The sequence below is a fragment of the Orcinus orca genome, chromosome 1 (genome assembly GCF_937001465.1).
Source record: "Orcinus orca chromosome 1, mOrcOrc1.1, whole genome shotgun sequence".
In the NCBI taxonomy this organism is placed as follows: Eukaryota; Metazoa; Chordata; class Mammalia; order Artiodactyla; family Delphinidae; genus Orcinus; species Orcinus orca.
In genome coordinates, this window is record NC_064559.1 from 105,866,859 (window position 1) to 106,011,037 (window position 144,179).

General features: G+C 43.1%; 2 protein-coding genes and 1 long non-coding RNA gene across 8 annotated transcripts in view; 1 reads left to right on the forward strand and 2 right to left on the reverse strand.

Annotated features, from left to right (window-relative positions):
* The window catches only part of ACP6 (acid phosphatase 6, lysophosphatidic), an 18,766-nt gene extending 18,668 nt beyond the window's left edge, over nucleotides 1–98 (forward strand). The window contains exon 10 of the mRNA XM_004285805.4: nucleotides 1–98. This exon is cut by the window's left edge and continues 102 nt beyond it. Coding sequence (XP_004285853.1) covers nucleotides 1–42 — 42 coding nt within the window. The 3' untranslated portion in view covers nucleotides 43–98.
* Nucleotides 99–10,453: 10,355 nt separating this feature from the next.
* On the reverse strand, nucleotides 10,454–19,589 carry LOC117198771 (uncharacterized). 2 transcript variants are annotated; one of them, XR_004480018.2, is made up of 4 exons: nucleotides 18,751–19,589; nucleotides 17,901–17,977; nucleotides 11,632–11,758; nucleotides 10,454–11,230 (listed from the first exon to the last, which is right to left on the reverse strand). It is a non-coding gene; the product is annotated as an uncharacterized LOC117198771 (long non-coding RNA). The 2 variants fall into 2 exon arrangements; XR_007478892.1 differs by lacking the exons at nucleotides 17,901–17,977; nucleotides 18,751–19,589 and adding an exon at nucleotides 13,737–13,937.
* Nucleotides 19,590–21,367: 1,778 nt separating this feature from the next.
* Nucleotides 21,368–106,692, reverse strand: BCL9 (BCL9 transcription coactivator). 5 transcript variants are annotated; one of them, XM_004285806.4, is made up of 10 exons: nucleotides 106,426–106,692; nucleotides 42,867–43,002; nucleotides 40,874–40,965; nucleotides 36,180–36,492; nucleotides 34,898–35,214; nucleotides 33,511–33,700; nucleotides 32,517–32,616; nucleotides 26,513–28,754; nucleotides 25,068–25,328; nucleotides 21,368–23,732 (listed from the first exon to the last, which is right to left on the reverse strand). In XM_004285806.4, the coding sequence occupies exons 4-10, from the start codon at nucleotides 36,230–36,232 to the stop codon at nucleotides 22,615–22,617; spliced, it is 4,281 nt and encodes a 1,426-aa protein (XP_004285854.1). In that variant the 5' UTR covers nucleotides 36,233–36,492; nucleotides 40,874–40,965; nucleotides 42,867–43,002; nucleotides 106,426–106,692; the 3' UTR covers nucleotides 21,368–22,614. The 5 variants fall into 5 exon arrangements, with proteins under 5 accessions (XP_004285854.1, XP_033272451.1, XP_033272447.1 ...); XM_033416560.2 differs by lacking the exon at nucleotides 106,426–106,692 and adding an exon at nucleotides 46,809–47,015 and having other exon boundaries at nucleotides 35,120–35,214; XM_033416556.2 differs by lacking the exon at nucleotides 106,426–106,692 and adding an exon at nucleotides 46,809–47,015.
* Nucleotides 106,693–144,179: the final 37,487 nt, after the last annotated feature.

Genomic DNA, 144,179 nt, shown 5'->3' on the forward strand with positions numbered 1-144,179 from the left:
TGCTCTGAAGCCCAAGTGATGGGACTTGGAAATAGAGAGTGAGTGATCTGTACAAGTAGGATGTGTTGATTTTTTTAATAAAATGCCTTTATACAATGCCTCCAGCTGTTGTGTTTGGGAAAGGCAGGAACAAGGGTTAAGGTACTTCAACATGAGGGAAGGGTATTTCCCTCCTGTAGGTATATTAGGGTCTCTTCTTGAAAGGAAAAGGCATGTAATGTTGAGACCAGAATGATATATCCTGTTTTGTGGCTTGATTTCCATGGCCAGAAGCAGCTGCCTGTGACATAGGCTGGGGACATCATGACCCTGTAGAATTGAGTGTGGGTTTGGACTCCAGTTCTTTTTTCTTATCTTCATTTCACAAACATATATTGAGCACCTACTAAGCAGTGATCATTATAAAGGTGAAAGGTTACTGCCCTCAAGTAGTTTCAGTCCAGTAGGAGAGGCAGATAAGAAATCAGTGACGACAATACAGTATGTTTCATTCTGTGATAAGGTACATCAGGGTCTACTTGGGTACAGAGAAGACACCCCCAGCCCCAGTTGGCAGGGGTTGGGGGGAGCAGTTAAACGCTTCTTGGGAAGTTCTGTCCTGATCTGAATAGAGAAAATGAGGGAGTAGGAGTTAACCAGGTAAGCAAGAAGGAAGTGGTGTTATGTAAAAGGCAGGCTTGAAGGTCAGGGCACGTTGCTGGGCAATGAGGTGCAGCCCTGCTGTGGGGACCTGGCAGGAAGGGCACTGGCTTCTGGTGGCTGGAGCTCCAGGAGCGTGGATGAGGGCTCACTTGGCGGGTCGGGACCACTCTCAGCATAAGTCCTCCACCTTGACCTGGGTCCCCAAGGTTATCTGGTGATCCCCCTCTTTCCTTATCAATTTTCTCATTCTTCCCCAGAATCTATTTCAAACTTTCTCTGATCTCAAGCCACCAACACCTTTACTTCTCAGAGAAAATAGCAAGCACAAAAACCCCTCTGCTTCCTATCTTTACGTTGTTGACTCCCAGATCTACTTCTCTAGTTCAAGTTTTTTCTCCCGAGCTTCAGACACTTATGTCCACTTGGATGTCCCACAGACACAAAATTTTCCCTCTCTCCTCCTAGATCTGCTCTTCCTACAGCCTTCCCTATTTGAATGGAAGACGCCTCCACCATCCACTCAGTTACTAAACCAGAAATCTCTCCTTGTCTCCTTCCTCTCACACTTTTCTATGTCTAATCAGTTAAGTTCTATCGGTCCTACCTGTTTATTTCTTGAATATACTCATATCTTTGTTCCTCGATCTTCAATATCCCCTCACCCTACTAATTGCTCTATTTCTTATTTCACTAAGAAAGTAAAAGCAATCGGAAGAGAACTTCCATATCCATCACGCCACCCCCAACCTGCTAACCCAGCTGCATTGGTGCCTATAAGGCCCTCCTTCCTGTTACTAAGAATGAACCATCCCTACTCCTATCCAAGGCCAACCCTCCAGCTTTGCAGTAATTCCTACAATTATTTCTTTCCCTATTGTTAATTTTCTCTTCCTACCAGTTATTCCCATTAGCTTACACATATGCTCTAAAATCTGTCTTAAAAAGTTTTCCCACATCTTTGAACTACTATGCTCTTTTCTTCTTCCCTTTGTAGCAAAACTGCTCAAAAGAGTTGTTCATACTTGCCGTCTCTGATGCTTCCCTTCCCCTTCTCTCTTGAACCAACTGTGATTTTGGCATTCACCCCTCCCACTCCATGGAAACAGCTTTGTCAGCATCATCAGTGACCTCTGGGTGCTAAATCCGTAGCCAGTTTCCAGTCTTCGTACTCAGCTTCTCATCGGCACTCTTGGAATATTTTCTTCATTTGGCTTCCTTGACAAATACCCTCTTGGTTTTCCTCATTTCTCAAATTCTCAGTTTTTGCTGAATCTACCTTTTAAAAATCTCTAAGCGTTGGAGTATCTCGAGGCTTAGTCCTTGGACCTTTTCTCCTACACTTACCCCACTAGGTGATCTCAAGCAGTTCCACAATTTAAAATATTATTTACATAATGTCTCCTAAATTCATACCTTCAACCTGGACTTTTCCCCTGAATTCTGGTTCCATTTCCAGCTGCTACTCAACATCTCTGCGTGGATATTTAAGCTATTTAATATGTATTGAACTTCCCATTGTCCATGCTAAACTCTCAGTTCTCATGCCTCTTCGACTTCTCCCACACGCTTCCCCATTGAGGTAAGTGGCATCACCATTAACCCAGCCGGTTGGGCCAAGAACTTTGGAGTTACCCTTAACTCCTCTCTTTTTCTCCTGTACTACATCTAATCCGTCAGTAAATCCTACTGCACCTCTCTTCAAACTTTATCCAGAATTGACCACTTCTCGAGACTTCCATTGCTACTATTTTCATCCCAGCATCACCTCTCACCTGGATTATTGCAAAGTCTCCTGTTTCTGCCCTTTCCCTCTCTGCTAATTTATCCTCAACACAGGTGTTGCTTTTAAAATATGAGTCAGATCATGTCACTCTTCTGCTCAAAATTCTCCCCGGGCTTCCCATCTCAAAGCGAGAGCCAGTCATAATGGTCGTCAAGGCTTTTATGTGACTTCTCTCCTACCTGTCTCTTCTTACTTTACGCCGGCTACACTAGCCGCCTTACCGTTCTCGTCTGCCAAGGACCCCCAAGTCGTGTCCTCACCTCAAGCTCTTTGCACAAGCTCTTCCCCTCTCTGCAGTGCTCTCCTAGACATGGGCATGGCTAGCGCCCTTTCTTCATTCAGATCTCAGCTCACTGTCATCTCAGGGAGGCCCTTCCCTGTTGTCCTACATAAGATATTTCAGATCCACCCCCTCACTCTACCTCCAGCCTAGTTACACTCTATCACCTTGTGTTAATGGGTGGAATTACGTCCCTTCAAAATTCACATTTTGGAGTCCTAACCCCCAGTACCTCAAATGTGACTATATTTGGAATAGAGCCTTTAAAGAGGTAGTTAAGGTAAAAAGAGGTCATATGGGCTTCCCTGGTGGCGCAGTGGTTAAGAATCTGCCTGCCAATGCAGGGGACATGGATTCGAGCCCTGGTCCAGGAAGATCCCACATGCCGTGAAGCAGCTTAGCCCATGCACCACAACAACTGAGCCTGCACTCTAGAGCCTGTGCAGCACAACTACTGAGCCCACGCATCACAACTACTGAAGCCCGTGCACCTAGAGCCCGTGCTCCGCAACAAGAGAAGCCACCGCAATGAGAAGCCCGCGTACCGCAACGAAGAGTAGCCCCCACTCGCCGCAACTAGTGAAAGCCCGCGCACAGCAGCAAAGACCCAATGCAGCCAAAAATAAATAAATAAAGTAATTAATTAACTTTTGAAAACCATATTTCTCAACTTAAAAAGAAAAAAAGAGGTCATATGGGTGGGCCCTAATCCAATATGACTGGGTAAAGAAGAGAACATTAGGACTCTGACACAGAAGGAAGACCATGTGAAGACACAGGGAGAAGATGGGCATCTGTAAGCTGAGGAGAGAGGCCTTAGCAGAAACCAACCCTGCTGACACCATGATCTTGGACTTCCAGCCTCCAGAACTGTGAGGAAATACATTTCTGTTGTTTAAGCTACCTGATCTGTAATATTCTGTTACAGTAGCCCAAGCAAATCCAGGATCCACCTTGTCCTGTCTGTTTTCCCCTGTGGTATTTCTCAGTGCTTGATATTACACATCTGTGTATTTATTTATCTCCCTGATGAGAATGTAAACTCCATGAAGGCAGACTTTACCTTGTTCACCGATGTGTCCCCAGCACTGAGAATAATGCCTGGCATGCACTAGTGCTCACACATTTGTTGAGTGAGCAAGCACCTCTGACACTGCTCTCCTGGGCCCATAATCATCCTCCCAGGTTACTCAGTGCCTTCCTAACGGGTCACTCCCTTTCTTGTGCTCCGTTACCCTTTGAGACGTGGCCCCTGCTTATATCTCCAGCCTCGTCCCTCACGCCCCCTCATGCATCGCCCCCCGGCCAGACTGAACTCTTTCAAGAAAAGTTAGTCCCGCTCCTCTGGCTCTTGTGACACAGTTTCCTACCCTGGCCCCCGACACACCCTCCCTTTGCCCATGTATCCCTCTCATCTTTTTTTTTTTTTTTTTAAATTAAGCAATTTTTTTTTAAGCAGAGAGAGAGACATTTATTTTAAGAAGTTGGCTCACACAATCCTGGGGACCAGCAAGTCTTTAGGAAGTAGGCTCAGGTAAGAGATGGTGTTGCCATCTTGAGTCTGATGGTTGGAAACTCAGGCAGGGTTTCTACATTGCTGTCTTGAGAATTCCTTCTTCTTCTTCTTCTTTTTTTGGCCGTGCCTTGTGGCATGTGGGATCTTAGTTCCCTGATCAGGGATCAAACCCGTACCCCCTGCATTGGAAGTGTGGAGTCTTAACCACAGGACCACCAGGGAAGTCCCTATCCCTCTCATCTTGATGCCTCCCGTGTTTCTGTTTGTCCCTCAGTAGGGGGCTGCCTGTCTTGTACATTATTGTGTTCCTAGAGCCAAGTACAAGACGTGGCACAAAGTGGACTTCAGCCAAGATTTACTGAATGGATTCTGACCTCTCCGTCTCCTTGTTTCCGCTTTGCACAAAGGGGCTTCTATGTACTCTTCCCCACTCACCACCAGGGGGAAGCATGGAGTAAAGAAAACACGCGGCTTCTACTGGGTTCAAATTCTGAAGCTAGTATTTGTGACCCTTGGACAGGTGTCTCTGAGCCTGTTTTTCCTCTCATGTAAAACAGAGATAATTATACCTACTAATTAGGGTTGTTGTGAGAATTGAGTAAATATAAGGGCGTTCAAACTTTCCTTTTTGCCCTTTGGCTATTTCTTCCCCACTAGATTCTTAGCTGTAACAGGTTTCCTCAACTAGTAGGAAACTGGGATTGTTCTTTCCAGCCACCCTCTCCGTAGGCAGTGCCTGCCCTTACGGAGAAGAGTGAGCCTGTGTGTGCGGGAGAACTCTGGCCCCTCGCCCACCAGTTGTGCAGCTGTGGGCAAGTCATTTAACTTCTCTGAGCTTATGCTTTCCCAACTATAAAACAGTGACGTTGCTATTTGCCTCCCTGACGATTTGTTCTGAGGATGGATGTGCAAAGCACTTCATAAACTCCTAACCAGCCCTTGCCCTTGACTCCTTTCTCTTAATGCTTTTGAAAATGAGTGTTGTTAAGGTTAAAATAATTTCCAGAGGGGATCTCATCCTTGGATGGCAAAGTAAAGGGCCTCCCAGGATAGAGGAGAGCAGTCACTCCTCTTCCCCCACATAACCGGGCTTGCTCGGGTAGTCTGATTTCATGGGGAACTCACCTGCCAAACCCTCCTGTGGGCCTCATGGCTTATCTTACTCAAGAGCTCTTGGTCTGGTACGCAGTGGGATGAAATAGCTGTTAGTAGACAGGGCCAGGCATTGCTATGTGCCGGCACTCCTTTAATAGTTGCATGTAGACAGTTTAAAAGAACAGCAAGGACATCAAAACTCTGAAAGTTCCACCTGGAGAGAGGGAGGAAGAAAGAGTTCCCATCCCACCCCACCCCCAGACCTCAGAGCACTGGGTCTTGGCATGGTGACCTGTTTGTATTTATTATAAGAAACTTGGGTCTTTGTAAGTGATACCTGGCACCCCTTTTCCTTAGCTGGACTCCTCTAGGGCACTGCCCGTGTACCTGCGAAGGAGGCTGGGAGGGGCTGAGAGCAACTACTTTGTTTACTATATGCCAGGGACGTATCATTCTTCAGCTTTGGGGCCAAGAGCTGTGGTTTGCTGTGTACCCTGGGTCTGCTAGGGCAAGTGTGAGTCCCTTTGGCTGGCTGGAGAATTGTCTGGGGAGAGGCTGTGTGCTCTGTTCAGACCCTGCTTTCTAGTGGCCAAGGGGACCAGCCATGCAGTCCTGACCCTCTCAGTCCACCCCGCCAGCCTCTAGGAACCTGGTCCCTGTCCAAGCGTGAGTGGAGAGAGGGGAGAAACACTTTCCCCAATAAAAAGCTGGTCTTCCCTGAGCTCCTTTCTCTCCACCTGGCTTGAAATGTACACTTCCCTGAAGGTGGGAGGTGGTGGAAGAGGGCTGGTGGCATGGAATCTCCATTTCTGAAGCAAAAATCCAAACTAATGTGTAAGGACTTGAGAGAGAACTGGTCTTGGAGTCACGAGCTGTGAGTTCAAGTCCTACCTCTGTATGTACTTTCTGTGTGACTTTGGACATTCTGTTAACTTTCCATTAACAAGCCTGCGTATCCTCATTTGTATGGTGGGACTCAAATATAGCGCCTCCCTCACAGAACTATCCCAGGGGTCACATATGTAAAGCACTTCATAATGTAAAAAGTGTTATAAAAACGTGAGGCATTGCTCAAATTATTGCCAGAAAAGCCTCTTTGAGGCTCCTTCTGAGTGTTCCTCAGGCAGCCGTGGCAGTGGGCGCCCCATCCTAGATGGGCTGCCATTGGTGGTTAAGACTGTGGTGACTGTTTTAGAGGCACTTAAGCCATTTGTGGGATGATAAGAGAGCACCCACCTTGGAGTAAAGAACCAGGGACTTGAATTCCAGCTTTACCACTTTCCTGGGCTCTGTGACCATGTGCCACTCACTTAACATGGCCAAGTCTCTCTTCATCTGTATATTGAGGATGATGATACTCTCTGCACGTTGGAGAGGGAAAGGGGTGGAGAGTGTAAAGCAAAACCACTATATAAAAGGATCTGGAACATGGTAGCTTCTTAAGTACAAACTTGGAATCTGCATCTTCATGTACTTGGGGCTTAAATAAACTACAATTCAGCAGCTTGTTACATGCCCTGAAGTTTTGAGTTGCTCCTTGTGGTGTAGGGATGTTTAGAGAGTGCAAGCATGTGCTTTGAAATCAAAAGTAGGGCCTAGGTAAACCAGTAAAGGAAGTGTGCTGTGGGGTAGGTCTGTTTATATTGGTTGGAAAGCAGGGCATTTTTCCCTGAGGCAGGTTTTCCATGGAGGAAAATCTGGATTCAAGAGAGATTAAAAGTCTCAAAGGTAAAGGAAAGATGTAAGAAAATGGCCTGTACTGAATCACTGCAAAGGACAGTATTCATCAGGGAATTAATTTGGAAGGAAATAGAGTGTGAAATAGCAGCAAGGCTTTCAACTCTGGCCTTAGAAACCCAGTCGGTGCTTCAGAGGCTCGCCAAGGCCCAGCCTGGGAGCTACCCCCAGAAAAGCAGCCGGGGGATGCCCAGAGACCACAAATTGCTGAGCTCGGGAGGAACTGATTGAGTGTGTAATTAAGGGGAGGGTTGTATAACACTTGGGTAAGTAGAACTTGATGGGGTCAAACCAGCAGGGCTTCTGGGAGATGAGAGAGCAGTCCCTGGAGCTGCTAGTAATGGAAGCCAGATGCATCATGTTAGACACAGCTTACCTGGGCCTGTGGGGAGACGGATGGAAGAGATCAGGAAGGAGAAAGGTTGAAAGAGTGATTGCTCCCTAGATCAAAGTGTCCCCAGATGCTTAACTATCCCAGGGGTTCAGTTCTAGATGTAAGGTGGCATTCTGGAGCAATGGGCAAAATCCCCAGAAACTGAAGATCAGAGAGGCTGTGACTTGGCCAAGATCACATAGCACGATGCAGATGTAATGGATGCTGAATCTTGACTGTGGGTCCAGAGTGTGTCTTGGTATACACCAGTGATGGTGACAGCTAGAAGGGAACTGTCAGAATGCAAAGGGGGCATCTTTGATCATGTGTGGGGATTAGGAATGGAAATCATTCACGTTATATTTGTGGAAAAAATGATCATGTGGAGGCTGAATACTGAAGCAATTAGGCACATTTATGAACGCTTGAATTCCTATAGCTATATCCCTAGCATTCCCCTAGTACAAGAGGCCCCTCATGATAGGCCCTCTGCCCACCTCTCCTACCTCTTGCTCTTCCCTCAGTTCTTGAGACGTTGGCTCCCTCTCGTCATTCAGACCTCAGCTTAAATGCGACTTTTTCGTATGAGAATATTTCCTTATGTGTTTATATGTATGTTTAATTCAGTGTTTATTTTTGCAGAGACACAATAGAAACTCAGTGGTTAGACAGACAGGCTCTGGAGCCAGACAGCCTAGGCTGATGCTCCATCCGTTAGGATCTGTGTGATCTCGAGCACGTGTCTTAACTCCTCTGTGCCTCAGAACACTTAATCTATAAAATGGGAATAATGATAGTACTGTATTTACTTCATAAGATTTTGTGAAGAATAAACATGTAAAGTGTTTAGAAAAATACCTGGCACATAGGAAATGCTCGATAAATGTTAGCTATTATTAGTCGTAGTATTAGCATTATCCTGTCTCTCCCTCTATAATCAGCAGGAACCTTGTCTGGTTTGTTCACTGCTGTGTGTTTCTCCAGCACATAGATCATGACCTGGCGCGTGCAGCCTCAACACATATTAATTGAGTGAGTTTTCTGAATTAATAAAGTAACTAAATCAGTGGTCAGTCATTCTTCAGGGAGATGTTTCATGTTGTACGGTAGGCCTCTGCCCTTTTGGACATGTTTTTCAACGGTTTGCGTAAAAATATAACTGAATAAACATAGAGCGCAGGCTAGTCACATTTACTAAGTGCATAGAACTGGGAGGAACAGGTTATTGAATGAATGAATGAGAGTGAATAAATGATAAGTATGTTAGATATGTCCAGATATGTCCATGTTGATATCTTTCTTTTGTTCCTGGGCCAAATATTATAAGATGTAACTTACTGGGGATAAATACAGAGTTCTTGATCTCACAGTCAGTTGCCCACAACAGTATAGGGGTTGTAGTGAGCAATTTGTTCAGTGTGAATCAATAATATGATGTGTTCCTCAAAATTCTAAGTGTGCTGTGTCTGCACTGGTCCCTGAAATGAAGGAGGTGATGGCCCTGTTTTGTCCTGCGCAGCCCGGAGCACACCCAGAGGGCTGTGCTCAGATCTGAGAGCCAGACTTGGTAGCAGAGACAGACAAACATGTCAACTGGAAAAGGACCATCAAGGGGGAGGAATGGAGGCGCTGAGGGAACATGGAAGATTTTTTTATGTGGATCCCAGGGACCACACTCAGACCAGTATGTAAGCTATAGGGACATGTAGACTTTAGATCACTATACGGATAGTCGATGAAATAATCAGAGCTGCCATGCATGAACTGGGCGGTCACTGGAGGATTTTGAGCTTATGCTGGCATTTTGCCAGACTATGGAAAAGGGTCGCACACCAGCCAAGGTGGTGGAATAAATGGCCTTAAAGTCTCCACCCACCCTGAGAATCTGTGCTCCTATGATTCCACAGCGTCCTTCATTCCCTGTGAACAGTCTGAGTCAGAGGCAGGCCTCGTTTTGTTTTTCATGTGGTCAAGGATGGGGTTTGGTCCTCTAATTTGATGATTCTGAACTTTAAAGAAGAGGGAAGTGCTTGAGAATCTGGTGACCTCAGTGTAACCCTGTTAAAAGTGTTGCTACCATCACCTTGGGCCGGTTGGGCTTTGAGACTCCAGGGAATAGAGGCCCTTGAAACAGTACCTTCTTGCTACTGCTCCCACCATCCCGTCTCAGAATTTACACTCTGGTGCTTCTTTCTCTAAGGCTTTTCTGTGCTGCCTTTCAGTGCCCAGGAGAGCAGCAAGAGGGCTCCCTGGGTCTCTCTTCTGAAAGAAGAAACACAATTTCCAGCTCCAGCTAGAACCTTCCTACTGCTCAGCCAGCACACATCTTGTGAACTTTTGAATTTACTCACTAGCGCAGCCATTTCAGATCTTCTCTTTTTGCATTGTGAGCCCCGGGATGAATCTCAAAAATGCTTTGATAACTCAGCTTGCACAAGGCATATGCATGTATGTTACCTGATATCAGTCTCATAAAAACTCTGTGACATCCAAACGTAAAGCTACTGGCTCCGAGGGAACAAAGCTCTGAGGGATCAAAGTCAGTGTTCCAGGGAGAGGCAGAGGCAGGACTCAGAGTCCCACCTTGGACCTTGACGTCAGCTTGGTTTTCTCCCCATATCCCCATACCTGTCCTCTGGGATGTGGCTTTCCTTTTGCTTTGCCTCCTTCACCACATGTGGTACCTTCTTCTTTTCACTTTCCAGTATCTTCCTTTCTCCAAAGCTTACATCCACCTGTGCTCTGGTTCCTTTTCTGCTTCTTGTGATCTTCCTGCCAAGGATGGTAGGAGTACTCTTGCATCCTCAATCCCTCCCACTCAATTGGTTCCTTCCTTTCTGTCTTAAAATAGTAATATTTCCATTACCTTAAACTTTATTTCTCCTTTCCTTCTAGCTATCATCTTATTTCTCTTGCCTAGTACTGCCAAACCTACCGAGTGTATTATAACTCACTATCTGTCTCCTTGTCTCTTTCACGCTCAAACCCTTTTCCCTGATACTTACCCTTGCAATCTGGCTTCCTTTTGGCCCTGTGGACCATCTCCTATTTCTTGAAAACCACTTTCCCACCCTCTCAGGACGTATACAACTCTATACATTTGTAGCTATTCCACTGACTGATTCTTTTTTATCTGGACAACCATTTCCTCATCAGTTACACGAGAGAGGTGGGCTAGATCATTTCTAAGCTTTCTTCCTATTCTATGAATTTCAGTTTCTTTGGTTGAAACTTCTCCCCGCTTCTGACTGTGCCAATCCTTCATGACTTAGTTCTTGGCCTTCCATGCGACTCTCTTTTCTCCCACTTCCATGGACAGATAATCTATACTCATCTCCATGTGGAAAAATTCACATCTCCATAACCAATCCAAACCTCTCATCCCCCTGCCTTTACTTCCAGCTGTGCACACACAGATGCCACATCATCACTCACTTCATACTCAGCACTTCCTCAACCCCCAACAAGCACTTCTCCCCAACTCCCCCAATTTTTATCCGTGACACCCGAGGCTTGGGTAAGGTGGGGTGAGGAGGGGAAGCTAACTGCTTTTAAACTATATTCTGAGAATATAATGAAAAAGTAAAATATAGGCCCAAGTATCTGGGGGAAAATATTTAATAAAAGAGAGAGACAAAATGAAATCACTTAACTCCAAATCTCTTTGCTATAAAGGGAACCAATCTTCAAGCCAAAAATGGCCAAACAAACATGGTTAGGAGGGATCAAAACCTTAAAGAGGTGAGCACATAACACCGGGTTGCTTTTAATGACTTCAGATCTTCATATCCAGTGAATAATACCCTGAGGTAGATAAAGAAGTTATAAATGTTACTTCAGAGAATTATCTATGAGAAATTAAGATATTTTCAGATTTTGAGTCTCAGAGAGCCAAAAATACAAAGGCAAATGTGGTCCTAGTTTTTCAAAACCTGTGAAATGTTAGATTCCAGAATCTGAAGACCAAGAGCTCCTTGGCCCCCGGTAGAGCCTAGAGTGGACTCTGAAACTAATAAAAGTCTGTGAGCACTTAGAGAAGAAAGCAATAATTACCATTCAGAGTCAGTAGTTAGCTAAAGTATTTCTTTTGTTTGGGTTAACAGACCAATAAGTCAAAGATTCCCAAGAAATTGATAAAATCTTTTTGGTTAGTTTATGTTTCTCAGTCTTACATGTTGGCAGTTTCCTTTTCTTTCATGTCATACCTGTGCTTGTAATCACCTGTTCAGTGTCTGGCTTCTTCAATCAATAGGCTATGAGCTTGGTGAGGGCAGGGTGGGACCATTCCTGACCACTTCACTGCTGTATCCATAATTCTTAGCTTTGTAGGTACTGATTAAAAGAATAGATAAAAGGATTAATTGCTTAATGGGTAGGTGGAAAATGTGAACTGGATGATAATAGATTTATAAGTGATTGCAAAAGTATACTTAAAATATTAATGAATTACTGAATTGATGCCAATCTAAAGATTAGCTCTAACTATAAAACTCTTGGAAGAAAACAGGAGGAAAGCTTCATGACATTGGATTTGGCAATGATTTCTTGGATATGACACCAAAAGCACATGAAAGAAAAAAAGTGGATAAGTTGGACATCATCAAAATTTTAAAAGTTTGTGCTTCAGAGGACACTATCAACAGTGAAAAGGTAGCCCATGGAATGGGAGATACAAATCATGTATCTGATAAGGAATTGATACCCAGAATATATAAAGAACTCCTACAACTCAACAGACACAAACAACCCAAGTCAAAAAAGGGCAAAGGTGACCATATGTGTGTGTGTTTATCTCTTAGCTTTCTATCCTGTTCCATTGATCTATATTTTTGTTTTTGTGTCAGTACCATACTCTCTTGATTACTGTAGCTTTGTAGTATAGTCTGAAATCAGGGAGCCTGATTCCTCCAGCTCCATTTTTCTTTCTCAAGATTGCTTTGGCTATTCGGGGTCTTTTGTGTTTCCATACAAATTGTGAAATTTTTTGTTCTAGTTCTGTGAAAAATGCCATTGGTAATTTGATAGGGATTGCATTGAATCTGTAGATTGTTTTGGGTAGTATAGTCATTTTCACAATGTTGATTCTTCCAATCCAAGAATGTGGTATATCTCTCCATCTGTTTGTATCATCTTTAATTTCTTTCATCAGTGTCTTACAGTTTTCTGTATACAGGTCTTTTGCCTCCTTAGGTAGGTTATTCCTAGGTATTTTATTCTTTTTGTTGCAATGGTAAATCGGAGTGTTTCCTTAATTTCTCTTTCAGATTTTTCATCATTAATGTATAGGAATGCAAGAGATTTCTGTGCATTAATTTTGTATCCTGCTACTTTACCAAATTCATTGATTAGCTCTAGAGTCATGTACCACAATGTCCATTGCAGCTCTGTTTACAATAGCCAGGATATGGAAGCATTCTAAGTGCCCATCGACAGATGAATGGATAAAGAAGATGTGGCACATATATACAATGGAATATTACTCAGCCATAAAAAGAAATGCAATTGAGTTATTTGTAGTGAGGTGGATGGACCTAGAGACTGTCATACAGAGTGAAATAAGTCAGAAAGAGAAAAATAAATACCATATGCTAACACATATATATGGAATCTAAAAAAAAAAAAAAGGTTCTGAAGAACCTAGCGGCAGGACAGGAATAAAGACGCAGACATAGAGAATGGACTTGAGGACACAGGGAGGGGGAAGGGTAAGCTGGGATGAAGTGAGAGAGTGGCATGGACTTATATATACTACCAAATGTAGAATAGCTAGCTAGTGGGAAGCAGCCGCTTAGCACAGGGAGATCAGCTTGGAGCTTTGTGACCACCTAGAGGGGTGGGATAGGAAGGGTGGTAGGGAGACGCAAGAGGGAGGAGATATGGGGATATATGTATATATATAGCTGATTTACTTTGTTATAAAGCAGAATCTAACACACCATTGTAAAGCAATTATACTCCAATAAAGATGTTAAAAGAAAAAAAAGGGCAAAGGACTTGAATAGACATTTCTCTAAAGAAGACATACAGATGGCCCATAAGCACGTGAAACAATGTTCAGCATTACTAGTCATCAAGACAATGTAAACCCAAACCACTTCACACCCATTAGGATGGCTATTATTAAACAAACAAACAGAAAATAACAAGTGTTGGCAAGGATGCAGAGAAATTGGAAGCCTTGTACATTCCTGGTGGGAATGCAAAATGGTATAGCCACTGTGGAAAACTGGCAATTCCTCAAAAAAATCAAGCTTAGAATTACCATATGATCCAGCAATTCTACTTCTGTAAGTTAATGAAGTTGACTTACATTAAAGATTAATTAAAGGGCTTCCCTGGTGGCGCAGTGGTTGAGAGTCCGCCTGCCGATGCAGGAAACACGGGTTCGTGCCCCGGTCCGGGAAGATCCCACATGCCGCGGAGCGGCTGGGCCCGTGAGCCATGGCCGCTAAGCCTGCGCGTCCAGAGCCTGTGCTCTGCAACGGTAGAAGCCACAACAGTGAGAGGCCCGCATACCACAAAAAAAAAGATTACTTAAAAAAAAGTTAAAGCAGGGACTCAAACAGATATTTGTATACCCACGTTTATAGCAGCATTATTCACAATAGCCAAAAGATGGAAGTAACCCAAGTGTCCATTTCCAGAGGAATGGATTAAAAAAATGGGATATATACACACAATGGATTTACTCAGTGCTAAAAAGGAGGGAAATTCTCATACATGCTATAACACGGATGAACCTTGAAGAAATTATGCTAAGTGAAATAAGCCAGTCACAAAAGGACAAATACTATATGATAATTCCATTTATTCAAGGCACCTCGAGCAGTCAGATTCATAGAGACAGAGAGTAGAATGGTGGGTGCCAGGGGCTGGAGGGAGGAGGAAACAGGGAGTTATTGTTAATGGGCACAGAGTTTCAGTTTTGCAAGATGAAGAGTCCTGGAGAGGGATGGTGGTGATGGTTGAACTACGATGATATACTTACTACCACGGAATTGTACACTTAAAAATGGTTAAAATGGGGGCTTCCCTGGTGGCAGTGGTTGAGAATCTGCCTGCTAATGCAGGGGACACGGGTTCGAGCCCTGGTCTGGGAGGATCCCACATGCCGCGGAGCAACTAGGCCCGTGAGCCACAACTACTGAGCCTGCGCATCTGGAGCCTGTGCACCGCAGCAAGAGAGGCCGCGACAGCGAGAGGCCCGCGCACCGCGATGAAGAGTGGCCCCCGCTTGCCACAACTAGAGAAAGCCCTCGCACAGAAACAAAGATGCAACACAGCAAAAATAAATAAATAAATTAATAAACTCCTACCCACAACATCTTCTTTTAAAAAAAAAATGGTTAAAATGGTAAATTTTATGTTAGTTCTTTTTTAGCACAATAAAAAGAAATAGGTGAAAAAAAAAGAGTAACTCTAATTGTGAACTTCAGGACTTTATTCTGGGCCCTTTCATCACTTGGAGAGAACCAAAACAAACAATGTTAGAACAATTTTCTAAGGACTTTAAGATTCTGGAATAATGGATTAAAATTAATATTGAAATTAAAGAGGAATAACTGTAAAATTCTGAATGCAGAATATAAATAAGCAAAATTTATATAGGATTAGGGCAATGACTTATTTTACATGAAAAAGATCTTGGCGTTTTCATTTCCTAAAATTCCAAAGTAACCCCACAGCAGAAATATATTTTTTTTAAAGATAACTTTCCCCTATTCGTAGAACCGTGTTCAGGTAAAAGGAAGTAACAGTCTCTCACTGTGCTCAGTGCTGATCAGACAAGACTGGGGCACCACTCTCTTCAGTTCTCGGTACTGTACTTTCAAGGCGTTTATAAGCTGTAATAAAGCAGGATAAAACTGTGAGAACTGTTAGGGAACTCAAAACCAGATCTCACGGTTTTTGGTTGATGAATAAGGGGATTTAGCCTGGGAAAAAGAAAATTAAGAGGGACAGAATAATTGTTTTCAACTATCTGAAAGGCTGGCCTGTGAAATAAGGACTGTCTTTATTCTGTATTTACTCTTAAGAGCAGAATTGGGATAGACAGAAAGCTAAAAGAAGGCTGATTCTTCGTGTGGCAGAATTTTCTAAATATTAGAACTGATGACATTGAGTAGAATGGCCTCCCCGGTACTGGGTGGCCACCTGTCAGGAACGCTGTAGGGCAGTAGGTGGGTCCTTTCCGACACCATGATTCTAGCTTCCTTTCATTTTCTCAGTCTTGGCATTGTTTGACTCCTCCTTCTTTCCCCCAATATCTAATGACGTTTTCAGGGCTCTTCCTTCACAGCCCTCTTGGCTTTACCCTTTACTCTTCACCGCCATTGCCAGCAGCCTGACTTCCTCATCCCTGGATGACTTGTGCGTGCTGCCAGTCAGCTCTTCGAGCTTTAGGGCTGCTTGCTTCAATCCATTCTGCATGCCCCTGCCAGACTCATTTTATAAAATATTTACCATGTAATTCCCCTGATCAAGACCAAAGAGTGGTTTCCCAGTGTCTCCCACGTCAAAATGAAATTTCTTTTCTTGCCTTTTGGGGCCATTCTTCTTTCCCTGTCTTTTCCATCTCACATTCTATTACTCAAATGATCTATTTTGGTTAAGCTGTTCGCTTCAATGTCAACTAGCCTGATTGTCTTCACCGGTTCATTCCCACTCCATTCCCTCATGTGTGCTGTCCTTCTGTGTATCCCCCCCCCCCCGCTTTATTATAGAGACCACCTCATGTACCACAACCATACAAAATCTTTCCTGGCCACCCAAACTCACGCTGATCCTTCCTTTCTTTCATTCACCGAATAAATATTTACTGATTGCTCTTAGAATGCAGGTACTATGCTAGATGCTCGTGAACAAGTGATGAGCAAGAAAAATTCGGTTCCTGACTTCATGGAGTGGGTGAGATAGAATAAACAATTGCTGTAGAGGACACAAATAGGATGTTGTGCTACAAAATGATGATGTGTATATGTGTGTGTGTGCGTGCGCGCGCTGAGGATGGGTGGATGTTTTGATGGGGTAATCAGAAAAGGCCTTTCTGAGGAGGTAACAATTAAGCTGAGACCTGAAGGATGTGAAGGTGTCAGTTCTATTTTACAGCCATTGCTAGTATATATCTCTTCAATTAGATGTAGGCTCCTTGTAGGCAGCTGTTATACTTTCCTTTTACTCTGCTGTGCCCAGCACAGTGCAGGATCTAAGATAAATGCCCAATGTTTCTTATAAGGCCCTTGCTGAAACCATGGATTCTGTTATATAATGCTAAAGACCATTTCTTTCCTGGGCCAAGTGACGCCTAGTTCATACTTTGTATGGATGTGATCCTTGTATTTCCTTATTGGTATTATTACACTTTTAAATAATAATGATTATATTTTAAAGGCCTTGCAGACACTAAGTATAATAGGAATGAAGAGGATTGTAGGAATTCTCTAGCTTCATTGACAAGGAAAAGACAAACTAATCTTTATGACAGTATATTGACATTTCAAAACTAGCATTTAATTATTTACATACTGTAGTATATTAAAAGTACATATACATTTGTATAAATAAATCTGTGTGTATAAAATTTTTTAATAGCTCAACTACTGACAGCTGTAACAGAGAACTTCACCAAAGCCTTGGAAGAACTTTTGCAGTTTGGAGAACAAAATAATCCATGATTCCCTGTAACCAAATACACTTTGAATGAAGGCAATGGTGATGACTCAGTGTCTAGCAAGGTGCTGGGCCCGGCTGGACTGCATTTGATGCTGGGAACTGAGCCGCCAGAGGCCAGAGCTCCAGAGATTTTAAAGCAGCCGAAAGCACATGCTTAGATCAGACTGATTCATGGGGAAGGGCGAGAGTTTCCAGGAAAAGAAACTCTCGGCGGAGCTGTGGGGTTTCTATGTGGGAAGCGGGGAAAATGAAAGCTCCTGAAAGCTTGGCAAAGACTGAGAAATAAATACAGGCTCCCAGGAGTCTTCAACGGAAGAAACTTAGGCTGTGACCAAAAAAAAAAAAAAAAAAAATTTTTTTTGAAAAGTTAAATCCACCCTCAACACTAATTAACTGGACACTGAATACCACTGAGATTTCTAAGTCCTTTTTGCCTTTGACCCTAGCTCCAGCCACAGGAGAAAGAAAGAGGGAGTCTAGCACAGAGCTGTGGGCAGGTTGTACAGTATGAAGAACCAAACTTCCTGGAGTCACACATCAAACCAGTCCAGTCCTGTCCCCCTCTCCCCACCATGGGGAAGACCTGCACTTTCCTAAGGCTGGGTTTTTTTTTTTTTTAACCTGTTCTTTGGAACCCTGGGGTCCCTCATAATTGCTTCAGGCTCTGAGGGGGGATTTTGCAAGGGAAGCCTGAGTTCTTGTATGTTTGGTGAAATAACTGAATTTTTCCATGCTTTAAATACGTGTGAGGGACTCATTTCTGAACCTTCTCTTTATCTTCTTTCTGTGATCATATACTCACCTTCTTCCTCTGGCAGTATTTGTTGCCAAGCACAACTAAGCACTGAGCCAGAAAGTTAACAGTTGAAGTGTGGTTACCTATAGGCAGAAAACAGATCGGGTCTGTTACAGTAACCCAGATAAGGAGCCATGTGAGGGGGAGAGAGAGAGAGAGAGAGAGAGGCTTTTTTAATTTACACAATCCTCATAGCATACCTTCTTTTTAATCTAGTTTATGATTTAACTCCCTCCAGTATAAAATATTGGGCCACAAACTGGCTTCTGGGCTCTATAAACTGTTTGCTTTAAATGTGTCATTAAAATTTTACCACCAAATTAAGATTCCTTGACTTTTCTTAAATATAAGTGTTTGTGATTTTGAAAAACATGACTGGTCTGGGTTAGAGAAAAGAAAGTGACAGTAGGCTCAACTTATTTAAGCAGCAGAAGAAATATGATGCAATTTGATGTTTTTTAAAGCAAAAGAGATGAGTCTGTGAGTTTAAAGATTTCGTAGAATAAGCAAGTTTTTGCATGTGATCTTCCTGTGGTTCTCTCACCCCTCCCCCAGCCTATCCTCCACACCCCAGGGCAGTAATCTTTCTGCAGAGCCAATCTCATCACCAGATGCCCGTGCTTAAAACTTGGAAGTTCAAACTCCTCAGCGGGCCACCCCAGGTTCTCCTGTGGCCTGTTCTCTTTCTGAGCTAATTTCTTCTCTCCACCCCCTTTGAAGAGCCCAGCTGGCTGCAACAAGCAGGCCTTTGCTGCCCCCACTTCCTGTTTAAAAGCCTACCACCACCCTCCACCAGGAAGTACTCCCTCCTTCAAGAGTAAACTCAAAACCACCTTTCGTGGAGTCTTCACCGTACCTTCTTCTCTGGCCCGTGGCACTCTGTCCGCACCTTCACTATGGCAATGCACGGAATGGTCAATTCACACACGCACTTCCCGGTCCCAGCCTTAGCACAGTTCTTGACACACACTAGGCACTCTCTAAATGGTTGCTGGTTGCTGAATAAATGAGTCTTTGGGTTAAATACAGCTTTCCTCTCCTCTCAGCACTTTAAAAGTAGTCAGAAAAGGAAAAGGAAGTGACTAAAGTGTAGACAGTTTAAACGGAACACAGTACCCACCCTGTCTAGGGTACTCCCGGCCACTGGGAAGGAGAAAGCAAGAATAAAGATAGAGACCAGGATCCCAGCTCTGCTTGGAGCTGCTGGAATTTCTCACAACAGCCAGGACCGGCTACTTCATCTGTGGGGCTCAGTACAAAATGGACATGTGGAGCCCCTGGTCAAAGATTATTAAGAATTTCAACATGTGGCAGCAGAGCATTAAACCAAGCCGGGCCTTGTGCAGCTGCACAGGTCACATGGCCAGGAAGCTGCCCTGATGACAGAAGTTGCATCACGATCACAATATCAAGAAGTACAGGAGAGCAGGGAAGCTGGGAGAAATTTTGGATCAATTTTTTGGATCATAGCTTTAAAATATGTAAAATTGTTTTAAAACTTTTCTCTTGCCCCAACACCTCATAAGGCCCCTTCAGTTATGTTTGCTTGTTTTCATTTATAAGTGCAGATCCTTTAAAAAAGTAATTTTATTTCACATTGTTTTAGGGAAAATACCACATACGCTTCATTAGTCCTTAAGAAATAATGCTATGATCCACACCTCACGACTTACCCCAGAAATGAAGTTACACATCATTACTGTATCTCCTTCATTTAATCCCAAAATTTTGGCAGGGGCAGGAGTGGGAGAGACTGCCTTGGCTTTCACGGGATTATGTTAACGTGAAACACCTTTATCACCCCTTCGCTGTTTTAAAAAATCTTGCATCATTAGTTCTCCATGCAAAAGCATCCAACCTCTCAAATGTGATTTTATTTCATAGCAAGAGTGGCAAATTAGAAATTGTTACATTTAAACCCCAAATGAACTTGGTTTATCAGATGTCATCATGATGAAATGTATAAGCTGATAATGTAAATGAATGAAGATTTATTGAAGGGGTCTTTTCAAAACCCAGCTCCTTTGAAACGGGTAAGTTGGTCTGCACTGCTGCAAGTTCTCCAGCAGGGGGCAGCGCGGAGTGCCACATCCCCAGCCTCTCCCAGCAAGGGTCCACAAGACTCCTGTCTGCCTTTGGCTCCCTCCTTGGGACAGACGCAAAGGGACCACACAGCATTAGTGACCACAGCACTATGAGATGCAGCAGGAAGTGGGGATGCCCACGAAGCCGGACCAGTGGACAAACGCCAGGTCCCAGCCTTCCTTTCAGGGCTCTCATCTCACGCTCCCCATGCCTAGCTGTTTCCCTGTTCTCTTCTATTACTTCAAAGCCAGAGAACCTAGGAACAGGGCTAAATTCATGAAACAAAATGCTCGTTGTACTCTTCTAATTTCTCCACAAGGTAAAATTTTCACCGCCCAGGACCCTCTGTAAAGATCTGATTGTGTCAGAATTCTTAAACCAGTGAGCCCAGTTTTCTCAACTGCAAATGAGATGATTACGACCTACTTCCTAGGGCCCCTCAAGAATTTGCAAGGGAACGCAAGTAGAGTGGACGTGACTGGTAGAGAAGGTGCTCAAATTAAATCTCACTTTTGTGGTCTGGGGCTCTTGTGTTACTGAGAAGATAGTGCTGCTGAAGGTGGAAGAGAAAATGACTCTCAGAACACTCTCGGGGAGAGAGAGAAACATTCACAGGTAAAACTCAGACTGTGGAACACCAGCAGAGCCCCATCTGTACAAGCCTGTCTGCAGACGACTCTGCACCTGCTGCTCCTCGCTTAGATTCTCTCACCTGAGAACAAACACGCACACAGACGCCCACTTGCTTAGCTAAAGACGCCTACAACTCAAATACACACACCAGAACAAACCTAACTGTACAGAAACACAAACAGCTGGTCCCTTAGAGGCGTACCTTGCGGGACACACGCTGACGTGCCGAAGGTGTGTGCGTGGAAGTGAACTGTGTAGACTGAGCAGGGCCTGCAGAGGGGACGCGGACAGGCAGCGGTGGGGAAGCAGAACGGACGACAGAGACCCACGATTGCGGGTACAGTAAGAATACTTCACCTTGACAAGCTCCAGGGACATTTCATGGCTTTTCAAATAACTAAAAATATACCTTTGGCCTCTTAATTACTTCACACCATTACATTGGCTCTCACAAAAATTCCCAGTAAAGACCATGAATTGCCTCTAGAGGTGGGGCATGGGGACCAGGGCTGCTCTTCTGCCTATAACTAGGATTTCCTGATTGGGACAGAAACAGCACAGGATCAGTCTACACGGGTAGTTACTCCTCAACGGCAAGCAATACGCTTCATCTGCAAAAGCACTTTTATGTACTTCCCCTAACCTTCACCCAGATCAACTCCGATACAAAGCTACTATGCTTCTGGGTCACATGGCAACTAATAAGCCCAATACTGAACAAACAGGAATCCAAATGGACAAAAAAGGCAATTCAATTTTGTAAGAAACAATATATTTTATTTTTCTGACACCACAGCTCTGGTGAGTGGTTTTGTACCAAATTTAATGGAGGTTACACAGAACGTTTGACGCATGGGATGGGGAGGAAAGGGAAGGAAACACAAAATTAAAAACAAAAACAAAATCTTGGATAGCTTTTAGCATCTGTTCCACTCCCACATTAATAAAATTCACTTGGGAATTCCTAATAAAAGGAGAACAGAAAACAAGGTGGGCAGGGAAGGGTAGGCTGGGGAAGAAAAGACGAAGGGCAAAGAAGACCATTGAGCATCCCAAAGACAGACCTTTCCCTCCCAGAGCCGGGACAACGCTCGGCATGGAAGGCGAGGCTTCGTTAGATTTATTTCCCCAAAATAACACCGTGTATTGCAGCTGCCAAAGGGAAAAAGAGAGGAGGGAAGCAGGGGGTCACCAGTGGGGGACACAACAGGAGGAAACTCACTTAACCAAGAAGATAGGGGAGGAGAGAGGAGGGAAAACAAGAGAAAAATGTGAAGGTGGGTCTTCAGATTGGGAGAGACAGACAGTGCTGAAGAGCACTTGAACTGAAAAACAAATGTCCTAAGCATCATTATTTTTAAAAAGAAAAATCTCCCCCCTCCCCCCACCCCTCGCTGAACTTAGTTCCTCTTTTTGTGCTTTTCATTAATACTCTGCTCTGAGGTCGTAGTTTGGTTTTTCTATACACTGGAGTTGAAAGAAAATAGTCCAAAGGTCTGAAGATGGATTCTCCACCTAAAGTAAACAGCCCAGCATTCCTGTTCTCTTGTCCCAAAGACTAAAGTCTCTGCTAAAATCCCTTTTACAATATAGTACAGTACACACAAAAAAAATAAAGCCCAAAGCAAAAACAAAACCAGAAAAGAATCCTGGGAGAAGCCAGTCCAAAGGACGTAAACATACAGAGAATGGTGCAACACATGGCCCATGGCAATTCTCAAAGCACGGCTACAGATCCCCAAGTAGGTGCTATCATGGGATACCCAAGTCCACAAAAATAATTCTTAAAAAATAAATCTTAAAAAAACACACCTGTTGATTAAATGAATAATTTGTTTTCAGATAAATCCATACATTCTCGAGTTCCCCCCTCCCCCAAAGCAGCCCTTGGGTCTCTGTTCTCCTATTGCATGACCAACAGTACTCCTGGAACTCCCTCAAAGCAGCTCTCAGGACCTGGAATCTCATCTTGACAAGGATCGGCACATCCAATCTTAGCAGCTTAAAACATCATGTTTCCTGGGTTGCCAGGTCCTTGGCTAAATCCACCCATGCCCACGTCAGCGGCCATGCTCCGGGGCCTCATCTGTGGGGGGATCATGATGTTCTGTTGGGGTCCCATCATGCCCTGCATGGACATCATCATGCCTGGAGAGCCCACAGGCCCAGGGTGGGTGTAGAGCCCGGCAGGCCCTCGATCCTTGCCAGGAATCATGCCCACGGCAGCAGCTGGATTGCTCATCAGGGTGGGCTGGCCGGGCATTGTAGATTGTGCTGGTGACATCATCCGATGGTGAGGTCCCATCATGCCTTGCTGGAGAAAGGCTGGTGGTCTCATTGGGTTGTGGCCTGGCATGGATGGAGCTGTACCAAGAGGGATGTCCGGAGTTCCCACCGGCCCTGGACCTCCCATGCCAGGTAATGCTAGTCCCATTCTGGGGGCTTGTTCGCCCATCATCCCCTGCATGTGCGAAAACCCAGGTCCAGGACCCTGGGGCTGTTTACGGCCTGGGACTTCCCCTCGAGGGAAATATTGCAGTGTCTGGCTAGGCTTCTCAGATGGAATAATGCGAGACAGATCAAACTCAGGTATTCCGGTAGCTCCAGGTCGGATGACCTCCTGTAGATCTGGGTCTGTAAACACTGAAGGCATGCTGTTCCCCAGGACAGCGAAGGAGTCAGGACCCCCTGGGCCTCCAGGCTTGCAAAGTGCTGCATCTGCTGAACTTTGGGGCAGGTTGCTGGGGCGGCCAAGGGGCCCTTCTCCTGGGAAACCCATCCCTCCTGGGAAGTTGCCCTGCCCCCCACTGGGGCCATTGTGAGGAAATGGAACCTGCTGTGGAGGAGACTGAACTGGAGGGAAACCCTGGGGGAAACCCATCCGTCCTTGAGGTACCATCGGAGGCTCCTGGGACCCATGCCCCATGATAGGATTGTGTGACATCAAGCCAGGCCCCATCGGGACCCCATGAGGAGGTATGGTGGGTCCCATGGCATTCGGAGAGGGCATCTGATTGGAGTGAGAAAGTGGCTGGGTCATTCCCATTGGGCTGAGGGTTGGCATTGGAACCACGGGGTTTGGACCTGAAATTCGAGGATTCTGTGTATTAATGCCCAGTCCTAGAAAAATAAAGATATCAAAGGAATCAACTTAACCAAAAGCAACTCAGGAAAACTATCATAAATCAAATTAACAAAAAAACTATTGTGCATCAAGTGTGCATGGTACTGTGCTGGGGAAACATACAATGCACAATCTCTGCCCTCCATAAGGTTATAATACATTTTGGGGCACACAAACCAACAGCTCTACAAGACAATATATTACTGAGTCTTAAACTGTAGGACATAAAGGTATATAGAAGACAGCTAGGAAGAAAGTCTCCTGTGTGAAAAGTTACAAGTGAATATGCAAATGAGTACAGTCTTCTTCATTGGAGACATTTAATATAGAAGAAAACAATTTGCCTGGATGACTTAGTATGGTCCTTTTTGGAGAAAGAGGACTAATCAGTCCTATGAGTCTAAGAATCAGCAATAACAACAAGGAAACCAAACAGGCCTTTTTCAATTGATACTTGACATCACTATTTTGTATTACCTTACAGAGAGAGCATTTCAAACTCTACGTTACGTGAAATGGTAAAGAAAAGTTAACTTTTAATGGAAAAGGAAAACACACAGGTTCTACTATGGTCTCTGGGAAATTTAAATATTTGGTCTCTCCATGGAGTTAACCACTGAGAATGGCAAGGATGGTGCTTGTGCCACCCACAGAGCATGCCCTAACCTGCCTGATGATAAAGAGCATCCCTAACAATCCGAATGGAACTGGAACCAGACACCCATGGCTCAAAAGTCATGGTCTCTTTACTGACCACCTTCACCATCCCAGATCATGTCCTATTAGTGAGATTTGGGGAGACGGGAGGTGTAGGGGTGAAGGAGAACAGAATGAGTAGGGAAGGGAGGAATTTTATTCTCTCTCTAGTCCTAAAGAAAGTGATTCTCTAGGAAATAGGGGCTTTCCATTGTCTGAAATCCTGTAGCTGCCTGTGGTTTGAGGCTGCCCTTCCAGGAAAATATCTGAGGACTAAAGACATTCTGATCAGCATGTTGAAGAGATACCGCTCTCAGTTTTGCGCCAGGAGGACCTCCCCAACCTCTACCAAAAAAAAAAAAAAGCATCTAGGTACACAGAAGCATCAAAATTTCCATAAGAAAGTGACAAGAACTATAAAGAAGCCTGCTTTCTTATCAACAAACACTGAATTAAGCTAATAAAAAATACTGTGATCATTCTCTTCCTCTAGGCAAGACACTTTAGTTTTACTGAAACTAAATCAGATAGTATACTTTTCCAACTTGGTGAACGTCCAGCCATCAAGAAAAGACTTCAAGAAGTTTTTCTTTTGTCCAGAGCTAGCTCCATATCCTATCTTCCTGATTTCTTACCTGGCATATTATTCATTGATGGCAAGTTGGGAGAACGAGCTGGAGGGGAGTCGTCATCTGAGCTGGCCACGGTCTTGATGGCATCGTGGTATAACGGGGTAGAACTGGGCATTGCAAACTTGGACATTCGAGACATCATAATAGACAGTGGGTTCTGGGAAAGGGTCGGCTCTGGAGGCATGGTGTAAGGTGTACTAGAGGGAAGACTTCCCGGGATACTCACAGAGGCAGACTGGCTGGCTGTAGGAGGTGGGGGGCCACCTAGGAGAAGAAAGCAAAATAAAAAAAGGGCAGGGAATTAGATTTCTCTTGAAAGCTACTGGGCCTATCGTTATGAACGAGCAGGGCCAGGAATGAGACAGATGAACAGGACACTGTTATTAGACCCAGGACATGAATCATCAGTCTCTAGTCAAGCACCGTGTGTGTGCAGAGGCAGACTGCAGTGTGAGATGGAGGTGACAGCTCAGCAGATGGGAAGACAAACGCACCAAGAATGCATAAGAAATATTAGTTCAAAGTTGGGAAAACCATGGGTTACAGGCAACTCTTATGGATCTCTTTCCCTTGCCAATCACAATTTAGAATTCGACTCAGGCATTAGTATGCTAGGAAGCCAGATTAGCAATCCCACCCCAGGTACTAACCGAATCGCCCTACACACGCTCTTGATTGATTTTCTGCCACCAAGGTGTCTGAACTGAAAAGGTCTGAGGGGGCAACTCCACTGTACTGCTTTTGTGAACTGCTACCTAACGGAGAGACACACTTGAGCTTGCGAGGATAAATCTATCTTATTCTGATTCTAGTCTTCCTCAAGTGGAGACAGCACAGACCTAGTATTTATACCTCAGTGCTCATCTTCCACTGACCACCTCTGGTCCCGTTCACAAAACCACCATCATCAGTGAGAGCTTCTCCTAGGAAGAAAATACTAATAAATTGTAGCTGATCTCTGAGAACAGCAGTTTACCAAGGAGAATGTTTCGGTAACAGTTTCTATGGTCAACACATAGTTACGAGAACCACTCAAGTCTCTCAGCAGCCTCTCCTCTTTGCTTGGGATGATACTCAGACTCTCTTGACATGATGAAGGGCAGCCCTTTGAAGTGGGTGGATCTAGTATTTAAAGGCACATTTACCCACTGTTGAGACATTCTATTCCACCACCGTGAGTTCACTGTGCAAATGTAAATCATTCAGTGAAATGACACACATTTCCCATTTTCCTCCCAGTCCTATCTGAGAAACATATGCTGCACGAAGAGCATAACCCCATGGAAGTTACTGATTACGCACTCTGCCACAAATACGTCCATCTTGGCAAAAGCCACCTCCTTTGGTTGCATAATCAGGTTAAGACACCAGTTTTCTTAAAGGATGTAAATCAGGCTTTTGCAATCTCTGGCTTTAAGGTGCAACTGTGAGGATGAAAGCATACTGACCTGACTCTACACTTCCCAGCATGGCTGGGGAGGCCATGGTGAGGGGTGCTTTATGGTTTGGAGGGATCCCGGGGCTCTGAAGGGGAGGTTTTGGAGAGGAGGTCCATCCCGGTGACGGGGCGGGAAGTGATGGAGACTTGAGGTGAACAGGCGAAGCAGCAGCAGACCCCAAGACAGGGGGGGACTTAATGGAAGCAGCAGCAGCTGGGCCCGCCAGCATGCCTGCCAGCTGCGATGGAGTCTGGGGGGACTTGAGGTTCCCCGAGGGCGAGCCCAGCATTGGCGACTGGACTTGGCGCATCGTGGGAGATTTCAGAGGGTTAATGCCTGGGGAATGCACCTGGCTGCCTGCCACAGAGAGATCCACGGGCTTCCGCCCCAGGCCGCGCTGAACGGAAGGAGCGGTGTTGAGGCTAGTGGGGTTACTAGAAGGGTTGAGAGGTAGTGGTGGCATATGACTGAGCCGGCTGTTAGTCCTTTGGTCGGGCCCAATTGGTTCTCTGAGATTCCGCAAGCCACCGTTGCTGCCTGGACCCTGAGACATGGGGAGGAACGGCCTGGGGCCCATGCCATACTCTTGCTGAGGGTGCTCGCCAAAGGGCAGGGGCACCATCTTCTGCTGAGCAGGCAGCATGTCTGCACCGCTGGCGCGGAGTTTCATCATCTCCTCGGGCCCCACCCCAGCCTCTCTCATCTTCTGAGGTATCATCTGAGAGTTGGATCCCATGTTGACATTTAGACTGACATCTCCCTTCATCCCACTAGGAACCATCCCAAACTCGAGTTCCCGACCGGGGCCCATCTGTGGGGGCATTCCTTTTGGAAAGTCACCCCTAGAAGGGCTCAGCGGGCCCTCTACTGGTATTCGAGGGAAGATGGGATTACTCCCCGGCTCCATGTGTCGCTGGGAGCCAGGGATCAGCCTGTTCATCTCCATGCCGGGCCTGATGCCTTCCATGCTCATCCCCGGGGGCAGACCCAGCTGTTTCTCTGCCAGCTGCTGTTGAAACATCTCTTCAGACAATCCTTGGGGGTTTGGGAAACGTTCCCCTCGGCCAGGACCACTGAACACGCCCTGGCCAGGCGGGAAGTTTCGACCGTCTGGGATTTTTGGCACATCGTCTGGCCAGCTGACTCCAGAAAGACCTGGTCTAGATGCTGGGTTGGGGACATTAGGCCCCTCCATTTCAGAGTTCATCATTCCTGCAAATCCAGGGAGGCGCATCTGGCTACCTGGCATGTTGGGGTGGGGAGCCATGGCCCTCGGGGGCAGAGAATGGGGCATGTTGATACCGTCAGCAAAGGGCTCTGCACCCCCAGGCCCCCAGGCCTCACTGGGGGTCATCTGGTACGGAGGGGGAGGCCCTCGGACCACTCCCCGCGGCCCGTGCTGATGGACCATCATGTCCTGGAGGGAGCACTGCTGCACGACCACTTGCTCCTGCTTTCTCCTCTTCTCCTCATAGAACTCCTGCTGCAGTTTCAGCCACGCTATCTGCTCAGGGGTCATGTGATCCAGGTGGTCGGGTCCAATGGGCCCAGACTGGGAGTTCATGGAAGGTGGAACCATTTCATCCGGAGAAAAGGGCACATCTCTGTGTCCCTGAGGGCCAAATGGAGCCCCCACGTCTGTCCGGGGCCCAGGTCCCTTACCTAGGCTTTGGGATTGAGCCATCATGGCCTGTATTGGCCCTTCTGGTTTTTTCTGAGGTCCATCTAACACCCCAGTATTCTGCTGGGGTCCCCCACTCTGTCCTCCCGGGAATTCTTTCTCATCAGGGAAAAGCATGCGCTGGATATCTCTGAGCGTTTGTAAGGAGCGCTCCCGGTGCTCCAGCTGCTCCTGAGACAGTCCGTCGGGGTTCTCTCCCAGCGGGGGGGGCTCTCCACTGGACACCGGTGGAGGTGGGGGGCCTTTGGGATCTGCTGAAGAGCTACTGCTCCCCTGGGAAACGGGAGTCACTGCTCGGTTGTTGGGCGTCGAGTTTGGCCCGGTACCGTCTGGCGGCAGTGGAGTGGAGCTGGCAGGGCTGCCTACAGAAGGAATCAGTTTGTTTTCTACCCCAGGACTATCCTGGTCCAGGGGACGCGGGGGGGCGGCAGGCTTGGGTGCTGGTGCCGGAATGGGTGGAGTTGGCTGCAGTCTGGTGTTCTGGGAGGAAGTCTGGTCCTGGTTGGCTGGAGTGGGGGGCTGTTGTGGGAGAGGTTTCGGATCATTCCGAAGGGCAGATATCTGTGTGTTCTGAAGATAAACGAGATTTTAAAAATCATTGGTGAACTGAACAGAAGGGCAATGAAAAGAGCAAGATATGTTATAAAGGACTTGTCCCAGCCACATAAATCTACACTGACACTTGCTGTAGAAACTGCTCATGTACAACCCCACTCTGGACATGCAGACATTTTGATTTCTTTCTCACACTTTGCTGTCAAACGGCATCCTCTTTCCCTTGCTGAATAACTTTAAAGCATGCCAAGGGAAAGCCACGCTGCCAAAGTGAATACATTTGAGTATCTATTTCGAGGAACAGGTTTGATATCACATGTCTACTATGTGTTTCTGATTCAGGGAGAGATTAGTTTCTTGGTATGTGGGAGGCTGTACCTAACACCTTTTTCTTTCCCCGAAAGTATAACTGGATATGTAGACTTCTCATTGTCAATCAAAAAGTCTAATGTTTTCAACTGAAAGAGAAAGTCGTTGTCACCTCCAGCTCTGTACTCTGCCCGTCAGAGGCGGGAGGTACGGCCGCTCCACTTCAGTGTTTCCCCTGGCACGGTGACTAGTGAGGTACTCCTATCCTTGAGTTCCCAGGGGCCTGACATCTCCGATTTCTGTTTTCAGTTTGTGATCACTGATTCCATACGAGAATTTGTACATTAACTGTAGTAAGACCATCTGTAGGCAGGAAGGGTCTGCAGAGAAATCTGAGGCTATCTAGCTTGTGCTGTCCCTTGATCTGTTCTTTCCAATAGACAGCACGCGGCCCTTTCTACAGGCTGGATGATCGCCTTATTATTATTTATTAAGTACCGATGCTATACTAAGTCCTGGGTAAAGGCACGCTCACCTACAATAGGTGACACGGACACTGTCAGTGTCTGGAAGAGGGACTTGTAATGTTCTGGGTCTACACCTCGGCACTGCTGGAGGTACTGGTACTAGAGAAGGGCGGTAATGAAGAACAGACAGGCCCAGTCTAGCGACTCCATCAAGGGATCTCTCACCAGCCTCCAGTGAGCCGCGTGATCCCTTTTTGATGTTCACTTGCTCCTACCTGTTCGCTTAATCCAGCCTGTATTTCCAAACCCCTAACACTCTTACTTACATCCCCACCTACTCTCTGGAACGTTTATCAAGGCGCAGATTTGTACAGAAATCATCATACATATCCCTGAACACGAACAGTTCACGTTCCGTGGGTATGTATGCAAATGTTCCACTTGCTGGTATTCTCCATGCATCTGTGTCTGCAGACCGAGACTGGTGGGGGTAAGACTGGCTGAACTTTGATGACTCTGGATGTTGCAGTGTCCTCTGTCTCTCTGACTCCTTAACTGGAGTGTGGAGGTCACCTTAATTTTCTCTCCAGTGCTAGTTTAAGTTTGGTTCTGTTGTTAAGGGTGGTCACTGATTTCCTACAAGGTGACCGTGACAGAAGAAACAGTTTAGTACCACCCTTTATATTTTAGATTTGGAGCAACGGTGATTGGACTATTCCCAATTCACTCCTTATAAACTCCTTTTCTGATTTCATTTTAGTACCAGAGAAGGTGGAAGTGAAAACTGTCTTAATGACTTAAGATCTGTCATTAAGTCAATAAAATGTCGGTTTGAGTTGCAATGTACCCCGTGCATTCCGAAATGATATAAATTATAAATAAACAAATATTTTTAAAGTATAAATTTAAAAATATATACATTTAAAATATTATACGTATCCATCGTCTACCCTTGAGTAGCAGAGATGCAGAGTGACATGAAATTCTTTTCCTAGGCCTAGGAAAGCCTAAGCCTGCTATGTCACAGGGGGGACTTCTATGTTCATATACAACAAGGACGAAATGTCATCCATTCTGTATTGAATTGTCACTTCAGTCGTTTATTGTCATTTAACTTTTCCCATGTTTAAGACTCATCCAAGTTTTAGATTTTATGCTTCCTGAACTCAGGGACTGTACCTTGAACCTCTAGTGTCCCCACAGCATTTGGTGCAATGCCTTGACAATGTAAAACACAAGAAATATCTTTTGGTTCAATTTGGAACACTACATGTATTAAAACAACCATTATATGCATTTTCTAATGTAATTTATAGTAGGTGCTTAAGTTCCAGAGAGGAAACAGACTAACATTTACTATAATTTTGGAAATATCAAGCAATTAAAAGCATTCAATGGTTCTCTCACTTTGAAATAAATAAGAATCATTTTGAAAGTCACTGAGACCTTAATTATGGTATCATCAGCATGTACTCCAGTACTGCAGTTTTTGTTGCTGCTTTTTCTCTGTTCTTCAAGTAACTCAAGAGTGTTTGCTATTTTTTAAAATCCTGCTCTTTACAGAGGGTCTGAATTCAGAATTTCCCAGAGATGGCTACATGACAGAAATCCTAAGATATCTAAATATCTCCTTTTTTATGTTGTACCTCTTCTCTCCTAGTAATTCATCAATATATCAGCGTGTTAGTAGAAAAGGCCAATGCAGTGTGATATGCCTAAAACCACACAATTAGGTTAAATGCTCAGAATGTAGTTTATACCATCAAGATTATCTCCCATTGAACCTTCATACACTGTTGGTGGGAATGTAAATTGGTGTAGCCAATATGGAAAACAGTGTGGAGATTCCACAAAAAATTAAAAATATAACTAACATACAATCCAGCAATTTCAGTCCTGGGTATTTATCCAAAGAAAACAAAAACACCGATTAGAAAAGACATGTACCCTTATGTTCACTGCAGCATTATTTACAATAGCCAAGATATGGACACAACCTAAGTGCCCATCAATAGATGAACAGATAAAGAACATGTAGTACATATATACAATGGAATATTACTTGGCCATAAAAAGAATGAAATCTTGCCATTTTCAAAAACATGGATGGACCTAGAAGGTTTAGGCTAAGTGAAATAAGTCAGACAGAGGAAGACACATACTGTATCATTTCACCTACATGTGGAACCTAAAAAACAAAGCAAATGAACAAACCTAACTAAACGGAAACAGAGTCATAGATACAGAGAACAAACAGGTAGCTGAAAGAGGAGAGAGGGGTTGGGGAGAGGAGAGAAATAGGTGAGGAAAATTAAAAGGTACAATCTTTCAGTTACAAAATAAATAAGTCACGGGTATGAAATGCACAGTGTGGGGAATACAGTCAATGACTATGTAATATCTTTGTATGGTGATAGACAGTAACTAGACTTATCATGGTGATCATTTTGAAATGTACAGAAATATCAAATCACTACGTGTATACCACAAACTAACATAGTGTTGTAGGTCAATGACCACAAAAAAACAAACAAACTCATAGAAAAAGAAATCCGATTTGTGGTTACCAGGGAGGGAGAATTGGAGGAGGGTAGTCAAAAGGCACAAACTTCCAGTTATAGAATAAATAAGTACTAAGAATGTAATGTACAACATGATAAATATAATGAATGCTGCCATATGTTCTATATAAAAGCTGTTAAGAAAGTACATCCTGAAAGTTCTCACCACAAGGAAAATATATATTTTTTTCTATGTCTTTAATTTTGTATCTATATGAGATGATGGTAATCATTTCGTCACGTATGTAAGTTAAAGTATACAGTATACAGCACAGTAGGCTGTACACTTTTAACTTATACGGTGCTGTCGGTCAGTTGTATCTCAATAAAACTGGGAGAAGAAAAAAAGACTATCTCCCTGTCAGTGAAATTCACCATCTCCCACCTTTACAGTCACTGCAGAACCTTTAAACCATTATTCCGTTTCCAAAATGACATACCAGAGGGGCTGTGCTTCTCTCTGTCTTGCTGTTAGAGATGTTCTGGATGTGGAAAGAGACAATAGTTTCAACCTGGCCCTTCAATACAGCTTCTGCAGCTCTGCAAAGACAGAAGAGATGCACACACTAGGACTTGTTCCTATTTCACTAACTGTAAATTTAAAGCACTTTAACCGATTAAACTGGTATAAGAGAGGAAAGAGAAGTATAAAGAACCACCAGCAATGTTGAATGAGAAGAAATCAAGAGAAAAAGGTTTTCATTATTTGTCTATCATTTATCATCAAACTTCTGAAATTAAAAGATAGCCATTAGCAAATCGCAAAAAGAGGTACTAAAAACCCCCAGGATTTTCTCCTTCAAAGCCATCCACTCTAGTAGGTGTTTTATAGAGCATCCTAGCTCAAAATCCCAACCCAAGAAGGGTAAAATGAATTCTCACACCTAATAATAATTAAAGGCTGCCAAGATTCATTCTATATCTTAATTTTTAAAACCTTAAATGAAAAAAACTAGGGTATATTCACATTTTAAATAAATAAATAAATATCCATTGACCCATCCATCCACTAGAGACGTATGTACCAAAATGTTCACAGTAGTTATCTCTGTAAATTCCTGAGATTTTTTTAGTTGTTTACATTTTCTAATTATTCCAAAATGGACATTACTTGTGTCATTTTAAAAAGAATACTAAGTTGCAGAAAAGTGTATATTGTGCAATCAATCCCTTTTGTGCTTAAATAAGTATATATATGTATATTTGTACAAGCACAAAAAATTTCTGGAAGGAAAGCCAAGGAAGTAGCATCAATGGTTGCCTCTGGGGAGTAGGGGTAGGGAGGTTTTATATTTTATTTTACCTCTTTCTGTAGCGTTAACTTTAAGTAATAATACAAGTGGGCAAAAAAAGGATCAATCTTCAAAGGGAGTAAGAACTTAGATGCCCAAACACACAAGCCACGCCAACAGCAAGACATAGCCATCAACTTACTTATTGGCCATCTCAGTAGAAAACACATACACCACTTTGGCGGGAGTCTTCTGAGCAGGTGTGGGCTCTGGGGCAGTAGTCTGGCCATGGGAGGGGGTGGAAGACCTGGGGACTGTAGCATTTGACGGGGTCATCGAGTGTGGCGTGTGCTGGGAATCCTGGGACTTTATGTGGTCAGCAGAATTACATTCTAAAAGAATGAAAAGAGTCATGTCATAGAAAGAATAAAACTCTTTTTTCTGCCAGCATTTACAGCATCATAATGCAAACACCTTGAGAATTTCAAGGAGGAAGTACCTTGCTAAGAGGAAACCTCTTCTATTCATAAAAACACTTCTCCCTAAATGACTAATTACAAAGCACTCTTCCCCCACCTCCTTACTTCTCTACTATGCATTCTTCAGATATTAGCATAAATGTCCCTCCTTCCTGGAAACCCCTTTTGGATCCTCCTGGACTGGCTGCCCCTGCTAGTTGAACCCATAGCCCCCTAACTCCCCTTATTTCAGCATTTATCAAATTTACTGTAATTGTTTAATGATCTGCTGTCTAGGTGCATTCAAACCCTTGAGGATAGCAACTGTTTCTGTTTTGCTGACCATGGCACCCCCAGCCCCCAGCATAGTGCTGGCGCTCGTAACAGGCCTCCTACAAACACCTAAAGAAGAAAGGAAAGACAGGGGAACGATCACCCAGGTTCTCATTTCAAATTTGGGTCGGGAAGTAACACTTCCACTGCTTGAATACTAGTTTCATGTTCTGGCCTATAGTTACGACTTTTTTACTTTATACTAGGAGGAAAAAGCCTAAAACCACAGCCACTGGTCCTATACTCTTTCTGGCTCACTCCATTTTGGTGCCTACTGTATCTCTACTACATGTAGCCACTCGTTCCTGCCACACTGAAACTGACTGTGACAAACCTGGACTAGTGCCAGGGCTGCCTCTTGTGCCTACAACTCTGGCCAAATGGCAGCCAGAGTGCACAAAACCCAAGTCTTGAAGGATGGATTTGATGGAGAAGAGGAGTGTCAGAAAGACCGCTCCAGGGTGGACCCTGGCATAGACAAGCTGGAGCTACCGGCTTGACACTTAAGTACCAAGAGTATGGAGGCCAGAAACATCCACAAGAACGTGGCTAGGGCCGTGGAACATCCTAAAACGCTTGCATCCTCAAGAGCAAGAAGTCAACAAGGTGGTTCCAAACTATTCTTAGTTAGCAGGAAAACGACCAGAAATAGTTCCATCCTAAACTGCGAGAACTCCTGAATCTGACGCGCCTACTCTCCCCACTTGGCTATTAGGCTCTCTGGCATCCACCAATGTCAGAGGCCTTTCCTCAGGAACACCTACTTCCCTCTGAGTCTCAAATATCTTATAGACATACCTTTCATGTCAGAGTCATCGTTTGGAGTCCCAGGATCTCTCTGATCAAAGGAGTCGGCGGAAATACTTCGCTCCCTTTTCCCCTTGCCCTTGGCACCATTTCCAGCCCCATTCTTCAGCCCCATGCTCCCACCTGGGCCAGGGAGTGCTTTAGGGGTATGGCCCCCACTCTTGGAGTCACAGGGGGATGGCTGGGATTGGCTGGCTGAGCCCCCCTGTTTACCCTGATTGGAGAATTTGGAATCCAGCTGGGGGTTTCCAGATGGGGACATCACTGTAGGGGGACGGACCATCACCTCCTGCTTTGACTTAGGGCTACTAAAAGAGACAAATAACAAAGGGAGATCAGACACCGGATGCAACTGGGCAGCACAAATTAGGGAGGACTGATTTTTATCATAGGTCAAGGAGACCTGGACCACTAAGTAACCACCCCACCTCTCACCGCAGCCACTTGCTTGCTCCCTCCTCCCCTGCTCTCATCTCAGAGCTCTCAACAGAGAGGAGGATCAAGCAGAGTGGCCTGCCAGGCCTTGGGAACCCTAGAGTCACATGGGGACCCATCTCTAGGGCTTCTGTCAATAAAGGACAACGGTTTCTATGTACATAGAGAAATGACTCTCACACTAAGACTAGCTCAGAGTAAACAAACAGACATCGTTAAGATCAAAATACCACCCGCCCCTCGGCTGATGACAAGGAACAGCTGTAACAGGAGACTAGCCTCCCTGCTGGAAAATACGAGCAGGTCCAGAGGAGCGCGAGGAAACCTGCCCGTGACTGGCAGGTTAGGGAAACCCTCCAGGACATACTCCCTGAACAAGCAGGATCACACCAGAGCAGGCACACTAACCACTGCCGCCAGGGGAGAAGGAAACGATTCTTTTAGGGCGTCAGCTTAACTTCCATGGAACAGAGGAAAAAGCCTCACGGTGGGAGTCCAGGGGCTGGTGTTTCAGTTCTAGGACCTTAGGCCTCCTCACCATTCCAGGTCTCGGTTTCCTCATTTGCCAAGTTTAGCTCACTGTACTGGCTGGTCTTTAAGGTCTTTTTCTTTATGTTTTGGTGAGGAGAGGGGTGGTAAATACGAGCGGCCAGGTAATAATGGACAAATAATAACAGGAAAACTCTAACCTAAACTCTGATTCACTATTCTATCACTATTTACTTATCTTTTTTTCTTTCCCCATTCGCTTCTAATTCAACATGTTGTTCCACCAGTGAGCATTCATGGTCCACTATGACATCCCGAAGGGGCAGCTGGGCCAGGCCCTAGCCCTCACCTCTGTGTGTTTCCTGACGGAGAGTTCCTCACTTTAGGGTTACTGGAATGCATTGATTGAAATCCTGAGCTTGCAGCCACAAACAGGGACGGGCTCACCGAGTTCCTCTCGGGCTGCAGCAGAAACAGCTGCTGAGGACAGCGGCAGTGGCCCACTGCTTGTTGGGTGAGTCCCTTAGCGCTGGCCACCTGCACGCCTTTTTCCTCTTTGTTTTTCTCCGCTGTGGAAGTGGGTCCTGTCCCCTTGCGGCTCCAGCATTCTCTGGGTGTGTGCCTCCTGCTGCCAAAGGAAAATCTCGCATCTCCAGGGCACACTGGGAGCAAAAAGAGCAAAAACAGAGACATCAAACACCCTTACAGCAGGACCAAGGTTAAAGCACCGCCAACTTGATGGTGCAGAGCTAGATGGTTCCTCAGCTTCCATCAGGGTTAAAGGAAAGGGAGATGTTCATATTCCGGCCAAAAGGCCCTGGTGCTAATGCAGCTGAAGGGTGACTAAGACTTTCTGCCAAGCATACAAGCCTCCCACCCAAGCTTCGTGTACCAGGCGTTTGTAAGCAGATGAGAAAGACATTTTTATCTTTAGCCGTATATCCTCCCTTACATTTCTCTACGTCCAAATACAAAACCCTCAAAAACCTGGGTTTTTCTTTCTTCAAAACAATGCTTTGAAACCACTGAGTACTCCAAATCCATAGCAACTATCTGGTGTTTCACCTCTGATGGCTCTGAAATGTAACCAACCCAACCCAATTTCAAACCATGAAACAAATTACTCTCTGTTTATATTCTCAGGGCCTCAGGGTGGGGAGACATTAAAGGAGGTACTTCTGAAATCAACTATTGAGCCAATACAATCAGTTCTGTCCCCTGATTTCTATCATCTTTCTACTAAATTATGCTGAGTACGTGTCCTGTGTTCTCACTGCTTAATGACAGGAGCTGTAGGCATGGGTAAGCATGGGAATGATCCATAATGCGGAAGGTAAAAGAACATCTTTGAAGGCTAAGATATTTTTTGAGCCAATTTGCAAGGCTAATTTGAAGCATAAAGGTCAAGAAAATATTCCCAAACCTAGCCAGAGAACAAATGAGAAAGCCCTTTATTTAGGGAAGCCTAAACAGGGAAAACCAAGATACACTTTCAGTCACTGGTCCTTCCAGGGCAGTTCCAATGTGGTTTTTTGGTAACCACTGTCCCCCCGCACCTCCCGCTCTACCTTCTGGTATCTTATCCATGGGGTATAGGATTGAATGAGGATATTAGATGCAGGATTAGTGGCTAAAGAATCAAAGGGAGTTAGAAGTAGCTTAGGTGTTACATACACTTTGAGAGGCTCAAGAACTGGACTAAAATTGGGAGGGTCCATTATATTCTAGGATTTGGCACTGAATATGGTCATTGTCAAGTGTTAGATGTCTATTTCTTCATTTAGAAATTTGCAACAGTCCCAGCGATTTTACCTGAGACCATGAGAGGAATTTATGGAAGTTCTGAGTGCATACAATCACGTTTTTTTCTTTTAAATGAAGAAGTCAGGAAAAAGAAATAGAATACAATGTTACGGAATGTTTCTATGCTGAACTTGGGAGAAAGCATCCTAAAAATATTTTGGTCTTGATTATATTTAAGGTTGTATGTTTATCCCCCACCACCTTTAGCTTTTTTTATTTTTCCAGTTTAGACTATAAAACTGATTGTGGCTGTCAAGTTCAACATAATATATGATCATACACCATATTGTAACCTCCCACTAAACATCGGGAATCACTGGTAAAACAGAAGTGGTAAATGAATCTTGCATGGACAAAGCCATCAGAAAACATTCACCTCAGGAAAAAAAAGAAGTTATCACCTATACAGTCCCCATCTGTAACTTCTTCTGGTACTTTCTGTCTGCATCACACATTCTAGCACTCAATCATACGTCGAATTGAATAGTCCCATGTGTATTTTTTTTTTTTTTTTTTGGCGGTACGCGGGCCTCTCACTGCTGCGGCCCCTCCCGCCGCGGAGCACAGGCTCCGGACGCGCAGGCCCAGCGGCCATGGCCCACGGGCCCAGCCGCTCCGCGGCACGCGGGACCCTCCTGGACCGGGACACGAACCCGCGTCCCCCGCATCAGCAGGTGGACTCCCAACCACTGTGCCACCAGGGAAGCCCCCATGCGTATTTTTTATCTCCCTATGTAGACTATGCTCTTTGAAGACAAGAACCTTGTTTTAAAGTTCTTCGGTTTTTCTATAATACTCAGCATGACGTACTAAGAATGTGGTTGGACTCTTGGTGATGTACCCAGTTCCTCTCAGAGCAGAAACACCTGGCACTTGTGTTGCACTCTCCTTCCAAAGAAACTCTAAACATATTACAAATATCAAATCACCTCAACCTGCCAGGCATTTCTGATGAGCTGGTAGCAAAGATTATTTCTAATAATAATAATCAATGGCATTTTACAGATGAATGGACGGAGCACACAGGTGTGAATGGGCTTCTCCCAGGTTTCGCATCAGTGCTCTCTGACCTGCTCTTTCCTCTAAGCCATCTCCTTACCATTACTTTACGGGTGGAGAGACAGCACAGAAGGCTGAAACAAGCTTGTGGGCTCACCTAGTGATGGGAATAAAATCCGGGTGCTTTAACCCCTAATCCAAGGGAGTTGTTGAAATAAGTCACCCTAGCTTTAGCCTGACACCAAAAACAACCAAGCAAGAAATCTGCCAAGTATCTTATCATACAACACCAAAGAATAAAATGAGACTCTTTCAGCTCCTACATTTTCAGGTTAGTGCTCAAATGTTTACCTTTAAGGACTAGAAAAGATCTTCCACAGAATGGTTAATTGTAGCCAGAGTGAGATATTTCCCCAGTATAACTAAATCTCCTAACTCTAAGATCTGCTTATATAATTTTTCTCTCTTTTCTTCTTAAATAATACTTAAAATTTTTACTATGTGTACATACTAACTCATTCACAACAACCACAGAAGGCAGGTCCTACTACTATCCCTATTTTAGAGATGAGGAAACTGAGGCTCTGAAACAGTAAGTAATTTGCCCAAGTAAGCTGGATCGCACCCCAGTAAGTGGTGGAGCTGGCATTCAGCCAGACACTGGCCATGCTCTTCATCACTGCAGTGCCTGGCTAAGCATGGACTTGGTGGACAAGGTGAGCCAGTACACAGAAAATGCTTAGCAGCACAACATAAACATTCAGGTTAACCATGACTACTGCCATTCTCTAGCAAGCTCACCTATCCTGCCTAATGGCATTTCTTACCTTCGCCGTCTCCAACCATCATCCTCCTCTCCTAGTGCATGGCCTTGCCCAGGACTTAACAGGGATAAGAGAAGTCACCAGGCAGGATTCCTCACCACCAAATCTGCAAATCTCTTTTTATTAGTACCTATCCCATCTTTCTTCCCTATTAATGAAACCGAAAAAAAAGCCCACTTCTCCCCAAAGGTCAGTCCTACCACAGGTGATCTAGGTCCCATCCCTTCCAGCTTACTGAGCACCCTCACTCTCTCCGGTGGCCACCTCTCTACGTCCTGCATCTCCTGGATATTTCCAATCAGCTTTCAGACACGTTGTAGTATCTTCCAGATTAAAAAAAACAAAAAAATTAAAGCAGAACAAAACCAGCTCTGGCATTCTATTCCCCTTTGGAGCCAAGATTCTCTACCAGAGTTGATGAGACACAGTCTTCAGTTCCTTACTTGCCATTCACCCTTTAACCATTTTAAACCAACTTCTACCCACAGATCACAAAAACCATGACTTTTGTTAAGGTCACCACTGACCGCTTTTCTAACCTCATCTTACTCCATCTCGTAGACTCTGCCAGTTGATCACTTCCTTCTTGAAACTCCCCTCTCTTGGTTCCCATAATACCACACCTCCCCAGTCTTCCTCATTCCTCTCAAGTCACTCTTCATCTGCTTCCTTTGCTGGCCCCTTCTCTATCCAATCTCTACAATTTTGAGTTCCTCACGACTCTACCCTGGGGCATCTTCTCTTCGTATTCTATAAGCTCTTTACATGCCAACAACTCCCAAATTTCCATCTCCGGCTCAGCTTCTGCTCTGCTGACCTGTATACACAACTGCCAAATTGACATCTCACTAGATGTCTGAAACCTAACAAAGACAAAGATGAATTCTTCTTCTGTATATAGCCTCCCTCCCAAAAGTATTTTCCCTTCAGTTTTCTATGTTTTAGTAAATGGCACCTTCATCCACCCAGCTGCTCACGACAGAAATTTGGAGTCATTCTTGACACCTCTCTCCCTCACCCCTAACCTTCCATATCAAGTTGAATATTTTTGCTGAGTGAAGAAAATCTCAGCTTCAGTGTTTCTTCTTCAGAGAGAAAGGATACTGTATAGCCACTAATCTAGACGAAATTCTCCATTACACTCTTTTCATAGCATCCTGTGTTTTTCCTTCACAACATTTCCCATGTTGTATGATTATGTGATCATTTGCGTAACATTCATCCCTCATGCTAGACTCCATGAAGACAGGGATCAAGACTGATTTGTTCATCCTTGTATTCCTAGCACTTACTATAGTGTCTGACACGTGCTATTTGCTCAAAAAATATCTGTTGAATAAAAGTTGAAGCTTTCCCCCAAGATCATCTTTCTAAGCCACGCATGCTCTCTAGTGCTATCATCCGTCAGGCTACTCACCAAAACCCCAAGGGTCACGATACAGCAGTGCTCATCCTGGAGGGGAGGAGCTTGCGGAGTCCAGGAACCCCTGTCTCAAAGGTGACCCTCACCTGGATGAGGATAAAATAAAGAAGAAGAGTTTCTAAGTGATTAAAAAAAAATCAATAGCATCATTGTTACTATCTTAAGAGAAGAATAGGTTTCCTATTTATTCTAGAGTATTAGTTTAAGAGGAAGTTATCGCCTCCCATGTAAACAGAACCACCTTCCAATTATTACAGGGTATATTATCCAATCTGTAGATATCTCAAGGGCCTTGTGACTTTCCCTCCTTCCCAACTGCACATTTTCTTTTCAGAAACTGGAAAAATATTAATAGCAAATAAAATCAATTTTTCTACTTTTCTGAACATTTAGTAGGAAAAAAACCCCTCACATTTTTGCTTCTTCCCATTCCTAATTAGTACAGAGAACTGAGAGTTGACTGTAAAGGTGAAAGATTCAAAACTCCAGATACACTTTTGAATTCACAAAGTGCACACCATTCACAGTTCCTCCCTACTCTCAACTGTAACTCTAACTCTACATGGCAAGCATGCAGCAAGGAAATTTATTTTCACATACTTTTGTGGGAACATATGACTGAACAACAGGACCAGATGATTTCCTTTGCTTGAGAGCCTACTGTGTGTGAAATGCTATACTGACTTGAGCTAGATAATTCAATAAAACACTAAGTAACTCACCAGGCAGAACAATTTCCAACATTAGTCCTTGTAAACTAGAATTATAACACCAAGCCTCCCCCTTTGCCCAGAATTTATAGTTTTGAAATGGCAAGGAAGAACCAAGTTCCAGATTGTCCTAAGGCCAAATTATTTAGGAATCTTTAAAAGGAAACTCTATAAGGTTACCACAAAGTTGTAAATAAATTCACAAATTAGTCTAACTTAGGTCAGAATCACCTCTATAATTCCGATTTCAACTCTTCCAATGATCCTTTTCCACTCTCCTGCTCTAAGAAGTCAAGTTTATTACAACTATGTCATGTTTAACAAATTTCGTTTCTATGCTATGACCACTACACCATAAAAGGCATAGTATCAAACTTAGAATGTGGAACTAAAAGGCCTCAGGATTCCATTCCTAGCTCATTCTTAACTTCTGGCATGCCAACTACTCAAAGGCTTCCTCTCAGAAAAAGCACACAATAGGAAGAACCAATCTTTCCCAAACATGTGGAGAAAAGAAAACTATACTATGGACTTATATAGAAAACTTTGGTCCAAACAAAATGCTAATATATGTTTTCATATTCAAAGAGTAAAAACTCACCTACTGTCCTTCAAGCTAACAAACTTCAAGCAAGCAAATAAATTTATATCAAGCTCAAGAGTTTCGACAGAATTTAACCATTCAAAAACGAACGTCATCTGTCATCATTTAGAGTAATGGCTACCCAAAGTAAAAAGTCAGCACAAATATCCCTTCTTTGTGAAATTTTCCTTGATTCCAAACTATCCCCAGGAATGTCCTCCATGGCCCCACAGCATTACATTCATGACACTGTTAGAACACTTTAAAAATTGTTTCCCTGTTATATATAGTCAGGGAACCCCCCCTGAGGAAAGGGTCATCATCTCAGGGCCCAAAAGAAACTCAATAAACGCTGGTTGATTTGTGTATTATAATGAGCTTGAGGCTTGTGTATTGCTACTCTTGCCTCACATTCATACAAATCAATGATGACACAATAAATACTTGTTTAACTTCTTACCATCTGCCTTTCCTAGGAAATAATTTATTGCAGAAGTCCCTGTTCATAGAAAAGTACAAGGTAATTGAACTTACAGTTATGACTTGCATTTAACTTGATGACCTCTGCCTTGGGAACTGCTACAGTAATGAACAAATATAGTTTTAACTTACAAGAGACCCTACAGAAGCAGAAACAAAATCCAAAATGCAGACTGAATCACAGAAGTTGCGTGCTCATCATCGGGCTCTTTACCTTTCAAGATGTCCAATTTGCTCTCTCTTCTAACATTGGGACACAGAGGAACTTTCCAAGGGTGATCTCTGCCTCCCAAACAGAAAGGAATTTTTAGGTCAAAGTGGAGTAACACCAGCTAGTCCCACATTCAGTCCTACAGGAATGAGAAGAATGGAAAAGTTCATAGCCCATCACACCATCGGCAAAGAAAACCACCCATTCCCCAATGCTCTGTGACCAAAACAATATTTGGAAGAAGGAATAGTAAGAAAATAATTAGGTCAAAAATGGGGAAGGAAGGCAAAACCACTAAAACTCAAAATGCAAGAAGCTGGAGCACTATAGCCTACTTCTATCCTATTGAAGACTGGGAAGTTTAGAAAAGCAAAATCCATCAGGCACAAAAGCCTCATTCTAATCAGTGTTTTTAACTTTCTCCCCAACCAAGAACAGTTACCACAGGTTGTAAAATAGACTTTTATTTCATATCTTCTCTATGCCCTTGTTCTTAGCATGGTGAAGATGCTGAAAAAAAACTACAAAGCTTAAAAGGCAAGTGGCCATTAGATAATTCAACTTTCAAAAATCAGCTGGTCTACAGCAGGACCTCTTAACCTGGGATCCACGACCTCTTAAGGGGTCTCTGGAGAGACTTGGGAGGGGTGGCACCTGTGAACCTGGCTGGCGAAAATTTTGATCTTCACACTCACTAACCTCCAAGTAAAAGTTAGCACCACCTTTAACTGTGAATGTAGGTAACAACCCACAGTAGTATTAGCAATCCCCTGACTATGTCACCAAGAGGAACCACAAAACACTTCACATCACATTACAGTTGTTGCAGATCTCTCAACATAATATTTACACTCATCACTACTTCAAATTATAGTATCATTAGGCCTGAAGCTACATTTTGTTATTTAATGTGTTGTAAACATACAAACTACTGTATTACAATTGTTTAACAGTTTGATAACTGTTTCCGTGTCATTTGTAATTCTATATATTTTAAGTCATACATTTAAAAAACATGATTCTCAGAAGGGGTCCTATGCTTCATTAAATTGCCAAAGGAAAACATGGGACGTAGAAGATTAAGAACTTCTGATCTAGAGCATATAAAGTTTCATAGACCCTAACATAGTCACCAAGGCAGACAGACAAGTAAGTCATTCCATTAGCAGTACTTCATAGTTGAAGAAAATTAAGCCACCAGGAAGCCAAGTAACATGTCCAAGGTCACACAAATTTAGAGTCAGCATCAGCCTAGGTTAACAGTCACAGCAAGTACAGTCCCACTCCCTCATGGGGACCTTTGCTTACATTTCTACAATTGTCATCACTATCCTGTTTTACCACTAAATGGGGAAGAGGTATCACCTTTCAAAACTAATATAAAACCAAAACCTGGACTACAGAACAAGGTAGATGTATAAGGTACTCCTTTTTGTTCCCTGATCAAGCATGCTGCTGTAATTGTTACAGAAGCTGAATTTGGTCTGTTCCAGAGATAGCAGTTTTTTACAAGTGAGAAAAAAGTTGGGCTACGTAAACTTTCATTCCCAGAAGTGTCCAAGGCACTGTGCAGATAAGCATTAACTTGTTAAGTGCTGCAATGCATTGTGAGTGGTTAGGGCAGTGGTATCCCCACTTCATAAATGGGAAAACTGGAGAATAATTATGAGAGATTTGTTTAAAGTCACACATAAGTCAATGGTAAAGCCAGCTTCCTGATTCCAAGTTCAAGGCTCTAGCCACTATACCAGATCACCATGATCAAATATTAAGTTGATTGTAATGCTTGTGAAACCTCTGTACTTTTTTCCCCTACAAGCCAGAGAGCATTTTCTTTTTTTTTTTTTTTTGCGGTACGCGGGCCTCTCACTGTTGTGGCCTCTCCCGTTGTGGAGCACAGGCTAGGGACACGCAGGTTCAGCGGCCGTGGCTCACAGGCCCAGCTGCTCCGCCGCATGTGGGATCTTCCCGGACCGGGGCACGAACCCGTGTCCCCTGCATCGGCAGGCGGACTCTCAACCACTGCGCCACCAGGGAAGCCCAGAGAGCATTTTCTTTTGATCCATGGGAACAGACACACTTTTGAAGGCTATGGGAAAAATATCCCATAGAATAAATTCCAAAGTACGTAAGTGCTTTTTCACTTACACTAGTCATCTAAGAATCCAGGTCAGGAATCCTTAGCTCAGGAGCCAAGTTACTACATAAAACCTGCCTTATAAGAAGAGAACAGTATGGAAATTGTTCCTTCATCTTTTAGTCAATGACCTTCTTATCGATCTACCGTTATGTTTAGGAACTATTATCATCTTACATTCAACACTGTTATTACAAAATAATATTCTAATGGTTCAATACCATTAGATCCTAGATTCTAAAACTATGAAAGGTCATCCCTATCTCAACTCTGCATTAAATTTTCTCTTATCGAAACCACTAATTAATGGAATCCTCATTCCCCAAAGCATCCTTATGCCAACTAACTGCTTTTATTAACCCATTTCTGTGTTTTACAGATTGGGTCTTTTTCAATAGTTAGTAAGGAGGTCTTTCTTAAATTTGTACTTAGGACCATAACATTGTTCACACTAAATCCTTGTTAAACCTTCCCATATCATTAGTATCCAGTCAAAAACCAAAATCAACAGAACAACCATGTTGTACAATCTCCATGAAGAGTGAAAAGTTCTTGTCCACAAGGAGTCTTATCTACCAATATTCATTTGCACCCCCTACCCCTTACTCTCAACTACTTATCCTTCCTACCTGCTAATTCTAATTCATCACTTTGTGCTCAGTGTACAAGAGTCCAGATCTCTGACCTAAGAATAAACACTTAATTCTTGAATATATCAAATGCTAACAAATACTCCATCACACACCATTGATCAAAATGTAACTCTTTACACAGCCACTCAATCATTTTCCCACTAAAGTCATTGCCAGGGATCTGTCCATGTCTGCCCTAACCACAGTCTAACTCTGCACCAATTCTACCCCACCTTAGTCTCTCGCTACCAACACATAGTTATGTCCATTTCTCTACTTTGTTTAGAAACTTTAATAGTCCCCAACTGTCTGCAATCTAGGCTCTAAGTCACTCCTCTCTATCACAGGGCAGGGCTCTGGAGGACAGATTTCATGCCTCCTCCTTCAAGGCTTGGGAGCCTTCACCTAAGGCCCCCAGCAACACTGTTATAGGCCTCTGGCCCTTCCCTCTGAACATAATAACCAACCCTGCTGTTTTTTCCTTGGGATATCTCCATTTCACCAGGCTCGCCCAACACTAACCAGTGACATCTTAATAGTCTTTGCAACTTTCAAAGGTTAATGGCTACAGCTCCACTTTGGAAACCACTGGTGTGTCCACGACCCCCACAATGACTCAGTGACCTAGACATCCCCACCTCACCTGCTGGAGCCCTTTACTACACGAACATTCTTCTTCGCTTTCACTTCTCCCCAACCCTCCAACAAGTCACTGGCCTGCAAAGTCCCCTGTACTTCACTATCCATCTCCGGGGTCTAACAGACCCCACCAGACTCAACTCGAATTCCCTCATTTAGCTCTCCATCTCGCCCCTCGAATGCCCCTTCATCCCAGGACCCTGGGACCGTCCCATCTCATCGTTTAATCTCTCCAAGCACCGCCTGGGACACATCCTCTAAAAAATAAACCGAGAGATGCCTCCGTCTCTCCCCACCACTCAGTGAGCGGTGGGCAGAGGACGCCCCCCCATCTCCCCCTACAGGTTTCTCTAGACTCAACTCTAAATCTACGACCTCGACCCCCACCGCTTCTCTCCCCTCACCCCACCCCCCCAGCCCTTCGCGGCTTTCGCTACCCCTGCCCTCAAACCCGCTCAAAACACGCGGACGCGGACCCGGCCCCCCCACCCCCGGCTTCGGTCCTTCCCCTCCCCCTCCCCCTGAGGTGCCACTTACCCCCGAGGCAGGAGTGGGGGAGGGGAGAGGAGGAACAGAGTAGGGGAGGGGGCTTCGGTCCGGGGCGGCTCTCAGCCCCGGGGGGCCGGGGCCCGGGCCAGCGGCAGCGGCGGCGCAGCGTCTCCCCCCGGCGGCGGCAGCGGCGGCGGCGGCGCCGTCCCACTCCCGCAAGCACACATAGGCTCCATTGTCCGCCGGCGCCTCCCCCTTTCCGGCACCCCCCTCCTGGTACCGCCCCTTCCCCCTCCCCTCGGCCCTCCCCCAGCCGCACCGCGCCACGAAAGGTACCGCCGGCCCCGCCTCTGACGCGAGCGAAGGAGTGCCCCCTCCCCCCGGCCCCGACGTTCCGCCCGGCGGGGGAAGGGGGAACGCCCCTCCCCGCCTCAGTAAGGGCCCCGCCGCCGGGAAGGGCCCGCCCCCCTCCAAGGGAATGTCACTTGTCCCCCTTCCGGAACGCGCGTAATGGTACCAACCGGCCGCTTCCTCCTCCCCCTCCCCTGCCTTCCCGAAGAGGCACCGCCCCCTTCGCCCCGCCCACCAAGTAGCCTCGCCTCCTCGACCCCGCCCCTCCCTCCAATATTTTACTATGGAGCCGCCCCCCGCCGGCACCACCTCCTGCTTTGCATGGACACGCCCACCAGGTCCCCGCCCCAGTTCGTCACCCGGCCAGAGGTGACGCCTATTCCCCACCTTAAAGCGGCAGAGCCCCCTTTCTCAACTAAAAGAACCTCCCAAAAGACCGGTGGGGTGGGAGGGGCGGCCAGGGAGGGTCGCTTCTTTCCCGCACCTTCCTCCCCACGCACACATTCACCCGGACCTCCCCACCGCCTCTCGCAGCATTGAGAAGCAACCCAGTGGAAAAGGCGCGGAGGGGGGAAGGGCAGCGTGGAATTTGGCCATCTTTGACAGAAATACATTGGGAGCTGCCAAAGGAAGGGGTCTTTCCCTCACACTTCCCTGCTGTCCTGGTCCCGGCCTAGTCCTCAATCTTCAAGGCGACCCCCCGCGCACCTCCCGGATGCGGTTCCACCCTGCCCCATCCCCTCTCCCGTCCCTTGTCTTCACCCCTCAATCTCTGCACTGCCTTTGCTGTTACCGGCTTTCTCCCCTCCCAAGGGTGCAGGCCCCTCTTGGGGTTGAACTCTCCTCCAGCTTCTCCAAAGCACATTCTCGCCAGGTCCTGCAGATGCGTTGGCTGGTGCAGGGTTTCCCCTTACTTATGGGGCCCGGCCCAGCCCCGCTCACGCATCGCTACCTAGTGCCCATTGAGGACCTCTACCTAGATCCTCGAATAGCTTCACAACCGCTTTTTTAATCGCAGCATCACTTCCCTGATTTTTGGAAGGCCTGTGCTTTGGAGAGCTCAAAGCCCGGGCATCCCGGCACTGTCCCCTGTGAAGTGAGAGGGTAACCCATTAGACTGCACTTTTTCTTAGAAGGAAAAATGATGGCATCATGGTGAGCGCATGTTGCTGAATAAAGCTCAGATTCCCACTACTCCTGTTTTATCTTTGTGGCCCTTGTTGCTGCCCTGCCCAACTGTTATTACAGACCTGTCTGCTCCACAGCCCTCCCCAGAACACAGTGTTACATCTCTGTGTTTGTAGAGTCTTGATCTAAGATGTTTCTGCAACTATATGCACTGGCCCGGCAGCTTTTCTGAATCAGTTAAGCGAAGACTGCTTATGTTATAATGTACTGCGTATTCTCCCCGAAGATAGATGGAGGCAACATGGCCAAGAGAAGTAGATAAATTTTCTTCTGCTTTTGCTTCTATCACCATGGTTTTAACCAGGTACTTATCTCTATGTCACTTTCCCTGTCTAGAAAATAGGAAACCTTCCTTAGGGCAATCTTTTAACGAATGGTGCTGGTTGTAAAGGATGGTACAGGAGAGCCCAAAATGATAAAGCTTTAGAAACCATTTAAAACTGTAAGCTGGTCATGTAAGTTTCTATACCATGGCTCCCCAGCTTAGATTCTATGAAAAACTGTTTTTTTCATAGCAAGATGTTTTCTCTTTGTCTTCTGTTATAACTGAGCATATAAATAAAGAAAAAAGACAAAAGCAGGTATAAACAATATAAATTTAGGATCGATTGAAGGATTCCAAATGGGAAATAATTAAAATGCTTTCTTGTCAAATTTTGGTGATAGAATATTTGATGAAACATAGTAGGCACCTCTGTAAAAGAAGGCAGGAGGAAAAAGTCAGGTATGGACATATGAAAAGACAACTAAATCCAGAAATACACAAGAAGCATTTGGGATTGCTAAGGTAGATGGAAAGAAGGGATTCACAGACTTATCTGTAAGAGAAAACCACTACTAAAATAAACCAGATCACCTCTGCTCAGAGAGCTCAAAAAACAAGCTCATTATAATAATGACACACATGCAAAAAAGTCTTAACCATTTTACTAGGCCTTACACCCTCACTTAACTTTGACACTTTATATGTGTCAAAGTTCGGAATTATTTATTGAACCAGAAGAAAAAAGCAAATGAATATTAAATGTGCAACACTAGGCTAAAAGAGCAATAATACTGAGAATTTAAGCAAGCTGAAAGTCATGTTAATTTAGCTACCTTGCGCAAGGGATAGAAATGCACTTTAAAATATTATTTATTGTAATGAAATAGTTTATCTATTTTTACTAGAATTCTTTCCTCTGAATTTTCTAACTTCCATGCATTTCCATCTCACTTGAGAAAGAATTCTATTTTGCTGTACAGGTATCTAGTACACTGTATATACATAAATACTAATGGATAATGATGAAATCATTGTTAAAAGCATCCTCTAAATAAAAGCTTCAAACTATTTCTGTCACTCTAGAAATTCTAAGGTAAATCATTTTTTAAAATCCAAATGGTAGTATTGTTAAAAATAAAAGCTTTCAACACTAAAGAGATCTGGGTTTGAGTTTTTACTTTCTGAAATTTGCTTCTCATAATGATGATACGCACTCACTGTGATACAAACATGGATTGTATGTCTGGCTTCTTAGTTCTTCAAGTAATCACAGCATCTGTTATTTAAGTGTGCCGCCAGTCTTTTCTACCTGTGAACTCCACCTTCGAAACACTTTTGTTCTCTCAGCTCTTGATAAACGTATACCTAAATTTTAGGGTTGGAAAGAAACACCTCCTACTTTACAGATGAGAATTCTAAGACATAGAAGTTTAATGACTTGCCAAAATTATGCCCATTTTTAGGGACTAGAATTTAAGTCCAACACTCTACAGCACTGTTCTAACCTCCAAGGATTATTCATTCCTAACAATATTTACTATTGTAGGAGAGAACATGAAATTCTACCTTAGGAATGATGAGATCAAGACTCAGAAGGGTTGAACCCACTCAGGCAGCTGCTGCTAGGTTTATAAGAGGCCCTAATAAATCCTGGCCTTGGTCAAAGCCCTTAGTTTGTCCACGATTTCCTGCTGCTTATACTGTTTCTTACCAATTCATCTATCTCATTGTCTAAAGCAAAAGTGGCAAATTTCAACCCCAAAGGAATACTACCAAGATAGTCATTTATGACTGAAAATGAGGGGTTAGAATGGAATGGCATCTTGACTTTCACAGTGCTGTAATAAAATAGTCAGGAAGGGATTTCTTCTTTAGGTTGCCCATGGAGGAGAAAAAAATCTCCCTATCCTAGCTTTCATCAGTCCATTTAAGCCAATGGGGAGTCCCAGAGCTTCATCCCCGCCAGGAAAATTGAGGGCTAAGTGTCTCTTTTGTAAGGAAAAAATCAAAATTCCCACCTCCTGCCTTCCTGCAGCTCCACCTGGGGCCATTGGTACTCTGATGTGAGCTTGGGTCTTGTTCTGTGTCCCCACATATCTGCTTTCCACAACCTGGGAATTAGAGGCACCCTATCTGTAAAAGCTCTGACAGATCTGTGATGTGACACTCAGATCCCTTTAGACAGTACCACCAATGTTTCTCCTTCACATTCACACTCAAACCTTCATGGTTGTGCCTCCTACCCTCATTGCCTGCCTTCTAAAAGTCAAGCTTTGTGACATTCAGCCTGCAAATTCCTGAGCCCTAATTGATTGATACATTAAATGCTGACCCCTTTCCCCAGCTTTCCAATTTAGCCATAGTCCATCATGGCTTAACAACCTATGTGTTCCATCTGCTCTAACCATTTCTCCCCAGATTTCTTGGTCTTCAGGCCAGTTCTTCACATCTGTCCTTACAGTCTCATGTCCCCTTTCCTCTTCAGTTTCCACTAATTAACTATTTCATTTCTTATTATTAACCTCTTTCCCAAGAATAATTCTGGGAGAGTATTTCTACTACTTCATTTCATTTTACTCTGCTAGACATTTCTCTAGGAATTTTGCCCCTCAGATACACTTATGTTATTTTTCCTGGGTTCTGCCTTCACTGCTGAACTCTTCCCACTTCCCACAATCTCTTCCCAGCCTCTCTGTGATTGGTACCCAACTACTGCAGCTTTGACCTCACCTCCATGGTTTGCATCCAGGTTGCTCTTATTAGCCACGTTGCCTTTTGGAATCCTTGACCACCCATCATCCCAGCAATGGAAATTCCTAAGGCTGAGATGTACCTACATTTGTTTCCACTCCTGGGCTGGCAGACATTACTAGAAAAAAACCATGAAAACAAGAAAATGGATCTCAATCAAATTTCAAGTGATGAAACTTCAATTGAACTTCATTAGTTTTTACTTGGCAATCCTTTTATGCATCCTCATTGCCTCCTATGTCATTTCCCACAGCAATTATTCCAAATTTTATCCACTACTTCTCCTACATTGCAGGACCAACCTTGTCATCTCATCTCACCTCAGAAGGGTTTTGCTCAGTTCTCTCTCTTCCATTTACTTTCTCTTTACTTTAGTATCTTCAGTAAAATCTTTCTTACACAAATACTCTTTTTTTCCCCTTTCTTTTCATTCCCAACTTATCCAAAGGGTAACCTACGTTCTCTGCTACCACAATTCCTTTTCTTCCTCTGTAATTAACCCAACCACTTACCAAAATTCTTTCTCCAGTATGGCCAAACCTAATCACCAAATCCATCCAATGAATATCCTTTCCTTACTCTCTTACAGTTTGAATTCCAAGATACGATGACATTCTGGTTTTTTCTCCCTCCCCACCCCCCAACTTCATTGAGATATAATTGACATATAACATTGTATAAGTTTAAGATGTACATATAATGATTTGATATATGTATACATCGTGAAATGATTACCACACTAAGTTTAGTTAACATCCATTATCTCACATAGTTACAATTTTTGTGTGTGTGATGAGCACTTTTAAGATCTACTCTCCTAGCAACTTTCAAATATGCAATACAGTATTGTTGGCTATAGTCACCATGCTGTACATTACATCCCCAGAACCTATTTATCTTATAACTGGAAGTTTCTACCTTTTGAATGCCTTCACACATTTCCCCCAACCCTCTACCCTCTGCCTCTGGTAACCACCAATCTGTTCTCTGTTTTTGTGAGTCTGCGTTTTTTAGATTTCACATATAAGTGACATCACACAGTGTTTGCCTTTCTCTGACTTATTTCACTTAGGATAATGCCCTCAAGTTTCATCCAAGTTATGGCAAATGGCAACATTGCCTTCTTTTCTATGGTTGAACAATATTTCATTGTGTGTGTATATATATATAGTGTATATATATAGTATATATATATAGTATATATATATGCGCCACATTTTCTTTATTCATTCATCTCTTGATGGGCACTTAGGTTGTTTCTATGTCTTGGCTGTTGTAAATAATGCTGCAGTGAACATGGGGGTGCAGATATCTCTTCAAGATCGTAATTTCACTTCCTTCGAATAGATAATTAGAGGTCTGTCTTCTTTTTTTAATTTTTAAATTTATTTATTTAATTTATTTTTGGCTGTGCTGGGTCTTCGTTGCTGCGCGCAGTCTTTCTCTAGTTGCAGCGAGCGGGGGCTACTCTTCGTTACGGTGCGCGGGCTTCTCATTGTGGTGGCTTCTCTAATTGCGGAGCCGGGGCTCTAGGTGCGTGGGCTTCAGTAGTTGTGGCATGTGGACTCAGTAGTTGTGGCCCACGGGCTCTAGAGCGCAGGATCAATAGTTGTGGCGCACAGGCTTAGCTGCTCGGAGGCATGTGGGATCCTCCCAGACCAGGGCTCGAACCCGTGTCCCCTGCATTTGCAGGCGGATTCTTAACCACTGCGCCACCAGGGAAGCCAGAGGCCTGTCTTCTTTCTTGATTTTAATACTTCCTTGACCTGAACATTCCCTGAATGTTCCTTAAACTCCTTAGTTCTTTGATCTTTTCTGTCTCCACTTCTCCCTAGGATCTCTCTCTCTCTCACTCTCCTAACTTCAGCCATCACCTCTTTGCAGGTGATCAACACAACTTCAAGTCCAGCTCAGCGCTCTCTTGAGCTTAAATCCTGCGTTTCTATCCACTCAGCTTGCCCACCTAGAAGTCAGTTTAACACATCAAAAAACAAACTCACCATCTTTCAAAATTGTCTCACTTCTGAATTCACTGCCTCTCACTTAGGCTCAAAACTTTGGAGTAACCCTGACTCAAAGTTTCCAGCTGTCTATGTATTTTTCTCAATCACCAATGTCCACAAATTCCACTTAAATCAATTTCTTGTTTTCTGTTCCCAAGTTGAGACTGACTGTTGTAATAATTTCCAAGTAGACATTCCTGCCTCCAGCTTTTCCCCCTATCAGTCAATTCTCCATGCTCTTTCCAGATAGAGCTCCCTAAAAGACCTGTGTGTGTGTGTGTGTGTGTGTGTGTATATAATCATCATATATAATGATATATGATATCATATATGATATCATTATATATGTGATATAATTATCATAATATATATATAATATGTATATTATCATTTGTGTAGTACCTATTCGTCTCTAATTACCCTAGCCCTACTGGTTCTTCTGGGCCCAGCTAGGGCCCCTCTATGCTAACATCTCAACAATGTCGTATAGCAGGAACAATATTGGCTTTAGAGTCACCTGGACCTGGGTTTGAATATTGGACTGCATTTTACTGGCCAAATAACTTCAAACTTCAATAGGAAAAAACGTTATTTTCTTTATCATTAATTTCAGTCGTAGATGTCTATATCACCAATTTTAGAACATAGCCTAGACACACAAACTTTTAACGTCATCTACCTTCAATTGTAGTTGCCAATCCTCCCCTATATCCTGAGAGCAGAATCTGACACCTCTTTGTGTTTTGCAGTCATTTAGTCATTGCTATATTTATTGAGCATCTACTAGGTGCAGGGCATCTTGAGGGGGTCAAAAAATGAATCAGATATCCAATTTTGTCCTCAAAGTATAATTAGACTTATATGGAAGATTCATTCATTGGGAAAAAAAAAAGTTTAGTAAATGCTTAATTTGTGCCAGGTATTGTGCAAAGTACTGAAGATTCAAATAAGAGGACATGTTCCCTGATGTTAGGATCTGGGATCTATCTAGTTAGGAATACTAACAAGTAAACATTTATAATCAAGTATAGTAAATGCTGTGATATGGATAAATACCAGGCATTTGGGGCACACAGAGGAGGCGTATCTAATCCAGACAGCAGAGTCAGGAAATGCAATAAGACCTGAGTGGAATCTTAAAGAATGCGTAGGAGTCAGCCAGGCAAAGGACTCAGCAATGTGCAAAGGCTCAGCTGTGTGACAATGTATATAAATAACCACAATACAAGATAGAAAGTAATATAATAAATAAGTGGCAGAGCAGAGGCAAAAAGTGGCTGTCAGAGGAGATACATTATTGGGAGTTCCATGAGGTGAGCAGAAACTGCTTTGTGGAAGTGGAGGCATTTGAAGCAACCTGAAGGGGTCGGGTTCAGACATGCCGTGGGGCCAGATGCCTCTTTGCCTTCTCAGCATTCTATGCAGTGCCCTGTACACAGTGGCACAGTGCCTTGTTTGCTGTGATGATGGTTATGATTATGATGATGATGGTGATACCTAGGTTTTTCTCATGAAGTTGCCTCTTCCCTCTTCCCAGAATGTTTACAAGGGGAGACTCATGATTCAAAAAAGCCATTTCTGGGTGGAGGGGCTCTCAATCAGACTGCCTAGCTTTGAATCCCAGCTCTGCCATTAGAGGGCTGTGCGACTCTAGAAAAATTACTTAACTTCTCTAGGGTCGAGTTTTTTCTTCCATAAAATGGAGTAATGATAGTATTTCCTCACAGGGTAGTATGTGGAACAAATGAATGACTAATGTAGATGTCTAGGAATAGTGCCTGGCATACAGTAAGTGCCCAATAAATGTTGGTTATTATTATTACATTTGTTCATCTCTGGATTATCCACAATGGGATTGGCCTTCGGAGAGATTTTTGGAGCACTAAAAAGGCCATCTCCTCAATACTTCACTTATTCTGACATCAAATCTCACTCACTGGTATCTCTTCAACTCTCCGAATACACTCCTTTAAATTCTATCATTAGAAATTCATACCTTTGGGGGACTTCCCTGATGGCACAGTGGTTAAGAATCTGCCTGCTAATGCAGGGGACACGGGTTTGATCCCTAGTCCAGGAAGATCCCACATGCTGCGGAGCAACTAAGCCTGTGCACCACAGCTACTGAGCCCATGAGCCACAACTACTGAGCCCACGTGCCAAAACTACTGAAGCTCGCATGCCTAGAGCCCATGCTCTGCAAAGAAAGAAAGAAAGAAAGAAAAAGAAAGAAAGAAATTCATACCTTTGGATTTAAGATGTCACTTCCCCAATCCCTTGGGAAGGAACATAATAGGGCGTTCGCCCTGTTTTATTTTAATAATTTATCTGGCCAGACCTCTATCTTTCTTAACTGCCACGTGTACTGAGGAAATATTATGGAGAAGAAAGAAAAGGCTAATTCTGAAGCTTGGAGAACCTTCCCCAGAAACTTAAGCTAGAAGGAGATACTCAGAGGGCTTTCTGAGGGCAGTAGGTCCTCTGGGATTGGAGAAAGAGGTGAGATAGGAGAGAGATGACAAGAAGTAATGAGGACAACAAAAACAAGGTCATTTGTGTCAGTAAAGACAGGCTTTACTAACTTAACAAACAGTGCTGATCTTGACTTTGGGACTCTTCATCCACCACTCCTTTCTCCACTCTGTGCTGTGTTTTGGAATAAATCATTCTTTTCAGGATACATCTTGATTCTTATTAATGAAGGAGACTATACAGGTGACCAAGTATCCCTGGTTTTAAAATTTCATAATGACTTTTACATGTTGGCTTTCTTCATGATCAAAAATTAATAAATACCTACTATCTGTCTTAGTGCCAAATTAAGTAGAGTGAGAATTTCATTAGAGTGAGAATTTCATTAGAGGCTGAAGAAATAGTCCCTCTCAGGGACCTTACAGTCCAATTGAGGAAGCAAAAAGATTTCAGGGCTTCCCTGGTGGCGCAGGGGTTGAGAGTCCGCCTGCCGATGCAGGGGACACGGGTTCGTGCCCCGGTCTGGGAAGATCCCACATGCTGCGGAGCGGCTGGGCCCGTGAGCCATGGCCGCTGAGCCTGCGCATCCGGAGCCTGTGCTCCGCAACGGGAGAGGCCGCAAGAGTGAGAGGCCCGCGTACCGCAAAAAAAAAAAAAAAAAAAGATTTCAATAACAATTAATTCCTAAATTGTATTACAGACATGACACAAACTCTAGACTTGAAGGAAAAAAAAAAAAAGCAGTGAGGAAAGTCTGGAGTAGCAAGCAATAATTTGAAGGGTCAGAAGTTGAACTGGGCCTTGAAGAATAGGATTTGGGCAGTTCCAGGAGGGGACAATGACCCCAGAGGAAGAGAGACAAGGAGCAAGCCACGGACTGAAAAGAGAATAGCATATGTGTGGACCAAAAATTACAACAGTAAAGGTCATTTCCAACAACCATAATGACAGCTGTCCATTATTGAGTATTTAGTATGTGCCTGTAACAAGCACTATTCTGAGCACTATGTTTATATTGTCTCACTTAATACCCATAATAACGTCATGAGGTATGATCTGTTATTCTCATTTTACAGTTCAGGGCTCAGATGGTTCAAGGAGTATGTAACTGTCCTAAATCGTGCAGCTAATTGGGGGCTGAGATTATAACCCAAGTCAACCTGAGGTGAAAGCTCTCAATCACCCCACACTACAGCCTCTCTTCAGTGCAGGTATTAGGATGCAATGGGCATACAATTGGTTAAATAAGTTGGGAATTCATGACACAAAATATAATTTAGAGAAAGCATGCAAGAAGGATACACTGTGAGTTTAAAAAAAAGCCACATAAAATAAGCTATAAGGATAGATTCTACAACATGTGGAATGTAGCCAATACTTTATAATAATTATAAATGGAGTATATATAACCTTTAAAAATTGTGAATCACTATATTGTACACCTGTAACGTATATAATATTATACAGTAACTATACTTCAATTAAAAAAAGAGTAACAAAACCCCTAGTATTATAAAAGTAACATGCTTACTTTTTCTTCATGATTTATCCTGTTGGTAACTTTCAACCAAAAGATTGTTCATTCTAAATAAAATAATATTGTAAAAAGAAAAGTACCATGCTTAAAAATTTACAGCCTCAAAAAACAAAACAAAAACAAAAAAAAATTTACAGCTTTTCTATGAATAATTTTTATAATGTCATTTACTGGTAGACATTTAACAAAGATACGTGTATTTGAAAATACTAGCAAATATTGCAATAGATGCCTATATTTATCAAAACAGAACCAAAAACATGTGTATATATGCATTTATATAGCTAAAACAACATTCTAAATCTCCACTAATAAGAAAAAGTCATAGTTTACTGAACACTGCTCGTGGAACCAGGACCTTCCTTTCAGTATCATCCTGCATGTGATTTATAATTACACCCATTTTACAGGTGAGAAAACCAAAATGAAGAGGTTAAATGGCTTGCTCAAGCCTCACAATAGTTAAACAGCTCAGTCCAGACTTGAATGCTAGGCTGGCGGCAACGCCTGTGCCCTTGCTGCTATCCTACACAGCCTCTCTCTTTGACCAAGGGAAAAACTGTGTAATAATAATACCACTGCAACATACATGGTATTTTTCAAAGCATTTTCACATTCATAGCAACAGCTGGTCCTTATGATAACCATGTGACAGGTTTGGAAGATACCTCCAGCATAGTGAATAATAATAGTAGTCATAATAATCATTAGAATAATAATATTAGCCAGCACTGATTGAGTGTTCCCCATACACCTGGCACTATGCTAAGACCTTTACATGGATTGTATGGTTGGTTCATAACAACTCTATAAGATAGGCTCCTTACTTGCACATGAGGAAACTGGGGCTCTCCTAACTGGTGTTAAGAGAGGTTACGTAACTTAATGAAGGAGGCTGGGCTCAGATAAGTTACAGAACTAATTCAAGGTCATGTGATAACGAGGGTGATTCCTGGACTAGAGCACAGATCCCCAGATTCCACATCCACACATGCCCTTTTCATGTTACTATTCTAATAATGAATCTGCAACTACAGGAAGGACAATTTGAAGAGAGAGCTTCAACCAGCAAGAAGAGCAGCTGGAAGACTAGTGTGTAGAGATGATGCAGAGCCAGGTAGCATAGTGTGAGGGGGAATGAAGAGGTGGCAAGGCCAGGGGCTATCTGAGGAAGGTTATAGCAACTCACTTCTGCAGCATGTAAATATAAGAGGAAGAAAAAATAGCTTAAGTTTGGCTTCTAGCCATAAAATTGGTGAAAAGAGGGGCATTGTGGCCAGAAATGAGAGTGGTTCAAAAATGGTACTGGTCCACAGTAAGATAACACTACACACCAACACAGGATGGATTTTAAAAAAGACAGACAATATCAAGTGTTGTGACAATGGAGAGACGCTGTAACTCTCATACATGGCTGTGGGAAGGGAAAATGGTGCAGCCGCCTTTGTAAACAGTTTAGTAGTTTCTTAAAAAGTTAAACATAATTTACCATATGACCCAGCAATTCCACTCCTATATGTCCACAAAGAATTGTATGCGAATGCTCTACAGCAGCATTATTCTCAATAGCCAAAGTACGGAAACAATCCAAATATCCATCAACTGTTGAATGGATAAATAAAATGTGGTACATCCATACGATGGAATACGTTCAACAATAAAAAATAATCAAGTACTGATACGTACTATAACATGGATGCACCTCAAAATCACTACGCTAAGTGAAAGAAGCCAGATACAAAAGACTATATATTGTATAAGTTTATTGACATGAAATGTCCAGAAAAAGCAAATCTATGAAGACAGAAAGCACATTTAGTGGGACTGGGAATAAGGATCAACTGCCAATGAGTATGAGGAATCTTTTGGGGGTGAAGTATATGTTATAAAACTGGATTTTGGTGATGGCTGCACAACACTGTAAATTTACCAAAAAATCATTGATCCATACACTTAAAATGGGTGAAATTACGGTATGCAAATTGTATCTCAATAAAGATGTTCTTTAGAAACGTGAAGCTGGTTTGTGAAGGCAGAAAGAGAGTTAAGTTTTAGAATCACAGGTGACCATTAAACACTAAAGTGGAGATGTCCCACCAGGTAAGAGGGTAGGCTAGAGGTGCAGAGGTGAAAGCCAAAGCAATAAAAATGGATAAGATCACGAAAGAAAAAAAAAAAGCACACAAGACAAAAGGAAGAAAGGAAGATGCCAATGGCACACGTTTGGTGTCACTACCATTTAGGGGCAAGGATGATGGTTTACCTGGGCTAATGTGGTATTTACCCTGGTAGCGACGCATCTATAGCTAATATTCAGATTTACTTGTATTCTCTAAGCATACACCCACTGAGAGCAAAGGTACGTGCCCCACAGCATAGCAAACAGTAGGGTAAATCTACTTGGGGGAAAATTGCCTCTAAGTGACTAAGATACACAAGGATAACTGGGAATGGACTGAATATGTTCCCTGTATTTTGATGTTAAAAAGAGAACTGCACAAAAAAAAAAAGAGAGAGAGAACTGCACAAACACTTTTACCCAAATTAGAAGTAACATCAGCATTAGGGAGTGCAGTTTTCAAGAGCAATGATATTTCACTTAGTTACTAACAACCAAGAAGGATCGATATTATGCTGGACCACCCCTGGAATCAGACTCTTTGGCCCCAATATTGACTTCTGAATTTAGGAGCCAGCAGAGACTCAGGTAACCTCTACAACTGCTTTCTCACCTCAGAATTAGTGGACCCTTCCTCCTCCTGCCCCCACCCCATCCCTACCCAAAGCTTAGAACTTTGGGGAAGAGACCCTCCCAGGCTAGGGACTAAAGATGTCTTCCCTCCCCCAAGGCCTGACAATCCTTTTTGTTTCTCCTTCTGTCACATTTCTGGTATAAATGAAGCAAAATTAGACTACAGACCTTGGCTGTGAAAATAAAGGATTAAAAAAAAAAAGATTCAAAAAGCAGGGAGCTCGGGCTTCCCTGGTGGCGCAGTGGTTGAGAGTCCACCTGCCGATGCAGGGGATGCGGGTTTGTGCCCCGGTCCGGGGAGATCCCGCGTGACGCAGAGCGTCTGGGCCCGTGAGCCATGGCCGCTGAGCCTGTGCGTCCGGAGCCTGTGCTCCGAAGCGGGAGGGACCACAACAGTGAGAGGCCCGCGTACCGCAAAAAAAAAAAAAAATCAGGGAGCTCAAGATAGGAATGGAAGCCCAAAGTTGGAACAACACTGGCTTCAGGACCACCTACCACCCACATCATATGGGGGTGGGGGTGGGGTCAGCTCAGCAGGGGTTCTCAATCCCGGGTGCAAGGTGGACACCAAGGTAGAATTTAGATGAAAGGAAAATAAACCTTTATTTTCACTAGCTTCTAACTGAAATTTATAATTTCCTTCAATTCTGAATGTAGTAGGCAAGAGATCAAGGTAGAGCAATTCATGACTTTTTACCAATAGAATCACAGATTTTTCACATCATCTTACAGCTGTGGCAGATATCCTAAATATCACTTACCCTCATCACTACGACAAAATGACAGTAGTTATTAGATCTGCCAGCAGATCTTTTTTATTAATGCTCTAATAAAGAAACACATGTAATACTATATCACAAATTTGATGCCTTTAATATTTTGATATTTCATTATAACTATTTTTGTTCACAATTTCTTTTGTTTTATGTGTTTAAAATCATTATTCTGTCCATAGGCTTCACCAGACTGCCCAAGGGGTTCCATGTCACAAAAAAGGTGAAGGACTCCCTGGCTGGAAAAACTCCCCAGTCCTCATCCAGCACCACCAAAAATGAGCCTCCCTGCTGCGCCTGCGGTCCCACCATTAGTGAACATTTCCTTTGGGTTTTTAAGATTCGCATTAAATTGCAAATGCCCCCAGATGAGAAGAACTTCTCCAAGTGTTATTAGTTAACCCCTTAAATGGGGCTGTTTAGCAGCTAGCTGAGCACAACACCCTACAATTCAATTAAGCAAACATTTATTGAGCTCCTGCAAGTGGTAAGGAACCAGGCTTGGGGATGGCAAGCGAAACTCTGCAAGGTTTCTCCCCTCAAGGGTGCCAGCAATCTAGTAGGAGGCATAAAACAAGTACAGAAAAGACAGGGGAAAGAGAAATGCTAAGGGGAAAGTGCAAAGAGCAAAGATCGTTCTGGGGGAGGGATGGTTCGGGAGGAAAGAGACTCCCTCATGCTTGCATTCCAGAAGCAGTGACTGACTGTTCACTCGGTCCACAGAATACAACCTTAGTCAAGGTCACTGCCTAGGGTTAAGTTAAACAGGTAAAACACGAAGTAAGCTACTGGCATTGAGTTCTCTATGGGGTATAAAAGGCCGGGGAAGCACAGAGGAGGGAGTAACTCAGTGCCGGTGGGGGCGGGGAGAGCCTAGAAAGACTGTTGGTTGCGATGAATGTGGCACGGAGGAAGTGACACATGAGCTGAGTCTAGTAGGATAAGTTTTAAAAAAAAGGGAGAGGAGGGAGAGAGAGAGAGAGATGGGGGAAGGGAGGAGGAGGGGGAGGGGCACCGCATTCCTGGCAGAGGTATGTGTAAAAGGGCCTGTTCTGAGAATGCATTTTCAGTAGGAGTTTAGGGATAGTGGAGGAACCCGGCAGGAGACGGGGGGTGGGGGTGGGGGACGTGGAATTGTATAGCCGGGCTGTACTGTGTGAACGGACCTTACATTTAATGCTGAGGAGTTTGCATCCTCTCCCTCTGGAACAATCAGAAAGGCTTCTTGAAGGAGGAGACATTTGAGCTGGGCCTGAAAGCCTGAGAAAAATTTCAACAGGTGGAGATGGGGCAGGGAGGGGAGTGTTTCAGGAGAAACGAACAGCACAGCCAGGCACAGGGCCGATAGCATATGGCTTGGTAAGAACGGTGCTGGAGCCGCGCGTGATCCAGAGCGCGCGGCACGCGGCGCACCTGACGGGGGTTGGGGGATGGGGGGATGAGTGTTAACAATTCAGGTTCCCGGCCGCCACGCAGACCCGCCTAGTCGGGACCTCTGCCGGCAAGCGTGTGGTTACCCATATCTTGACGCGCAGTTGTTTAGTGACTTAATAGGAGAGAAGGCTAAAAGGATGGTAGGCTTTGAATGCACGGTAAGAATCTGCATTTAAATCGGAAGGCAGTGGGGAGCTCCGGAGAATGGACCCAGAGGGAGAGTGGTATTTATCAAAGCCGTACTTACGAAGATTTAGAGACAGGAGAGATGAGGTTGGAGAGTACGGGGACCGAGGTAAGGGCTGTTACAGACGTCCAGGTAGGGAGTATAATGAAGTATGGCAGTGGCAGGGGGAAGAGGAGGGAAGGGACAAACGGAAAGACGTTCAGATGACAGACTCTACATGGCTCACTGGGCAACTGAAGTGGATGGAGGGGCTGAGTCACAGAGGACTCCAGGGATTTGAGTTGGGCAGTGAGGAAAACAGTAAGGCCTTTAAAAGCAAAGGAGGGGAGGAAGACGCCTTTACTATAAAGCAGGTGAGGAAGCAAGGTGTCGAGGTGTAAAGTGGCGGCACAGAGTCAGAGGCCAAGAATAGTGATACTTCTTTTAAGGGAGCAGCCACTGGTTAGTGGTGTACAAAATGAGGCACAGGTCGCACACCAAGACTGGGATGGGGCAGAGGAAGGCTGCAAGGGCTGCCTTTATCACCATTTTGTTGAGGGTCCCCTAACAAGGTGAAGGGCAATCTGAGCTGTAAACCCAGGCAAGCCCCTTCTCTTCTCAGGAGCTCCCGTTTCCTCCTCGTTGGAAAAGCAGATGATAATAAAACTTATCACCCACTCATCTCATGGGAGTGCTGTGAGAGCAACCAATATACATACATAAATAAGTCCAAGGCACTTGGCAAGAACGAAGGTGCTGGAAACGCTAAACAATAATAAATTCAGCCACTTCCTCGTCATGATAGTAAACAAGGTGTCTTTCTAAAAAGCAGATATGGTTGACCAGATACTAAATTTGAGGCTGTCTCTAACAACAGGTAATTAAATCTAAACCCTTGATTTTCAAGAATTCCTTCATCAGAGAGTCTCAGAGTGACCCTAATATCTCTATCAAACTGAGGCCTGGACCAGACAGCAATTAATAAACATGAAAATTACTTTATCATCCCCCTCTCCCATTCTTAGTATCAATATGTGACTAATATTAGCATCCAAACTACAGACAGTCCCCACCAGCCCCCTACACTGTACTCTTTGTCACACCCCTGAGGTCCTGCTCTTGGCAGAAGGGTGCTGTATAAAATATTCAGATCCTAGGTAGGATATGCGCAACCTACACGGGAAAGAAGGCTGTCAGACAGAAAAGAACAGTACTCCTAAAATGACAAAGATAGGACATCCATTTTAAAGGAACACATCTCTAATTATATGTTCCATGCATAGCAAATCTCTTAATAAATCCCACCACAATCTCTGCTCCCCTAAAGAGCAGACCTGATAGGTAATAACTCCCCTCCTCTGTGGTAAAATCCAATTTTCACACCTGGTAAATGAAATAACTCCACTGTGAACCAAGGTCGGGTTGGGGTGAGCCGTTAACAGAAGGTTAGGGGCTGTGCATCATGTAACAGCTCTTCTGGGAGCCCCTTCCAGAGATTTGCTCCTTTTATGCCAGTTGATACTACTCGGCCAGAAAACCTCCAACCTCCTAGGTTACAAATGCTATTTGTCACCTGGAGTGGTTATAAATGAGTACTACGGTTCTGGGGTCACATAGGTGCAAGGCCTGGCTTTGGCCTTTATCTCTTGTTTGGTAGGAAGGTTCCTTACCATTTGTGTACTTTTAGGAGATAAGCTTATACCACATTCCTGACAAATTGACCACGAGAAGGGGAGATGCTACTGAAATTTACAATGGTAAAGGAGTAAAACACTGGAAGAACAAAAAAATATAAAGCCAAAAATCCAGCCAGGATGTGTGTACTGTACAGACTTAATCAGGAACAACAAAAGTGGACATCCACAAGGAATACACACACACACACACACACACACACACACACTCACACACACACTTAAAGATAACTAGAATGTGGGCCAGAAACACATCTCAGGATACATAAGAATTTAATAAAGGGGATATCACAGATAAGTAGAAAAAGGAAGGCTTGCTCAAGAAATAATGTTGAAATAATTGTCCTACTGTTTGGGGAAAAAAATTCAGCTCCTTATCTCACATCATATAATACAAAATTCCAGAGGGATTAAAGAGATAAATATAAAAATGAATTAGTTTTTTAAAAAAAAACTAGAAGAAACATAGATGAATCTTTATCTGAACTTGGGGACAGGGAAAGATATTCTTAGAATAAAATCAAGGGAAAAAAATAAATAATTCAGTAGATTTGACTACATAAAAATGTAAAATTCTGTATTTAAAAAAATCACAAAACTAAAAGTCAAACAACCTAATGAAAACAAAATATTTCCAACAAGTAAGATTTCAACAGATATGACTGAAAAGAAGTTAATATTCTTAGTATATAAAGAACTCACACAAAACAATATGAAAAATGTAAATACCTGAGTTGAAATTTAACACTTCACATACACAGAAAATTAACAGAAAAAAAATCACTTGAACTTACGAAAAATTCATTCTAGCTAGTACTCAAAAAAGTAATATAGGGCTTCCCTGGTGGCGCAGTGGTTGAGAATCTGCCTGCTAATGCAGGGGACATGGGTTCGAGCCCTGGTCTGGAAGGATCCCGCATGCCGCGGAGCAACTAGGCCCGTGAGCCACAACTACTGAGCCTGCGCGTCTGGAGTCTGTGCTCCGCAACAAGAGAGGCCGCGATAGTGAGAGGCCCGCGCACCGCGATGAAAAGTAGCCCCCGCTTGCCACAACTAGAGAAAGCCCTCGAACAGAAACGAAGACCCAACACAGCAAAAATTAATTAATTAATTAATAAACTCCTACCCCCAACATCTTCTTAAAAAAAAAAAGTAATATAATAAATAAATCATATTTTCTATGCAGGCCTGGCACAGGATAAACGTGGTAAATATTTGTTGACTTGTTCAAATTAACAAAAAATAAGAAAATCCCAATGTTCAGTGTGTGGTCAAATGAGTGCTCTCACATGCAACCTGTAGGATTACATATGAAAGCAGGGGTCAGCAAACTGTTTCTGTAAAGAGCAGACAGTAAATATTTAGGGGTTTGCAAGCCGTACAATCTCTGTTGCAACTATTGGGCTCTGCCATCGTAGGATGAAAACAGCCAGAGACAGTATGTAAATGAATGAACATGACTGTGTTCCAAAAATATGCTATTTATGGAAACTGAAATGAGAATTCCAAATAATTTTAATGTCATGAAATATTATGCTTCTTTGGATTTTCCCCCAATCATTTAAACATGTAAAAACCATTCTTATCTCATGGACTGTACAAAAACAGACCATGGGCCAGGTTTGGCTTATGTGTCATAGTTTGCCCTGTCCTAGAGCAACACTTCTGGAAATCAGTTTGGCACTATATATCAAGAGCCTTTAAAGAGGCCATACACAGGCTTGCCAGTATTAAAATAATCTGGTACAAATAATTTTTAAAATGAAAAGTGGAAAGTTTGTACTATTTTCCCTAATTGCCCTGTAATTCCCTTTCTAGGAATTATTTATAAGGAAAAAGGAAATGAGGAAACTCAGACAGAAATTTATGCAAAGAAGTATCTAAACATCCAGCAGACTGGGAATAGTTAAATAAACCTTGGTACGTTCACAATGAAATATGCAGCCATAAATCTTTTGCAAAAAGTATTTTATGACATTTGAAAAATGCTCGTGATAAAGTTATGTGAAAGAGGCTGGATATAAAATGTGTACATTGTCCTATCCTAATTTTGCAAAACATATGTACATACAATTTATATAGATAGAAATATACACATGTATGTACATAGAGAAAAGACTGAAGGAAATGCAATAAAATGTGAATGGTGCCCTGGATGCTGGGTTCATGAGTGATTAAATTTTTCTTTATTCTTTTGTTCTAGTAATTCTCTACAATAAATAGTTATTACCCTTGTACTTAGGAAGACACTAATATTGTATTTAAAATAAAATAAACTGGGAAAAAAATCCAGAATCTGAAGTTTACACAGAATAGTCAGAGAAGAAAAAAAAAAAGAGAAAAGCCTTTCCAATGCAACCTAGATGTAAAATCTTGACAAAATCTGCAATGAAAAACAGACCCAGGCAACTGAAATTCGCCTGGGTCTAAAACTCAAGCAAAATCACCACAGGAGGGAAAAAAAAGTTCTGATCGAAAGCAGCTGAGACCTGGAATCTATGACTGACCCTACACTGAACATATCCCCCAAAAGAAGCACAGATTAAAGGACCTGTCCTTGTGCACAGTGTGGATGGGGGCACTCAGATGCTTCTTTTTCCTCCCCTTCCAACAACCGCCCTGCCTCCCGCCACCCCCCCCCATTGCCAACAATAAACCAAAAAACAACCCCTGTCTCAAGCTTTAGAAAGACAGAATTCTATAAGGAAAGCTTGCTTCTTTCGTTTTGTTTTTAAAGAGGTATGGCTTTTGCTCTTCCAAGTGTTAACTAGCCATTTACACTTGGATGCATCTTTTGCTGGAAAGAGAGTGGGGAGTTAGGGCAGGAAATGGAGGGTTCCCAAGCAAACTTCATCTCTTTCAGTTTGGTCCAGAACCTGACCTACACACAAGTAGTGTATGGCTATCTTTTGGGGAGGTTACTGTTTGCTACTTGATATTCTACCCCTTTATGTTGGTTGCTTCATTTAGTTCTAACAAGAAGCCAGTAAGGAGGACTTTACCCAACATTATCTACGCAATTGTCATACCAGTCAAGACCTACCAGATTAGGCCTAGAGGAATCAAATAATTTGTCCAGGGTCATCTAGGTAATAAGGGGCAGAACCTGGTTTCAAATCTTCTAAGTTTGTGGCATTGGTGGCTGAAATGTTTCTAAAGCCAGATTTTAAGGAAAGGCAGGGTAAAGCTCAAGTGTTACCATCAAACACACCTGAGTTCAAGGTTCAAGATCATAGTATGAGTTGATTTTTCTCAGCCTCAGTTTTCTCACCTATAAAAATGGGAATAATAAAACCTACTTCTCAAAACTTTTGGAAGTTCAGAAACAATATAAGGAAAATACCGAGCACATTGTAAGTGCTCAATGAATGGTTGCTATTAGGAGAACACAACTACTATCAATCTCCTTTGCTAAGTCAAAGCTTAATCAGAAGGTTTCTTCTAGGAAAACAAAGGAGAGTTAAAGTAAAGTAGGGAAATTGCTAAGGTAACCTGGGAAAAGGCTTTTCCTTCCCCTCATTTCCCAGAGAGCTTTAATTCTTTTCTATTTATGATAAGGGAAGCGTGTTTGGGAGAAGTTTGGAAATGGGAGAACGTTATGGCAGGTTCATGCCTTAAAAAGCAAGTCTAAACTCTTTAAGACCACAAACTACGGTGCATGGTGCTTTTCTAGAAGGGTAGAAGCAATAAACATATTCCTGTAGGAAGACTCAGTCTCACAGAGCCCATGAGATGAGCCAAAGGAGAATCTTCTACCCACAAAGAGGAAGGTGGTAACGTCCTTCACTTCCTTTGTGGTTTTAACCTAAACCACAACTCCTCCCTGTTAGTTATGTCTTTTCTTTACATACATTCAGATGTGTGTTAGCTTTCTGCCACCTAATATGTCATTCCCTTCCCTGCCATATGGAAAAACAGCATATGCTTCTCTCCCTCCAAAGAAAGCTTCTTCAGCACACAGAAATGGTTTTGAGCTGCTCTCACAACCCATCTATTCTATCCAGAGCCGGTCTGTTCCCAGACACCTCTGGAAGACTCCAGAGTTCTTCCAAAGCCCGGGCCTGTGGCTTGGAGGCAGAGAGGGTGAATACATGTACTGTACATCACTTAGGCAAAAGAGGAAAAGCCTTGCTCTGAAATGAATGAGGACATCAGGGCTTTCAGTTGGGGACAAATCGAGGAAATAGAACGTCTTGTTTGGTTTTTGCTTTTTTTTTTTTTAAGGAGGAAAGAATGAATGAAAGGGGAAATAAGCACAATGTTCAAACCAAGTAAAGGAAAATCAAAAAATACCCCAGAAGTGGTAGGTTCAGGAAGGTGGGCGGACGGCTGTCTCCTAACTGCTGCTGTAGCTCCTGAGTTAATATTTGCCAGACTGAGCATTCCTGTGAGTGCCGGTGGGATAATGGGCCCCGCTCAGCATCACGTGAGTTCTCCATCTCAGCCGAGGGACGGGATTTCAACCATATCACACACAGCTCTCATTACTTGTAAGGAAATGATCTTACTGAGGAAAGCAGCACAAACCATAAACACATTTACTTAAAAAGGCAAAGCTGTTAGGTGTACCCCTTAACTTCATGACTAATACCGTGTGCTGGTCTTAGCTGCCGATGTCCTGAGTCCAGAATAGCAATTCCCAGAGCGGATCTGAGAGCCCTTTCAGGTCATGGGCTGTGATATGAGAGGGGCACACTCGGGTTTAACTTTCTTGCCAGAAGGCGTAGAACAAGTCATTTTCTAGGGAAGAATTTATTAAGCACCATCAATGTCAGGCAGTATATCTATTCCATAGTGTAGGAAAAGGAAATTCTTTGCCTTTGAGAAGTCTGTAATTTTGTTAGGGAACCAGTATGCCAAATATCAGAGTTCTAAGCCTAGAATCATTTGATCCATTCTCAACTTTTCCCTCCCTCCATCTTTTAGATTAAACAACAATAACATTGAAACCTAGGGAGGCTGATTGACTGTCCTTGGTCACTCAACCAGTAAATTAGCAGAGATAGAACCAATGTTTCCTAACTCCAAGTCTGGGTACCATTCCCTTATGGTTCACTTTTGATACTTCAAAAGGAACAGCTAGAACAAATAACTACACAAGTTAATATGATACAAACCATGTGTACAGAAGTACTGTGGAAGACAAATTAAAGAAATGCAAAGTCTGAGTTGAGTTAGTCCAGAAAGGTTTCTTTGGAGGAAGTTCTGAAGGATGTGTTTGGTGGGAATTGTCAGAAATTCAGTTTAATTCAACAACAATTTTCTGAGTGCCTAATGTGTACCAAGCACTTGGCATATAGAGGAAGAAGCCCAAAAAGATGAATATCACACAGTGTGTGCCCGAAAAGACAGCAGTACTAACTAAATTTATTAATGGCAAAAGGGGAATGACTGAGGTAAGTTACATAGACAGTTATAAGACAGCAGGAGGAAAAAGCAGATTCTTGGAAATATTGTGATGACAAAGAAAAGCTGGCCAGGAACCATGAGGAAATATACAGTGAGAGGGAGAATTCAGATTGTATTAAGGTTTTACAGAGAGGCAAATTTTTCTAAATTTAAGCTGGGTAAAACGGAAACAATTAATTAGCTTAGATTTCAAAAATTTTGGAGTTCGTCCTTATAGACATAATGTCTTGGTTCATCACATGATCGTAGCCAGATTCATTCAGAGATTGATATCATGGAGACATTTTTTTAAAAACCCACAATGAGACAATAGGTAGAAAACTTTGGAAGCACCGCTCCAAAGCTCATACTAGTAAAATGCTAAAGACAAGAGGACTTAGAGATCATTTGGTCCAATGTCTCATTACAGATGGAAAGATTAAGGTCCAGAGAAACAAAGCAAAAACTTACCTTTTCTCTAAGGAAAGTGAGAAAGGGTTGGGCCCAAAACTAGAGCCACTTTGTTCTAACTCTAGTGCTAATATTTTCTAAGCCAAAAATTGGGACACAAAATACAAGAGCATTTATAGGCCTAATGGAACAGACTATTTAAGATAAAAACAAAAGGTTACTGTGGTCCTTGATGATGCTTCCAGAACATTCCACTGCATTGGTCCTCTTGTTTGCCAGAGGCACGTTTCAGAAGGGAATCACACTCTACTCAGAGTCATGAGAGACTTCCACAGTCATAAGAGAAGCGTCAGAGTCTGTCTCCACCCAAGGTGAGCCCTGGATGAAAAGAAATGCTAGAGGGACTACAGGCAAGTCCTTCATAAACAGAATGAGATGATAAATAACATAAGAGTATCAGTTCCCAGGGCATCAGATTTTCTGCAAAGCCTAACATGCGCAGGGCTCAATAAATTCTAAATATAAACTAAAGTAAACTGATGATGACCTTGGCCAGGGCACTCCTTGGGCATCATAAGATACTCATACAGCAGCAATTTTAACCCTGTTTATCTGTTACTTGTATAAATGCAAATCCAATTATTTGAATATCATGGTTAGATATTTCTCATTATTCAAAAGCCAAAACAAAAAAAAATTCCCCAGTATTAGTGTAATAACTGCCAGAAGATTTGTGGGTTATTCTTGCACTAAAATAAGTCATCCAAGATATGCATCAAGCCCTGTCCACACAAAATAATATATAATGATGATGTCCTTTATATAGACATTTCTCTTTCGATGGTAATAGATTTGCATGAATTCATACTCATTTTCTCACCTAACTCCTCTACAGACAGAGACCAGCAGTAAGTTAAGTTGCTAACGTTAAGTGACTGGAACCCATGGCATCTGCCTCATTATGCTGATATGGAATAAACAGCCGTATAGAAACATCATCCTAAGAGTTAGAACAGAACACCCAGACCGATGCAGGACTCACACTTGATGATGTCATTATTGTCCTAAGTCACGCAGCATTTCTCATTCATTAGGACCATATTTCAAATTTCAATAACCGTGATGTTTAGTAATAGTTTCTAAGAATATAGACTTACAGAGCTTTGTGCTTTTGGTTTCTATATATTGAATTCCTCCCTCTCACTTCCTGTTTTTGCCTTGACTAGGAAGTGAGCTAATTCACTTTTATGATTCAGTGTGTACTATGGTGTTTTATCAAGAAATAATACCTTTTAAGGACTTCCCTGGTGGTGCAGTAGTTAAGAATCTGCCTGCCAATGCAGGGGACATGGGTTCGAGCCCTGGTCCAGGAAGATCCCACATGCCGCGGAGCAACTAAGCCCGTGCGCTACAACTACTGAGCCGGCGCTCTAGAGCCCGTGAGCAACAACTACTGAGCCCACGTGCCACAACTACTGAAGCCCGTGTGCCTAGAGCCCGTGCTCTGCAACAAGAGAAACCACTGCAATGAGAAGCCCGCGCACCGCAACGAAGAGTAGCCCCCAGTCACTGCAACTAGAGAAAAGCCTGCACTCAGCAACAAAGGCCCAACGCAGCCAAAAATAAATAAGTGAATAAATAAATTTTAAAAAAAAAGAAATAATACCTTTTTAAATGTATATATTTGCATATTCATCAACTATCTCCAGAAAAACATGGAAAACTGGTTATCTCTGAAGTGGCTGGGGGATGGGACAAGGTGGAAGGGGGCCTTTTCATTTTTATCTTTTTGTGAATTTTATACTTTGGATAAGTATCATCTATTCATTTAAAAAATATGTTTAAAAATTTTTAATGAATAAACAAATATTCTTGTCGAGCTTCTTAATCCCAAAATATGTTGCAGCTGTGACCAAGATTAACTAGCAGTTGATTTCCAAAGTTTTAAAGGCATTGGCTCCATTCTGATCTAGCTTGCCTCTTATTCCTCCACAATGTTTCTTGTGCCACATTTCCTTTTAAACATCCAGCAAAGTTAACTTGAAGAAAAACATCCCAAGAATTGTGTGTCACTATTCAAAACAACTGGACATTCTTGGAGTGTGCCAAAACTCTAGTCAGGAATCAACGAAATACAGATTCTGAGAGTGCTAGTTACATTTTTAAAACTTTGCAGAATCCAGTGGTATATAAACGCACATAAATTTTATCTGGTTTACTCCAATTCTCTTGGGCTTATTAGATTCAATACCAATTATTTGACTATGGGCAAAAATCTCTAAATTGTAAGATAAGGTTGAAGCATTGAATAGATAAATATGGTGAATGGTTAAGGGACTTACTGCAAAATTGTAATACAGCACTTTAAAATGAGAGGAAAGAAAATCCCCTATCCCTCCCCTCCAGTGTTGTACTTGTACCACCTAGAGACTTAACCTTGGAATTTTAAAAAATAAAAAAAGGAAGCATGATGCAATGGAAAACACACAGACTACAGGACCACACAGAGCTACGTCTGAGTCACCCAAGTTATTAGTTGGGTGTCTTTGACAATTCATTTAGCTCTTATTTGTTAAATACCTGCTACAGTGAAGGCACTTCGCTGGGTGCTGGGCACTGGTCATAGAGCAGAGAACAAAGGAGAAATGAATTTATCATTTGGTGGGGAAGATGGACAATTAAATTATAATAAAGTTTGTGAGGGAACGTGACAAGGAGCTAACCTAGTCTAGGGGTCAGAGTTGGCCTTTTGGAGGAGTGATGTTCAAGGTAAGACCTGAAGGATGACCTGGAGTTATCAGGTGAAGCAACTCCCTCATTTTCAGGTCCTTGTCTGTAAAACAGGGATTATGACTGCTATCTCAGAGGTTTTCTCTGAAGATTTAATGCGTTTTGATATCTAAAGCGTTTGGTGCAGCAACTGGCACATAGTAAATGCTCAATAAACGACAGCTATTATTATTTGTTCATTTTGTACAGCCTTCTCCAGTTTATATATGAGGCTGTGCTCAAAAGTGTAAAACTTACAAAATGAACCTTCAGCCGAATACTTACGTTCTCCTGCACGTGCTACACGGGAGGGGAAGGGATAAGCAGGCCAAGTACGCATCCTCTCGGCAGGAATGCCCTCGGGCTCAGGGCAGCACACTCACCATGACCATGGAGGCAGGGCCCCAAATCTTCTTTGTCACAGGGCTAACGTGTTATATGAGTCAGATCTGAAGTCCTGGCCCCCTAAAAGGCTGCTGGGTCTCCCTGTTTAATCAGACATGAAACAAATGGCGTGCCGCGGCAGAGGCGTACAAACACGCTTTAATTACAATATTGTAACACCAATTAGAGATCTGTCTAATCGAGGACTCGGCACTTCCTGCTCGGATATTACTCCCATGTTGGGATAATTACTGCTAATTAAGCTTGGAACTAATTAGGCTAAATGATCTCATTTATACCAACAAAGATGACTTCTAGGAGTTCATAAGAAAAACTAGGGTGATTTTATCATTCCTGGACTATTTGGCATTTCACACTGGAAATGAAACACCATCCCCTGCCACCAAGGTGTGCAGATAGTTTACTCCTCTGGAATTCTGGTCCCAGATGGCAGCAGGTTCTTCATTTGTCTATGCAGATTCTCCTACACAGTGAAACAAATACTGTAAAAATGCTGTCCTCTCAGATCATGCTGTGTCCTTCCACAGATGACAGTCTTCTCCCCATGAAGGGGCAGCCACTGAGATCAGTGACAGTAGTAAAGGGGGACTACTCACAGCCTTGTTCAGAGTCCCTTTTGCTTTCCACGTACATTTCATGTACAATCAACAGTCTTACCACAGTCTTCAGAGCATACAGTATGACATGGGTTTGGGTAAATTATTTATTCTACCTAAGTCTCAGTTTGACAGCTCTAGTGTAGGGCTAATGATAATGCCATGCAGCATTTCTGTGAGGATTAATAAGGTAACACATACGGAATGCAGGATGGTCCTTGGCACGTGGTAGCCCTCAATAAGCAACAGGACTTGCTTTTTCTTTAAGGCACCATAATACTCACTTCTGGTCTAAGTCCTCATGTTACCTGTCTTGCTACTCTTTTCTGGCATGGTGCAGTGGTGATGGAAAAAGCACATGACAGGGAGTTAGGAAACCTAGTTATTTTCAGGTTTATCTCTAACTAGCTGTGTGACTTGAGCAAGTCACTTCTCCTTCCTGGAAAATAACGACACTTTGCTGCATGTACTGAGCCAGGGCCAGGATTGACTGTTTCACGTGAATTTTTTGACTTAACCTTTATAGCAACACTCCTCATTTTAGAGATTAGGAATCTGAGACCTAAATAAGTAATTTTCAAAAACAAAAACAATCTGTCACTGTTGTTATATGACAAGGTCAGGAATTGAACCCGTGTCTCACTCCAGAGCCTGCCCCTCTTAATCACTGTTATACTGAATTGCCTTGTTTTTCTTTCCCATTTGTAACTGAAGCAACTAGAGAAGGCTTCTCTGAGAAGCTGTGGTTCTGTCCTATGGGGTGAACCTCTCAACCGTACTCTTAGCCAGCAATACTAATCAATTATGAAGTCTTTATTGTGTGTCTAATATATGCGGCATTCTAGGGAAAATAAGATGCTCCCTCCCCAACACAAACACCTGACGAACTTCATTATTAGACTACCTGCCTTAGAGGTCCTGTGCTTTGACAAATGTTTGCCCCTATCAGAATTACATATCTTAACTCTTTTCACAACTATGCAACTAACTTCCATTTGTGGAAAATCCTCACTTATGCTATCTTCTTTGGGCTCTACCACTGGAGCTTTTGTTTTTTTCCCTCAGAAAAAAATTCATGTAAAACCATGGACTCTGGTTCTCTTTTATCCTCGGAGTCTAATTAGAGACTGCATAAATATTGAGTACTTATACACAGACAGAAATTCTTTGCTGGATTGTTCTACTGGGGAAAACAAAACCCATAAATAAAGCCCAAACCTCTGTTCTTAAATAATAGAGAGAATTGAAACCTTCAAACCATGGTCCTTTTCTTCTAGAGAAGTGTTAAGGCAATCAAAATGCAAAGGCTGGCTGGTCACCTATGGTCCGTTCAGATCAAGAATTTCCTGCAGCCTATCTTGGAAGTGATTTCTGTTGTTGCCAGAAGAGCCTAGAATGGAAATACATCGGCCACCTGACTCTTAGGGGCCTTTGCAGCAAAAGCCTGCCTCCAGTCTTTACCCCACTAGAACGTAAACTCCAGGAGGACAGAATTGTTTTGTATCGTGTTTCATCTCCAGTACCCAGAACAGAGCCTAGCATATAGTAGATGTTCAATAAATGTATGTGGAGCACTGGGTTCCAGTGCAGGACTTTGGGGCAAAACCAAAGAAGCTTCTATACCTTTTCAGACATGTGGAGCTCTGGGAAGGTGCATCTTTTCTCCCCTTTGGTGCACGATTCTGGCATCTCCTCAGGAGGTAACCTTAAATAGCCTGGGCTGTTCTTTGACTCCTATGTCTGCAGGGCTGCCCACGGCCACATCCTGTGGTGAAGGCAGTCCCTGGGTCTGATTCCCTCACTCCAGGGTCTCTCTGTGGAGGAAAATGACATGGGATGAGGGAAGAGGATGCTTTCTCACCTGTTGAGGAAGAATCCAAGGACCTCAACATCACCCTGCGGAGGGGCTGTTGGGTAGACCCTGCCTGAATGCCCAGAACACTGAGCATTTCCCAACCCAGGAGCTTGGCTTTGACGGAAAAGTGGGTCTCTGTCTGCAGCTAACTCTTTGGAGATTGAAAAACACTTAACTACCCTTGCCTCTGTCTGAAATAGACCACCCAAGGGCAATGTCAAGTTGGTTCCTCACTTGCAAGGTGAGAGCCTTAGTTATGGTTGGTCAGAAAGCACAAAGAGAAGGAAGAAACAATGGAGTTGGGAGCAGAAAACTCAAGTCTCAGACTGGGTAGCTTAACTTTCTTCCTGTGTAAAATGGGGGTAATAAAAGCAATCCTCCCCACCTCAGAGTTATAAGGACCAAAAGGGGTAATGAATGCTACCACTGACCGCACACTGCAAATGTCACATAACAGTGAGTTATTACCTCTTGCCCACTAATTAATTGTCTCTAATTGTAATGGTACCTGCTTGGGAATGTCTGTGACCCACTGTGTCCTCAGGGACGCCTGGGTGGGCCCCATGGTGTATGGCTGGTGGATGGGAGATGCGCAGGCAGGTTCCCTGAGACCAAGTGTGAGTCTGTCTTTGCCAGAGATTGGTTTGGCTGCTCATCTGGCAGGATGTTTCCAGAGATTTACACCCAAGCAGCAGACGACACACACAAGGCCTTCTTGGCCTCCATCTCTTACTTTGCTGGAGTTGGATCTATATGGCTGAAGACCTATGGGAGCTAAGGAGTCCTTCCTTATTTTCTACCAGTCACAAGGATTGGTTCCTTACCATTCCTAAGAGCATGGGCAACCCTAGCAAGTGAAGGACTTAGAGAAAGGCCCTTGGTCACAGGGAAACCCAGTATGACATATTAGAAGAGCACAATTTTAAGGAATCCTGAAAGGGAGCAAAAATTAGCACGGGCTTTAAGACATAATAGGTGATTAATTTGAGGATGAAAAATGAATATATTAATGAATAAATAAATATTTGGGTAAAGCGAAGAAACCTTTTATAAGAGGAATCATCATGCCATTCTCCTGATTCTCATTTTGTCTTTTGTGTGAATACAGTTTCAATGTATCATTTTTGTTTTCTTAATACAGCTGAGATAACTCAGCTTCCGGTGCTATCTAGGGCATGCCAGACAGAGAGCCAGGGCCTCTGTGGCTAGGGTGGTGAGGGAAATATTCTGAATCCCCAAATCACAGCATAGCAGGTCTAAGGGAGAATTTGGGTAAGTCAGTCAACCCCTTCATGTGACAGATAAGAAAACTGTGGGGCTTCCCTGGTGGTGCAGTGGTTAAGAATCTGCCTGCCAATGCAGGGGACACGGGTTTGAGCCCTGGTCTGGGAAGATCCCACATGCCACGGTGCAACTAAGCCCGTGAGCCACAACTACTGAGGCCCGCTCTCTAGAGCCCGTGAGCCACAGCTACTGAGCCCACATGCCACAACTACTGAAGCCCGCGTGCCTGGAGCCCGTACTTTGCAACAAGAGAAGCCACCACAATGAGAAGCCCGGGCACCGCAACGAAGAGTAGCCCCTGCTTGCCGCAACTAGAGAAAGTCTGTGCACAGCAACAAAGCCCCAATGCAGCCAAAAATAAATAAATAAAATAAATTTATAAAAAAAAAAAAAGAAAGAAAACTGTGGATCAGAAAGGTTACATGATGTGCCCAGGTCCATAGAACTATGCCCCTCTGAAGACAGCATGTTGGGATATTTGCCTGAGAAAACGTACCAGCTTTCCTCATCTGAGGCAAAAGAAAAACAAAAGTGTTTTACATTTGTTGCTACAGAAGGGAAAAAAAAAAAATCAATGAAGTTGCCAAAAAACAAGGCCTCCCATTTAAAGGCGTCAGAGAGACGGCCCAGTGAATATGGGCCTCCGAGCAACCCAAGACTGGTTCCTACAAATGACAGAGGTACCGGGAAGTCGCCTGAGGCAGAGGTGTCAGTGAGACCGTATCTTGTCTATTCTTTCACCCCATTTAGCCAGGAAAAGCCCCAAATGGGGCTGGTATCTTTAGGACTATGTACGTCCATCCATTCCCCTTTAACGACTATGACTGTCCCTGAAAATATGATCCACTCTTGCTTCAAGTATCTGTTAAAAGAATATGATCACACATCTGGAGGGCTGAAGGGCTAGAATCTCCCTAGTAAGAACCTCACCATGAGGCCTAACTTTAAAATGGGTCTTCCTAAAAAGTCCTTGAAGTTAGTCTTCCCTGGTAGAAAGAAAGTGGTCCTTCTTTGAGGCTGGGGGTCTGATTGACATTTCTCTGCATTCAAGCTTTTGCTCTTTATTCATTTATCCACCTGGCACTTATTGGGTTTCTATTCTGAGCCACAAAATAAGGTAACTTTGGGAAGACAGAATCCCTGAAATGAAGGGATCATTACTCTCCGGTAATTACCCATACCTCTATACCCCTGAAGACTAGATTATCTATCCTTCTTCTTATCTGAGAAATGTTTTCCTCTGTTGGAGGGGTGAAGAGGGGCACATTTTAACTGGTTGGTTTAATGCATCCAATCATCTTCAGGCAAAGGTCACGTGTCACGCAATTGGAGCTAAAGTGAAGAGGGAGGTTGGCAGGCAGATCAGAGACCAGAAAGGACAGACCACAGGCAGAGGAAGGGTTCCATAAGCTTTTGGACAGTAAAGCAAATGTCAAATATGAAAAGTCTTGCCATTCATTCATTCAACAAACACGTGTTGAGCATCTACCGGGTGCCTGATACTACACTAGGGGCAGAGTTATAAGATTAAATACGTGGACAACCTTATTCTCAAGGATCCCAGGATTTAGAGGAAGAAACACGAACATACACAACATTATGATGAAATGAAATAAGTTCTAGAAGAAATATGTACACAGTGCTAGATGGAGAAAGAAAATGCTGAATTTGGATATATTTTTAAGGTACAGTCAGTAGATTCTCATGACTAAAAGTAAAAGGTGAGGGAGACAAAGAATTCAATGAGCCCAAGAGTTCTAGCTTAGGGGACCAGATGAAAGGCGGGATTATTTAAGTAGGAAAGGGAATACAGGAAGGGATTCTGGCTTTTTAGATGAAAGTGCATGCATTTTGTTTTGCTCGTGGTGTCCATGGGTGGTTGTAAATGTGTCTGGAATTCAGGAGAGAAATCAGAAAATAATGTTGTATTTGGGGAGGGGGGTGCAAAGGGATAAGATGAGGAAAAGAGGCAAACGTAGAGCATAAATATATAAGAATTTGAAAACATGATCCCTGCCCCTAAGAAGATAATGCAAAGTTCCCATCTACCCCATTGCTTTCATGTAGGTCACAAATGGCTTCAAACTGTCAACTGCAGAAGGCACTTTCCACCCTATCTCCTGCCTGACTTTGCAAGATTCACACTATTGACTCCTCAAGGCCTCTTGCAGTTGTCTCTCTGTAGCTTCTGTGATGCCACCTTTCTAATTCTCTCACTTCCCATTTTTTCCCAGCTTTCTTCTACTTTTGTTTTTTTTTTTTTTTCTTTTTTTTTTTGCGGTACGCGGGCCTCTCACTGTTGTGGCCTCTCCCGTTGCAGAGCACAGGCTCCATACGCGCAGGCTCAGCGGCTGTGGCTCACGGGCCCTGCCGCTCCGCGGCATGTGGGATCTTCCCGGACTGGGGCACGAACCCGCGTCCCCTGCATCAGCAGGCCGACTCTCAACCACTGCGCCACCAGGGAAGCCCTCTTCTACTTTTCATGAAGTATCAGGGATCCCCAGACTTCCATCTCAAGACTTCTCTTTTCATTCAACATGCTACTCCTGGGTGATATCCCATAGCTTCAATTGCCACTTACAAACAGATGGTTCTCAAACCAATATCTCTATCCCAGACATCCTCTGAACACAATAGGTGACATATAGAAAGTATATAATCAACATTTGTCTGTTGAAACTAACTGAGTTTTAGCCGGACTTTTCCCAACCACAGGCTGCATTAGGACATCAGGATGCCCCATAGTCTTCAGATTCAGCATAAACAGAAGTAATCTTCTCCTGTGGCTGATCTTCCTTTTTTAACCCCTATTCTTTTCTTTAAATTCAGAAAATGGCACCTTTAATACCCAGGTACCTAAACCGGAGTCCAGAGTCATCCCAGGATCTACTGTCTCACTACCATGTTGTCTTTCAGATTCTACCTCCAAAATGTTTTAAATACACCCCTTCCTCCTCATTCTCACTGCCAATGACCTTCACCCCTTCCCCCCCAGTTTCACTGTGAGAGTCGGCTATTTAATATCTCAGGCTCTAGTCTTGCCCTGGTCCAAAGTGCTGTCAGAATGATCTTACAGGATAAATTTCAAAGTCCTTGTGGTGGGACAGATCCTTTCTCTCCTGGCCCCTTGCTCATTTCCGTCTACTCTCTCCAAAAAGAATCCTTTTTAAGAAAATATTTACTAAGAAGGCTTGGTTCTCGAGTAGCTTTATGACCTCACACATTCTGTTCCCCCTTAGTGGGTGCCCTTCCTCCACTTGCCTCCCTTCCCCATTTGTTCACCCAGAAGGCTCCTCTAGACCTGTAAAGCTCACTGTAAGAGTTTTCTTCTTCCCCTGCTTCCCCCGGCTGCCTGGTGGTCACCTTCCCTTCTCCAGGATTCTGTTTATCATTTTTTGCCACTTTATATTGGACTGTTTATTCATCACTACACAGTATGCTCCCTTAAGGGAAGACAATTTATCTATGATTCCTAGGGATCCCTAGCACCTGGAACAGTGGTAGGTACTCAGGGAATGACTGAATAAATGAATGAATGAACGAGAATGATGGGAAACGGGACACACGTATAAAAAAGCCGTGGGAAAAATGTAAGCATGTATACAACGATACACATAAAGAAATGCACCTTCTCTTGGACAACTTCTGCTCTGGGCCTATATAGAAGGTAGCCTTTCTTTAAAGATGTCCTCAAGTCTAATTATTTCACTTACTATGTCTTTTAGAAAGACTGTGGGAAAGAGGGAAGCAAGTAAAAGAAGTCTGCTAAAAGTCCTCTTGAATTTGCCCTCCCATTTCATCTGATCCCTTTCTATATTTGAAAAAAAGAAAAAAAAGGACTTCCCTGGTGGCACAGTGGTTGAGAGTCCGCCTGCCGATGCAGGGGACGCGGGTTCGTGCCCCGGTCCGGGAAGATCCCACATGCCGCGGAGCGGCTGGGCCCGTGAGCCATGGCCGCTGAGCCTGCGCGTCCGGAGCCTGTGCTCCGCAACAGGAGAGGCCACAACAGTGAGAGGCCCGCATACCGCAAAAAAAAAAAAAAAAAAAAAAAAAAAAAAGTAAAAGATTCCCACTCAGATAGGTGTATAGAAATCACAAACTATTAATTTTTGTTCTGTTTGGAACCAGGTAAAATGACAAAGAGACTGGCTTGTTCTTGCCTTTTTTCCCCAACAAGCTTTCTGGTTCAACATTGCCCAGGTATGAAATTTAATAAGAGAAGGGTTTTAAGCATTCAGTGAGATGCTGGACCAAATGTGATTCCTTGCAACTCTGAAATTCTGTGATTTCATGAAGTCCAGCATTCTAGGTTGAATGGTCAACAGGGTATTTGTGAGGAAGAATTTGTTCTGTTAGGTTATAAAGCCTCTAAAGGCTGTGGAACTCACCTTTTATGAGATAATTTGGCCACATTTTTGCCCTAAAGCACTTAAAACAGAGCCCTATTGGGAGAAGTAACGTGACTCGAACTTTCTTGGGATGAGTGGGTCCCTTGGAAGTCTGAAAAGATAAGGCATTGGCTACAGAGTCAGTGGGATCATTAGCATATCAAAAGCTTGATACACAAGGCCTTCCAAAAGAAAGGAGACAGTAGGCTTTATCAAGGAGAGTGAATGGGGTTTACCAGTGTTCGTGTGCGCAAGTGAGTTACAGAGCAGTATGCGTGCAATTTGAAAGTGCGAGATTATTAGAGCTGAAATGAAACATAAAATTTGAAATAGATAGCCAGCAGTTGAGCAGAAAGGCAGTCAGACCTGCTGGGTCACTAGCAATGCCACCCTCAAAGTAAATAAGGGGATCTCTGCATTAGGAGGAGGAAGAGATTGATTCTTGAGATTGGGGTGGGGGTGGAGGTCGTAGGACAAGAACGGATTTAGGTTTCATTATGCAGGAACACTACTTGCTTTCACTTCTTTTTTTTTTTTTATAAATTTATTTTATTTATTTATTTATTTTTGGCTGCACTGCGTCTTCGTTGCTGCACACGGGCTCTCTCTAGTTGCCACAAGTGGGGGCTACTCTTGTTGCGGAGCAAGGACTCTAGGCAAGCGGGCTTCAGTAGTTGCGGCACGTGGGCTCAGCAGTTGTGGCTTGTGGGCTCTAGAGCACAGGCACAGTAGTTGTGATGCAACAGGCTTAGTTGCTCCGCGGCATGTGGGATCTTCCCGGTCCAGGGACCGAACCCATGTCCCTTGCATTGGCAGGCGGATTCTTAACCACTGTGCTACCGGGGAAGCCCACTTTCACTTCTTATATTCTCATAATTTCCTCACATATTTTCCTTCAACAGAGTTAGGCATTACTCCCTACTGAGTGTCAGTTACAAGCCAAGTTTGATGCTTTAAAAAAATATTGATTTTTGTACCACTAATTGTTGAACATATCTGGTTTTTTAAAATAATATATTTTCTCCTTGCTCTTACTGGACTCAAAGATAAATGAAAAAAAAATGAATGGGTTCCATTTTGGTCTTCCCTCCTAAATTTCCCTTAGACATATATCAAGTATGTGTGAAATGTCAACTCAATTAGAATATTTTGGCAATAAATTATCTATGATGGTGAAAAGCAGGCCAGAGTAGAATTGCTATTGTAATAGTAACATGTTAAGGAGATTTTTAAAATCTTACCCTGATTTCCTAGCTTCTGTACAGTCAATGAATTCACTTTTACAAGAATTCATTATCTAAGCCAATGGGTTTGTAAAATCCACTTGTTGGAGTTGTGTGTGTGTGTGTGTGTGTGTGTGTGTGTGTGTGTGTGTGTGTGTGAGGTGAGGGAGGGTTAGGAAGGGGTTGCTCTTTTTAGAAAACAAGAGAGGAAAAAAAGAATACAATATCACTTCATTGAGTCAAACACAACTGCAAACAGGCAATGTTAGTATTTGTCCCTTTCCCACATTGGAAGATGTTCTTTTCCCCCCTTCAGCTTCCTAACCACCCATACTCTATTTCCCACAGGGTCCAATTCAGCCATTTTTTCTAGCTTCCATACAAGATTAGTTAAAAAAGACGCCTGATGCAATAACCTCCCATATCCAGAATCCTTCTCTGGTTAGCTTTCTCCCAGCATCCCCACTACACCTCCCCCTCCCCCATGGGATATCATAAACATAAAGAAACCCTCATAGCTAGGTCTTAAACCTATAAACAAAAGACAAAAGACAAGCTTTAGCCTCACTTTCACAGCTCCCCTCCAGGGTCCTGCGCCTAATTAATTTTGAATATTCTTTTCTTCAGGAGGGTCCCCCAAATTGAATAAACTTCAGGTTCCCCCAAACCTGGACCCACCTCTGCCTATACATATATTTGGTTCTTAAGTACCCAGCTAACCCCTTTCCCAATAAGGCCCCAATGACCATTTCACCTGAAGAATGGAACCCACAGTTGTTTAATCCACACAGATGTATGAAGGGGCAGGGCAACCACACAGCGCAGATTTTCTGGTGTGCTTCCTATTTCAAATGTACCCTCTTGTCTCTAGAAATGCTTTCATACCAACCACATCCTTTGTCTTGATAAATTCTTAAAATATCTCCCCCCCCCACCCCGCCATACCTTTAGAACTGTTCATATACAGGGCCCTTGATTGTAGGCTCTCAAAGAAGGTTGATCAAAGGGATAAGAATTTAAAAAACAGGGCTTCCCTGGTGGCGCAGTGGTTGAGAGTCCGCCTGCTGATGCAGGGGACACGGGTTCGTTTCCCGGTCCGGGAAGATCCCACGTGCCATGGAGCGGCTGGGCCCGTGAGCCATGGCCGCTGAGCCTGCGCATCCGGAGCCTGTGCTCCACAACGGGAGAGGCCACAACAGTGAGAGGCCCGCATACGGCAAAAAAAAAAAAAAAAAAGAATTTAAAAAACAAAACAGGAGTTTGGGGTTCTAGCAGCTTGGAAATTGCAAGTGTTACGTTGGTTATCTAGGAAAGGGCCAGCAGCTGGGTGGAGCTGGAGGGAAGGGAATTAAACGTCTACTGGGCACCTACCATATACCAAGAGCTGTTTACCATTTTACAACCATATTGCATATAACCCTGGGAACAACAATCCCCATTTTAAATTCCCTAGCACTTTGCTTAAAGATCCAATATTTTCATGATTTAAATGATTGTAGAGGAAGTGAGGCCAATCTCATGGAATTTGAGCTGATCTGGGGAATTTATTCAAATTCTCAATCACAGAATACTCTGGTTCTCAAGGCAGCCAGCTTTCTAGGGTCCTTGTAACTTAACAGAGGCAGTCTTGGAAGGGTGTGCTCCCCAGCTTTCAGCATATCTTCACTGTGACATAGGAAGGGCTCACCAGCAGCATTTGGCCAGGCAGGAGAAGGATGCTGAATGACAATAGCAAGCAACTTGTAAATTCTGTCTCAGGCATATTTTCTTCTGAGATGGATGGTATTAGCAGCCTTGCAAGAGGAAAAGAAGCCTACTGTATTACTTATGTGTCCACAGTTCAACTGTGAAAAGAACAGTGGAAATGCACTGAAGAGTTGTATGAGCTCAAGCAAGTGATCTCACCTCCTTGGGCTTAAATTTTCTATTGTATAAAATTAGGAAGTTGGAATAGATGACGGCCAACATTCTTTTGATCCTTGATATTCTATCATATAGTTGTTTGCAAGTACATTGGGTCTCAATTTCCTCATCTGAAGAACATCTATCTTGGTTTTATCATGGCTATAGGGCTATGAGAAAGAATGGAAAATGGAACTCAAGAAAATCAACAACAGTGCTACCCAATGGAACTTCTTACAAAGATGGAAATGTTCTCCATCTGCACTGTCAAATTTGGTAGCCATTAGCTACACGTGGCTATTGAGTGCTTGAAATGAGGCTAGTGTGACTGAAGAACTGAATTTAATTTTATTAAATTAAATGTAGATGGCCACAGGTGAATATTGGCTACCATACTGGATGGGGCAGATGTAAACTTCATTTAAGCCAGAACTTTATAAAGACAAAAGAATAAGAGAGTGGTTTGAGAATTATTTCAATGGAAGAATAAAAGAAGGCATGAGTTTAATTCAAGCAGTTTACAATCAGAGCACTATTATTGTTTTAGACCTTCTAAAAAGAAGGATTTTTTGTAATGAAGGCAATAATAGTATCTTACAACTATATATGATTTTATGCTCTCTAAAGTTCTTTCGTGACAATAATTTGGTCCTCACAACAACCCTGTGATGTAGAAGACAAATAATATGATCTCATTTTACAGAGGAGCAAATTGAGACCCGGATGCTTGCCTAAGGTCACAGATTTCAAACAGTAATGAAGCAATACTTTAAATCAATCAATACAGACTTCATTTCTCTGGTTCCTTTCACAGACAGTACAACCTCCAATCCTACCTCTTGGCTAACTTCATTGTGGAAGTGGTAACAAATTATACAATACTCTTAAATATGATAATAGGAAAGATGAGGAAAAGCAAGGGACTCAATAATCTACCAACTAGACCATCAAACCCTAAAAGAATCAAAAGTTAGTTGTGTCTCTTGTGAGAAAAAGAAAGGAGTGAAAAATTAAGTCCCACTGTGCGCCAAGTGTTTTGTAGATTGTACGTGACAGAACAAGTTCTATGAGACAGCATTCTCAGCAGCGTTTTATCGTTGATAAAGTTATTAGTCTGAGATCACACGCCTATTGAGTGGTACAACTGGGATTCTGTTCTACAGCTCCTGGCTGTTTTCAGAAGTCACATTCACATTCAAAGGAAAAGAAAGATTCCCACCCCCTTCCCACCCTCCCACAAACTCTCCCCATACACACACCTCACCACAGAGCATGCTGCAAAGCGGTTAAGCATGCAGGTTTTGGAGTCACTGAAACTAAATTTGAACTTTAATTTTGACATTTTTCAAGGATTTTAATGCTTCCGAGTCTTGGTTTCCTCAATTGCAAAATTGGGGAACCTTTTTACCTACTTTACAAGGTTTTAAGGTGGATTAAATGAGATAATATGTGAAAATACTTAGTACAGTACCTGGCACAAGTGCTTAGTGAATGGAAGTTATTAATATTTTGCATTATTATTAAGGTGCTACAGACTCTGTGGTCTACTCTAAAAAGGTATTCCAAAACTATTTCAGACAAAGTAGCATTTTTGCTAAAGTCTACCAAGTAGACAATCTCTGGAGGACAGAATACACTCACTTGGACAATGTAGGTTGAGTCGGAGATTGTAGCTTTAGGATCAGTGATTGAGGCTGAAACATTAAAGTGATGCCTTTGCTCAAAAAGGCCCTGGAGCTGTAATATGTTTCCTGACTTTTCATCTCCTGGAAGACAGATGTCAAACCTGGGCCTGTCTTGAGCTCTAGTCCCACATATCCAATTCTTTGTTGCCCATCTCTACCTGAATGTGACACCTGAATAAACAGCCAACATTCTCCAAAGAGAATCCATTCATTCATTCGTTCATTCAGAAACTATTTATGAAGCACCTCATATAGGCTAGTCTTGATTCTAATAATTGAGATATAGTTATGATATGGACACAGTCTTGGAGCTTATTTTTGTTAGAGAGGAACAGATACAATGTACACAAACAAGATCACTTCAGATTATGGCAAGTGCTGTGAAGAATAAAAGCAGGATGACGTGATAAAGAGTGGCTGTGGGCAAAGGGTATGGTAATTGATTGGTTAGGAAAGGCCTCTCTGAGGAGATAACATCTAAGCTGAGACCTGACTGACAAGAAGGGCCAGTTATGTGAGGGCAGAGTGTTCTGGGCATAGGGTACAGCAAATGCAAAGGCCCTGAGGCAGGAATAAAGTTGGCGCATTTCAGGGACTGAAAGAAGGCCAGTGTGGCTAAAGCTGTAGTACTGGAGAGGGTGCCAAGAGATGAGGTTAGAGCGAACCGGGGCCAGATCATGTAGAGCTTACACTAGGCCATGGTAAGGAGTTAGCATTTCATTCTAAATGCAGTGGAAGGCCATTTGGATATGATTAAGCAGGGAAGCAATGGGATCTGATTTGCCTTTTAAAAAGATTATTCCTAATCCTGCCATCCCCTCTCCCAAACACATAAATGTAAGTACATAAGTGCATGCATCCAGTTTCTCTTAAGAGCATCATCATTTTGCCAGTTATCTGTCATGCGTGAGTCTCTCCCCACCCCCATTTAATCTGTTGCCAAATCCTATCAAGTCGGCCTCTTGTGTTTCTGAAGTTCAACCCCACCGGCGCATTCCCAGGGCCGTCATCCTAATTCAAGTCCTCACCACTTCTCACCATTACTCTAGTAGCTCTCTAACTGGTCTTCCAGACTCTTGACTGACGCTTCCACCCCACATACTACTGCCAGATAAATCTTCCAAAAGTAAAGTTCTGCTTATGTCACTTTTCTTGCTCAAGAACTTTCAATGGCTCTCCACTGCCCTAGAAACTCGATTATAATTCTCTAGCCCAGTGTCTAAGATCCTTTGCCATGTATCCTAAGCTACTGTTCTCTCCATACGTGCCTACATTCATCCTATGCTTTGGCTAAACTGGTCTATTTACTTTTCTCAGCACATGGCTTGCTTTTATTTATGCTGTTTCCTGGGTCTGAACGGATGCTTCCTCCAATTACATCTGTGAGATGCCTTAGACTGTTCAATCCCTGGAGTCAAATGATACCATCTTCGCGATGCTTCCTCTGCTCTTGCTGACTAGATGTGAACCTCCCACAGGGTTTTGCCTGACTCTTTTTAAAGCATTTATTAAATTGTTCTTTGTATTATAGTTATCTGTGTCCATGTCTTACTCTGTACTAAATTATTAGCTCCTGGAGGATGTTGACTGAATCCTATTCATTTTTTATGCTTGTTAGTCCCTAGCAGAGAACATAGTGTACAGGAGGTACTTGATAAATATTTATTGAATGAATGAATGAACAAATAGACAATTAAACCTAAAATTCACCTTTAGGTGGCATCGTTCAGTAAGATGATTTTAGAAAATTATGAATAATCATTAGAGGGAATAAGAAGGGCCTAGCCCTTTAATCTTCACCATGGCATTTAAGGGCTCCCGGGAAACACAAATAAGCATGGAAATAGGTTTCCATTGTTTTACATGGAATGGATGTGAGAAAAAGTCACTTGGGAGTTGCCTGAAAATCATGTACTGGGTTAACAGTGCCCTAGGACACAGATTCTGTGTCTGTGGCTCCCACTACCCACAGCCCTTCAATCCCCAAGGTCGGTTTATGGGAAATAATGTAGAACCATTGCCCTTAGCAATTAATTTTGAGTTGAGTAGTTCCTTTTTAGAAAAAAAGATAAAAGTTTCAGCTAATTCCCTAATTCTTCACTCTACTATATTAGCATTCCAGAAAGACTGAATTAGCGTGTTGGGGTTTACCTCAATCAGCTGTGTCGGTGAGTTCATTTATCTTCAGCGACGTTGCTCTGGAAGAAAAGTAGTGAATGAACTTCCTCACCGAGCAAAGGTTTCTCTTTGCGTAGAAAATGGGCACAACGCTTGCTTGGGAAGCAACAAGGCAACCTTTCCTCATTCACTATCTTTTGCTTCATACACAGACCTTGACTCTCTTTATGAAGGAGGATAATCAGATGTCCCCATTGTTATTTAACTTATACATATTGCCAGTGCATGGTTTAGTTGCAAACCACCTGTTATTAATTATGTCTGAGACTCATGATGCTCCCATGAACTCATGGTGCCTTGTTTTTATCACTATTTAATGGTTAAAAAGACTCCTCCTGGAAGGTTAAGGAATCCACCAAAGATCTGTCCCTCAGCGAGAGAGCAACGTGGCAGTCAACACTTCCTCAGCGTATGGCTCACCTCACGCTGGAGTGGCGCCCCCTTATGAATCCCATCCGTGCCCACACACCTTCTTCCCTACCAACAAGCTGGATACCAGTCATGATTTGAGCAGTATCGTTGGTTCCCTGGATCTTCTGTGCATCACTTCTGTTGTTTTCTTTTCCTTTCTTTTTTAACTTTACAACTGTAATTTATTTTGAAATACGAAGTCCTCATATCATGTGCTGAGGACTGGAAATTGACTTTATTACCAAGAATTTAGGTAGCTAGCTTTTACCAGCTTCTTAAAATCTCGGTTTTCTCTGGGCCTAGCTCCTGGCCTTCAGGACCAACTACTGTTCAATTGCCCAGAGGGTCCAGGAAAGAATCTTTTCTTTCAGACGCTGTTTTTGTGTCTAAGAGAGATCAACAGGAAGGAAACGGTGCGAGTCCCACCTATCCTTAGAGAAGAATGAGGTATGCACTCGCTTGGCTGGCTGTGGTTCGCCGGGGGAAGGAGGAAGAGAGTGCACTTCTTTTATGACGTTTGGCTCCTTGAGGTCGGAAGTACTCTCCTGCAGTTCAGGCAAATGAAGTAAAAATGCCATTTCTGGATTTCAGCAAAGTCATGTGCAAGGGGTACATCCATGGGTGGAGGAGAAGGGACGTGAAAACATGGGTGCAAATCCTGGTTCTGCTAACAAACAATCCTGGGCAAGCTCTTTCCCCTGTCTCAGGCTCAGTTTGCCTAACTGTAAAACAGGAACAGTAATATCTGGTTCATGGACGTTTTGCCCAGGTTAAATGGGATGGCATGTGTAAGGCCCCTGATAGTCTTATAAACAAGATAGAGAAATATAGGGTATGACAGAAGAATTTGGTGGATTGGTACCGAACAACTAAAAGATTTCCTACGACCTCCCAACCAGCTCTGTCTTTGGCTCTGTCTGGCTCAATTTGTATAGCAATACTTTTGTTAATGCTCGGAGAAACCTTTTTTAAAAAATCTCATTTGTGGATGTTACAGAATTGGGAGAGATGAGTGTCAAATGCAAAAACAAAAAACAAACCCCAAAAAAACAAAACAAAAGCCCAAAGTAAAAAATCCTTAGAAAGTCAATTCTAACAAAATAAAGTTTAAAGTCCAGGTTGCCTACATAGCAGTAGGTGTTAAAAAAAAAAAATAGAGAAGGAGAGTAAAGAAGAAGGGTCTGTGGAAGGAGAAGTTTATACTTCCGTGATGAGGTGCTGGAAACATCAAATGTACTCAGAGGTGGTACCAAGAGAAGTATTGTACCTAAAGCAGGGGAGGTGATAGTTCTCTATTCCATACGAAACAAAATGATCAATTCTGAATGCCTCTCTTTCAAAGGGATACAGACATCAGAATAGCGGCCAGAGAGATTTCTATATCATGTCCTACAAGGAACTCAGATTGTTCAACTTAGAGAAAACAAGTCTTGGAAGGGCCCTCATACTTGTTTTCAAATACGGGAAGGGCCGCATGGTGCTAAGACAGTGTGAGGCTAACTTTAGATGTCTCCACACATAGAACCAGGACCAGTGAGTAGATGAAAGCAAAGCTCACAAAAGGTGCACTGAGCTGCCCAAGTGGCCCTGCCCTGCTGGTGCTTCTCAGAGGCCACAGGGCTCCTTGGGGGAATGTCATCTTCGGGGTTCAAGCACCAGACAGAGACTGAACCAGAGGAACTCAGATTGTCCTTCTCCTCTGAGAAATCCATGGCTCTCTTTGACTCCAGGGTCTCTCAGTTTTCCCCTGAGAAAAGGTTTTGGGGAGACAAGTCCAAAAGTAACTGTTTTTACTAGAATACATTGTTTTTATTATTTATTTTCAAAAATCTCTGAGTCCTGGGCAAGCACTGATTTCCATCAGCGGCATAGTACTGTGGAAAGGGCACTGGATTTGGAGACAGACTAATTTGGGTTAAACTCCAGCTCTAACACTTATCTGCTACTTCACTTCAGGCAAATTACTTGACCTCTCTGAGCCTCACTTTCTTCATCCGGAAATATTAATACTTAATTTAAGGGTTGTTGGGAGGATTGAATGAGATACCACATCTCACTGATTCTAAGATGCATATTTTTCACGTTCAATAGTTCTGAAATCAAGATGTATTTTAACATTGATGGTACGCCATTGTTTAATTGGGAGAAGTTTTTTTTTTTTCTTTCATAGTGTCACATAAAGTAATGTGGATCTTACAAAAATCAATTGCAACTTATATTCAAAGGAATATGCTCACATATATTAAACACTTAGCATAATAACTGGCATACGAGTGCCCAATACAGTGTTAATTCCATTCTTCCTTTTCTAGACAACTGCTTCAAAACCTCTTGAGGAGCAGGGAGGGCCTCAAGAATTAATTATTGGAATTGGCCTACAGATTCTCAATACAGAAAATTAATGAGAAGGTTCACACCAGATCCTACGGAGGGTTATTTCTACTCTACACACACACACACACACACACACACACACACACACACACACACACAATACACATTGGGACTTCCCTGGTGGCACAGTGGGGTTAAGAATCCGCCTGCCAATGCAGGGAACACGGGTTTGAGCCCTGGTCCGGGAAGATCCCACATGCCACAGAGCAACTAAGCCCGTGCGCCACAACTACTGAGCCTGTGCTCTAGAGCCCGCAAGCCACGACTACTGAGCCCATGTGCCACAACTACTGAAGCCAGGCGCCTAGAGCCCATGCTCCGCAACAAGAGAAGCCACTGAAACGAGAAGCCCACGCACCGAAATGAAGAGTAGCCCCTGCTCGCCGCAACTAAAGAAAGCCCATGCGCAGCAACAAAGACCCAACACAGCCAAAAATAAATTAATTAATTAAAAATTAATTTAAAAAAATTAATGAGAAGGTTTACACCAGATCCTATGGAGGTTTATTTCTACACACATACACATATACTCTATATGTATATATATACTCTTTCTCACCCCATTTCCTTGTCATATAAACTTTCTGTACTTTTCCAACTGTGTTTGTTCAGTTTATTTTGTTTCACACATTCTTTGAGCGTAAGGCTAAATGTTTTTGCCCACTTTATCTTAGGAAAGAGGATATCCCTGCCATCACCAACACTCTACCCGCTTCTCCAAAACCTACCATCAAGTTTAATATCCTTCAGCTCTGACTTCTTTCCTCTTCTGGTGCTCAATTTAAGATGCTTTACTTTGTCACAAGAAGCATATAATAAACTCAATGCTGCAAGAATACATCAGTCAGGGAAATTTTTTCTTGACCCCGCTGGTCCAGAACATAATCATCAGAGAGGTTTTTGTAGTCAAATACTGTGGTTATAAATGTGGATTTTTCCTCATACAAGAATATTATCTGGGCTTCCCTGGTGGCGCAGTGGTTGAGAGTCCACCTGCCGATGCAGGGGACACGGGTTCGTGCCCCGGTCTGGGAAGATCCCATATGCCGTGGAGCGGCTGGGCCCGTGAGCCATGGCCGCTGAGCCTGCGCGTCCGGAGGCTGTGCTCCACAACGGGAGAGGCCACAACAGTGAGAGGCCCACGTACCGCAAAAAAAAAAAAAAAAAAAAAAAAAAAAGAATATTATCTAATCCTTTATAAGATGTTATCAAGTGTATTGTCTCACTATTATTTTGTGTTAGTGAGTTACCTGGGTTAATTACATATTACACAAAATTCACTTCTTTATAGCTGCCTTCCATTTTACTACTTCATGGTGATATATCATCTCATCTTACCAGTGGATTGGTGCTCAGGACCCTCACCAGAAGATGTGCAGCGGCAAAGCTGAGGTTTGTTTTTGTTGGTATAGTCAGTTAGCTAGTTTATCAACGTTTATTGAGGGCCCACCATACACCCACCACTGTGCTAGGTTCTGGAACTAACCAGAAAGATAAAAGCTAGACCTTCAAGGTATTCATCTTCTAGGCCAGACATGGAACAGGAGCCATACTGAGCCAGGGCTCTCTTAAGTGGCTGACACTTAACTGACTAATCTGTGGTCTCCATTCCCTCTGCAAATGTAAAGATAAGGCCTGCGACACGCTGAGTGATCACAGCCAGTAGTGGCTACTCTAGCAGGCCTGCACCCTGCTACTCCCACCTGTGGAGTTGTCTGCTCACCAGAAGCCAATCTGTTTGTTCCCAAAGTTGTTTATGTTAGTTCTTCCTATTATCGTAATAACACAATTTAATTAAAGTTACTTAAAGTAATGAAATATGAGTGCAAAAGAGATAAGTTGTTTCTATAAGATCCAAGTTGAATGTTTGGGAAAGGCACATAAAGGTGAATTACTGAAAATGTACTGGCAACTTAGGCGTGGGAGAGCCAATTGTAAAACATCATTAAATCTAGGGCTTCCCTGGGGCGCAGTGGTTAAGAATCTGCCTGCCAATGCAGGAGACACGGGTTCGAGCCCTGGTCTGGGAAGATCCCATATGCCGCGGAGCAACTAAGCCCGTGCGTCACAACTACTGAGCCTGCGTTCTAGAGCCTTCGAGCCACAGCTACTGAAGCCCGCGAGCCTAAAGCCCATTCTCCGCAACAAGAGAAGCCACCGCAATAAGAGAAGTCACCGCAATGAGAAGCCCGTGCACCGCAACAAAGAGCGGCCCCCGATCTCCGCAACGAGAGGAAGTCTGCGCACAGCAACGAAGACCCAACGCAGCCAAAAATAAATAAATAAATTTATTATTTTTTTTAAAAATCATTAAATCTGGAAAAATCGGATTGCCTCACAAAATGCCTTTAAGATCTCACTCCACTTTAAAGAAACTGAGACAAAATGATTGTGAAAGCCTCCAAGGTGTGGCTTATACGAGAAGTAGGATGCAAAGCACTAATGGGAAGCCCTAAACTCAAAAGACAGGCCTTGGCCCTACATCAAAAACTTGAGGGATGTTTTAAGTTGAAATAAAGGCTTAAGGAATGATTCCATCATTTTGTATGATTCTTGCTTTAACTAACTTGTTCAGCTAAGTCACCAACTATTAACTGAATAGGGTATAAGGGTTTCTACTGTTGTTAACATAATAGCCTGTTAAGAGCTCTAATACAGGGTGTGCAGGTAGACAAGATGACTTCTTCCAAGGGAGGAGAGGGCTTAGGATGGGCTCTATGACGGAGGTGAGTACTGAACTGTGTGCCCGAGGATAGAGTAGGAGTTCCTAGGGGAATAAGGAAAAGCCAGTCACTTTCCAGGGAAGGTACTGTCACATGAGTCTGTTTTTAGACTTTTAAAATCAACCCAGAGGCAAGTTAGCATAGGTTTGATTCTTTATTCTGCCATTACTATCTGTCTCTAAGCAAGCTGTCTGTGCTTCGGCGTCTGCATCTGGAAGGTGAGGATAATTGCAGTATGCACCTCAAAGGGCTATTGAGAAAATTACCGGAGATGACCTTTAAATAATCATGCATTAATAAAAACAGATGCAAAATTATCTTAAGGCTTTCTGGGAGCAAGGGAATAGGCATGCTGCAGATGCTTCTGGAGATGATGGAAATGTTGCATACCTCTTCTAAAATCTCCTGCCACTAGCACAAGCAGTAGAAGATTCGAGAGAAGGGAAGGTGTGGTGTAAGCCCCCAGGTGCTAGGAGGCATGTCTGCTCTTGAGATGGGCAAGGCAAGTAGGAAGGCAGGTGCACTTGACAACCAGCTCTCAAATTCATACATTACCTCTCACCAACCACTTCCACTAGCTTATTTAGTTCTTTCAACAAACCCGTAATTTTACAGATCCTTCATTTTACAGATGAGAGAACTAACTGGGTCTCATAGAAGTTAAGCATATCACTCAAGGTTGTACAGATGATAAACAGAAATGATAAAATAGAACCCTGCTCAACTTATTCCAAATTCTCTGTGCTTCCCAACACCCCAGACTGTCTTTCTCATGAGCCATTTAGTTGACAAACCATGGGCTGCTATGTCTTGTATTTATTCATCTGTTAAAACTTTTCATAGGACAGGATGCTGCAACTAATAGCTAAAATGAGGGTTGGAGATTATCAAGGATTTCAATTGTCCTGCCTATCTCTGACCTCCATTACCAGGGATAATCAGAAGCTAGCTCTAGCAATTTTCTGAAACTTTCATTAATTTTAAATAAATTTATACAATGTCATTTTCCCCCCTTTATCCAAATTAAAATGTCCTTGTCTTTTCAGTTTCTCATTACAGGCAAATCCCTTGTACGTCTTGCAGACAGTCTGTTGTTTTTCTCTGGATCCTTTGTATTTCTGCTTTGTTTTCTTTGAAATGAAAGGACCCAATGCCGAATTCTGATTTTAAGGTGAAATCATAACATCAATGTATATCATTAAAGTGTTTTATTGTAATTACAGAAATAGTCAATGCCAAATTATGTGCACTATATTATTTTCTGCATTATTCTTTATCCCATTCTCAAAGTTAATACAGCCTATTATATCTCATTCATTCTTCTGACTACGGCTGCACAGCAAGCAGATGTCTCCATTGAGCAATCCACAATGAATCCGAGATCTTTTTCCTGAGCACTTACAAGTAGAGTAATTCAGAGCCCATCAGTGAGTGTGAGCTGTTTCAATTGTTCCTTCCAGTGTACATTAGCGTGTACTTGTCTACATAAAATTTCAAGGAATCACAGATATTGGAGATGGAAAAGACCAGTTTGTTTACCAAGCCTGAAGGAAATAATCCTATCAGTTCATGATATTTTAATGATGCTTATTAATAATAATTACAATAACTGTTTATATTACAGTTTATATTACATGGTTTCTTTCATTCTAAAATCAGTAAGATGATACTTTTTTTTAAAGCAACATTTCTTTTCTAAAAGGGAACTGGGGCTCGGACATCAATGTTAACCATACCCTACGCCAATCCAACGAAGCCAAGAATTCGACTCAGTTCAGTTCAATAAACACCTCTGAGCACCAACCACTTGTAAGGCAGGGACCCTATTGGGTATTTTGAGGGACACATCGGTGAATAGAACCTAAGGCCCTGTCCTCTTCTTTATTATCTGTTAAGGGATTTGTGATAGTGAACACATATGTATAGCTATTATGATCATTCCAAGAAAAATACAAGTAACATGGACACCATGGAGCTGGAGAGATTTCTCAGGCTCCAGGAATTGAGAAAGACTTTGTGAGGAAGGTGACATTTGAGCCAGGCCTTGAAAAAAAGATGAGCATATAGTCCATTGACAGAGCTTGGGAAAAGGGGACTTGAGCAAAGAACCAAAATTAATCAAAACAATAGATCTTAGCTGGGTTTCTACCTCACAGCGTAAAGACAAGTATGGACATTCTCAGTGCAAGTGGATAAGGTACGTATGCAGAAGATGTCTACTTGGCCTCTATAAACAGGATTAAGATGTGGAAACTCCATTTAATTAACAACCTGAAATAACAATCAGAACACACAGACTACCAATCATGAATATACTTATGGAGACAAGACAGAATGTTTTAAATTAGGATGTCTCAAAAAAATTTCAGAAATCCTGGTATTGTATGTAAGGAAAATTGGGAAGTCCCAATTGAAGAGAAAAATCTCCAATCAAAGTGTAGATGGATAAATGACCTATCTGCCGGTACCTTAGTACTACTTAATACCACTCAATACAGCTGAGAACTGATACTGGTGTACCATTTGGCCATTGGAGGGATTTGCAGGCCCTTGCTGGTTTGCTGGACAACTATAGATCCCCAACTGAGGATGCACAGAATAGAGGATTCCATTTTATGATTCCTTCAATAAAAATATAGATAAGTATAGATGAGAAAAATGCCAATGTGCCTCTATGATTTTTTCCTTTAATTTTTAAAAATTTTAAAACATTTTTAAATTGAAGTTTAGTTGATTTACAATGTTGTGTTTCTGCTGTACAGCAAAGTGACTCAGTTATACATATATATATTGATACATTCTTTTTCATATTCTTTTCTATTATGGTTTATCACAAATACTGAATATAGTTCCCTGTGCTATACAGTAGGACCTTGTTGTTTATTCTCTATGATTAATCAGAGTAAATATTTCTCCACTTTTAGTCAAAGAGCCTAATCTTTGAAAACTCTATCATCTGGCAATATATTACCACAGTAGTTAGCTACTTTATACCATCCTTTATAAAACCCTTGACGTGAAGAAAAAGGAAGCTATAGAAGTCTTCTAGTACTTTGATATTCGTCCCCTCAAAACCATTGCAAATGCCAACTCCATCATGAAGCCTTCCCAAGTTCCTTCCACCACCATTCCCTTCACCACCAAATTAATGTTCTCTCTCTTGATTCCACAGTCCTTCGATCCATTGCTACATGCTTTATCATTTGTTGTGTGAGCATCTATCTCCCTCCACCAGAATGAAAGCACCTTAAAGAGAGAGATTCAGCCTTACGCATTTTGCATTTCCACAGTGTCAAGCCTATTTTTCACTGCCTGACCCACAATAGACACTCAACACATGTTTGTTAAATCATTTCACCAGGTCTGAGAGACCTTATTTTGACATATTTTAATTATTAAAAAAATTTTCCCTTTGAACCCTTTCCAAAATTTGCCCTTGCTGTCTAATCACGGCACTCAGATTCAGATGCAGCATAAGTGTGTGTATGGCTACCGCTATTCTTCATCAATCAGCATGTTTGTCTGGTAGTGAACTGCAGAAGTATTGCCCTAAATCAGACCTGAATCTTGACTTAGTCACACTCACATTCATCAACTCTGTGATTTTGGAAAACTTTAGAGTCAGACTGACCTAAGTTCAGATAGACTTACACACAAGCTCTGGTTGTCACTTACTAGTTGTACGACTTTGGGCAAGTTAAACTCTCTAGACCTTAGTTTCCTCTACTATGAGATGAAGACATGAATAGCACCTATCTTGGTTTAAATATGACAACACGTGTAAAGCTCAGTGCTTTACACATAGCAAGTACTCCATTAAGTATTATTATTGTATCCTCATTCATAAAGTAGACATAACACCTGAAACTTATATAATACTGTACGTGTACCTCAATAAAAAATAGAAACAATAATACAAGACCTGCAGGACTGCTATAAGGAATAAATGATATGACAAGCAAAATTTTGCCCAGCACATTGTTTAGTCAATGTTTCCTTCCTTCCTATGTGCTAGAATAATAGCTACAATTGACTGAGCACCTATTACATTCTAGGTAATGTGTACCAGTCACTTTAAATATATTATGCCATCTAATTTAATTCATATAATAAGCTATTGAAATAATAATCATTAGCCCTATTTTACAGATGAGTAAATTGAGTTTCAGAGAGAATAAATAACCAGCCCAAGGTCCCATCACTAGTTGATGACAGATTATTCCAGAAGAAGCTAAAGATAAGAGGAATCAAGTACAGAACAGAGAAGTAGAGGAAGAAAATACAGGAAGAGAATACAGGCAGAAACTCCTTAACCTTAGTATTCCTATTTGTCCTCTAGCCCCCAATTCCAGGATGATGCTTGCTTTTTTTTTTTCCATGGCTTGCAGCATGTGGGATGCGGGATCTTGGTTCCTGGACCAGGGATGGAAACTGTGCCCCCTGCGGTGGAAGCACGGAGTCCTAACCACTGGACTGCCAGGGAAGTCCTGATGCTTACTTTTTAAACTAGCCTCTGGGATCCATACCAATATAGTCTCCCTTTCACTATTCACCTACTTTCGTTTTCAATAAATATATGAAATGATGTCACTCATTAAGAAGTAACTCTAATACACTTCCCTCTCTCAATTTCTTTCCTGGTTATAAATTTGCTATTTGTTCCCACGGTCTCGTCTCAGTTATAATAATCATCATCCATGAAACATTTTAATTTTTAATAGTCTGGTTATCCTTAATTTCTTAGACTTCCATAATGGGCTCATAATAGACATGTCAAGTACATTTGTTGCCAGCTACATGGAAGGGAAGATGGCCCTTCCATAGCTCCTACTAAAAGGCAATCCAGTTTTGTACCAAACGACAATCCCCCGTTCCCACCCACCTCCCTTTGCTATAACACCCTAGACTAGAGGTGTAGTTCTGACCCTTGGGCAACTCCAACCACAGGCTGGTGAAAGTCCTGTAAGGAAGGGCAATGGAAAGATGAGTTGGATTCTTTCTTGGGAATCTGAATTAGGGAATTCTGAGAGAATGAAGCAATTAACAGGGAATACTACAAATGGAAGAATATAAGGACAGAAGCTATGAGGAAGAAGCCAGGAAGGAAGTAGGGTAGAGATGGTAGGGTTTTGGACATGGGGGGGATCTTGGCAAGTCAAAGAAGCAACAATTCCATGTAAGCAAAAGCTATGAGATTGAGAGCAGTTACTCAGATAAAGCTAGAAGACCAAACCAGCAGGTAGCAAAAGGAGCCCAAGTAAAGCAGACACACAGTGAGAGGACGGGATGGATAGAAGACAGAAAGTTACCCCTAGAGCTGCTTCAGTAGCTGAAAGGTTTCTAATTCTGATTCCAGGTTCCATCTGTGAGCATGCTCACAATGAACGCCCATTTTCTTGAGGAAATTTCAGTGAGTCAGTTCTTTGCAACCAGAATGACTTTTCTAGAGGGTTCAGCACTTAAAACCTTTTTTAGAAGATGAAAGTTAAGTTGTACTGTTCCCCTTCTTTGTTTCAGATGGGTCACAATTGTGGATTCCTGGAAGTCAGTCACTCACCTTACTATCCTGATTGTCCCGACTTCCCCAAATATCTCTATATTTTCCCTGTTCTGAGATAGAAGAAAGTTCTCTTCAGCTACTACCTAAATATCAAAACAAATTTCACCAACTCATTTATCACCTGATTCTTTGAAATAAATAATAAACTCTTAGGTAAGGGAAGCACAAATCCAAGAATGGGAAACATGACAAATAAGCTGTAGGGGAGAAAAACTGGACATAAGAAAAAGGGGATTCAAGGGTATAAAAATACTTCGTTATGAATGTGTAACTTATTCTTTGCAAGGGGGGAGAAGAATGAATACCCTAATATAAGAAGTTTCCGTAGATTGTATAATTTAAGATTTTTACCTGTCATTCTTTCTGTATTTAGTTAAATTTATTAAGAAGCTATATTTCAATATAAACTGTTTATTCATTCAACAACATTTATTGATCACCTGCTCTGTTTCACCCGATGCTAGGCATTAGGGGTACAAAAGCCAAAGACAGCCCCAATCCTCGATGGGGCTACAGACCAGAGTTGGAGCCAGACGATTCCAGTGCAGCGTGATAAGGGCCATATAAATGAATGCCCAGCCCAGGAACAGTGGAGCAGAGGTAGGGTGGTTTGGGTCTAAGGAGCTTTCCAGAAGAAATGCCCAGGATCAGTTTTAAAGGAGTAGCGGGAGTTGGCTTGGAAAAGACAAGGCAGAAGAATGTTGCAGGCAGAGGTGCCTGGGCACTGGCACAAGAGCTAAAATCCTGCATTCTTTAGAGTATGGTTGCCTTAAGCAGCCCAGTATATCATGGATTTCTGTACAATAAATCACCACTCCTCAGAGCAAGTGTGCCCTTGACCTGCATTCAAAAAGTCCCTTGTCCACAGACCCTCAGTGAAATTTTCCTCCTCAAACATATACTAACTACACAAGCCCCAAGGGTTATAGAGAGTCCAATATATCTAGTATTAGGCAAGATAAAGCTACCTCAAGATTCACAAGTTTCTCTTCTGAACAAATGATGGCTTGGCTTCTTTCAACCACCATTACTGTTAATTTTGAGTTTGTGAATTTATTTTTCAAGAAAAAGAGTGATTCTGGTTTTCATGGAAATCATTTCAGTTCTCCAGAGCTTTAGATTAGAGGCATGCTGAATCTTTAAGTGAATAGCATAAAAATGCTTTTGATAATTATTTATATCACTAAATATTAGATTGACAGCAATAATATGTACAGTATTATTTTCCATCATAGTTTATCATTTATCAATAACCAAACATTACACATATTTCTAGAGAGTATATTCTTAGATTCTAAAAAGCGTGCCAGTATACTATTTCACAAACCTATTCCTGTTTCCCATGTTTAAAGTCAATAATGTCTTTCTCTTCTGTATCTCCTTCCAAGGATTGTTATGTAAGGTTAAGCAAGATATCCAATGTCAGAAATTTTAGGCAATCAAGAATAAAAGAACAATATAAGTGAAAAAATTATTATATGTGGTTTTCAAAATTCCCTTCCCTAGTTAGAAAGTAATTATATATTATATACTATTTTTTTCCAGACAGAAATAAGACCAATTCAAAGAGAGGCAGTGATTTACTAATTGTCAAAGCAGCCTTGAACTGGTCCCCCTTGCTATAAGGAAGATGATATTTCTAAAACATGGCAGAAGAACTTACTCTGGGGTTTTAAAAATTGCATTAAAAGCTACCATGTAAAATTTTTAAATTATATCTTTTCAAAGCTTTAGCTAATTTCAAATGAATAGTGCTTGGAATTACGCATAGAAAACATGCTTAATAAAAATGTCATTCACTCTCAACCCTCTTTGTCCCACTCTTGGCCACATTTCAGAAGCGATTTATTACTCACATCCTAAAGGCATCATATATATATATATATATATATATATATATATATATATATATGCACACATACATTTATTTATTTATTTATCATCATATCAGCAAGTCTTCAGCAATATCCTTCAGGAGTTGCATATCATAAAGATCATCAACAGTCCTGTCATCCCCAAAAGCATAACATTAAACATACAGCATGTATCATAAACACTATAATTGCTTAAACTGGTCCCTTGCATCCTCAAAACAGCATGTAAGCATAATGCAAAAAGGAACAGCACAATTTCTGTGAAAAAGCTGTGAGAATGGTGAAGCTAAGAGATGTACCCAGTGCCCGTCCATTTTAAATTCATACTTATTATACAGGAAGACATGCATTCAAAATCGTCGATTCTTTTGAAAATGGTTCTTAAGTCTCCTTGCACATGTGCCTACATGCTGACTGGCAAATTCTCTTAACATCCATAAGTTAAAATCCCACTTTTTCCTATTGTGCTTTTCACTTCAAAATGTCAACATAGTTTGGGTGTAGAGGAATTAATCCCATATATCCACAAAAGTCACACTTCCCCTTTGGTAACCATAGTTCTTGAACTGGGCCTTGTGTAAGGTGACCAAAAGACCAGATTCATGGAAGATCCTATGCATAGAATCAGAGAAATACTCAATAATGCAGCTGGAAGGAAACAGAGAGGATTTCCTCCAACTCGTTCATTCTAAAAGAGGTCCGGAGAAGAAGAACGGGGAGTCAGTCCTAGGTCATAGATTGGCAAATCCCAAACCAGAAACTGGTCCAATGTACTTTGTAAAAAAACATGTAATTATTCAATAAGAAATGGGGATCCCTCTCTTCTGATCAACATTCTAAATCTTAGTCTTTAAAAAGGGGGCCAAAACTAAAGCAATTATTTTAATGCCATGTCAACACAGTACTTTTGACCTGAATATCATGGTGATTTGGTGGCGACCTCACCCCTTTGCTTCTCAACTCTTGAAGAGATTTAACCTAAATGGGGAGATTTAAGCAGTTGGCCATCTTGCCCCTATGTTCTTGTGAGTCCTTGGATGAGACACATAACCTTACTCAAATATAACAGAAGGATAGCAATATAATTAACTAAACAATATTATTTAATTACAAGAAAGGACTAAGCAGATATCATGTTAAAGTGGATTACCATGTCAAGACTTAAAGGAAATGTAGAAAATTTCCATTTTACATCTTATATGTATGTCTCTTTGGGAGTAGGTGGGGCCACAAAATTTCCTTCAGTAAAACTACATGCAAAAGCAATGCTTGTAACCAAGGAGTTTGGGTACTGTCTTCCATGTTGTACTGGTTTTAACTTCAGTAGGACTAGAGGCTCTAGCACTTTTATTTATACAAGTATCCACACACTGTACCTTTTAAAATATCATCACAGTCTTCATTCTTATTCCCCCAGAGTTAAGGATGACTGGGATCACTGCTGCCTGGCTCCCCAGTTCTGTTCAATCTTTTCCCCAACCAGATTCTTGTTTTCTTCACTTCTTAACTCCCCACTCATATTACCCCTCTCTTTGGATTACTCTTCCAAGGCAACTGGAGCGCATCCCCCAAAGGCAGCTCCCCAGTGAGTAACAAGGGGGGTTGGGGGGAGTGTCTCGGAAGTGATCAAATACATGCAGATGAAGTCATACAGCTCACAGGAGAAGGCAGTGGCCACAGGTGCCAAATGCAGGCGACTACCCAAGCGCTGCATAGGGCGGTTGCGACAATGTGGGTCAGCAACCTCACTGAGTAACAATGTTGGGTGCGTAGAAATGACTCTTTTTCACACGACTTGACCACACAACCTGTGTGGAATCTCAAAGTATAGGCGCCAGACCTATGATTTATGTGGGGGTGGGGGGCATATCTGTCCTCCTTTTAAACTACGAAATTTATCTAAAAAACGATGGATTGACAACATTGAAGACAACACCTCTGAGTACTGAGAAAGACACGATGTAGAAAATAGTGATACAAGCGTTAACACAAATCTGCCTGCAAGGAAATAACTGGCATTTCAATCAAATATTCTCTCCAAACAAGAACGTAAGTGGGGTGTCGGGGTCTCCTACCTTTGACCTCATAAAACCAGTAGGATTTTAATAACCCAACCAAAAGGCGACCCATGGAAGAGATTTTAAAAATGTTCTCCCTTTATAGATATGTGTCCTTGTTGGTAGGGATGGGCAAAGCCATTTCATTACACTACTATCTTTGCAATTCCAAGATGACAGTGATAACGGAGGAGTGGCCTGCAGCTAAGTGTTTAGTATCAACTGGAAGAACTATGGAACAAGTACAGTGAGACAAGAGCCTCACTAACCACATGTCCCCCGCCCATGCGCATCTGGTTTAACAGTGCACAGAGGCTATAGCTAACGTGAATCACCCAGATAATGACAGTTATATAGGCTGGCTCACAATGAGCGTGAACTTGTTTAATAGTACAAGTGTAAAAGGGTTAGCAGACATTATTTGTGTCTCTGTTGTATTGTGCAGAGGAGGGTGGGGGGAAAGAGAGAGAGGGAATTTTCTGCTGTCTTTGGAAACACTGGACTCCGTGTGAGTAGGAATGCCACCAGCGGAATGCAAGTTGGCCAGGGCAAGAAGTGCTCGGCCACAAAGGCAAAAAGACAGTTAGCTTATGCCTAGTTACAAACTTCAGGTCAATGACTTGTACAACTTTATGCCCTGCATTATCGTATCTGCATGCTGTTCAATGTATATTATCAATCTTTTAATTACTAATTTGTTTATGCAGTTAACGTTGATTCTACCACCAAGACTGCAAGCTCCCTGAGAGCAAGGGTGCATCTGCCTTGTTCTTTCCTACATCCTCAGTGCTCAGCAAGGTGCCTGATACATAGTAAGTGCTCCTAAAATACTAGTTGAATAAACAAGTGAATGCACGAATGAATTCATGCAAATTCATGTTGTGACACATGTTTGCCACGTTTGTGCCTTGAGCAGGGCTGAGCGTGCTGTTATAACAGAGCACAGCAAAAAGAACTCCAAAAGGCGCCTCTCTTTGGCTGGCCCAATGCTGGGGTAGGCAAAGTCAACTGCGGAGGCCAGGTAAGGGTGGCTGGCATAACGACTGACACGCAGGGCACTCTGAACCCCAGGGTGTGATCCAGATGCAACCACAGCTGCATTGAGCCCCCTCAGATGGTTGCTGGGCTTTAGTGTCCTCATTTAAAACTTGAGGAATAAGCTTTCTTTTCCCTTGCAGTTCTGAAATTCTAACCATTTAGGAAGATATCTGGACCCTGAAATCTTGCCAGAGACAAACCATGGTAAGACCTTCTGCTTACAAAGTAGAAAACAATTAATTTCTAAACTATGAAGTTCCGTTCTAGTTCAATGAAACATATTGGGGGGTAGGGGTGGCTTCTTGCCAGATCCCAGCCAGTTGATACCTTCCCTTCATCCTTTCCCACACCCAGAAGTCAGGTTCTCTAGGCCTCAATGGGAAGAGCATAAATACTCTCAACCAGGGCTGGTGCTTTGCTTCAATCTCTAGCTATCACAGGGAGTCAGTCTGATAAACATTTGCAGTTAGAATGGAAGGAAGCACAGCCTCCCAGACTTTTACCGATTTTTTTTTTTTTGGACAAGTAGCAGAGTCACAGAAAACCTAGAATTAGATAAGAAAGCAAAATTCCTTCAGAGAATTCAAAGACAGCTACAACTGAGAGCCTTGAAACAATCACTGTTATAAGAACAGAGGAAGGGAAACCCACCATTCAAGAAAATAAGCAGACCTCTTTTTTTCTCAAAAAAATTTTTTATCTGACTATGAGGCACCGATTTTAGTCCTTTACTCGCATCTCTCAAGATGTCACTTTAAAAAGCTAAGGTTTTATCCACAAAACCACCAGCGAGTAAATAGCCTTCTCATTCTTACCCTCACACACACAGTAAGATATTTACTCTCTGATAAACAGCAATTGTAAATAAACCTTGTTTAATCTCTAAAAGCCAAAATAAAAATCTTTAACCTCCAAGGTAGAGTTTATAGATGTGCCTGCACGCCCTGCCAGCGCCAGAAAACACAAGGTCTTGAATAAACTCCTATAACGGGAGGCGTATTTTCTGTCTCAAGCATCTTACATTGACCTTCTTTTTTAAAAAAATATGTACCAAGGAGGAGGAAAGGGGAAAACCCAACCCCTCCCACCCCATTCTCTGTACAAATCGGCCAATAAATCTAACGAAAAGACACAAGAGAAAAGGACAGAAGCCAACAGGTGGAAAAAGGCTTTTTGTTTCCTTAGAAATGCTCAGACACTTGATCTGTGTTCCCCGGTCTATTTGTCTCAGGGTGTCTTAATGATGGTTTTATTATCGTGATGATGATGATCAAGAACAATGATAACACTTCTACTTTGTGATTCCACAGCATTTCTAGCTCGAAGCTTTCTCCACGCGTTTGAGACAGAATGGTATGTGTTCCGTTTTACCAAATCCCAGGGAGGCATGCAGCATCCCCGGTCGGCTCTCTGGATTTTACAGCCGGGGAAACTGAGGCACGGGGCAGCCCACGACTGCTTCACGGTCCCTACCACCAGAGAAATCCCTGAGACGGGAAAAGTTTCTGGATCGTCTGGCGGCAGAGTTCTCTTGCCCTCCCTCCTAGCCTGCCATGCCGCTCTTCCTCGGAGCGTCTGGGCTCGGGTGGTAAGGATTGGGGTACCTCCCCTTCACGACGAGCCACGCCAGGGCAGGGTGTGGGAAGTCCACACACGCACACGCACACAGGCACACTCGCACACACAAAGCTCTGTGCAATCTCTGCAGGCACTCGGCAGAGCGTCAGACGGCCCTTGCTCAGCCTGGGAAGGCACAGCTCAAGCTTGCAAGGAGGCCTCCTTGGGCTCCGGGCTGGGGCTGCTCCGAACGAGGGCTCTGCCCTTCTCTCGCTCTCTTTCAGGCTGCTCTCTCTCTCTTTTTTCCCCCCTCACACCCTCCACCCTCACACCCTCCTCCCATCCCTCTCCATCCACCCCTTCTCCCCCAACAACCCAGAGGCACAGATCGTGTTACTGGGGTTCCCTAGAAAGAGGGGCCATCCCCAGCTCTGAGCGCCTGCAAAGACTTCCAGGGGCAAGGCTAGAGCTCCAATTGCAGGACCCCAGCGCTCGTCCTGAGCAGCGCAGAAATGAGACCCCGACTTCCAGGCACGGGCGAACCAGCCTGCCACAGAAGAAGGAATTGTTAGGGCTCTTACCTTTTTTATGAGGAGAAATTCTGGAGAATCATTTCAGAAACTGAGGGGGGAAAGTGAATGAAGACAAAAAAGACCCTTTTCCTGCAATCCCTGGCCTCCTGGTATCAAGACACTAGGACAACATCAAAGCAACTTAGGGGGAACACTTTAGGGGCCTATTGTCTGCTCTGGTCTGATCTGTTTTTCTTCTGACTCCCCCTCTTGCTGCGGTGACACTTGGTACGGCCCAGGCATTCATGCCAAGTAGCTTTCACACATGGAAGCTTGTCTCAAGCAATTGCTGACAAGCCACAAACAAGACATTCTCCCTCCCTTCTCCGCGCCCCCCTCCTCCCCGCTCCACCTTTTCCTCCCCCCCCCCCCACCGTCTCCCCTCCTCCTTTCTTCTGAATGCAAACTAAAACTCTCCAGTGACAGGCAGGCTCGCAGGCTTGGCCTAGCTGCGCACGCAGACACACACACACACACACACACACACACACACACACTCTCTCTCTCTCTCTCTCTCTCTCTCTCTCTCTCTCTCTCTCTCTCTCTCTCTCTCTCTCTCTCTCTCTCTCTCGCAAGCAGCTCAGCTAGTTGCTGCTGCACTGGTGGAGTTAAGAGACAGGAAAAAGCCTAGGCTGAGTTGGGGGCAGGGAGAGAAAACGAGAGGGAGAGGGAGAGCGGGAGAGCAGCCTCCTGTGTCCTGGTAAAATGGCAGAAGAGAGGTGAGCCCTCTGCAAAAACAGCAGTGGCCACTCACGTGTGCACACAGACACACACTGGGAGGCAGTCTGAGCTCCAGGAAGAGTGAAATCAATGACTCCACAAAGGAAAAAGCCTTGTCCCGTCAGCTGCAGCTTGGGGGAGTGGGGAGATAAGAGAGTGGGTGGACCCAGGGCTGGGGTTTCTGTTGAATGTTTAGGTGGTTTTCTTCTTCACAGTAGAAAAAAAAATGTGTTCCCTAAGGATCTAGTCTTTCTTCACTGCATAATGGAGTCTAGAACTGAGCTACTAGTTAAAATAAAACCAGGAAATGTGGTAAATGTGTGAGTAAACTTAACTGTGGGTTCAACTTGTACCCAAGATATTTTTAAGTGGAATTAAAAATAATTTTTTTTTTTTAGCAGAAACCCTAGAGAGCGGTAGCAAGGAGAGTAGTAACAAGTAGTATAAACTCTGGGAGCTGTGAAGTGTGATGCTAAAGTTACTGATTGCCAAGCTGCTGGAATTTATGGAGGGTGGGCACTGAGAGTTGGAGGGGGGAAGGGTGAGTCTCTGTGAGCTGTTTTCGAGGAATGAGGGGGGAATGAGGTAGGATAATGAACATGGCAAGAAGCAAGCAGGAATTTGATTGGTGTGGAGGGAGGAGGAAGGTGGGGGTGTAAAGGAGGGAAGAGAAAGAGAGGAGGAGAAAAACCACCGCATTAAAAACGAAGAAGAAAAATGGAAGCCCAGAGATTGAAACATGCGGAGTAAATGAGATGGCAAAGGAAGGCATAAAACGTGAGCAAAAAGGAGCACAAAGGATGTGCAAATTTGCAGATGGCATGAAGTCAGGAGGGCCAGTCGAGATCAAGAAGAAGGACGGGATGATTACGTGACATTCATATTTTTAGCCAGTTGTGGAGTTATAAACCTGACAAGGTCTTCTTTGCCTGGGCCGGGATGGTTACCCTTCTACAAGCAAGACCTGAATGGAAGCTCAGCTCCTAACTGGAGCTACCAGATCTGTGTTTTGCAGGAAGGTTATTTATGTTCTAGTCCTCTGACTCTTCCTCTACAAAATGCAAATTATGTGAACACACAACACTCATTCCTTCGTTGGGGTACAATAAAGAATAAATTATGACTTTTTACATTTAATGCTAGCTAAATGGCTCGTCACTACCTAAAACTCACCGCATCAGACACATCCTTGTTCCTGCTACCTTTTCCCCTTAGTTTGCTTCTCCATTATGGCTGATCCCTAGAACTGTCTGTTCCGACCCATATTCACGATAATAATGGTGATGATAATGAAAATAGTTCCTTTTGATTGAGTATTTACTTGATTCTCAGCATTTTCCAAGCATTTTTTACCATGAAGTCATTTCTATTAAGACCACCTCTATCTACAGATGATAAAAAGTGAGGCACAGAGAGGTTAAATAACTTGCCTGAGGTCCCACAGCAAGGTAAAGATGGAGCTGACATCAGACTCAGGTCTGTGTGATTCTAACACTCCAGCATTTACCCACCATTTTATGTCCTCTGACCTGAGTAACACAGGTTCTCCATGGCACCCCAAGTCCACTCAGCCATATAAGTGCACGGTTTCTTTCTGCACCCCATGGCTAGGTTTGGATCCTCTCACTTTGAGCCAGGGGACCTTCTGACCTCTCCTTAATGGGCTACTGATTCACCGTCCACTTCCAAGTGGTGGTGACTCACTATATACAATGAGGCCTCCTAGTCAAGAATTGCATAAAGGGTCAACTTGACCTTTAATGACTGTATGATTTACAGATTGCCAGGCAATGGAGAAAGGCAGCTAAGACCAGAAAGGCTTTCCTTCCTTAAAAAAATTTACAAAGCAAACTAAGAACACCCACAAGGTGTTGATGGTAATGAAGATGATGACAAGAGCTAACATGTATTAAGCACGTATCTATATTAAACAACCCCATAAAGTATAAACTATTATTGCTCCCATTTTCTAGAAGAAGAAGCTGAGGCACAGAGGTTCCGTAACATGCTACGTTCACTCAGTCAGGAAGTGCTAGCTGAGCTATGGTCCCAGGCAGCCTGCCTCCCCGGAGCCTGTGCTCTCCCCCACTCCGCTGTACTGCTGAGGGAGTGAAAAGAGTAGTTCCAATTATTAGAGTGAAAATCTAAGTGCTCAGTGAGAGAAAGAGGAGAGAGGCAATAATAATCTTCATATTTTCACATGTTCTCCATGAGTAGCTAATGAAGAAGAAAGCATGTACCAGGGCCCCCAAACAGCCCCAGTTTTCTAATTCCTCCACAGTCCCACCTGGCAGAGGACAGAGAATCTCCAGCCTCTGGGTCAGACATGTTGGTAGGAAGAGCAGGTCAGACTGTCTTGCCCCCAGCAGTGATGGCTTCTACCTGCTACCTCTAAAGAAAGAAAAGAGAATCCAAGTGGATAAGTGAACAAGGTCAATCATGAGTGTTTCTAAGTTTATTCTGCAAGACTTCTGAATGTTAAGCATGGAGTGTAGAAGAAATTACCCTAGATTCTTGGGCAGAAGACCTCGTGCCAATTCTACCGCTCACCAAGCCCTTGTCCCTGAGCTTTGTTTCCTCGATTATAAAATGAGCTAATGACATTAGCTCTAGAACTCTCTCCAGCGCTGAAATGCCATCATTCTAATAATTGTCCAGTTGATGAGGAAAAGTTTAGCAGCCAAGGTAGCTGATGAGATGTGTGTTTGTGTGCATGTGTGCATATGTGTACTGGAGAGGTTGGTGGCATAAAAGGATAGGGCAAGAAAGACCCCTGTTGGGCTGGTCTCCCCACATAATGGCGCATCCCTTCCAAAATACCTTCTACATAGTAGCTATTTTCACTTTGTTTTGTTTCATTGCTAGAATTTCCACCAACTACAAATGTACATGCAAAACTAATAATCTTTTTAATTGAAGTATAGTTGATTTACAGTGTTGTTCCGATCTCTGCTGTACAGCAGAGTGACTCGATTTTATCCAGATATACGTTCTTCTTTTAATATTCTTTTCCATTATGGTTTATCCCAGGAGATTGGATATAGTTCCCTGTGCTATACTGTAAGACCTTGTTGTTTATCCATACTAAATGTAATAGTTTGCATCTACCAACCCCAAATTCCCAGTTCATTCCTCTCCCTCCACCCCTCCCCCTTGGCAACCACAAGTCTGATCTCTATGTCTGTGAGTCTAAAATTAATAATCTTTTTAAAAAGCAAAACTCTAGAGGGAATAAGGAAAATCAGCCTCTTATACTTCAGTGTGAATTATTTCATTAGTCTGCTTTCCTCCAAACACCTAGTTCGTATCCAACAGTCATTTAGATTGGAGGGTGAAGTGGAAAGACCAGGGGAGGAGCAGGTAGGTAGTTTTAGAATTTAGAGGACTCCTTGGTGTAAGGAAGGCCTGATCTGGAGGTTGCTCAGAGCAAGAGAAGATAAAGGGGCACTAAAAGAAGGCATAAACTATGAGAAAGAGAGGAAATACTAAAAGCAAATAGTCTGTTTCAAAATTACTTCTGGGGCAAGTCTGGAGTTAAAGCAGGGAGAAGGCCTTTGCTTTATCTCCCTCCACACCCCTTTCCCCCCCTTTCCCTGCAGCTGGCACATACGTATGATAGGTTCCTCTGGGGTCATTGTGGGGCTTAAGTTCCATCTAAAAGACGGTTTTTATGAAGGAAAAATGCTCAGCTTTCCAAACATCCAACTTACAAATTCAGCCTAAAAAACCCAGCCCATTCATAATTTGATATCTATCTATATGTATATGATTCATAATAGATATCTACAGGATATCTATCAATACATTTAACTGTGGGGAGAAAAACGTGGGAGTCAGGAAAAAGAGGCTTTTCTCTCCACATTTCTCAAAGGTGAATTGTCTGACATAAAGGAGAGAATCAAGCAGAAAATCAAGAAACAAGTTTCAAGATTTCCTAAGATAAGGCAGCAGTTTAGAGGCAGGAAGGTTTAGAACTCAATCTAGAAAGAGCCACCTCTTCTAATCATAATTTTAATAAATTATATAAAAATATACCCCCCCCATGATTAGAAGGCAGTGACGTTTCTGTGCTCTGGAATTAAAAGAGCCGAGTTCCCATATCAGTGTGCTTATAAGCTAAATGACCTTGGCCAAGTCTTTTAACCTTTCTGAGCTGCAGTTTTATGATACTTCACATGATATCATGAAGTAATGATCTACTATGTCAATGAGCTTTATAAAGAGTAAAGTGCTACACAAATTTTAGCTGGTAATATGTAATAACATGTAATAAGAATAAGAGCACTAACTACGTGCCTAGCATGCTCTTTTCCTGCATTATTGCATTTAATCCTCAGAACTCACTTTATGAGTAGAGTACTACTACAGGGACACAATATAGTGTGGTGTTTACATACTTGGTCTCTAGAGCCAGACATGGCATTGAGTTACAGACTCTGCTACTCTGTGATTTTGGACAAATTACTCAACCTTTTTCAGTTTCAATTTCTTCATTTGTAAATGAGGATATTAATAGTACCTTCCTCATAGGATTATTTTGAGGATGAAATGAGATAATGAGTGCATGTGACATAATTAGCACAGTGCCCAGCACATAACAAGTAATCAACAAATGTGAGATGTTATATTAGTTCTCATTTTACAGACTTGCTGAGATTAAGTGCTTTGCCCAAGGTCACACAGCTCATAAATATAAGGGTCCCAAAACGTGGTTCTGTTTGATCCAAAGCTCCTGCTCTTTACTGTTTTTTATATTGTCTATCTCACCATCGACGTTTTTGAACCACAGATAATTGAAAGGACATACTAATTGCATCATCATTTGTTTTACCTTTATGAGCTTCCCACTTGAACTATTAGTCTGCAAACATAAGCAGTCAGGGAATATATTTTCCATACAGAGCATCTTAGAGAAATAATGTTATCATTTAAAAATACTACTTGAAAAGATCCCTCAAAGTAATCCAGAGTGGAGTTCAAGCATCTCAGAAAAGTACTGTGACAAACTCATGTTTTAGAAATTTAAAATTATTAGTTTAAAATTTTCTTTCTTTCTTTCTTTCTTTTTTTTTTTTTGCTATGCCGCCCAGCTTGCTGGATCTTAGTTCCCTGACCAGAGATTTAACCTGGGCCCTTGGCAGTGAATGTGCGCAGTCCTAACCACTGGACTGCCAGGGAATTCCCTCATCTTCTTTTCTTAGCTAAGCTTCAGGTCAATAAAGAGCATTTAGTGACCAAAAGCTACAGTATAGAAGAAAGAAGAATAAGGTATCCGGGTAATCCACAAACTGTAATATGCCTCCCCCCAAACTTTAAGAGATGGGTAGAAAATTGAGAACTACAATTTTTACAGGCCAAAAAAAAAAAAAAAAGTTTAAAGGAACACAACTAAGTTGAAATCACGTATTAACAAGAGATACACATTATTGAACTCTGAAGAGAGATAGCAGGTAAAAATAGACCATCATTGTAGTGGGAAATAGAAATTCCCCTCTCCTTCAGAATAAATGAATATAGCTTCATCATTCTTTTTAAACAACAATAAATCAGAAGAATGGACTCACATGTGGGTACACTGAGAGGATAACCATTCTGAAAGTGACCAACAGATGAAATGCCCCAAGGTCTTAACACCATTTTTTTTTTGTCCTTCTAAATGAATTAGAAACTTTAATTGTCAGAATCAAGAGAGTAATACAACCAGATTTTATACTTGAGACTATAAAAAGGATGTTGCACACCAAAAAGTACAATGTAATTTACAGGCTATTTGCTATAGTTACCAAAGGTTGTATATAAGCATTTGCGAAAACACTACCTTTCAGAATAACTATGAATCACAGAAGAAATTATCTATGCCATTCTCAGAGGACTCTGGCTGTGGTAGGGCAGACATGAGAACTGGCCTGTGAATCAGATCAGGATGTTAACACCATTTTTTTTAAAGTACAGTTATTTTATTTTATTTTATTTTTCTCCAGGCAACTTTCTGAAAAAGCTTTAATTGTTGCCAAAGACCTATGGGTGCTTTTAAAGGAGTCTGATTAGGTGATCAAGGATAGTCAGAGATCTGCTTGAGTTCATATGTATTTCATTTTATTTATAATTGTTATTTAAGTGGGGTAACTAACGATAAATTGAGTTCTGTGCAGTTCATGAGATGTGGCACATATGTATGTGCACACCCACACACAGTCCTCTTGGGAGAAAGTTCAGCCTTGAACTACATTAAGTACCCCAACATTGAAAGTCTTACATTGTCTATTATGAACAAAGTATATATGTAATAATACAACTGGCATTTTAGTGGGACGGAAAATCCATTTTGTCTTGTCTCCTCTCCCTTCTGATCAGGATGTAGAAGGGAGCTTAGAAGAGCCTGAGAAAGGCCTCAAGAATCAATGTCAGCCAAGGCAAGGAAGGCACAAACTAGAACATGGTGCATTTGCCTTGGGCTGTGTCTGTAACGCCTCTTCCCTGAGATCAGCTTCTGCGTGAAGCTTGCAGCTCATCAGAGCAGAAAGAGGCAGCAGAGCTACGGGTGGGAGCAACTGGTTTTGGTAAACAATGAGCCAACTTCTCCCCCAAGGGAGCAGATCAGAGGAGAAATAATAAACGGTGGAGAGAAGCTCTCCAGCAGTTACAAGTCAGCCAGGAAAGGGCCGCCTCTCCTGATTGACCTTGGTGGCTGCAGCAGCTGAGCTTCCCTGGCCTTGGTAAAAGGGCAGAGGGATTCAGGTATGATCTGGGGCACTCAGCTGCTCCCAGGCCTGCTTAGAAGCCAGCATAGGCAGCAGCTACCTAGGCCACTAGCCATAGCTAAGTAATTCTCTGCTCAAACTGGCCTTGAGTTCACTTTGGGCTGACTCTGAGAGGGATACATATAAAAGGATTTCTTACTAGCCTGGCTCCAGAGCTCAAGTTGTTCCGCCCTGCAGAGCTGGAAGGAGATAATTGCTCTGAAACTATTATAGTTGCATTCATAGTACATCTGGACCTGAGGTTGTTTGACCTCTGAAAACCTGGAATGGAAATAATGCAATTACCTGAGCTAAAGACAATTTAATTAAAAAAAACACAGAAGCCAGGAAAAGAAAATTTATCTTTTACGCCACAAGTCTTTTGCCTAGCAATGGAATGTGTACCTTTCATAAAGATGAAAGATGCTTAAAGACTGAATAGAAGGTGATGTTTTCAATTCAATTCAATAGCAGTTGCTATGACCTGTTGTGTGCAAAACACTGTACTGGAACTGGGGACACCAAAATGAGTGAGGCTCTGTCCCTGTTCTAAAGGAGCACGCTGTCTAGACAATGGAAAAGAGAGACACACACAAGTAACCACAAGCCATCATGTGACAAATGAAGCCAGCAAGTATCACAGGCATTTTGAGGCGTCTGCCCAACACATTCCCTCCGTTCTTGGCGAGTAGCTCCTGGACTACCCACTCAGATAAGCTTCAGCACTTATCTTTATACTATGCAACCAGTGCCCCCAGCCAAAAGATCCTCTCTCCCAGAAATTTAAAATTAGGACTCTCAGAAGTGAGTTGATCTGTGAGCTCTTGAACTGAGAGGACTGCTGAGAAAAGAAAAGTAATGCAATCAGCCTAGTCAGAACGGTAGAGATCCGAGTCCATGTGGCCTGAGAGAGAAAGAAGATCCCTGGTTGTCAGCTTTGGAAACCATGGCTTTAGCTCTGGTGGTGGCTTCCTGAATTTAGGTTCCTTAAGATGTTCCTGATTCTAAATCGCCCCCCTCCCTCCCTCCTCCTAGACTAGAGCTAATGAGTTCCTTTTTCTTGTACCCAATAGAGTGAGAGTGAAGCTCAGTAATTCGGTTCAATCCTTCTCAGTTGGCGAGCACTGTACGAGTTCCAGATGCACACCAAATAAATTGAACTCACAAGACTTTGAGGCCTAGTAGGGATTCTGGTAGTGGGGAAAAGTACACTATGTAGTGCTATAAAAGAAGGGCTAAAAGAATCTGAGAGGGGAACAGCATTCATTTCTTCAAGGGAATTTTGGGAAGCCTTCACAGAGGATGCGCATGTGATCTGAACCTTGAGTAGGATTTTAGTGGATTTGGTGGAATAATGCATTTCAAGCAGAGGAAAGGGTGCTTCCTACTGAGAAAGCAGGAAGGTTATATTAAGATATTACTTCTACGCTTCACTGCCTCTCTAATTTTCAACCAGGCTCCAGAATGGCAAGCTAGTTTGCTCCCTATGACCTGTGGACCAAATCCAGCCTGTTGCATTGTTGTACAGTACAGCCTGCAATCTAAGGATGACTTTTACATTTTTAAACTAATGGTTGGAAAAAAATCAAATGAAGAATAATGGTCATGACATGTGAAAATCATATGAAATTCAAATTTTGTTCTCTGTTAATAAAGTTTTATTGGAACACAGCCACCCTTATTCCTCCACACGTGGTGTACAGTTGCTTTCACACTGAAATCACGGAGTTAAGTAGTTGCGAGAGAAATCACATGGTCTGCAAAGCCTAAACTATTTCTATCTGGCCCTTTGCAGAAAAAGGCTGTGGACCCATGTCCTATACTTCAGCCTCCAGAGGTTTCCTTTGAACATCTGGGATGTGAAGTTGTAGCCTCCAGAGAGGGTACATCAAATATCCATCTATAGACAAAACGGTGTATCAGTATGTACTTTGTAGGGTTGTTTTGAGAATCGTCCATAATACCTGTGAAGTGAATAAAGAGATGTGAAATAGTTTACATATTTTGGATCCCATATTATATACAGACACAGATATAGAGATATCAGCATAGATAGGAAAAAAACTGAAAAAAATATGCAAAGAGCTATCGATATTGATTACTTCTGAGATGTGAATTATGGAGAACTTTATTTATAACACAGCAATGTTAATAATATCAATAATAATCACCTTTAGTGACTGCTTACTGTGTGCCAAGCGCCGTGCTCAGTGCTTTATGTATATAATTTCTTATTTAAATTTCCCAGGAGCCCTATGTTATGAGAAGTATTATTGCCCTCATTTAACAAATGAGGAAACTGAGGCACAGAAGAGTTAAGTAACATGTCCAAGATCACCCAGTTAGTATTAGTAGAGCCATAACGTAAACACAGGCAGTCTGAATCCAGTGCTTTCCCTCTTTCCAGCACACCACACTCGCACTTCTTTTGCTATGTATTTCTTGTTAGATATTTTTAACACTGACCATCTATTACTTTTGTAATTAGGAAAAACACATACTTTATAAATAAATATGTAAATACATAGCATGGTGCCTAGGCACATGGTGATTGTTGACGACGATGATGATGATAAAGAGGAAGATGATGATGACAACTTACATTTATTGACCTCTTCCTATGATCCAGGTTCTGGTACAATGTACCAGGCACTTTGTATGCTAGTTTAATTGAGGAGGTATTGGATAACTTGTTATTCCTGTCACCGTCAGGTGTTTCTCAGAGCTCCAGAGATGGGCTGGGGCTGTGTGGGTCTGGGATGGAGCATGACGTCACAAGTCTCCATTCCAAGGGCTAGGGAGAAGCTGTTCTTAATACTTCCCCCAGTTCCTTGCCATTTTAAGTGGCCTGGGAATGAACAGGTATATACAGGTGGACCAAATGGCTGCTGGCGTCCAGTGAAGAAGGGTTCTAGTCTGATTCCAGCATCTACTTTTCAGTTCTGTGATCTTGTTCTAGGCCTTACATTGTCACAGTTGGGCATATTTGTCCTGTTTCTCCAATTCCCCCTTGTGTAGCAGGGCGGTAGGTGTTCGAGGCCGCTGGGGAAGGCCCTGCTGCCCTACTGGCAGGCCTCCCATAGCCTGAGAATCTCTCATGAAAGATTCATTCCTTTGGGTTAAAGCTTTGCCAAGGAGAGGTGACACATTAAGCCACTGACACCGTAGCGATTTAATTTCATGGAATCATAAGATGTTAGAGCTAGGAGCCTCGTAGAGTCTAAAGCCTCATTGTTCCTACCTCTAAACCCATTCTTTTCTTTTTCCCTCTACAATGGGAGAGGTGTCCCTGCTCCTGTCTGAGCTAATCCTTCTCCTTGTACTCTGAATCCCACACCTCCTCCTTCTCAAAGACCTCCCTTTATCCATTATACCTTCCCTTTCCATACCACCACCCCTCCCCCTCTGCTGGCTTCTTTCCATCAGTATTTAAATAAGCTCAGGTCTCCCTCATTTTAAAAAATAAAATAAAATAAAAAGCCTCCTGGGGCTTATACCCCTCTTAACTACTACTGCCCTACCTCACTTCTTTCCTTCTCAGCCAAACTTCTTACGAGAATTGCCTATAAACTCTAAGGGGCAGACCACAGAACTCCAGGTTTTTAGGGCAGGCATATGTTTTGGGGGACCTGGTTCATCCTGGAGGAGGAAGAGTAAGTGGCACAGAAATAGGCTGAGGAAAGGAGGAGAGGAAAGTGGGAGGTCCCTGTGGACAAACTGCCTATTCCATACTTTTACCTAAAATCAATACTAACCCTTCACAGCAACAAACAAGTTATACTGGTTTGGGTAACTTTTCTGAGTATGCCACCTAGGTACAATGGGGGATACCTTCTAGTAATACTTACCACATCACTGCCTTTGAATTGTTCACAGTTTCATCTGGGAGGCAGGATATACGCACTCAATGAAGATATCAATACCAGAAGTGCGTGATTAAGGTTAAATGAATGATATAAATTCGTGGTCCTCAGACCACAGCATCAGCATCACTTTGGAATTTGTTAGCAAGGTAAATTCTCAGGCTCCACTCCAGGCCTACTGAGTCAGAGACTGGGGATCCCAGCAATCTGTGTTTTAAAATGCTCTCCAGGGCTTCCCTGGTGGCGCAGTGGTTGAGAGTCCGCCTGCCCATGCAGGGGACACGGGTTCGTGCCCCGGTGCGGGAAGATCCCACATGCCGCGGAGCGGCTGGGCCCGTGAGCCATGGCCGCTGAGCCTGCGCGTCCGGAGCCTGTGCTCCGCAACGGGAGAGGCCACAGCGGTGAGAGGCCCGCGTACCGCAAAAAAAAAAAAAAAAAAAAAATGTTCTCCAGTAAACCAGTAGACAATTTCAGATCATTTCCAAACTTAATTGTACTTCTCTGCTGGTGGAAGAGCAGGAAGGATCTGAATTGAATTGGGAACTTGATGGTTAACAATACTCATAAACTAGTGTGTGACACGGGTACACGATGACGGGTGTGGGAACAGGAGCTGCCACTCTGCAATAGCCCGAATTTTGTCCAGTAATAAGTTGGACCTGAGTTTAAGCCAAATGGAACCAACAGGTTAGAGATTAATTAATTAATTACTAATTAATAAAATGCCCTCCAGGAGATCCTGATGCAGAGTCTAGAGACCCAGTGGTGTAGGCAACAGGGACCCCTGGGGCTGGACGATCAGGTCAGACTCATGGGGCACTGGGTACTCAAATCTGATTCAATGAGATAGAGCGAAGGGTAGAGGGTGATTCAGGAAGGATGAACCGGGTCAGTGAAAGTATAGGGGTTGGAATACATAAACTACATAAAGGCTGGCCGGAGAGGGTATGGTGGATGAGGAAGGTGGGGAACCAGGAGCTGCAGCCGGGCCGAAGGGGAGGTCCCTGCAGAGGATGAGGGCGGGGCCAGGGAGCCTAAACGCAGCTCTCCTGTGGGGAAATAGAAACCTCTTCTGGCTCTCTCTATAGACAGGGCGCCACCTCCCACATCCCATTTCTTTCTCCCCTTTACCTTCACAGGCATTCTCTCCCAGCCTCTCATCTCCAGAAGCCAGGCTCGCCCCCCCTCCTTTGATCTTCGCTGCTCTGATCCAGAATGGTCTCTTTCCCTGCCTCCCCATCAGTACTTCCTCCTTCCTCCTCCGAATCCGCCCCCTCACTCCTGCTACAGATGAGAAATTATAAACCACTCCTTTGAAAAAATGTTCCTAAAGAGGCTCCATGATTTGAACAAGTTCCTATTGAAAGCGTCAGGGGAGCTACACCTGCCTCTTAGATTCTGACAGTGCGTACCAGGGATTCATTCATCATGAATCAGAGGATGGTCGTCGGAGCCGGCTTTTCACTGAGCCTCACGGTTAAGTTCCACAGGGCCCCGCGGAAGGCTGACGGTGTGGTTGGAAGCAGCTCTCTGTGGGAAGTCCCTCCCGAAGCCCCGAGGAATGCTGTAAGGCCGTGCGTCCTTGTTTCCCAGCGGGACCTTCTCTCAAGACAGACCCTCCAAACGCACCTTTAGGCTCTGATGTTTAGAGCACCTTATTCCCGGAGAGTCAACTTGATGTTATGCGACGTGCAGTGGGTGATGAATGCGCAAGGGATTCCTTCTGTCTTAGAAGCTTTCATCAGAAGGCCAAGGTTTTGTTTGCTTGTTTGTTTTTGGCTTCCAGCCTTGTGGGATCTTAGTTCCCCCACCAGGGATTGAACCTGGGCCCTCGGCAGTGAAAGCGCAGAGTCCTGACCACTGGACCGACAGGGAATTCCCAGAAGACTGAGGTTTTAAGTTTGAGCTCTTCTGTCTGCTAGCCAGGTGATTTGGTCTAATGCAATTATCTTCTCTTGGTTGCCTTATCTGTAAAATGGGGATAATGAATACCACCTGACAGAGTCACTGTGCAGATCAAATGAGAGGTAAGAGTGCATTGTAAATGACACCAGCCCGTATGACACCCCAGTGCTGTGGTGGCCTCTGAATCGGTCCCCTGTTCTTCCATCTTCTCCACACTCCTTTAGAGCTTGTCCACTGTAGTGAACTGGTTTTCCCAAAATGTGATTTTTATTATGTGGCAGGATAATATTCCAAGATATTATCTCTCCTACTCCATTTCATCTACCAATATTTCTTTTCATCCTCTACCTTTCAGTCACTAAGTGGTATAAGGAACAAGAAAAACAGAGACAAGCTGGGACTCCTCCAGCCTTTCACCACCTCCAAACCCGGAGACACATCACAGCCTTGACAAGGAGCCTGTGGCTGGGTGCCTCGTGGAGCTGGCCTGCACTCCTCAGGAATGGAGATGTCTCAGGGGCCCCAGCATGGAAAGTAACAACAGCCAAGGATCAGCTGCTGTCCCCAGGGCTTGCTAAGCCTCACAGAACTTGGTCTCCACCCTGCGCATGGCAGTGCTGGCCCATCCTTGCTGAGGTGTTATTTTCACCACAGGGTGGAATGGGGGCTGGAAATAAAGTTCTGTTTTGGTTCTTGGATATTTTAGTTTGATGCTTGACATTTAAAAAGCTGTTGCTGACCGTGTTGTTTCCCTCATCAAAGGGCCTCAGTGACTTCTTACTGTCTTCACACTCAGGTCCATATGTCATCCTGTCATCTAGGCTCTCTACTGTCTAATCAGCCCTTTACACATCCTAGCCAGTCCATCAGATTTCCTCCAGCTCAGACCTGGCTCCTGAGCTCCTGCTGAGTCTAGCCCACTACCCACTAGGGTCTCCACCCCAAGGTCCTCAATGCATCAGCTCACACACTCTTCCTTTACTTCTTCTGGTTCCTGTCACTGCTGATGGCCCCACAAGAAATACAGCTATAGGAGCCGAGCTCTGGGAGTCACGCTAGTTCTCTCTCGTCTTTAATCTATGTATACATCAAGTTAATCACAACACCCAGTAGGACCTATTTCCTAAATGGTTTTGGACTCTGTTTCTTTCTCTTCATTCCCACTCCCACCGCTTTAGCTCTGGCCTCATTCTCTTTTATTCTGACTGTGGCTCTGGCTCCTCCCCCCTCCCCCCTCCCCCCTCCCCCCTCCCCCCTCCCCTCCCCAGCCCTCCCACACTGCAGACAGAGAGATAGCGGAGCAGACAGAGAGGTAGCAGAGCATAGGGGTTAAGAGTTTGGTCTTGGAAACCCAAAATCTTCTTACTGCTCCTACTGCTTGAGTGACCTTGAGCAAGTTTGTACCTCTCTCTGGAGCTGATAAAGGTCATCGTGAGGTTGAGGTTTATAAACCGCAGTTGGCCCTAAATAATGTGAGACACTGTTCTCATTATCTTTCCAAAATGCAAATGTGGTATGTCATCTCCTCTGAAATCTTTCACTGATTGCCTCATCCCCTGAATAAAGCCCAAATTCCATAGAATGTCCTCTAAATGCCTCAAGATCTGATCTCTACCCGTCTAACTACCTTGTTTCCCATCAGTCATTATCCACCCTCCACCCTGGCCTCCAATGTCCTTCCTAAAGAGCCTTTACGTGCTGTCCCTCGTGGCTGCAGGGCCTTGGCTCCCCTGTGAGCCACTGAGCCCCCACCTCATTCCCCAGGAGGATGACACCCTTCTGCACCTACTTTACACAGGCCTCTATTGTTACACTCATCACACTCTGATATACTTTTGTTCTTCATGTGTGTGCCTCCCCCATTAGACCAGAAACTGCTTGAGGGAAGGAATAATGTCCTATTCATCTTTCAGACCCATAACGGATATTTCCAAAAAATTTTGTTCCGTGCATTGATGAATCAACAAAATAAAAGCCGTGTTCATCCCTGCTAACGTGAGTTTCCTCCTAGCGACTTCCCGCTTGGCACGCCACCCCGTACCCCCATCTGTTTAGATGATACCTTCAAATCAAATCAAGTCTCACCACCCTCAGAAAGCCACATGAGACTATTCAACTAGACCCCTTGGTTAACACCAAGCAGGCCTCTTGGGCATGACCCTGTTCTGCCCTGTATTGGAGCCATTCTCATACAGATCACCACCAATTCTTTATTAAAGTATCGGTTCTTTGAGGGCAGCATTTAGCTTCCTGAGCTCCTTATCCTTTATGGCCTTCAGCACAAGGGGTGTTCAGTGTCCATGAAATAATGAGTCAGTAAATGAATGTATGCAAGGAGGAACAAATGAATTAATGTCTCCCCTGTCTTAACTTATTGTAGCAGTTGCCTGTTTTGACACATCTGGGGATATATTCATACACGATCTCATGTATTCTCTCTGCAAGAGATTGTAAGCCCAAGACTCATACTGCTTTCCACTGCTTTTCTGTTTCCCGTAACCCTGATCACTGTGCTGAAAAAAAAATGGTACAAATTTCATAAATACTTCTGGAGGAAATGAATCAGCCCCTCTGACTAGTAATGGAAGTAACAGAATGTACAGAAGGAGAAATTGGTCTGGTGTATTACAACACGTTCTACCCAGTATCCTGCTTCTTCACGTCACTGTTTTTCTCCTGTTCCACTCTTGTTCAAGTCTGTTTCTCTAGCCTGCGGCTAAACATTACAACCAGCTTGGTTCCTACTACTCTCACCCTATTCAATACCGATAGCAGTTTTCCTGGGGATCCTTCCTCAGTTAATGCCTGCCATTGCCTGCTCCTATTCAAAGTCAACCCTGAAGATGAACCTGTGGGCTTATCATCAGCCTGCAGGCCTGGTGAGATCAGAATGATTTTCTTATAACAAAAACAGCAGCAACAACAATAATAATAGCTACCATTTAGTGAGAGCTTGCGATATGACAGGTGATGAGCTAACTGCTTAAAATATTTTTATATTTAAAAATATTTAATATCAATATCTGATTCTATTTCATCATAAGAGAGTTGCATCGTTTAGGAGTATATAGAATAAAACATCAAATGCTAAACAACAAGGTCTCTCTGTATAGCACAGGGAACTATATTCGATATCTTGTAATAAACTATAATGGAAAAGAATCTAAAAAAGAATATATATATTTATATGTATAACTGAATCACTTTGCTGTACACCAGAAACTAATACAACATTGTAAATCAACTATACTTCAATTAAAAAATTTTTTTTTAATTAAATAAAAGATCAAATGCTGAGCATTTTTTCTGGATTTTATCAAGTAATTCTCCTAACAATCATAATAGCTAACTGATAAATAGCCAGGCACTATTTTGTACATTTCACATATATTAACTTATTTTAAGCCACACCATAATCTGTGGAGGTAGATGTCCTATTATTATCCTCACTTTACAGATGAGGAAACTGGTACAGAGAGGCATAGAGAGATTTACTAGCCTGCTGAAGTTACAGTGGTGGAAGTGGCTGAGTTTGAATTCAGGTTAAGGGAGTCTGGCTCTACTGTCCATGTTCTTCATTACTATGTTTATTGCCTATGGAGTAGTGCTAATATTATTCTCATTTTATAGGTTTATTTATTCATTCAGCAAATAGGTATTCCTAGGTGTCCTAACAGGCTCTAGGAATATTACAGTGAATGAAGTCAAGTCCCTGTCTTCATGCGGCTTCCATTCTAGATGAGGAAATTGAGGCTGGGAAGTACTTGCCGAGCGAGTACTGCTGTTCAGGCTGAATACAACAGTGCTGGGACCCTCGGGTCTGACTCTAAGGCCAATGATCTTAACCTTAGACAACACTGCTTTTCTGAACAGAGTCCATATCAAAGGGCCCGGAGGACCTTGTAAGGATTACTGGAGGTGGCAATGGGTGGTGACTCTGAGCTGTACCGACAGCGATCTCTTTCACCTTTCCTTTCCCACTGTCCTCTCTCCTTCTGCCTCTCCTTATCACTTTCCTGCACCTTCAAGTGCACAAAGGTAGAATCTACCTCTGACGGAGGCATTCAGGGCCAGAGAGATTGCTGAGGAAAAGAAGCTCAGCACCACTGCTGACTCTGGGCATTGCTTTTCTCACCTTTAAACTATCTTTTCTCTTTTAATATGACCAGAAACACTATTTAGTAATCTTCCTCTCTTCAGCCTTCCTGATGATCTTCCCACTCCCACCTCCCCAGCAAATTCAAGACCTTCATGGTCCTTACAAGGAAGAAGCTCCATCCGAGCTCAATCTCTCATACACTGTCCCATTCCTCTGGTCTAAGTCAGCCTGCCTGAGTCACCGGGACAGTTGGTGTCCCTGCGCATCTTTCCTTTTCACTACGTTGAATCACTCCTGCTCCTCTAGGCATTCAGCCTAGATCTGTTTCTCAAACTCACATCCCTGTGACATCTGCTCTAAGTTCCTATTATCATGCTTCACTTGTGAGGCACAAAACTCAACATGGTCTGCATTCAGGAAGAATCAGGCCTATGGCCAAGAGCAGAGGAAGCCAGTCTGATGGCCCTTCTGAGCACACTTTCTGGTGAGGATGCTATAGGGCTGAGTGGTCTGGGGAGCCTGGCTGTCTGTAGCCCGAGCAAGTGCTTATCTGAGGATGGGCTGAAGGTCCTGGAGGGATCTCAGCCTTCCTTCCTGAGCGCTGAGATCTGGAGACTTGGAGAGGGAAGGAGGGATGTACAGGAGTCCCACAAAGTGTATTGCAGGCAGGCTGAAGTTCAGCTTAACTCCTCCCTGCAATCCTGGGCCTGGGAATACAAGAACCCCTTTCAGCTTTCACAGACATCTGGGGAGAGGGGAGGGAACAGGGCTTGGCTGCCTTGCCCTCAGTAAAGCGTCCTGTATACCACAGATGTGGTGTTCCCCATGACTCAGGAAGCTCTCTGAAGGTCCCTGGTGACTCTAAGTCAAGTCCCCGTAGGACTAACGCAAAAGAGGGAGTTGGTCAGAGGCCTGATAGGTGTGGTAGAGAGAATCCACACCCCCTCCCTGTGTCATATTGTGTGACTTACTCCTGTCTCTGAAACAGCTACTTTTCAGGGATATACAGAAAACGCACCAAGTTCACTCTTAGTCTTAATCCAGATTCCCTCCAAGGCTGGGGCTTGTGTACTGAAGATTAATTAGGGGAAGTTATGCTAAGGAATAGGATAGGGAGGTCTGTGAAGATCGAAACAGGGAAGAAAGAGAAGCCAATCCATGATGACTTTTGTTATCTGATCATCACCGTGGGCAACCAGAGCTCAGTCCTACATAGGACCCTCTGAAGAGCCCTTGTACAGTGCCTCTAAGAGTTGGCAACCTGCAGGGTGGAAGAAGGAAGTATTAGTCCACAAGCTTCTGCTCCCTGTTGATCAAGTGTTGTTCTTTTGGTGTTAACATCCACACACTTCCAGGTTTGCCTGTGTATCAGAATGGCTGAGCAGGTTCCTGCGGGCAGCGAGAGCAGAGAAGCCAGGAAGAGAAAGCCAGGGCTGGTCAGGGCACCTGAAGCTACAATGCTGCCAGATTTCTCTGGCCTGCAGCTGGTTGCTGCAGCAATGGCTGAAATAGTAAGGTGGGCCCAGAAATGTAGGTGCGGCACTGAATTCAGAGGAGGAATTCTCTTTCCACTCCCTCTGCCTTCAGATTCAGATCCCCCAAATCCTTCAAAGTTCAGTTCAGTCCTCTCCCATGAAGATTTTCCAAAGGAATCTCATCATAGCCAACTTTTCTCCTTAATCTCCCAGAGCACAGTCACTTAATTAGTATATATATATATTTTTTTTTTGCTTGATTTATGTTACATACTATAAAGTTTTCACTCCTTGGATTATAACTTGAAGGCAGAGACAATTCATCCCACTCCTAGGGCCTTTAGAGTAGTAGATGTAAAACAGGCCTGTCAATCAGTGTTCATTGAATTGAATGGTATAAACATTATTAGCAATAAGAGCTCTGCAGTTTTCAAGCATCTGTTTGGAAGCGTTTGCTTTTTGTTGGCATCATAGACTAAGCTGTAGGGATGGAGGAGGTGAATGTGGGTGAAGGTTTTGTTTAGGGCTCTAGATTATAAACTTAGCCACTGGAACCAGGACACTTTCCTACTCCTCAAAGTCTTTAAGTTATCTCCAGCAGAAAATGTACCCTGTGACCTCCTCTTTGAAGACATGACATGTGCTGGACTGAATGTCCCAGCCGGTCATTTCTTCCTGTGCCCTTGCTATCACTTCAGCATGGCTGCCTCCCTCTCCCCTTCGTAAAGCCTTTTGGGGCTAGATCTACTCAAGTCACTGAATACTGACCCAGAGCCTTCTATAGGTAACTCCATGGATTCTCTGTGCCTTCTCCTGGGAAAAAAATAAAAATAACAAGATTTTCTTCCCCATGCTTCCTAGAATAGTGAAGGATTTGCTCTGCTCTACTCAAAATCTTTTGCCCATTCCTTGCTGTTGGCCAAGACACTAGTGGGCAAAATAGCAGATTAGAGGAGTGGCCTGTATCACTGGAACTAAGATTGCTACTGTCTTAAGACAAAGGTAACTGGTCTTTTTGAGAATTGAACCAATGACCTTGACCTCATTGGCACAATGCTTTAGTTGACACAGGCTAGCCCATCACGTATTCCTTGTTATCTACACTAAAGAAGGGGAGCCCTGGACATGAATAATAGAAGTCATAGGTAATTCAACTCAACAAACAGCTAATGAGGCCGTATGGCATGCCAGGCCTTGTGTTATACAGGAAGGTGCTGTGAAAAGACCATCATATTTGGTATCAGAATTCCTGGGTTTGAATGGTGGCTCTGCCACTTAATATCTACGTGCCCTTAGGTGACTCATTTGATCTCCAAATGTCTTAGTTTTCTCGTGGGCAAAATGGGGACAATAATTTTTTGTTCACTGGGATTTTCGTGAGATATTATATGTGAAAGTGTTTTTAAACAGTTGAGTCTGAAGTATTATTAGTTTTTATGTAAAGATGAACAAGACCCAGTCTCTATCTTTTTTTTTTTTTAAATTATTTAATTTATTTATTATTTTTGGCTGTGTTGGGTCTTTGTTGCTGTGCACGGGCTTTCTCTAGTTGTGGCGAGCAGGGGCTACTCTTCCTGCGGAGCACGGGCTCTAGGTGTGCAGGCTTCAGTAGTTGTGGCGTGCGGGTTTCAGTAGTTGTGGCTCACAGGCTCAGTAGTTGTGGCTCATGGTCTCAGTAGCTGTGGCTCACAGGCTCTAGAGCGAAGGCTCAGTAGTTGTGGCGCACGGACCCAGTTGCTCCGTGGCATGTGGGATCTTCCCAGACCAGGGCTCGAACCCGTTTCCCCTGCATGGCAGGCGGATTCTCAACCACTGCGCCACCTGGGAAGCCCCAGTCTCTATCTTTAAGGCTCTTAAATTTTTGGCTGAGCCCGATGGGGCTAAATTTCTCCCAGAGAGAAAAATGTCCTTGAGGAATAAAGTCAGGGCCCCAGCCCACTTGAGCAGAAGACAAACCTTGTGGGAATAATTCTTCTTCCCTCCATGGGGGTCTCTCTAGCTTCCTAGCCAGGGAGGGGGCTGCCCATGTTAGGCCATTTGAATGGGCAGCAGCTAACCACTAGGTGAGGGGCCCCAAACCTCAATAATGTGTATACAACTTATGCAGAATTGACAGATATATTTGGGTAGACCCCCAAGTAGGATATATGTAGATATTTTGGAGCAAACTGTTCCAGACAAATGGTTTAAAAATCAAATTTGCTGCTATGACTGAAACCTTCTCCCCACAAATTCTACCTGATTTGAGAAGATATGTACATTCTGACTGGGGACCAGTCAGACCTTTTACAACTAATTAAGTTGTAGAAATATGCAGTCATGAACATGTTTGCCTAATATGTAACAAAACTTATTAAGTGAGAAACTAGAGTTATCCAAATTTGGGAATCCTGTAAAATAATTAGAGTTCAGAGAAGTTTGACAAAAAAAATGGAGACCTTTAAAAAAATCAAGACTGGGAAGATTAGGGGATTTATTTCATTAGAAAAATCATGAAGCCAGGAATAAATGAAAAAATTGAGAGATGAATGAAAAAGTCACATCATTTACTGCTTTGACATTTATTGAGTGTGATGGGGCAGGATATGTTCTAGCTGCTGGGGTGGGTAGCAGATCCTCCTCACCTGGAGGGTGTACCCATCTGCCAGCCACTGAGGACCCACAGCTGCATCCTTTACTGGAGACCGTAGGTGGAAAGAACTCCCCGCAGTGATACCTGGGAGGTTATGCCCCCTCATTCCCACCCCCACCTACACATACTCAGGGGGCAGCCTGCAGATGATGAGATGACTGATGTTTGTGGGGGGAGTAGTGAAAACTCACCCCCTTGCCTCAAGGTGGGACAACTCTGTGTTGTTATTCAAGACCCAGAGCCCCCTCCCGCCTCCCTCCATTAGACTTAAGCTAGACTTCAGCTGAGCCCACAGCTGATCTCCCCTTGCCCTATTCTGTTTCCCTCATTCCACGGTCTCACCTGAAAGTACTCCCTCAATAAATCACTTGCATAAGAATCTTCATCTCGGGCTGTGCTTCTAAGGAACCCAACTGAAGGCGCAGAGCAACACTGAACGGATCGGCGGCAGCAGTCTCCACCCTCTGGGAGCTTGTTTCGCTAGAGGATTCCGACAAAGGTACTTCCAGTGTAGAGTAACGGTGATATTGTCAGAAAACACACAGTGCTCTGGGAATACGGGTGCCCACAGAGGGCTTCTTAGAGTTGAACATTTCTAAGCTGAGAACTGGAGTGCGACTCCGAGCTGGCTGGGTAAAGAGGTGGGAAAAAGAATTTGCCAGGGAAAAGAAAAAGGCGGCATGGAGGTACAAATGGGAGACACCGCAAGGTTCAGCCTCACGATTGCAAAGGATTCAGCACGACTGAAGCCGAGGCAAGAAAAGAGACCCAAGAGGTTAAGGGGGTCCAGATTATGAAGCGCCTAGTGAGCTACGAACAAGTCTGTAGTACTGTACCCAGGCAAAGGAAAAACAATGAGGTGTTTTAAGCAGAGGATACACCATGATAAGACTTCCATTTGTAAAAAAAAATCCTGGGCTGTAGAATGGAGAAAGAACTTAAAAGGGCCAGGCTAATTGTAGGGACACAACACCAGTCAATATTGCAGTTTTAACGTAATGGTTAAGGGCTAGAGCATTAGCATTAGAGAGGTAGGGGTTTAAATTCCAGTACCAAAACTTCCCAGCTTGGGCAAGTTACTTATTCTCCCTGAGCTTCAATCTCCTTAACTGTAAAATGGGACTATTAACAGTACTAAACTTTCAGAATGGGCATGAACATTGAGGAATCTAATGTATGAAGAGGATTTTATTTTATTTTATAACGCTTGGCACCATGAAAACACCATCAAAACTATCTCTTATTATCCATGTGGTCTGACCTAGGGCAGAAGCAGTGGGAATGGAGAGAAGTAGATGGAGTTAAAAATTGTGGGAGGAGGAGGAATTGAAGGGACATGTGACTGTTTGGATGTGGAAATCAAGTAAAGAAAGGTGTTGAGGATTTCTGGTTTGGGCAGCAGACTGCAGCACCTCTCCTAGAGATGAGACTTTTCAGGAGCAGGTGAGGATTCTGAATGGAAGCCATGGCTAGTTCTGGGCGTGTTGATTTTGAAGAGTCTGTGAGATACCCAAAGTGGAAATGTCTGGCAAGTAGTTGTCTAGTTCAGGAGCAAACTCTGAACAGGAGATGCAGTGGTGGGTGGAGTGTGTACTGAGGACAGAAGAGAGGGTCAGGCACTGTGCTGGACCCAAGAACAAAGGTGAGGAGACATGACTTGCAGCTCAGGGAACTCACAGTCTGGTGGGGGAAGCAGATAATTAAACGTTATTACAATACAATGGATATATTTTTGAACTGAAGCCATGGGGTGGATCCCAGGGGATGAAGGAACTGAGGATGGGAGATGACTCCAAAGGTCAGAACTAAAACTGGAGACAGTCAAGGGGTTGGAGGTGGGGCAAGGAAGGAAAGGGTGGGACAGCTTGGAAAGTATTTTTTAATACACTTAATTCAGAGACGAAATCATTGACTGTAACATCGTCACAACATCAGAAAGAGTTTTAGTGCCCTTGAGTTCCGTGCCTCTCAGAGTTCCAGGCCTCCTCAGGGTTCTGAGGGGCCCCTGTAAATAGAGGCCACCACAGTGTGGGGAGCTGAAACCAAGCAGACACCCCCTATTGAACAGAGTGTCTGTCATTGTTTTGGAAATTGGGACATCGTGTGCAAGCTTTCTTTGGAAAAAGCTGTTGTATCAAACAAACAAACAAAGCAAAAAGCTATTGACTTAGTAAGTCAATGTACAGATAAGGAATCCGAGGCCAGAGAGATGAATTTGCTTAAGATCATACAGCTAATTAGGGGTCAAGCTGGGCTTACAATCTAGGTTTGCGATTCTCAAGCTAGTGTTCTTTCTTGCTATACCTGAAATCTTGTACTTCTAATGTGCCCCGTCCACATCAAACTGCACCTTCAGATTTTTCTGAACTGTAGTAAAAGAGGTGTGTACTTTAAATCACAGGAATAACGCATGGGAGGAATATTCTTGTGGAGTAGCAATCAAAATCATTTATGGCACGTGGTCGTTCACAGTGAAAGACATTTCACAGCTGAAACCCCTTTCGATTCCTATCAGGGCAGCAGCAGAAACTTAACCCAGGTGGAAGGCCCTCAGCCTTGCTTAGGACCCAGACATTCCTTCCTGTCAAGGGATCCCATTTCATTAGAAATGACCTAAATTTGAACAAATACCACAGCCTGATGGTGGTATGAAAGGTCTACTATGACCTCTGTTTAAAACATCATTCTCAAGGAAAGGTAGAATCATGACTTAACAGATTTAGAATGAACACTCATTAGAGATTTTATTTAATTCAATCAGTGAGAGAACTAAGTAGATGTTACAACTGGTTCAAAAAGGAATCTGAAAGGGAACAGACCCATTTCTAGATCAGGCATATTGACATGAATGTGCAAAAAGAAGCAAAACTAGCTTCTTCCTCAGGGGGGTCTGGGAGTCATTTGAACCTCTACCAGAAGCGATGGAAATTTGCACGTCTATAGACAAGAATTATATTTGCAATGCTATCAGTTATCTATAATGTACAGAGTTGTATAACGTACAGCTCCCATTGAATCAAAATCAGATAATACAAAATGGTGTGCTATAGGACTTCCCTGGTGGCGCAGTGGTTGAGAGTCCGCCTGCCGATGCAGGGGACACGGGTTCGTGCCCCGGTCCGGGAGGATCCCACATGCCGCGGAGCGGCTGGGCCCGTGAGCCAAGGCCGCTGAGCCTGTGCGTCCGGAGCCTGTGCTCCGCAACGGGAGAGGCCACGACAGTGAGAGGCCCGTGTACCGCAAAAAAAAAAAAAAAAAAAAAAAAAAAAAAATGGTGTGCTATAGACAACACATAGTTTTCCAGTGATGCGAAAATTTTCTCCTACACCTATGAGGAAAGCAGAGACACATTTCACAAACAAACATGGGGAATCCCAGGTTCCTTTCCCTGTTGCATATATATGTATACATATATATATATATATATACATATACAGATATATACACACACGTGCACGTGTGTTTACATATAAATAAAAGTTTCACAGAACGTTTAAGTACTTAGCCTTACTACATGCAATGCATCCTGATATTTTCTACTCTCATGTTAATGCTGGTACCTACACAAATTAATTTCATGACTCATCAATGCGTTGCTACCCAGTCATGAATCAAAGATTCACAGTTTGAAAACAGGGGACTAGATCAGTGCTCCTCAAACTATCTGTTATGAAGAACCCATTTTGAATTTTTTCTTTTTACAATTTCCAGTCCTTCATATACAGTTGACCCTTGAACAATGTCCAGGTTAAAGGTGCCAACTCAGCGCAGTTGAAATCCAGGTATAACTTTATAGCCGGCCCACCCTACCTGTGGTTCTGCATCTGAGGATTCAACCAACCAAATCGTGTAGTACTGTCATCGTACTTACTGAAAAAAATCAGCATATAAGTGGATCCATGCAGTTCAAACTCCTGTTGCTCAAAGGTCAATTGTACTGATAATTTTGTAAAACAATAAAAATAAATTACTAGAAAAATGAACTGGAAACTCCCCACAGATTTACAAAACGCAAGCTCAGATTTTTATTATGAGATTCAACAGACATAAAATTGGATGTTGGGGCAAGGTCAAATTGCTATTAAAGTTTTCAAATGCTTACTTAGTTTCTATTCCTATTTCCCACACACTGGAATGGTGGTGGATTCCACTGGTCCTTGGACCACACTTTGAGTAGCACTGACGAGCTGATTCCTAACCAGCTCTGACAGTCTTGGGATTTTTTTGTTTTCCAGGAACCAGCACTCCTTAGCATACCTCAGTCAGTGGGAGATTATTGAGGCATACCTGTGGCAATAAGAAGAGAGACACATCATAGGAGCATCTGGCAACAGTGAGTGAAATGCCATATGGGCACTGGGCGGACTAACCCCAGAGGTGGTCCTTCATCTCTGTACTGTTCACCACAAGCATGACCAGGCTGTTCTCTCCAGCTGCTCTTCTGTGTTCATTCTGTGTTCATCTGATGCATCTCATGGTACTGATTGATTTTAGGGGGAGTTTCCCAGTTCAAATTCCTGAAAGAACTTTACTGCCCTATTTAATCATCACTCCTGTTGCTGCAGAACTTCGTGTACTACTGGGGTTACTTGACAAAATTCAGATTGCCTGACTTTATATCAGGAGTCAACTATGCATTCGATCAGAGGGCAGAGAGAAGGCTCTCGCGGTAGAGAACATGGCCATCCTCATTCAAGGCACAGCCAGGGCCTCTTCCTTCAGCACAGCCAGGAATGGAAGGATGAAGCCAGTTGTCCTTTGAAGAAAAAATTGACCCATCCAAAATACATTCTGTCATTCTCCATTCCAAACTCTGAATAATACTGAGATATTACTCCCCCCAGAGACTTAAGAAGGGCAAAGCTGTCACAGCAGCAGCTCTAAAATAACTGCACATACAGGCCCTTCTGACTCCACCACTATCCTACCCTAGAACTAGATAATAAAAAGACTTTGGAGAATTTACCTATACTTGTGGGGTATTTCCACATCTCTCTAAAATCAGGAAACCCTTTGCCTTTGTGCGGTATACTTCTTAAGATCTCTGCAAGTCTTCAAGCTCTCAGTTAAAACAATAGTTTATACTATCCCCCATAAAATGCAGTAAAGCATCATTTCAGAAGAATGATGACAAACTCAATGAAACATATAGAACAACCAAGTTGTACTGAGATGTAGACAGTGGGCAGTGAACAATTTTCTCTCAAAAGCTGAGAGTCATTGCCCAGCATAAGTCATTCTGGTATCTGAGTAAATTACACATTAATCCATGTCCTCCACTTTAAGGGCTGCTCATGAATAGTCATAACTGGTTATGTCAAATCCTTGAATGCTGAAGTTCTTGTACCTCAAATCCATATCCTTGCATTTACTTCATTTCATACCAAATGAACAGGCGTATTACTTGATGTTTAGATTTCTTTGGCTTGTCGGTATTTCTCATATATAAGACGTAACGTGTATAAAGTGCTTAATGCTATATCTGCCACATAGCAAACACTCAATATACGTTAACTCTGACATACATATATATTAAACCTATACTATCTAGATTGCTTGAGTTATTTCTTGTGCATGTGGTCGTATTGCTGCCTGCTTAGGTTACAGCTATCTTCACTATTCAATATGATTCTGCTCTCACTTTCACAGAGCTGTTGTTTTTCTGTGGTGGTCTCTTCCACCAGTTTTCAAGCTCATCTTAGAAGGTCTTTTACAGTCTGGTTAACTCCCTGCACTTATTAGTACCAAGAATGCTCTGTGCACAGTGGGTACCCAGCAAAGGCTGCTGGCGGGCTGACTGAGTGATTTGCTGTCACCTCCCCTCCAGCCCATTATAAGCTTTCATCACTGCAAATATAAGAACCTCCTTATCTACATCTCCTGCCATCCAAAACAGTCTTCCTAGATCTCCCTGCCTCATTGACTCACCATCTCATTTCACCCTTTCTTCCTTTTCCTGGACCTTCTAACTTCGTTTTTCTCCCCAGACTATCATTTTAAGTCAACGAACACATTATTGTGGAAAATGTTTCCCATTTGCTCCTGTGTCTTAATTTGGCTGTACCCATTTCTATGGAGCCTAGCTGTGTAAATGAGACAATGGCTCCAAGAGCCACTTGTAAAAAATGAAAAGCTCCATGCAGACCGTCAGGGAAATTAAACACATACTTTAGACCATAAGCTGAATCTATGAGAGGGAACGCTTCCTTAGCTCTTCTGTGAAGCTGTATTTGGGTGAATGTTTTCAAAGGAATGTTCTGAATATGGAGGGGGGTGGGGTGGGATGAAGCCTTGGCCATCTGGATGAGAAAGATTCAGATGCTGAAACAGATCTCTGGAGTTAATGAATTTCACAGTCCTTTGCCCTTATTTTGCTTTCAGTCTCAGTCTAGGAACAGACACCTGGTTTGAGCTCGTTAAGTGGCAGGAATACGTAAGGAAGTGACACAGAGTTGAGGCAAACTTCTCTGCAAACCACTCTCCTTCTGAAACTAAGCAGGAAGCTCTAGGAGTGAAGGTAACTCAGGCAGCCTCCTGGCTCTGTGCTGAGCGTGGCACCAAGGTTCACGCACATTTACGCACACCTGCAGCTTTTTTTTTTTTAAATCAAGTCTGGGCTAATTACAGAATTTCATTGTATTTTCATACATATAATAATCTAGTTTACTCTGTAAATGATTCATCTGCAATTCAATTGAACAGCCAAGGAGAACAAAATGTTAAAATAAACATGTGTTTAAATAAAATACAATATGTATAATTAGACATAACAAGTCCCCATATCTTAGTGTTTGATGTGCACAATAATACAAAACAGGTCATTTGAGGCTATGCCAAATATCAGGGATTAGATGACCTTTAAGTTCCTGCCAAGCTAGAGAGTCTATGATTTTGTGATCTGAATGAAAAATGAAAAATTCAGTGCGTCATCCAAACGTTTACAATAATCCAGCTGTTTTTGACGTCAGGTAGACAAAACACCCAGACAACTGACAGAGGCATTTCATTTTCATCCAGATGTTTTTGCATGGTGTTGATTTAGCCTGACACATAGCAAAGTTAAGTGACTTTCTCGAGACCTGTGACAAAATCTTCTGCATATACTGGCAGTAACATTGTTTAGAGGTTTGCCGTTTTAGTATCTGTAGCACCAATGTTTTGCTACTGCCCTACTGATAGCTTCTGCATCCGTGAGACGAAAACAGTCACTTCAGTTCTCTTCATTCTCCAGGTCTTTGCTCTCCTCATTCTGCCTACCCCTCCCCAGCTAAGGTCTGTGTTAATCTGGTCTCTGACCCATGACAAAGTGGGATCCTCCATCACAGGGCTGTGCATCGTGGCCTTTGTCTTCGAAGCTGCTTCCATTCACGGTGATCATTGTGTCTCTAGGACATCATTATCTGGGCCAAGGGCTGCCAGAACAAAATTTCTAGCCATCTTAAGGGTTGATTGCAGAACAGGCAATCACAGCCACCATTCATCCTCCCATTATCATGGTCAATTATACAACTCATCTAGATTTGGCTGTGATTCACAGGACTGGCTGAGGTGACTGATGCTGACCAAAAGTCCTATCCACACTCCATAAATCTAAATGCTGTCCTTGAGTTGCAGCTGCAGCTTCTGTATGCAGAGCCCTATGCTGTTTGCAAATCAGCCCCTTTGACTCAGCTTCTTCCGGTTGCCTTGACTCCCAGTGAATCTCCCAGTGCCTGATTGCTGCCCATTCCAGGCCCATCTGGTACCTCTCATGCCCAGATGTCTCAAGCTTGACCATTCGGTTTGAAATTGTGCTGCTCTGGCGTCTTCCCCTGCAACATTTCCTGGCTTCTTTTCTTCCAGCACCCTGCACCCTCACTTCTTTTACCATTGCCTCCTTCCAGCCCTCTGCACAGACGCTGCTGTTGCTACTCAAGTCCCTCCTGAGTGTGGATAGTGTGGCCTTGGCTGTCCAGAGAGCTGGTAATAGACCAAACTCCCTATGTGACCTTGAGCAAGTCACAACACCTCCCTGGGTCTCACTGTCCTTATCTTAACATGAGAGCATCAGACTAAATCAGGTCTGAGGCCCGCTTCAGTTCTAAAATTATATTATCTCTTTAATACTGTTAGACTGGCTGCCTTCCAAGTTGTCACTGCTTATCATTCTATCTAGTTGTTATGCAGGGATTTTGGGGGGCGGGGGTGAAAAAATGAGGCTCTGGGACGAATATCTTGAAAAATTGTAAAATGCATCTGCTCCCCTTCTCATCTTCACGAGCCCCCTCCTTTTCTTCTCTGTTGAATTTAAAACTCAGAGACTTAAACATACACATTATGACAGTTCTGTCACTTCCCCAAATTACAGGGTAAAAAACAGAAAAAGGTGCAGGTAAGCTTAGCACTCTGAGTGTTATACAAGCCATGCTGCTTCTGGGCCCAGGATGGGGTTCGGGGGTGGACAGAGGCTCTGCGCAGGGAAGCCAGAGGGAAGTGGAGGAAGAGAGACGTAAAGGGACTGAGGGAAGGTGCCTGCATTCCTGTGAATATAGGAGAGGAGTGTTCACCTGGAGCATCCAACTGGTACTGTGCGTAGAGTTTAGGTTTGTTAATTTCAAATGAATATAACATTTTAAAAAAAGACGTTTAGCATATGTACAGTGTTTGGATGCTTCCAGTGTTTAGACTACCAGAGAAATAATCATCTGTTGTAGCAAAAGCTTGTCCATTCCTGATATGGATGGTCCAGGGAGATCATGTTAACTGCTTTCTCCTCACACATTTCTACAGGTAAAGTCAGGTTAATCAATATCCAGGGTAGTTTTCAAGATGTCACAAAGGGTGTTAATCTGAGGAGGGGGTGTTGACGTGGAGAAGAAGGCACTTGCTTCTATAACCTCTCCTTATGTGAATGAAACAATAGGGTTTTGGCTATTGTGATTGTTTTTATAATTTGAAACTGCCAACTGATACAGTGATTGACTTTCCCACAACATACACCTGGTGGTGATTAAAAAAAAAATCACTTGACATTATCTCTGATTTTTGGCTTCTAAGCTCAGGAATGGTTCTGAATAAGCAACTCTGCTTCCAAGCTAAATCATAAGAGATCAAATGTACGTCCTGTGTTGGGTAGCACTAGATGAGAATGGGACACCCACCTCTGTTTGGAGCTAGCCAGAGACATTATCCTGCTTTGGTGAGATGGGCTGTTGTCAAGGGAACAGTGTATGACCAGGGGGGACGGATTTACTATGCTGTTCACCCAACAACTCTTCTACCCTCACATATACTCCTTGTTTCTCTTTCTCCCTTTTCTCATATCATTTCCAATCTCTCTCCCCTGTAATCCATGGATTGAGAGTTTGCTTTAAAACTCTTTCAAGCATTCTGTTCCTCTCCACATCAACTTCTCCAATGGCCAGGATAACCTCAGGTTATAATATCCCCTTTCTAACAGTTTCTGGAGTGAGTGAAAGCAAGAGGGATTTAGAGTGGTTAGGAACAGAGATACTTATCCTTAGTGCAAAGGCAATCACTAAGACTCCCAAGGGTGGGAAGGATCAGCCTAAAGAACTGAATTGGATTAGACTAGCATGGAGTGTAGGTATGCAGGGGTGAGTGTAAGGTTTTGACGCAGCTGCTGATTGAACCAAGCTGGGGATGGAACTGACAGAGATGATATGGAAGACAACCTGAGCAGCTCCTGGATCAGAAAGGAACCCCCAAGTGAGAAAGCACAGGACAAGTCTCAGCTGATGGGACTCTGATACATCATGACCTCTCAACTGTTGAGGAGACGGTGGGTCCAGAAAGAGGATGAGGAATCTGGAAAAGTAGGGGAGATCAACCATGCATAATTTTTTTATTCTTGTGGGGGTTTGTTCTACAATTTCACAGCTTACAAAGTATAATCACAAATACTGTCGCATGCAATTTCCACAATTACCCAATATAACTGAGAAGTAGTTATAATTAACTCTATTTTGCGGTTCATTCATTCATTCAGTATACTTGGAGAGACTTTTATCCACAAGGCGCTGTACTAGATATTCAAGATACTACAACAGACAAGACTACATCTACAGTTGAAAAGTAATTGCAGTGAGTGAAGTGTGATAGATTATGTTTGGGGAGGATAAGAGTGCCAGCAGGAAGATTTAATCTGGTCTAGGGAAGTATTCTCAAAAGAAGTGACATTTAAGATGAGAACTGAATGGTAGGTAAGTAAGGTTGAGCTAGATGAGGGGCAAGGGATGGAAAATATTGCAGTTAGAAGTACAACAGAAAACAAACAAACAAACCCAGATACAGGAAGGACAGAGAAAGCAAGTGAGCTGGTTCATTCTAGGAACTGCACAGGTGTGATCACAGCAAGGTGAAGAATGTCAGGGGATGGAAGAAACAGAGCTGGAAAGAGAGGCAGGAACCAAGTCTTGAAGGGTCTTGGAAGCCGTGTTAAGGAGGATAAATGAGAAGTGAAAAAGAGGACCCTGAGTTTTCTGGTTTGGACAATTGGTGGATAGTTGTGTGATTTTACTGAGATAGGAAGTCTGGGAGGAAGACCAGGTCTTGAGGGAAAGATGACACGTCATGTTTGAGACATCATATGTCACTGTGCCTTGGGCAGTTGGAGAAAAAGGTCTGGAGCCCAGGAGAGTACCATGGGCTGAAGATAGCAGTATAGTAGTATTTCTTCATAGATGGTTATTAAAGACAAAGAAGTGGGTGAGATTATCCAGGGAGAGTTGACAGAAAGAGGAGAAACAGGCCCAGGATAGAGTTCCCTGGAACTCTAAAAGTAAAGAGATGGGTAGAGGAAGAGAGCCTATAAAGGAGTGTGAGAAGCATATTGTTTTGGTTGAGAGAATATGCTTTGGAATCAGACAACTCTGGCCATATGTCTCTGGGCAAGTTACGTTACCTCTCTGAGCCCTGATCTCTTCCTTTTTAATTGGGTAATAATAGTACCACCCTTATGGAACAGCATCTAGGAAGTTTAGCATAATCTTGGCACACAGTAAGCATCGATTAATGCTAGCAATTATTTTAACAAGAAAAATAAGGATGATAACAATGAGAGGAAACAGCAGCTACAGAAGTCAGAAGGTGATATCATAAAAGCTGAGGGAAGACTGTTTAGGAAAAACTGGTCAATAGGGACAAATGTGATGAGAGGTCAAAACTAAAAGGCTGAAAAAGGTCTACTGTATTTAGCTGTAGGTAGGACATTGATGACCTTTGCAATATGTTTCAGTGGCATGGTATGAGAGGGGAAAGACCTGGAGACGGTGACTGGGGGAAAAACGGATGCTCAGAAGGGTCTGGTGGCTTAGTGGAGATCATGCAGCCAGCAAACTCCATTGTCATATAGTGACCAAAGCTTAGATCATGAGACTCCAGATTTGGTTTGCTTTCCACCTGTATTACTCAAAGAAGGTGATTTAGTAAGTAAACATGACTCCATGACTTGTGCTGAGTTAACTGAGGAAGGGAAGGAATGAAAAAATAAGAAAGGATGGGAGAGGGGGTGATGGGAGTATCCAGCAAGGGACAGAATGTGTCAAGAGGGGTAGTTAGGCAGACCCATTCCCAGGAAGGGGTTATGAAATCAACAAATATTTATTGAATGCCTATCATGTGTTAAACATGTGAGGGCTGTTGATGAAAAAGACAAGACATGACTCCCGCTTCCAGGAGCAAGACATAAACTTGTGAAAGATGTAAGGGCTAAACCAGTTGTTAAAGGCAACAATAGAAGAACCATCCCCAAGCAATATGTGATTTATTGCCAAATGAACTGTAGCATTCCATGAATGAACAAACTTCTTCAGACCTTTCCAAGGAAGGCTCACCCAGTGAAGGCAGAATTCCAAATTGCCAGTTTCCCCTAGATGAACTGGCCGCCTGTCAGCAGGGGGCAGGTACTGAGGTTTCTGGGAGTCGCGTGATAAGAATGGGGCTGCGGAGAGGAGCGCAGGGAAACAAGTCTTTGTGGGGTTAGGGCCCAGAACTACTGGTCCATAATTAGGTTGTAGATGAGAGTGCTGTTCTCCACCTGGCTTGGGGGGTGGGGGGTGGGGGGATAGCAGAGGGAAACTAAGAGACAGAAAGACACAGAAACACAGACACAGAGATATAGAGAAGAATATATCAAAAAAAAAAAGGAACGAAGAAGAATACCCAGCACATAGTCGGTACTCATTGGATAAATGAACAGAAAATCCAAGGAGACACAATCCACAGCATATGGGAAAGGCTGAGCCACATACTGGGAAAACTTCGAGGTCAGACTCAAACCTAACTCTTTATCTGTATACATTTAGACAGGTTTATTTAATTTTCTGGGCTTCCTTTTCTTGCCAGAAAGCCGGGGCCAGCAATGCCTTCTTCGCCAGCCTGTTGTGAGGCCTGAATGAGATAATACGTACATAATATCCAACACACAGTCTGATCCAAAGTCAGTGCTCCATAAATTGTCAGTTGCCAATGACAGTTCAAGGTGAATACAGATGGTCACCTTTCGCTGAAGAAGTTCGAGATGCTTTATAAATATTAGAATAGGAAGCCTCCTAAGACCCTGGAAAGGTGGATAACAAATGTTATCATCCCTCCTTTATGCATGGAGAACCTTGGCTCTGAGAATCAGAGTTTTGCCAGAGGAATAAGCAATTCTGTGGGAGGATGGGGAAAGGAGGAGGAGGAAGAAAAGCCCTCAACAAAGATTCTTGAAGCCCGCCTTCCTTCCCTACTGCCCTCCAGCCAGCCGTCCAGCCAGCCAGCAGGTGGTGGGGTCAGATTACACTCTCTAACCGGGCCCTACCACTAGCCGTGACTGGAGCTGGCTGGCTGGGGAGTTTGCAAGGATGCAGTGTAACCCTGGGCATTTATTTCTCCAAAAATCATGCAGCATTAAGAGAATGAGCTCTGATCAGACCCAGCATCGGCTCCTTTGGAGAGCAGTCTGCAAATCAGGTTCTCTTTGGCAAGCTTTTCCCATCTCCTCCACGACAGCTTGATAATAGTCTGTCCTGGTGGAATTTTTCTCCCCCAGGACATTCCTGCAACTGAGTTTCAAAACACAGGAGAGCCGAGCGCAGAAACTAAAACAGCCTTCCGTTCTCATTAGCGCGCTGTGTTTCCCTGTTGTTCCGATTTGCCCCTGTGGTCCCTATGTGTGAATATGATCACTTGTTAGAGTGGTCTATTTATATGGTCCTTCTCTTTAATTTAGCCCCATTACTCAGCACCCTAGAAATCAAGAGAAGTCAGTGCATCGCGCTAATGATTTCTAAGGCCCTGGTTGCTAGGTGCGCCTGCGGAGAGCCGGAGCCGAGAAGGCTCTCAGCGTCTGAACCAGCGCCACGCCGCCTCCGCGAGCCCATCCTCAGACGCACACTCCAGGGAGGCACATCGTCGTCATGGCTGACTTGAGCGTGTGTGTCAGAAATAGGCTCCTGGAGAATGCCCAAGAATTGAGGTTGAATGGGACCTGCACGCACACGTGCACAATTGTGGCGCTTTGGAAAGGCCTGGCAGGGAGGAGAGGCCTAGAATAGCAATGAAGTGTGAGACCTTCAGGGGGGTTTGGCAAACAGTAGGTGCTCAGCAAGTAGTGGTCAAATGTGAAAAAACAGAACCAAAGCAACCAGGAGAATGGGTCAGATGCTAGATTCTTAGGCCTGAGACTTGGAATGAATCATCTTCTAGTCCCCCCTGGGCCTTGGTTAAGCCCCCACTTGAGCAGGTGGACGTATCTCTCTACAATTTAAACCCCCAAAAAGTAGGAAACAGGAACCCCCTCCTCCTCCCTTAGAACTCGGTACCTCATCCCTTATCATGAAATTCTTCCCTCCTCTCTGCAGCAAGCTCATTTCCTCTGAATCCGTCCTCAGACGAGATGGAATGGTACGTTTGTTGGCATGTTTTAAGGACCCTCCTTATGCACGTCTATGTGTAATGACTCATGCTGTGACTTCGTCTTCTCCCTGACAGCTAGTCTCAGTTCCTTTTGGGTTTGTCAGGGATTGTACTAACTGGCTACTTACATCACAACTCAAGGAATAATCAGGCTGGATATGATGAAAAAACTGGAATGCTACTCGTCTGTCTTGTTCACACCAATTTAGGATTAATAACAATGGCTACATTCATAGAGCACTTGACCATGTGCCAGGGCTACATGTGTATTATCTCATTTTAACTTTCAGCAACTTTATGAGGAAGGTACTAATATTATCCCCAAATTATAGACAAGAAAAACCAGGCACAGAGAGGTTGGGGGAGCCGCCCAAAGTCACACTTCGGAGTGGCAGAGCTTGGATTTGAACTTGAAGTAGTCGAATGTCGGAGCTGGTGTTCCTGACAACCCTACCATGAAGCCTCTCTATCGATGTCTGTATATCACACTTCCTCCCCAGCACTGCCACTGGCCATTCGTGAACCTGCTTTTGTTCAATACTTTCTTTTCTGCTCGATCTTTTTCCATCTGAGTGAGCATTTTATCTTTCCTCTACAAATTATTTCTGTATCCACTTATTTGTTCAACAAATATTGCTTGATTACCTCCTGGGTGCAGGTTTTATGGTATTAACTGTTGGGAGTTGCAGCGGCATCTTCCTGGTGGCCTTAGTCTACTTTCCTCCTTTCTCATCTCTTGCCTTTCCTTACTTTACTCCATAGGAAACAAAGTTAAGAAGGATTTTCAGGGTGTGACTTTGAAAGGCTCTCAGAAATTATCTACCAACCCATTCACTTGACCCATGAAGACCCAAGTCTACAGAGCTAGTATGTGGCTGAGTCTTGTTCTAATTAAAACTTATTCTTCTCCCTCTTCTCCTTGCTTTAACCTTAGTACCAGGTACATCATAGATAATAAGTATTACTTGGACATCTGTATGATTCTGTGACTCAATTTTTTTGTCTGTAAAATGGGAACAGTATTGCTACTTACCTCTTACAGTTCTAGTGAGAACTAAATGAGTTAATACATGTAAAGAGCTTAGATTAGTACCTGAATTAATAAATATTTGTTTATTATTATTATTTTTAATTCCACTTCAGCATATTTCATTATTTATTTATTAAGCCAGTATTTCTAGATATTTGTCATATTAAGATGTTTTTGTCCTGAACATGGACTTAAAAAATGAACTTCAGTTGATCTTACGATGCTATCAGTGAATTAATAGAAGCTATTGTATATAATTTAAAAAGCACTATGAAGGCTTCTCAACCCTCTTTTCCACCCAGAGACTTTGGCAAGGTCAGATCATGTATTTTCCTTGGCCTCCAGATACCCTGAACATTGGATCCTTACTGGTTCCCACTCCCACTCCTACTACACTGTGGGACGCTCGAGGACATAGCCTAGTCCTGTTTGTCTTTTAATTGTCAGCTCCAAGCACTCAGTAGCTGGCACCCAGTAGGTATTCAGCGCAGATTTGTGGTCAAATGAAAGAATGTAGTATCTGCAGACTTGTGTTCTTCCCTCCCCACCCTTCTACTATCATTCCCCAACTTCTTTTTAATACATATGTATTTTTTCTGGCTTGACGTTTAACTCTTTTTCTAATTACCACAGAGTTTAAAACAAAAATATAAACGTCCAATGCAGCCAGATAGGTGGCTTACACAGAGACCACAAAAAGGAACATGTAAGCAAAAATCAATCAGAAGTCTCCAGTGCTATAGAAGGGAGAACGTGATCCAAGTCCAGATAATGCCAGCTTTTTAGATAGCTCTAAGCCTAGAGAGACGGGACAGAGCGGGTGGTTGAGAGCGGTCACCTTTGTAGTTGGACGCACCTGGCTTGAATGAGTGCCCTGACCTAGATCTCTAAGCTTCTGCTTTACCACCAATAGAATGAGGTGATAACTGGTACCCCTCTCCTAGGGCTCTTGCAAAGACTGAGATCATTTCTGTCCAGTGCCTGGCACATTTAAAGGCCTTGATAAGTATTAGCTGTAGAGGGGAAGCTGGCCCTCCACAGTCCCCACCCCCATGCCAGGCAGGTAAAATGGTTCCTTGAGAGTATCCCATGCCCTTTATTCTAAATCTGTGGTCACAAAGCGTTTGGTCTCTTGAGGGAAACTGACAACTAATTCTGGAGATTGGTGAGGGATCTCTTCTTTTCTATGTGAATGTGTTTGCATTCTGGTTTATCAATCATTTCTAAAAGGCATTTCTTACTTGAGGCTTGCAGATCTTGGACCGGTGGTGACTTTCCCTCTCCCCTCCCTCCATACAAGATGCAGCCACATGGAGAGAACCTGTCAGAAAGAGCCAAGCATCTCTCACCGTGTAAAGAGCGACAGCAGTCATTTTCATCACGACCATCACCATCATAAT

What these genes read in the sequence shown, in the direction of transcription:
- BCL9 (XM_033416559.2), bottom strand. Translation starts at nt 36,232, where the DNA reads ATGCATTCCAGTAACCCTAAAGTGAGGAACTCTCCGTCAGGAAACACA. An exon ending in CCGTCAGGAAACACACAGAG is followed by an intron (nt 35,215 to 36,179) that starts GTGAGGGCTAGG and finishes TGTCTCTTTTAG; the next exon opens with TAGCCCTAAGTCAAAGCAGG. An exon ending in AGAGAAGCACAGCCCCTCTG is followed by an intron (nt 28,755 to 32,516) that starts GTATGTCATTTT and finishes GTTTATCTTCAG; the next exon opens with AACACACAGATATCTGCCCT.